The following is a 144179-nucleotide window of genomic DNA, read 5'->3' as shown; positions in this document are numbered from 1 at the left end:
TTTAGCTCCATCCTGGTAATAGGCTTTTGAGAGCAAAGTTAAATTGGTGTTAAATGAAGCTGTCAGATGTCTGATGAATTGGAGGTATATGAAGCCTTCTGTTGTCTTTTGTATATGTATCACTGATGCTTACTGTCAGTCGAATAAAGCTGTCTGTTTAAATAGGACTTCTTGCAATTGTTACCTAGTGCTTTAATTGTAACAGACAGATCTGCTGGTATCATGCATTTTTTTTTTTGTTTTTTTTTTTTAGAATTTAATTCTATAGAAGCTTGCTTCTGCCACAGATTTGTGAGATATTAATTGTTATAACTTGGAACTGTAAGATAAACTCTCAAGTCTTGAGGGAAAAAAAACTGATTTATGAGCTATAAACTTGAAATTGCGAGAAAGAAGTCTGAAATAAATGTCGACAGACACAGAAAATTCTAAATGGACACAAAAAGCCATAACGATAGTTCATATGTAATGTAAAAACCCCATGAATATTGGTTATTTGACTTCCATGACTCTCAAATCTCAGGTTTTTGTTCTTGCAGAAATGCAAATGAGACTGACCTTAAGTGTTGACCTTTTGCAATCTAAAATAAGAGATGACTGACCTGTTTTTGTCTTGCAGGTGAACCTGGAAAACCAGGATATGGTCAAGATGGGCGTGATGGAGAACGGGGTCCACCTGGTGCCCCGGGTCAACCAGGTGTTCCTGGACCTCCTGGTTCAGCCGGACCACCAGGTTACTGCGATCCTTCGGCCTGTAATCTGAGCGCAGGTGCCGCCCAGCAGTCCCTCGAAGACTCTAGCATAAAGGGACCAGGCGGAAACTAAAAACTTCACTGTTCCGGACATTCAGAGAGACTCCGTAACAGCTCTGCGAAAAGGACAAAATGTTATCGCCTTTGCAGATATATTTACAGCTGTAATGCCTTAAACACTTTGCCAACTCCTTATGTACAGAAACGGCAACATTTATTGATCCAAACAAATAAGACACTTTTTTCATTCACCTTAAGTTATCTGTTGGTGCAAACGAACTTTCACAGAACTTATTGTGCATCTAATGTTCTTCTGAAAGCCATTTCCTGTAGACTTTAGAAGTTGTTTTTTTTTTTTTTTCTAAACTCATACTAAATCTGCTCTAGGAAGTGAACAAACATCAATGTGGCCTTCAGACCGGAGGGCTTTTTAATTTCTGTGTGCCAAAGATAAACCTGCCAGAAATATTGATGTTGCTGGAAGTTCATAACTGAAACAGGTGCCAGAGACCTGCTGTCAGAAACCAAAAGGAGAGAGGATATATCTAGATATGCTGCAATATATTCTGTACATCTATGTAAATGATTTAAATGTGGTTTTGTAAGAAATTCACTCCCCGCTAAAGAATATTGGTGATTTATTGTTCCAGGATTGTGGGTGGGAAGGCGATGCATGACCCATTTGTGACACATACACATGAAAGAAATGCAGATGTGTCATTTCATGGTATTTCTATTTATTTTACCTAGGTGTTCGATTACAATAAAATTTGTACAGAGATCCAAGGGAAACACATTTGAATAAATTTGATGTGTTTATATGATTTAAAAAAAAAAAAAAGTAGGTTATGCTTTTTCTTTTTCTCACTTAACTCATTACATGCCAGTGCAAAAATGTTGGCACAAACACATTTTGTTTGCTCTTTCAGTGTTTGATGCTAATTTGAATGCTGGCAAACTGAACTCTGAACTGAAATGTCATTCACTTCAATTAAAACTTAAAACATCAGACTAGACAATGGTTAAGCATGAAGAGAAAGCATGTTTAATAATTAAATTTTTGAAATGTTAATTAAAAAGAGAAATTTCATTAATACATAAAGTGGCCTCAAAGAGCATTTGGACACTTTAGACACTATTTAGACATATGCCATTGCAAAAACAAAAAAACAATAAGACTTTAAAGGAATAGTTCACTCAAAAATGAAAAAGTGCTGAAAATGTACTCACTGGCAGGGTTGAACAAGATGTAGATGAGTTTGTTTCTTCATCAGAACAAATTTGGAGAAGTTTAGTATTATATCACTTGCTCACCACTGGATCCTTTGCAGTGAATGGGTGCCATCAGAATGACAGTCCAAACAGCTGATGAAGAAAATCAATATAATTAATACGCTTGTTTTCTAGACTAATAATAATTGTTGAGACTTTTTTTAAACTTTTTATCAGCTGTTTTATCAACTCTTTAAAACATCTTGGATGGCCTGAAAGTGAGCCTTTTTATTTTTGTTTATTTATTAATTTTTATTTTTTAAAGCAAATGTTCATTTTTGGGTGTACTATTCCTTTAAGTGTCCAAATTCTTTCTGAGATCACTGTTCATATTCAAATCTCATGCACTCAACAATCTGAATGACAACAATATAAGTGGAATGCTGAAAGACTGAACATGTGCATCCTGAAAACACAAACTAATGCATAAAATGATTAACAAAATAGCAAACCTTTGTACAGCACATATTCCACTGTAAATATTAAATGTATTGCAATATGGCATAGAGTCACACAAGTATGAGAAACATCCAATACAATTAAATTAATATTAACAAATATTACACATTACACCCAAAAATGTACAAAAAAATCCTCAAATCAGGTATCTAACTCTAAAATAATAGCAATGAACCAAACATGTTAGTAAATTTATAGTTTAATCTATAACAGTCTGATATGGCAATAGTTTTGCCTACCATTTAAACTGAACTCCATGCTCATATTGTCTCTCATAAAATATATATTGACTGACCACATTTCACAATGAATTAAGTGTGCCATTAAGTCAGAAAAATACAGTTGCGTATTGAGAGACATGCAAAATACTACCGTTTCACTATGAACGTTACATTAAATACATTTATTAAAACAATGTACAATTACATAAATATGCAAACCAAATGCATTTACACAAGCACAAAAATGCTCATTTTATCTGACCACAATGAGCATTCATTCTATCGAGAACAGAACCATACTGAAACAGAATCATCTTCCAGATAGTCCATCAGGTGGTGATGCAATGCATATCAGGTAGATGTGGTGTTTTTTCTTAAGACTGTCCTTCAAGTAAGTCCACAGGTTTAGCCCTTGAGAATAAAATTGTATCCATGCTACATGTCATTAATAGCCCATATCTGTAAATGAAACATCTGTGGTTGACTGAAAAACAACATATATTTTATGATAAGTAAAACTGACAAAGCAAGTGTACTAATATAAAGGGGACAAAGCTGTGCCGACTCTGAGATGCTTAGTTAGAAGGATTCTCTCTAGTATGTGTTAGACAAGCAGTTCAAAGATCTCTCACAAAAGAGTCTAATGACCTGAACCATCAATATTTTAACTCTCAGCAGAGGTAATCTGGTACATTACATCTAAAAATAAAAGCATAAAATTAATAAGAGTAAAACAGCAAAAACCTGTCAAGGGTTTGCTTTGTCACACTTAACCGTAGGTGCATTAGAAAATGGAAAGAAGAAAAAGAAAGAAAGAAAGAAATGATGGATGGAAGGAAAGAGGGAAAGAGAGAAAGCAAGAAAGATGTAACAGAGGATATTGGGAAGACAGAGATGGAAAAAAGAAAAAGCAGCACAAACTCACCAAAAGCAAAATGTCACAAAACTGTCATCCGCCCACATGACTCCAGCAACCTTCATCTTCACAACAGAGCCAGATGGATGAAGTCAAAAGATTAAATGACCCTTATGCGCCTTCAGTAAATCTCACCTACTGATGCTGGATCAAGATATTACAGATATCTATAAAATAAATAAAACCTTAATCCAAACAGCAATCCTACAATTGTACCACAATAAATAAGGGAACTAAATTATACAGAAACATGGTCTTAAGACACGTTGCTGCCCATGAAAAGTAAAATATACAAAGTTTGATGTTAACTGGCTTGCTGTTTGTTAAACTGTGAATATGATATTTACATAGTTGTTTGTCTTATAAAAATATTCAAGTAACATGGAAGGATGCTTTCCATACAAAGCAGCAAAAGAAATTAGAGATAAATATGTTCAAATACAAATAAAAAGCACTCCACATCTTTTTTTTTTTTTTTTTTTTTTTGGAAAAACAAACCAGGTACACAACAAAATATACATACAACACCAGTATGAAGGTGTTTTTAAACAGTCAGAAAAAAGGAACAGCGCTTATTTCCCTGTAAACAATTAAAGCTTATTAATGTCATGAGCAGTTTTCACCTCACCAGCACTGGCCAACACAGCAAGATCAGTACAATTAATTCTTTTATCATTCCTTGCTGTGTTTGGTCAAAACTTAACATAAAAGTCTGCTACCACTTTTAAAATTTGGGATTCAAAATCTATATAACATGGAACAAAAATTTTCCGATTTTGAAATACAAACAAAGACTAAATAAACAGGAAACAACTAAGAGATCTTCTCTATTTAATTTGCCTTTTTAATTTTTTTTTCACATTTCAAAATTACATAATTTGCAACTAAATTATTTTGACTATATTTATAATTATTAAATAAATATAATAATATACTACATACATACTAATGAAAATTATTTATATTTTACATTATTATTTTAATTATTATGAATTTTTTAAATTTAAATATACATTTTTTTATTTTATGGGTTTTTTTGTTCTTTCCCCCCCCCCCACTAGTGGTTTCAGATGTTTTCATTCTTTATACACACACACACACACACACACACACACACACACACACACACACACACACACACACACACAAGTGCATCTGAGGTGATCAACATGACATTAACTCCCTTTACAAGCAATATTCCTCCCATAGGGCTGGAAAGTACACTTCTTTTTTATATATAATTTTTTATTATTAATTGATTTTTTAAAGATTACATTTTCTGTTATTTACATTAACTTAATATTTGTTAACATACTCATTTTCTATTTTAGATTGCATAGCGCCATCACAATTTAATTAAAACTCAGACTTCTCAACATCATGACGAAAATAAGCAAATGTAAATTCTCATTTTTCACCTGCATTCGCCTTGACCGTGCCGCCTCTGCTAAACCGTCCGGTGTGTGATTAGTGTAATGATGAGATTTGAATTCTCATGTCATACTCACAAAACTTGGGAAATGAGTAAATGCATTGGTCACAAGTATGGGAAATGAAACCGAGATAAATGATGAAATGACATCATAGTAATGGGCTGCTCTGTGGGGAAGAAGTTTGCGTGTGTCTTCTCCTCCGGCAGGGATCCTACGTTGTTTTAATAGGATTTAATCCGTACATGTGAGATGAGCTGGTTCACTGGTTTCCAGGTTTGATGTGGATGTGTCAGATTTCTACCCATCCCGTCTGGTGTATGGACGGAAGCAGTCACTGGGGTTACATCTTCCCTCTGGACCTTGGGAACCCGGGGGCCCTTGGGGACCCTGGAATCCTATTCCGGGTGTGAACCTATAGACGAATCAAGAACAAACAGTAAAAACCAGAATAAACCAGAAATGTTAGATGTGAAAACATGATACTGAGATGGAGTTGCTAGTATTCTGGTGATTCTGGTGTTAAGTATGTTTGAGAAGTAATTATAATGATAATAATGTTTGCCTTTGTAAATATTGTTATTTAAAGGCACTTTTACCAAAGAGTGATCATGACAGAACAGTGCAGTATATAAACTCAATAAAACTTTTTTTATGTACGGGCTTGTTACCCTTTAACTGCAAAGGATGAGAGGAAGAAGAAAGTTAACAGTGTTGCCGTTGTTTGCAATTTATAAAGAAACCCCCAGTTAAAGTCTCTTTTGTATTTTTGCATTTAAAGAACAATCAGTGAGCACTTTTGTACCTCAATAAAAGAGGCGTTTTCATTAAAGAATGTCATAGTCATTAGTTTAGTTTGGTACCATTATCTGCTTGTGCTTTTAGAAAGTAAAAACAATAAAGCACCCAAATGAAAAAACTGTGCTGCTCTCTGTGTGTTGCAGATTTTCAAGAGCGTGCAAAATGTAAAAAAAAAATGGCCACCAAAGAAATGTATTTACAAGCTCCGAGGGCCGTTTCTAGACCCTGGCAAAAAAACAAAAAGCAACATTTTCTACTGTTCTACATGAGGTTGATCTAAAAACACATGCTATTATATAACAGATAATATACCTCTCACTCTTAAAAGCAATAACCAACAAGAAGATCATTTTTTTTATTATTATCTCTACTCATTACGTGGTGTCATGGCTCATGTATTAAAATAATATTCGGGTTAAATACATCTTAAGGTCCATTGGCAGCATCTGAGGCATACTGCCCCAAAATAATTCAATTTATCCCTCATTTTGTAAAAAACAAAATATGCTCTTCTATGGAAACCTACAGGGAAAGACGCCATTAAAAGTTTAGAGCAAAAATACAAAAGACTACACAGTCAAAATGTTTGGGGTCTGTAAAATATTTTGAAAGAAGAAAGATTTTTTGGATGTTTTTGAAAGACGTCTCTTATGCTCACCAAGGCTGCATTTATTTGATTAAAAATACAGTAAAAACTGTAATATTGTGAAATATTTTGAGCATTTAAAAAAGGTGTGTTTTTTTTCTTCTTTGGCATTTTTATTTTAAAATTTTAATTTATTCCTGTGATGGCAGAGCTGAAATTTTCAGTCTTCATTGTGTCACATGATCCTTCAGAAATGAAGTGATTTTGTGGGAAACCGATAAAAAAGTAGTTTCAGGATTCTTTGATGAATAAAGTTGAAAGAGCAATGTTTTTTGAAATATAAATCTTTTGTGTTTTACTGTCACATTTATCAATTTTAATGTGTCCATGTTGAATAAAAATTAATTTGTTTTTTTTAATAAAATCTTATTGACCTCAAACCTTTAAATGGTAGTATAAATGAATTTATTCAAAACAAATATTTAGAACTGAATCTCATTTCATTTTCTGTGGTAAATAAAAGACCGTCACAGATAGATAGAGTCAACAAAACTTTGCAATGTTGATCCAGAATACTTTACAAAATTGAGTTGTGTACCTGGGGGGCAGTGGGGCCTGGAGGTCCTGGGAAGTCCCCAACCCCCATTTGACCCCCGTTCCCCTTTCTGCCCCTCGATATCCCTGCAGGGGTAAAATCACACAAAAAAACACAATGTGAGATATGGGGCCCAGAACAAATACAGTATTATCCTTCATTAATCTATGCCGATGGGACTTATTGTTCGGAAGGGAGAGAGTGATGGTCATTTGTGATAATTTACTTACAATTCTTTGTACTGTATTCCATCTGAACCATCTTTCACTAACAGGCAGTATTTACCCATCACTACACTAAGTTGGTAAAATTAATAATCATTGAAATACGTAATCTGAACAGATTAGCTGAGAACCTAATTTTCCAAATTATTCATCTTCCTAGATTCAGATGATCTCTGGACTACTAGAGGAGATTAAACGCCATTTCGGCAGAAAAGGTGTGTGACCTTCCAAAAAAAGTACATAGTGGGATGCTACATAGCCCCGGGATCTGCGGGTTATTGGCAACTAGGCTCTCAGAGTATCGCTTCAGAAACTGCACGCTATCCAAATCTGCTGTATTGAACACACACTTGGGTCGACAGATCCTTCAGAACTCAGAAGTTTTTGTAAGGCCTTCAAGAGTAAATAAGACAAAGCCATCAGAAACAACCTATTCTTGCACGGTCAACACGCTTTCAAAGTATTTAAGGAGCACCATAAATGCTGCCAGTGCTGGACGGCCAGGCATGTCACTTCGCAGGCGCAGCAGGCATCAGCGAACAAATAAAAAACACATTAGCGGAAGTCTGATCGCTTGGTTGCGTCTTGTTCACTCAACACAACACTCACATCACTCGGGACGTCCGTAAAAAAAACATTGGTTGAGATACTCATCTTTATAAGGGTGCATGCAGCAAAACTTATCGCCTCCAGTCCAAATACACATGCATTATGTTGGAGTGGTCGGCGTCCTCTGGAGGCAGCACCTAGAAGTCTAAACCCTGAAAGAGGAACACTGTAGAGATAGAGATTTACTTAATGAATAAAGAAAAATACCCAAGAGATGCCAAATAATGCAGTAATCATCATTGTCAAACCAGGTAGCCAATTTAGTTAACAGTGTGCAACGTTACACAATCAACACACACAATAACCTAATTAAACTAAAGTGGCCAGTTCCCGGACATCGCTCAGTAAGGCTATTCAGCGTCCAATTGGCAAAAATCACTTCCACTGGATAAGGACGGGAACTACCTGGGCATTAATGCGTTCTTTTCTCGTCTTCACATCAGTATGGTTCATCCGGTGGCCGCTCACACAATCATGCATTACGCACCTGCTCCCCGCCCTGTCCTCTGCCTCTTTGCCTTGCCGGGGAGTCATACTGGCTAACAGTTATAACGGGAAAAAGGAAAAAAAAAAAATAGCGGCAGGGGGGAGCTTGCAATACAATAACTTGCGAAACGGCAGTCCTTGTAGCAACCATCTACAAACTCTGTCATCCCTTTCTAAGATCTCACATTTAAAGAATCGATTCCTGTTCATACTCAGAAAGAAAAAAACTTGTGTCTGAAAGAAAAAAATGAAATGGAAAAAATGAAAGATTGATATAGAAATATATTTACATTTAATTAATCTTAAAAATGGCGTTCGTATTTCCATAAGATTTGCAGATTTTTGCTCATATAAAACCAGCAGAGTAAATGTAAATCAATTTCTAAAAAGCTCAAAAAAACGTGTATGAGATTATTAAAAAAAAAAAACTTGGCACATTTTCTCTGCATTTAAAAAGTATAAACTGCACACTCAGTAATAAGTATAATTGGGTATGTTCTTTGCATGCAGGAAAATACAGCTTAAAATATGAAATTAGATACATTTTAATGAAACCAAGTTAGAAGGATATTTCATCGCCCTAGGAGCTTAAAAAGAAAAAAAAAAGGTTATCCCAAAAAAAAAATTGTTATACAAAAGCATGGCTGATTACACTTCAGCTTTGTAAAACAGTTCCTTTGTCATAAGTAGTTTTAGAATGTTATGCTGTTATAGGACTCTCAAATTGCCTGAACCATTACATATGCGGTTCATGTGCACAAGTCCCCCATTTAAGAAACAATATCAAACAACAACGTTTACTATAACCGCAAGAAAAACTCACCCTGAGTAGAATTAAATTACTCAGACATGGTAAAGTGTACACCAAAATTACGGAGATACTTTTTCTCCCTAACTATAAACATTTTTTGCATTTTATGTGAAAAAAGGTGGCCAAATGTGAGGAATTCTGAAAGAGGGACAGACTCCAGTGAAGGATGGCGCAAAATAATGAGGAAATATTTACCCCGCATCTTTATCATCAACATATGGAAGCCCGTTTCTGCCCACTGGATAAAAAAATAAAAAAAGGGGTATGTTGCGACTTTTATCTCACAATTTTCTTGTACTTTTTTTTGTCTCATCAATACGCATGAATACAGAACTCGCAATTCTTATTTTTTTCTCAGAATTGCGTTAATACAAACTCACAATTCTGAATTTTGTAAAGGTCTCAGAATTGCGTAATACAAACTCGCAAATTCTTATTTTTTTCTCAATTTGCGGAAGACACCGCACTCCACAATTCTTATTTTTTTCTCAGAATTGCGTAATACAAACTTGCAATTGCGAGTTAAGAAGTCATAACTGCGTGATAAAAAAATGCAACTGCAGACATAAAGTCTTGCAGTTCTCTTGAGAAATAAAGTTCCGAACTGCAAGAGGAGTTCTGAGAAATGAAGTCCAGAACGCGAGATATAATTTATGGATTTATAAGTTAGAATTGTGTGATAAAACACACAATTTGCAAAGTTATAAAGTCAGAATTGTGAAATAAGAAACTCGCAATTCCTGAGAACATATCAGCACATGACGCCCCCCCCCCCCCCTTCCCTCAAATTGGACTTCAAACTCAGCAATTGCGAGTTTATATCACACAATTTCTGAAAAAAAAAGAAAAATTTAATAAAAAAAAAGTCCAGATTTGTGAGAAAAAAAAAAATCAAACAATGGCCCGGACAAAAATGCGAAAAAAAATTGACTCTTTATAAAACTCGCAATTGACGCGAGTTTATAATCTCACACATTTCTGTGAACAAAAAGAAAAAAAAAAAGTCAGAATTGCGAGTTTTTATCTAGCAGTTGTGCTAACTTTATTCCCTTTATATCTCGCAATTCTGACTTTATAACTCGCAATTGCGTGTTTATATCTATTCGCAATTCTGACTTTATAACTCGCAATTGCGTGTTTATATCACGCAATTCTGACTTGGCGAAAACGGGCTTCCATATCAATATCAACTTTGGCATAAAAAAAAAAAGACTACTGAATTTCTGATTTAGCAGGAGGTTGTAATTTTCTCCTCGCCCTGGATTTGTGCCTATAGAAAAAAACGTTCCTCTCCAGCAATCTCCAAAGCACAGTCCAGAGTAAAAAGTGGCAACACAACACAAGTCGTGAGCAGCCGTACACAACAAAGTGATACCAATTGCAAAGCTTTTCTGTTAAAAATGCTATCAACACAACCTGAATATCAATAATACAATCTTCACAAACATAACATAAATGCAAACACACTCAAAGTACGTATTTTTTCTTTGCCATGGACCAGCAACTTATTAGAGTTTCAAATGTACACAACATAGTGTTATAGCTTGAAAAACATCATGTCCCTAATGGTTAAGGGTCCTTAAGAACTCAGATGGAAGAAGCAGAATTGAACTGGTCAAGTCATTATTGTATAAGAAAACGCTAGAGGAGCACAGTACGTTAGTTGCCAGTCTTTGATGAAATCTTCAGAGTTGCTTATTTTTCTCACTCCCCTTCAGTTTTTTTTGCCTGGGCTTAATCCAACAAGTGAGATATTGGCTGCTTTTTGCTTTTTTCCATCTGCTCACTTCTTCTCTTTATACTTTTCTTGCTCTCACAAGTCTGTCCAGGATGATATTACATTCTCCTATTTCTGGGTCGGTTCTTCATCCGTCTTCATATTTCCCGCCAGTTCTCGCTCGCGGCACCATATGGCCACTTTGGTCACGCAGCTATCTGCTTTCTCTTTCTTGTTCTGACAGAAGCTAGCAAGATTCCTGTGAACCCCTTACACCCGATTATCGTCACAGTCAACAGGCATTTTTTTTGCATGCCTTTAGTTTGACACTGTCATGCCTCATTTTCTAGTTTTCTGAGACCTAGATTATCTTTAGGGTGGGTGCGCATACGTGCCAGTCCCCGGCTGGGACTAGTGTCCGCCCCGACCATGTTTTCAGGTGCGTTCTCACATTTCAGATTAAAATACATTAGAAAATTAAGATTTTATTTCTTTTTAAGACATTACAATCAGTTGTAGTTTCATTCTTTACCTTTGAAATGTAACGGCTTTTCTGCAAGTTGAACCGAACAGCTTGGAAGGAGCAAATTGCAAGGTCAGCGAAATATTAAACCGTGATGACGGTATGAGGCGCTCGGCCAACGGGACTTTTCCGAGGAACGACAACAGCCGAAAACATGCTTCGGGGCGTGTCCGCAGGACTGGCACGCAAGGACCACCCCTAGATTACTATCTGAACTTGAGGGGTTCTAAGCATGACTCGGGGCCAAAAGCAGCCAAAAATGACCTCAACCTGGCTCAGTTCAGCGTAATTCACTCAACTAATCTAGAGGAGCAACTGACGCAGTAAATCTAACTAAAAATACATACACATAAACACACTATTTTCCACAAAAAGAGGAGAGTGAAAAAAACTGGAATCCTTGAGAAGCAAGCAAAAAAAATTAGCTTTAATACTGCCGGCGTGAAACAGATGAGGTCAATAAAAAAAAACCAGTCTTGTGCAATCTGGTTTGTTTGTATGTGTTGTAGAACAGAGCACCATTGTAGGTAAGCAGTGTAAAAGATGGTCCATAACCATGTTTAGTCTTTTGGTCGTTTTGGCTCCTACCTTGGAAGGACGCTGGCTCTCCTGGCTGTCCTGGGTGGGGTCCTGTGGGAGCCATCATAACCGGGTGGCCCTGGAGGGCCCTTTTGTCGACGCCCTGCGACGCACCTAATATAGTCTGGATGCCTGGTTATGTCTTCTGTAGCGAGGAGTTAACTGTCTGTCGAAAACCTCTCTCCCCTAGGAAAAAAGCCTGCTTCTGAATCTGCCCCATTACATTACTACTGCATTATATTATTATAAAGTCATAGAACAGCAGCTGTAGTTAACAAAATTTCAATTTGTCCCTCAGTCTTGTAAAAAAAAAAAAAAAAAAAAAAAAAAAAGTAAATAAAAATAAAAAAAAAAAAAAAAAAAAAAAGTAAAAATATCTAAAATAAAATATAAAACTCAAAACAGTTTTTACAGTAAAAAAAAATAAATCTGGTCGTTTTTGGCTCAATTTGTAATAAATAAATAAATAAAATAAAAATTTAAATAAAATTAAAAATTTTAAAAATTAAAAATTATAAAAGTTTTTTACTAACCTGTTCAAATTTTTTGAGCTCCTGCTCTGCGTATTTAACAAAAAAGCTCTAAAATTTGACAGATACTGTTAATTGTTTGACAGCGTAAGATTTTTTTTTTTTAATATCCATATGAAAAAAATATAAAAAAGAGGAGAATCTAAGAATTTATATTTATATTGTGATTATATGTAAAAAAAAAACCAGTAGAAAAGACAAAAAGAACATAGAACAAAACACAAAACCATGAGAAACCAGACAAGCGCCAAAGAACTAGAACAGTTCATTAACAAACAAAGTCCTCAATTTGTAAAAAAAAAAAGAAAAACTTAATTAAAAACAATTAAAAAAATTGAAAAAAAAAAAATACAAAATATACAATGAATAATAATTAATAACAACAATAAAGGGGCAGAACGGGAAAAAATCTAATTGCTCTTTCTCCGGGTTGCGGACAATAAACACACAAGCTGTCCACTTAACATAGGTATAACAAGTCGATCAAAACACTTTATCCTAACTTGTCCTGTCATAAAACACAGCAAAAACACCCACACATCGGAACACACACGTAAGACACACATAACACACACACTACAAATGAGAACTGAAAGATGCTTTTTTTCAAAAAAAAAAAAAACCTCAGTATACTGGGGGCTATTCCCGCTCAACACACAGAAAAACACCTCAGTAGCACGCAGCACAGGATGCTCAGTACCTTGCAGAAGAGTAATCATTCACCAGCCACTCGTAATACTTCATGGTCTCGGATGAATGTTTTATATTTCTCCAAGGCAGCTGTATCTCCCTGCAAAAAGAAATGGAAAGCGGAAAAGGGAAAAAAGAAGAAGGCAGAAAAGGAAATAACAAACATCAGCACGAACAATGATTTGCAGATTAAAAGTGCAGCTACAAATGGGCGCAGGCAACTTCATGTTTTATTCATGCTAAGAAATGGAGTTTTTTTCTCAGAGATAAAGGATAAAGGGATGGATTGACAACATAATGGTGGTGAATTCACCATCTCTCCTCAACAAGCATCCTTGCTCTTCTGTGTGTTCATACTTATCACTACTCTGCCCACAGGAGGAGGCCTGACTGTAAGTTTGCAAGAACATCTCGCAGGAAAACAAACAGCTTCCTGTCCCAATCAAAAAGAGTACATATCATTTCGCAGTTGCAGGTAAGGTTTTTTTAAAGTGGCCCTTTCTGTCAAACGCTCAGAGGCCCCTGCGAAGCTCTGTGCCTCGGGTTGCATGCACAGCATCTTCACCTGAACGCTTGTGGTAATGCATATTCAGGGTGTGGAAATTCAGCAATCAGTCTAAAAGCCCTATAACATGACTTTGTGTCGGGCTTCAACATATACCTAATAACACAAGCGTTCAAAACACCACTTTGACATCCACATGAAAAGCTTTTCAGACAGTGTCATCGGAACATACAAAAAGGGCGACTTTACAAGGTTTGCCTAGGTAGCAGCAAAGTGCAAAATGTACAGAAAAAGTGAAAGCGAATGACTGCATGTATTCAAACTTGAAACAAGAAGTCCTTACAGTTGCTTTGAGATGGTCTTGGTGAGTCTGCCTCATTTTCTCTCTCATAAACACAAAAAACTTTGAGGAAGTTTGTGATGTTTGATTCCATGACCATAAAAAGTACTTTTGGCAGTCAAGATCTTTTTAATGAATTAAAATTATCCAGTTCACACAAATTTTCAAGACGTCAAAATAGTCATCTGTTCCTCATAGAAAAGCCTGTTTGGTACATGACTTTTTAAAAGTTGGCGTATTGGAAAGATTATTTAAAAAAAAATTAAAGGATACTCTTATGCTTTACCAAGCCCTGCATTTATTTATTCAAAAATACCAGTTAAAAACAATAATATCTTATGAAAAATTACTGCAATTTAAAACAACTGTTTTCTATTTTAATATATATGAAAAAGTAATTTATTATTCATGTGATGGTAAAGCTGAATTTTCAGCATCACTAACTACTCCAGTCTTCAAGTGTCACATGATCCTTCAGAAATCATTTCTAACGATGGCTGATTTGCTGCTCAAGAAAACATTTATTCTCCGTGCTTGCTAAACGCACAAAACAGTTGTGCTGGCCTAAATATTTTCAGGAGATCCTTGATGAATAAAAAAGTTTTTAAAAAGAAACAGCAGTTTTATTTATTTGAAATAAAACTCTCTTTTTGTAACATTACAAATTTTGACCACATTTAAATGCCATCCTTGCTGAAAAAAAAAAAAAAAACGGTATTAATTTCTCGTTTTAAAAAAATAAAAATATTTTACTACCTAAACCCGAAATTCGTTTTGAATGTGGAAGTGTATAAACCTCAGGGTTTTTCTTTTTGTTTTTTTCATTTTGCAATTTTTTGGGCTTGAAATATCCCTTTTAATCTCTCTCAATCCATAAAAAAAACTGTCCATCCTTCAAAATGTCAAAGAAATCTAAGGATAGTTCACCCCAAACAGTTGATAGTAGCCATTCACTTCCATAGTATTGAAAAAAATGGAAAAGCGAAAGCGCTATCATCATCAACTGTTTGGTTACCCAAAAATCCTCAAAATATCACCATTTGTGTTTCGACAGGCAAAAGAAACTCATAGGTTTCAGGTTTGGAACAACTTTGAAGGTTAAATAAATGATGAAGAATGTTCATTGTTGGGATTTTATGGGTGTGAAATATCCCCTTTACATGTTCTTTGTTAGGGCTGCTGCTGGTGTGGTTAGTAGACCGTGGAGTTCGTAGAGCTCCCATCCCCCGCGACACACACAATACCACTCCTAATGGTCCCCTGAGTGACACAGTTGTGAGTTTGTTTGATTGGGAGAGAGAGTGTTGGATAGGCCTCCGCACTGCGGGCGGCGGTCATTTATTGCGCGCAGCTTGCACTTTTCAGAGTGCTGATGGGTTTGTGAACATGTGTGCGGTAATTATTGTTATGTCATGAGCTACTAATTATTTATTCTGGAGTGCTTCACACATGTGTTAATGCACAACAAAGCAATCAATGACGGTTGCACCCCTCTGAATAGCGTGGGGGCGACTAATGGCGGTTATGGATTCGTGCTGGGGGCCAGGAGGACCTGGTGCAGATTGGTAGAAAGCCAGCAAGCTGGATCATTACTGAGGTCAAGATGTGCTCTCCACCTCCAGAGGAGTATGCGGGTCACTGTAATCTGGAAACGGTTTCACGTTTGACAGTAGGTTTTTATTGCTAGAGGTTATCGAAGTGGCTGTATCAGTTGATTGTAGTGGGATGTGTTCATGCTGCTGAAGGCCCTACGGGTTTATTGTGACTGGCTGTTGCCGCTGGCCATAAGCCTCTGAAAATCTGATCTCAAATGGAAAGTACTGTTTGACACTGAATCTGTTTACTTGACACAAAAAAAATTATGCGATGTATCACTTATGTTGCTACAAAATTGCTTCAAACCATCAACTCAAACCATCAACTTCAACCATCAATTGCGAACCAGTGATTTCTGGTTGCTTTATTGCTGTAAATCTCTCTGCGTGATACGGATCGTGTGAATGGTTCTTTAACCCTGTTAAAGCCGGACACTATGAATATATGAAATAATAGTCTTAAAAAATGAAAAAAAAAAAAAAACGCAAAAAAAAAAAAAAAAAAAATATATATATATATATATATATATATATATAAGCCCAAAATACTGAAGTTTTCAACAAATGACAGTATGCCCTACCACAATAAATAAATAATAAATAAATGTTTAAAACAAAAGATAAATATACTTAAAACTGCTCTATTACATTTGATGCATGTATACATCATGATTTTTATAATGTATGAAAATTATTAAAATTCCCAGTCTTAATACTGCAACTAATTATTCAAGTTACTGCCACTATGTATTAAGTTGCCACTTAAGATTTCTTTTAATGTTTTTAAAAGAATAACATTAGGATCACCAAGGCTGCATTTATATGACCAAAAACAAACAAACAAAAAAAAAAAAAAACAGTAAGAAACCAGCACGATATGCCAAATATTATCATAATTTATAATAAACATGTTTTCTATCTTAAATATGATATGGAGAAGAATGTAATTTAGGCAGAGCTGAAATTTTCAGCAGCATTACTCCACTTCAGTGTCACATAGATCCTTCAGAAAATCATAAGATGGAAAAAAAAAATCAATATGCTTCTATTGTGCCCTCATTATTTTCAGTGTTATAATGATTACAATTAAATAATATTTTTGTGGAAAATGAAAACATGAACATTTTCAGGATCTTAAATAGAAAATTCAAAAATACAATAATTTTTTAAGCTAAGTAAAATATTTATGTTACCAAAATAGTTTGTCACTTTTGATCCATTTTTAATGTATGTTTGTTTTGAAGAAATTAAGATTTTTATTCAACAAGATAAACATTTTTTACTGTCACCCCAGACTTTTTGAATATAGTAGTGTATAGTATGTTGGTGTGCCTCAGTATTACCAAGCCACTAAAGAAAGCCAACACACCTCAAATGTTTTCTGATAAGTTTGGTGTGAAGTCTTGAAAATGGAGAGCTTTAAGAACACTGATTTAACAAGTACTATATTATGATCCCATCTACTATGGCAATAGGAAACTGTAGGATTATACACATACCAACAGATTGACATTCCCTGGTGTTGTTAAAGATGCCAGGTTCTCCTTTCTGACTCCAGGCGGCCCCTTGAGGACCAATGACCCCTTCTTTCTCCAGCTTGCCTCTTTCTCCCTGCTTACTCATCTCTTTCTGCCTAGGGAATCCCTGGATCTCCCTGCAGAAACGCAAAGCCGTGAATATAAAATACCCAGAATACAAAACACACACAAGCTGGCTATTATGAGCTGCCATAGCCTTAATTGATAATATAGCATCATGGCCGACATGAATTACATTCAAAAATGCACCAAGTGACAAATAATCAAAGCTTCTAATCGGACTTTGATAGTCATTAATAGAGCAATACATTTTAAATGAGTTTATTTTTGAGTTATTGAGTCATGTTTAATGATATGTCTTCTGATATGATATTTCCCTTTTATAGTGTTGCTAGTCACAACGCAACAAAATGGCTTTCGTGCATGCCTGTTGATTACACAACCAGGGACTCGTTGATTTAAGAACAAGCACGTTTTGAAAGCACCAATAACATATGACTGTACCACCTCCGAAATTGAAAACATGTTTCCTGTTAGAACAGGTGTAATCATGGATATGCAATAAAAATGGATTCTTGATCACAGAAATGTGATTATCACACTGACTCCTTTCAAACATTGTATGTCACTCCATCAAAACAAACTATGAAAAATCTACCCCGTTTCTGCCGTTAATCCTTTTAGTCTAGATACGTAGTGTCGTCCAGGCCGGAGCCTGTGTGGCTCCCTGTGCCGAAAATACAAAGAGAGAGAAATGCAACAAATGAAAGGTTATCTGTCAGGACATACTAAATTAGATATATAACCTTTTTATTTTATAATATATCTATATATATATACATTATATAATATGTATTATACGTAATATAATATATATTATTAAATCCTTATATAAAATCTAGTAAAAGGTTGATAATGTGTCCTAAATATTTATATTGTAATGTCGTATTTATGTTATTTATTTATGTTCTTTTTTTTTATTTTTTTAGAGATTCATTTTTCGAGATTCAGCGAACAACCTGGATGGATCCAAAGCGGTGATTTATCAGATCTAGAGCCAAGAGTCCAGGTACACAATTTTTTTTTTTATTTTTTTGGTCCGATGAAGTTATCACTCATAACATATAGACAGCTAAAACTGCACTATTTGTCATAGCAGCCTCCCAAGCTGCACATAAGTGCCAGAATGCCCGAATTATTTGGCTGCTGTTAATGGGCCCAACTTTTCCAGTTATTCAGTCCGCGAGAGCAGAACAAGAAAAGCTCAGAGGATTTACAAATGAACCATATTTCTCCCCAAACTCAGCACAAAGACCGTGAAACCCCTGGATTCTCTCTTTCTCGTTATACTACTCTCTGCTTCATCTACTCTGAGAGGGCTCTCCAGAGAAAAAAACCTTTCATTGTACTCCAAAACACTCTTGCATTTCTCATCTCCCCTCACTATTTCCTATCCTATCTCTGCCTCCTCTCTCGCATCACGGCTACCCATCTAGCCTCCTCGGGGGAACATCTCTGTATCAAATTTCTACCTGCTGGATTACAGCAGCGCATGCAAAAAAGAAACGCGCACAATCTAGCTTGCGTTTCTAAAGCGGACGGCACTATTTGTGAAATGCATCCTCAACCATCTGCTTTCATACCCCCTCAAACCCCCATCAATGTCGTTCGAATCACTGCTCTCTCCTCCTCTCTATTCTCAAGGCTCCTGCCACGAGGAGGAGTTTAAAGATTAATAAACCGTTGCCAAGCACATTGACAATTGTGTTTCCCTCCAGGCCCCCACTTGCCATTAAAAGAAGACCGAAAAAGTATATGAAACAGAGAGGATCTGTGGTTTTTTAGAAAAACTTCCTAAGCCCCGAGATGCCTGCTGCAACACACTGAAGAGAGAAAATAGCAGCCGATACCGTGAGGAACGTAAAGCATGGGGACAGAGGGGAGAAAAAGAAAAGAAAATAGAGGATGGAAACACCCCGCCCTAAAACACGCAGTCAGTCGTGCCATTTGAGGAAGATGGTAGACGTGAATGAAAGCAAGGAAAATAAGCCCAGTGAACTTCCTACACGGGAGAGGACTCAGCACCCCATTTGAACCTATGACTCATCCAAAGACAGTATTAAGTGGGGAAAGTGTTGAGAGTCTCCGTGGACGAACAAGTACCTCGTTGAAAAAAAAAAAAAAAAAGGTATTAAATCCACTTTCTGCTGCACGTCATGGCTTGCTCAGTTTTGCTTGAGCCAATCAAGTGTAAACCAATTCATAAATGCCAGTTAACTTAAAAAAAAAAAACTGTTTTAATTGAAACTGTTATTTTTACATATCATTATCCTATGATAGTTGTTGTGTCAATCATATTAAATTAGATTGTATTTTTATATTCGGTATATTTATTTTAATAGTTTAATTGATTTTTTTTTTGTTATTTTAGTACCCTCAAGTGAAACTAAACAAAATGATAAGCTTTAAGCCCATGTCACGTTAGCGCGAAATCAAAACACACAAAAAAACACTTGACATTTACAAAATTAGTTAATTTATGATGACCGTTAACATTTGTTTTATTTTCAAGTAACACAATTTTTTGTTTAAATTATTTAAGTTTGAATTTACTATGAATGTTGCAAATAAAGTTTGAAATAAAAAATAACATATAATTACAATATAAAAATTAGATTAAAAACTGTAAAATTAGAAATGGTTGACTAGTCAACTAAGAAAATCAATAAGTACTCAATTCAAAAAAACTTACAAAAAAAGGAAGAAAGATTAAAAATAGCATATAATCAAAATTACTAAAACTACAAAGAAACTGTACAAAATGTGAATCAGACTGAAATCATAAAGATACGCAATGTATTAATAAAAGCCCTGTTCTCTATCAACAATTTAGCAATACCAATAAACACTGATTATTGTCAAACTGGACAGATGGATTGTAGTTACTACATAGTCAAATTAGTCCAGAGGCAAAAACTGGGCACAGATAAACCAAATCGTTAACCCTTTGGTGGTACAATACCCTATATATGCAAATAGATGACTTGTCGGAATATCTGCCACCTCTATCCTCTGTTTGGTTTCTCGCTCACCCAATAAGATCTGCAGCTTAGGGATGCACCGGATTTGTTTTGTGTTTTTTCTTTTTTTTTTTTTGTTACCGATACTGTATCTCTGCATGATCGGGTCGTACGGATAATGAGCCTCTATGTACTCATATACTTTATCCCGTTAACAATGCGCATCACGATATACCAAACGCACAGATACCCACACACATCTTGCACCAGTTTAATAAGTGCCACTATTACAGACAAAGACAACAACACAGACAAGCAGAAACCAATAATTTTTGGTTTGATTGTTTTTCTAATCACGATTTATCGTACCCATTCTACCAAAACTTAGACTAACCCATTAGCAAGCTGAATTTGTTATGACAGGCAGGTTTATCCTCCTGCGTTCTTGTACATATTTATTGACCATCTTCGAATAAACTATAGAGAATAAGCTGTTCTAATATGATGAATGTTGAAGGTTGTCTCTGACATAAAATTTTAGTTTTGACTGTTTCTATGTTAATGTACCAATGAAGCTTAACCAGATAACACTTTATACTTACTATTTTGGTTTCGATGTACCCAATATGTTCGCAAAAATTTTACAAAATGCACGTAAAAAATATTGGTTAGCGGGTAGCGGTATTTTCCACCGCCCAGGGGGGGGGGGCCAAAGTACCAAAAAATAAAAAGGATCGGTATATCGGGCCGAAGGGTACATGAAAAAAGCGGCCCTGGTTATAGGGGCATCCCTGTAATCTGCCAGAGCCCTTAATGGAGGTGAGCTAGGAGCTAGACAGAGCGTGAGAGGGCCTGACGGTTAGAGAGTCAGCCTATGTCCTCGAGGATTAAGCACGGTTACGGTTGGATTGAGTGTGTGCTGGCTTTCCATGTTCTCTATCCACGTGACGGAGGTACGATAAGTGTGGAGTTTGTGTGTTGGAGGCTCTCTGATGTGTCTGCTCACTGCTGTACAGTGCAGAAGTGCGGTTTGTACCCCAGTTCAGGCTCTGCTGTCGATATGCGTTCTGTTGGGGACCAGGCATCAGTGAATGATACCACATGTTTGTTTGACGTGGCAAAGGCTTTCTTCCAAACTACAACAACTGTTTGTATGGGGCCATCTTAACTTAGTGATCGCAGCAGCACTTATTCATGTTTTAACCACAACACTGGCAGGCAATTTTCTCCCCCCCTGGTAGAGGCACTGACGCAGGGAGTCAGTGGTATTATTATTGAAAAACTTTACAAGACTAATCGCTGGGTGTTGCGGTTGTTATTTGCTTGGGAAAGAAAGAAATCGCGAGCTGAGACAGAGATGATACAATGTAGACCCAGCACGGATCTGAGTAAGACCCCACTATCATACTATCCTAACTCGCTCGCGCAAACTATTAGAGCACAAAGTTTCTTACATGCTGCATGTATTTAAAGTAATAGCAGTTCTACTAACGTTATCATATTAGACACACGAGTACAGCTAAAGCCAAAGCTCTCTCATGCATAAACGTATACCAAAACATACAGTTATAGCCTTGAATTCCATTCTTTTCCCGGCTATTCCCTGTGGAGGGAAAACAGAACATTCCCATTAATCTTCGCCAATCAAAGCAACTCTGTATTGATCATAATTTCCATAAATAAATAGAGAGCCACAAGTGAGCCCAATGAGCAGAAAGTGTTGAGATGCTCTTAGAAAACCACTTTCATAATGTTCTTTTAGAGGTTTCACAGAAGTAAAAAAATAGAAGCAGATTTTTCATCTCAGAATATTGAGTGATATAAAGTTGAAGTTGAGCGCCCCACAAAAAATTGCAATTCTGACACATTTTTTTTTTTTTTTGCAATTGTGACGCTATAATGTTGCAAATATGAAAAACTGATCATGAATGGTTTGAGAATCCGATCAATCTATCCATACATCCATTTATCAATTCTATCAATCCATCCATCCATTCATCTATCCATCCATCATCCATCATTCTCAAGGCCTGAACTTCATTTTGGAAAATGGAGGGAATTCCCCCTTTAGGTGGCTCTTATGGGGGGATTTTTTCTTTCGAGCTGGGACGTTAAGTTATTTTTTGGACCATTTTTGGTGAATTAAAAAATATGTCCAAAAAAATTACCTAAACTCCCCCTCCAAATGAACCCCTCCCCCATAAGAGCCCACCTAAAGGGGGAATTCCCCCCATTTTATCAAAATGAAAAATTCAGGCCTTGAGAATGATGGACTGATGGAATGATGGATAGATGTCCAACAGAATGTCTTGTATCATCCGCGCCACAAGGATGCGCTGTGTCCGGATTGATACAGACCCATGCAATCCCAGATGATTCAGCAGAAGAGCATACGCCAGCATACAGTGATATGGAGAGACAGACGGAGGAGGACGCCTAACAAAGGAATTGTTGAACTCGAACATAAAGTCGTTATTTTTGTTTTCTTCGCTTACAAAATCTATTCTTGTCGCTTCATAAACGTTACGGTTTGAACCACTGATGGCAGAGGGACTATTCATGATACTGAGGGGTACGTCTACTGTTCTTGGACCTTGACAGTGTGTAACTTACTTGGCAGTCCAATGGGACATGTCACAAGGCTCCCCGGTTTTCATGTAAAAATATCTTAATTGTGTTCCAAACGCTGAAATCAAAGCTTTTACGGATTGGCACGACATGGGGGGGGGGGGTAAGTGATTATTGACCAAATTTTCATTTTGGCGTGGAATATCCCTTTAATTCTTGTGAAATGCTTTGTTTTATTTTACCAAAATAAATGCCTGTTTCTTTGCTATTTTGCTATCAACTGTAAGTCTACTGCAGTATACACACTTTTTGGTGCTACTATAAATCACATTACAAAGGTAAAATGTGTTCCAAATATTATGTGAACTTGATGTAGTGTCGTTTGTACTTGTAGTTAGTTTAGTGCCCATTGTTCCAGAAAGGTTAAGTGCCAACACTTAGGACTTAAGCTAGATAAACTAGGAATAAATCACAAAATATCACCTGGAAGAAACACGGCATTCCTCAGGGGGGAAAAAATTCTGTGTTATTCAATGGAGGGGGTGCCGAAGGCATTACTGCTGTACGAATACCAAAGCAATTCTTTGAGACCTGTACCAGGCGCTGTTACTCCTTCACTAAGACAGCCAATCAAGCATTTACCTCAGTGACTATACTCATTACAACAGCACACATCAGCCGGGTATACCACACAGCACGCAGAGAAGAATATGAGGAGATTATCTTGTGCGAGGCAAGTGAGATATTACAGCCAAAAACCGTCCTGTGGTTTAATGTGAGAAACAATCTGACACCGAGCTCTGCTTTCCTGCTGCTATATCACACCAAATTTGTGTCCATCTTAGTAATTCAGCCAATCTAAACATGTATATTTCAAGTTTTGTAGTGTATTGATGTTTGTTAACTGTGATTTGTTTTTTTTTAGCATTTCTGGGATCTCTTATTAGAAACAGCCAGATCTGAAAAAACTACAAGCTAGTCAACAGAACTCAAGAATCAAGGGGCAATTCTGAATCCATAGCGAGTCAAACTGTGAATCAATCAGCAGACTAATCAGTTAACTTAATCTGGTCTGCAATTCAAGGATTGATCAAACGATTGGATCCATCTGTTCTAATATCACAGAGTTGAGAACAGAGGAAAGAAACTAATGAGAACTAAATGTTATTATAGAGGGTGTAGATCACAGCCAGGTGAAGCATAAACAGTACAGGTAGACCCAGTGACACCCAGGGGCCACAAAGGGGTCCATGGAAAATCTTAGCAATTATTTAAAAAAAAAAAAAAATCCGCAATTATACCATTACATTGCTGCAGTTTCTGACAAAAAATATTCCATAGTTTTATTATCTTCCGGTTCTCTCCTCTCTCTCTAACATATATATTATACATACACACACGCACACTATTATATTACTATTATTATGAGTGTTGTGTGTTCTATGTTATATTATATATATATATATATATATATTATATATATATATATATATACACACACACTATTAGGAGTATTATTAATATGACTGTTGTTGTTCTATATATGTTGTTGTTCTTAAAAAACAATAAATAACTAAATACATTTCCAGAAGATTAGGTCCTACTAACAAACAATGTGCATATAGTTTTATTCTCTTTTATTCTATGTACTCTCTCTCTCTCTAAAATAAATTTTTACATTATAAGTAATTATAATTTATTTATATTATATTCTTCTTCTTTTTATCAATATAATACTAATATTCTAAATTAAATTACATTTCCATAACATATATTTAATAACAAATGCGCATACAGTGTTATACTCTTCAGGTACATAAATAAAAATAAAAAATAAAGAAAATAATTATGTTGTAATATTTATATTATATTATTGTCTTAATAATATACAATACACATTATTATTATTATTCTTATTATTTATTATATGATATATTATTATTATTATTATTATTATTCTTATTATTAATAATAATATATTATACATACACACATTTCCATAATATATTTTAACAATAAAAATGTGCATATAGTGTTGTTATCAATACATTAATTGATTGATTGATTTAGTAATTTATTTCCAAGTAACACCTCTTACATTTATTTATAAAAATTAACATTTTCAAAATAGTATTTTTCTTCACACAGAATACAGTAAATGGGTCATGAAAATATACAAAGGCATTTTTAACTTTTAATATGTTCTTCACAAGAGGATTATGATATTTGGGGGTCCTATCATAAAGATGTTTGAAAAACACATGCTTCAGATTCCAGGCAGGTGTGCATCAGAATACAGGTTTTTTGTAGTGCGAATGCTACAAATGCTTACAAGGGATCCAGGAGGCCCTTCAGGTCCAGGGAAGCCAGTCTCTCCCACAGGCCCTCGTTCTCCCTGTGTGGAAAGACAACGAGGGAAAATGGGACATCATCAGTCTCACATTATCCTGTTGCTAAAACCTGCTGTATGATTGACAGCTGCTAACAAGCAACAAAGCAAATCTCACCGGCTCTCCAGGGATCCCTGAATCACCACGTGGACCAGGTTTTCCCTATCAGTTACAGGAACCGAGAAGAAGACGGAGAGAGAGTTAGACCTCAAACCTGGTGTCCATTCTAAACCACCTGTAGGCTGGGGAACATGGCTAAAACATCCACTGCTTTTATCTAAAATTCATATGTGCTATGAAACCTTTATCTTGTGACAAACCACTCCAACCATAACTGCTTCAAACGTAAGAAAATCTCATATGAATTGCTGCATTAAATATGCTTATCCAACAAAAAATAAAAAGAGATATCAGTTATTCTTTAGCCCAGTATTGTATCTTCTAGCTTATAATATAGGGTTGCACCCAATATAAATAAGCTGATAATAATAAATAAAAAATTAACACTAGAAAATAAATAAACACTGGAAAATACAGAAAACACTAGAAAATAAGGACCAGAAAATAAATAGACACTGGAAAATACATAAAACACTAGAAAATAAATAAACACCTGAAAATAAATAAACACTAGAAAATACATAAAACACTAGAAAAAATAAATTACCTTAAAACAGTACATAAAGAATAAATTACTATAAAATAGTAAATAAAGAATAAACAAATAAAAAAAGAAAATAATTAAAATGCTACAAGTGAATTTAATTTATAGAGTGGAAACTGGATATTTATTTTGAGATTTGCTAAAGATGACATTTAATAGTGTTATTAAATTACTAGTAGTTTTAAGAAATCAAATTTAGATGACCGCAAAGTTAAAGTAAACATAAAAATATTGAAAACAAGCATAAGCAATCTTTATAATATCTTAATTATGTATTTTGCTTCAGCATATTTTCATTCACATAAATTATTTTGAGATCAAACCATAATTGACGCACTCCCAATTGAAAATCCTTATTCTAGTAGAAGGATGGAACTTCATAAATTTACTGTATTTAAAAAAAGTGTTTTCACGACAATTGTTGTCATTAATAATGTGAAAATTGCAACTATTGTGAAGGCTGAAGGGGTGGAAGGTCGTCTGCTCTGCTATTTGTGCAATTTACTTACTACCTTACTGCTTGTAGCTTATTTCCTGAATAATAAATAGTTTTAATTGTAGTACAGTGATTTGAATGCAAAAAAAATAACAACAGAATAACTTACAGTAGGACCAGGAACACCAGGTGGACCAGGTAGGCCAGGATCACCCTTCAAACACACAAACATACACATGTAAGGTGACAAATCTACTGCAGAAGCGCCTGAGAACGTCAGAAAAGCACAATGATTTATTTTCTTTCTGTTCCCCAAACCAACTGTGCTTGACAAGTTCTTTAAAATCATTCTCTGAGTATCTGTGTGTATGTGAGTTGCTCTCTTTCCTCCACATGCACTCTGCTGGCTTTAGGAATTAATGAGCTGCTTTTAAGTTTTGGGGCAAAGCAAGCAAATAAACAGCTTGAGATCAGGCAGCCTCGTGGCTGTTGTGGAGTTGGCGAGCTTGCAAAATGCTGCGACTACATCTTGACAAGTCCTTCCTGGGAAGAGTGGGTGAGTTTAATGCCGCTCAAAGGAGGAAGCTGTTCTGGCAGACAGACAAAAAAAGAGTCTCCATGCACCAGCGCTCTGATACGTGCAGGAGGAAACAGTCTGGGTGGGGGTCTGGACCATTCTGTGGGCTCGATTTAATGAAGCCTACTATTTCAACCCTCTCTAATATTCTTGTATTCATGGTCTTTCTCTTGAATTCTCGAATGCTTTTACTAAGCACTGCGTTGAAATTAGAATAATAACAATGCTTGAATCAATTATGAATGTCTGTGCACCATCCTCCATCTCTCTGTCTGTCAAACACACACACACACACACACACAGACACACACACACACACACACACACACACACACATACACACACACACACACACACACACTCGTACACACCAAAACTGCAATGTCATGTCAAATCGTGAAGGTACAGAGTGGAACGGCTGGCTGAGCTGGTGAAAGCTGTGTAATCTGGGACACTCAGACAGGGTGAGAGAGAGCATCCAGTGACACGATTCATTTAAATGCACTTACCTTAGCACCTGGCAGCCCCTCTAGACCTGGTAATCCCATCAGCCCCGGCTCACCCTGGAATAAAAGAAACACATTCCAGCTCAGCACGGACACCTTCATGTGTGAAAGTCTGTGTATGTGTGTTAGAGTTGAGGAGTGAGTAAAAGTGGCAATGCAACTAACTAAATTTTGGATTGAAAATTGAGTTGTTTTAAAGAGAAGTGCACAAATGGTAATTTGAGTAAACAAATCTGGACTTTCAAACTGTTTAAAACTTTTCTCAAAATTCCAAAAACAAAACAAACAAACCAAAAAAATATATATATATAAATATATTAAAAAAATCCTAAATTAGCCCTGTGGACTTTTAGAACTGTAATGAAAATGTTTATCACAGTGTCATTTCCAATACATCCCAAATGTTCTATTTAACAGAATGAAAATTTAGAGAAAAAAACAAAACAAAACACAAAAAAAACCTGACAACTCCTTTGTTTTAATAAAGCTAATTTAATAGCCAGATTTGTTTTTGTATTGTAAAAAAAAAAAAAAAAAAAAAAAAAAAAACACATATTCTATATATACAGTATATAATTAAGATTTATTCTTGTTTGGAAGTGGCTTATGCTCAACAAGGCTTAATTTATATGATTTAATATTACAATATACAGTAAATAAGACTAATATAAATATTATTACAGTTAAAAATAACTGTTTTCTACTTTATTATATTTTTAATATGTATTTTTTTCATATGATGACAAAGCTGAATTTTCAGCAGCCATTACACTGCTTTGCATGATCCAGCATTTTCACTCAAATATTAAAATGGTTCATTTTTACTTTTCATTTATAATATGATAGTTTCAAAATGTAATATTTATATATATTTTTATGATAGATTAGCTGGATATTCTGAAGATTGGATGTTCTGGCTCTGGGACAAAGGTAAAACAATCAAATCTATACATATAGCATTTAAAAAGCAGTACAACTAAATGATGAAAGCATGGTAAAAAGTTTCCAAGTCAATTTAATGTTACCTTCAAATACACACACACAGACACACACACACATATAAGAATTAAACATATATATAATATAAATCAACCCCCTGGGCCACAAAAGTACCCAAAGTTTAAAATAAATACTCTTAAAAGATTATATCACAGCAATGGTTTGGAGTAGAAAAAATGATATCTTTAGAAAGCTGTGACTTTCGCGTTTCATTCAGTGGAACTCAAAATGTATTTCCAGGTCAAAGCGACTGATGGAGAAGATTACCACAGTGTAGCTACCAGACTGGTTGTGTAATGTATTTTAGCAGCTCAACAAACACCAAACGCCATTTTTCCAGCATGTCACTGATTATTTCAATTAAAACCCACATATTTATCTTCATCCTGACAAGTGCGTCAAGTTAACTCTAATTCTGTCGTATTACCATCCTGACAAAGCATTTACTTTCCTCCTTCCATTTTCATTTAGCCTGCCGTGTTAATAAATCATACGTACTTCGCCGCAAACAGAGCAGCTCATAATTCACCCCAAATGACTGGCTGCTTCTCCACACTGAACCCGTCCACAGAGTGCTGAAAAATCTGAGTACAAGCATCATATATTACATTCGTCTCATGGCTCAGTCGCTATTGACGGACAGCAGCGTGCGCCACGTTAACGGGCCCCGCAACCGAGACGGATTGCGGCAGTAATTGTCGCACATGTAGACTGCCATGTATAACAGAGAGCAGACCTACATGGGACCAGAAAGAGGATCGACTGGAGACAGATGGGGGCAATTCTGGAGACTGCTGGGAACATTTATTCAAATGTCAAATTAGCATGCCGCTGGAAAAATCATTTTGCAAAAAAAGAAACAATAAAAATATCAAAATTGCACCCAAGAGAACAGGAAGTGCCAGCTTTTTGGCTGCTGGAGCTGCATTATTGCTATTGTAGGGATCTGTCGTTGTCGTGCATGTGTTTTTGTTGGGGGCTGTGCATGTACTGCGTTCACAAAATCTCCCACAGGCAAAAAAATATGCGCCGACAATTTGATTTAGGCGCCGTTCCTGATCACTTCTTTTGTTGTTGAGATTGCTGTGTGACTAAACTGTCGTGCTTGGCTGCTCGCGGGCTACTTCAGAGCCAGGAGCTGTGATTAATGGAGACTAGCCAGAAAGCAAGTGCTGGCCAGACCTGTTTCTCTCAATCTATAGACATGGAAAGACAGAAGACCATTCAATACAAATCACAGCGACGCAACACTCACCATCCTTCCTTCATCTCCTTTGGGCCCCTGGAAATCAAAAGCACAAAATTAGCCTGTGAAACTGACCTTATTTGACCTTACTGCTATGTGCTATGTGTGCTATCAATTAATCCAATCTGTGTAATTAGCTGGATGACATCTGCTTAGATTTGCTGTCAAACAGTAACACAATCAAGTGACTGTCAAACAAAAGACCCACGAGGGAATTATGCTGACAGAATTCTGTTCCAAAGCCGAGTGAGCTGTCAGTCTAACAGGGTAGAGCACAACTCAGAATTTAAGAATTGGATCTTTTGCATTTTATGTGTGAATTTGAATGAAACTGACAACGTACCCCAGGAAGTTTAATTGGTATGACAGGAAGTAGAATTTACTGGATTTGAATCACACAAGAAAGGAATGCTAGGAAGTTTACAACAAACAATTACATTATGTAATTAACAATTCATATTTAGAATACATTTTTACTCGACTGATTAGATTATTATTTTTTATAATTTTTTTTTAGACGTTTTATTAATATTATTAGATTAGTTTATGACTTATTTTGCATCCACTGATTATATAATTTTGTTACGATGGAGGAGGCATTTTGGGAAATGTTATGGGAGGTTTTCTTCCCAACAGTTAATTTGATAAAAACAACTAATGATATCATGGTGTCTGGGGTAACGGGATGGGGGGCTTCTATAATATTAAGCTTTGTGGTGTGTAGTATATGATAATGGATTTTGAATTTGAACCATATTTTTAATCAAAGATCAACAGTCTGTCATTAGTCTTTAGTCTGCCACAAAAAAACAAAACAACAACATTACAATCATGAACTCAAATGTCATTGTGAAAAAAACAAAAAAAAACAATGACTGTTGTAAGTAACAGTGCGTAAATCAGACCTTTCTGTATAGCCTAACGCTAATAAGCTTAAACGAAAATAACGAAATAATTGTGTAGTGAAGTATTTTTTTGTACACAGTGTCGCGAACAATCAGTCACTCCTTTATGCGTGCATCACTGTCCTCCTCGCGGCTGCAGCAACTTGCTCTCTCTTCATCGTTTTTGCTTTTTAACAGCGTGTTGGGGTTCTGGTACACCAGCCATGCCAACGGAGTGAATGAAAATTAGCTTATCAATGCATATCTAAATTCGCACCTAGCTGCCTATGCTGTATTTTTTTAGAACTTAGAAAAAAGATGCTGCAGCCATTGAGTAGCTGGCGAGGGCTGGTTGCAGGACAACTCAACCTCCGCAGACAGTTTTTAATGTTTATCAGACAATAACTACTCAAGATTTAGTATAATTTAGGGACAATTAGGGCCAGATTCGGGATTCGGGACAACAGTTTAGATTTCGGGACTGTCCCGAATTTTTCGGGACGTCTGGTCACCCTATGTACATCATTGTTTCTCCTCTATGCCCCGCCTTCTGAAACGCGTCGATTTTTACAAGGCTCATTCCTCTGAAAAGCGAGGTGTGCTGTGATTGGCCAGCTATCCAGTGCGTTGTGATTGGCCGAATGCCTCAGGCATGTGATGGAAATGTTACGCCTCTTTACATATTGTGATGACTTGTCTGGCCGGAGCGACGAGACATAAACATAAAACCCACTATAAACGTGATATAAACATGATTTCTAGTCGTGTCTTCTTTTGAAAGGCAAAAACAAAGTAGTTTCGCTTTCTCAACGAAACAGCATCACACACCGCGGCCGGCTTGAGAGCGGTGCAGCAGGTGGATTCTACGAAGGAGAGTACCTTGGTCTTGCAAAAACCACATGTGACGACCCCGGGCTGAACTCCGCTTTGTCCACGGTTAATCCAATTCAGCGATCCACAGTGCAAAGTTGATGTATTTCCTCAGCGACCAGCACGGATCAGCTCCAGGCATGATGAAGCGGATATAGTCCTCTTTTGGAAGGCCAAACAAAGTAGTTTCGCTTTCACAGTGAAACACACAGCGTCTATAAGACATGGCCATGGCGGCAGCGGCAGCAACAATACTACAACAAGTATTAAAGGTACGCCTTCTTTCTTTGCGTAAACATCTGGGCGTTATGCAAATCTTCCAACATACTGACGTAGATATGTGGGGGTGTTTTAGAACGAGCCGTTTCGGGGGGAGTGGACAAGTGTTAACTTTTATAAAGAATATCTCTTTGGATTTGAGACTTTAGTTTTTGCAACTTCACAGATCTTCTTTATTCACCAAGAGCTTGTAACACTCCAAAGAGAAAGGAAAATTTGAAATCGCTTCATATGACCCCTTTAACAATTTAAGGCAGGATGTGTGCTGTGCATGAATGACTGTATATTTCTATGTAGAGTTTCAAATCATTCACTTGTGAGGTTCAATAATGCTTAGGATGCTGCCTTTGTAGACCATAGTTAGTGATGAAGCATGCTAGGTTCAGAAACAAAGCCAAACCGAGCTGCATTGGACATAAAATAAAAACACTAAAGTGAATTGAGGCAAATTTAACCAGTTTTTGAGATGACAGCCAAGAGTGCCTCCAATTTTCCTTATTTCCTCCAATAAAATGAGATTGAATATTACATTCAAAAGCTAATTTTACCCTTTAGCACACCAGAGAGCTATATCATGACTCTGCATGCTAACACAACCCTGTAACATCATTCGTTCTTCCAAAAACAAGCCTCTTGATTGTTCAAATGAAGTTCAATGTAATTTTAAGTGTGCTTTATCTAAGTGTGGTCTCCTCCAGCTGCGGCACATTAACAGGAGGTGTCACGTCCCACTTAGAACAAGTTCAGTTGAGGATAAACCGAAACAAAACACCCCCAGGGACTTGTAAGCAGCTCCTTGAGTCTATCGCAGTGAGGAGGGAGATTGGAGAGTGTCCTCTTTCAGACCTACTGATAAGGGTTTAGAATTTTTCAGAGTTCTGGGCAGTCTGGTAAAGATGGCCCAGGAGGGAATACACTCTTGTTCTTCATGGAAAGGATGGACACATTACATAAAGACTAGATAAGTGTGGATGTCACTGTGTTGATAAGCTAATCGGATGATTCCACTAGGGCAGAAAAGCTTTTTTATATATATTTCTTTTTTTCCCCGTTAAAGTGCTGCATTTCAATTACCCCTTCTTTACAAGCAGCTACTTTGTTGAGTATGTGTGATGGTTTTTTCCCCCTTCTCCCTTTGGGCTACTGTCATTGTCTGAGTTTCAGATTTGTGTCTGTGTGGCCGTGATCCGTCCTTCAATACATGCTGTGTAAACCTCTTGAAATCAGGGGCGGACAGCAGCCAAACCGAATACAGATTCCCAAATCATTGAAGCTTCTTTGTGTATTGACATTTAAACTTCATTAAAAGTGATACAACTGATTCCCTGTGGTGGGTTACGTTCAAAGAGCTATTTATTAAATATGGGACATAATTTAAAAAATACGACACATACCGGGGGCCCTGGTGGTCCAGGTTGACCTGTATTAGCTGCGCCATTCTGTAAATAATAAAAAGGATTATTGCAGTTTATGAAGTGTGAACAATATGACATATATGTTACATACTAAAATACTGTGATTGTGTTTTAGTATCAGGTTAAAGTTTTACCTGAAGCTTATAGAGACTGCTCATCCCATTGCCCTCTGCATATGGGACACCCTGAAAAGAACACATTTACAAGATTTTTAGCATGTTGCTAGGTGGTTGCTTATTGGCTCAAGTCGAAATAACCCTCCCAAATCAATATGATATTATGGTTTCCAGATATGTAATAGGTTCCTCCTTCAAATACAAGTCAATGAGATTCTTCTTCTTATTTATCATTCACCAAGCTATAAAATCATAAGGGAAACAATATATAATAGGAGTCTAAAATTGTCATTTTGTTTGGATTTCTTGGGCCACTAATGTGGTTATAAAATTATGGCTGTCAATTTAATGTATTAGAGCATTGCATACTGTATACATTTCAGTTTTTCATTTTCTTATGTATGTCTGAAATGAGCTGGAGTGTTGAAGAAAATAGATTTTGCATATTTCATGTTCACTGAAATGACAGCCACATGGTTACGTGGGCTGCTGAAGCTAATATTTAGGTCTGAACTTGTATGAAACTACAAATATAAGTATTCAAAAAAGTATATTATTTGATTAAAGCACACTTTAATCAAATACCCATCTTACTTATACCCATCTCATTTATAGCTGATTTTTTTTTCTATGTAAAATTGTTTTTCCCATTCCATCTTTATATGCAGAGAGAACTATGAATTTACCACTTGTAGGCTGATTTAACAAAAAGGATAAATACTGGTGCAAAACATTGCTTATTGTATTCAAAACTCTAACCATGTGATGCTAGATTGGGGCGGAGCTATCTGTTTGGCGACCAGTGACAGACAGTGGGAAGAGTTATGGAAACCTGTAGGAAAGCATTTGTTATTTTTGCAATTATGTTTGCAATTTCTAGTGGTGTAGAAAATGCACACTTTAATTCAGAACTTACAGGGGGTCCAGGAGGTCCAGGTCTGCCTTGCGGTCCTTCGCTACCCTGGAACAGTGTTAGCAAATGTTGTGAATATTAACAGGTGTCAGATAGAGCACTTGGAAGTTTTAAGGATACACTTGGTGCCCCTTGGCTCTATTGGATTGGCTCTCAGTGAAGCCGACCAGCTGATGAAAACCGATGAAAAATGCATCTATCCCTTTCTAGTGCATATCTGCACACTGCAGGGCACACCACTAGCTTGTCAAACACACTGAGCATCATATTCACTATCTCCCGCTAACCGAGTATTATCCAGCCATTTATCAGGCAGTGTGAGTGACCCATACAGATGCAGATGGGGTCAAAGAATTATAATGTTTGGAAAAGTGAAAAATGAGAAAAAGATGTGCCTTACATTTTGTTTTTAACCCACTCTAAAAATCAGTTTAACTCTGGAATTTTTAAACACATTTAAGATTATATATACAGTATAACAAATAAACAATTTTATTTTATTTTGTTTAGTCTATAATCAAAACATTTAAAAAATATTATTTACTCACTCTCATATTGTACTAAACCTGTATAACTTTCTTATGTGGAATACAAATTGAACCATTTTAAAGATTTATTTTTTGGAATTTTCGCCTTTAATACAATAGGACAGATCATAACTGACAGGAAGTGAAGTGCGAGAGAGATTGGGGATCAGGAAAGGTCCTTGAGTCGGGACTCAAACTCGAGACACCCCTAACGCAATGGTGCTGTTATGTCAGCATGCTGCCCACAAGGCTAAAGGCACCGACCTAATGAACCATTTTAAAGATTAAAAAAAAAGATACAAAGCCATCATGAAAGTGCACTATATTTGCACTATATTTCTGGCCTTCTGAGAACATATGATCATTTTGTGAAAGAAACGGTCCAAATTTTTCATTATTCTTTCTTTTTTTTTTCTCTCAATAGCAGCCCTCAAATCTAGTGTTTACTTATGCACTAGACATTATCCATGTCTATAACATATATTCTATGGCAAAGTATAGCATAAACAGTTTGCAAACTTCTCGCTGTGTTCCACAAATAATTATAGTATGTCTGGGTTTTAAATAACATTTTTTTTTTTTTTTTTAAGGTACTTCCACCCTAAAATTAAAATTTTGTCATTAATCACTTACCCCCATGTCGTTCCAAACCCGTAAAAGCTTAATTGGTATTTGGTATTTGGTTTAAGATTTTTTGGTTTTTGGTTAGGAGGCTTGTGACTGTCCCGGATGCGCTGTTTTCATTCAAATCAAAGCTAAATACACGTAGAAAATGCATGTGTCACGGCTGACACAGAAGAGCGTATGCTGCTTGCATTCAGCTGATATTCTCCAAAATGGCACAATGGTGATGCGGAGAGACACAGAGGAGACAAATTGTTGAATAAAGTCGTTCTTTTTGTTTTCTTCGAGTAAAAATAGTTTAAATCATGCTTTAATCCGAAAATATTCAGTAAAAAAACCAGACAAACTCCTTGAGAAACTAGCCTGTAACTTTTCCCGCTCGGCTATTGCCGTCATTCTAATATTTTGATTTGAGAGATCCATCTGTATCAAGCTATAGCTAAATATGTTTAACATATATGAATTCTTGCTTAATATGCAGTTATGTTACAGGACGTTGGCATGAATTGTACTCATGATGGAGCGGTGGTGGAGTGCTCTTGGAGCGAGTGAAAACCACGACGCTCCGACTTTTAAAAAATCACTTCAGTCAAAATCACACCGCTCTACTCCGCGCTCCGCTCCGCTCCCACTCCGCTCCGCTCACATACTCTGGTTATGGTTGAATCACTGATGGCAGATGGACTATTCTGACGATGTCTTTCATACTTTTCTGGACCTTGACAGTGTAATTTACTTGGCAGTCAATGGGACAGTCACAAGGCTCCCGGTTTTCATGTAAAATATCTTAAATTGTGTTCTGAAGATGGACAGAGCTTTTACGGGTTTGGAACAACATGGGGGTAAGTGATTAATGACAAAATTTTAATTTTGGGGTGGAGTAACCCTTTAATACTATTTTTAAATCTTAAAGCAGAAATGATCACTTGATTATGATTACCCGTTCTCCCTTTGGTCCTGAGGACCCAACAGGTCCTGGTCTGCCAATAAGTCCCTAAATGCAGAGGAATATGCATGAGGTTATTTTTGTTATGTACATCTCTAGGAAAAAAAGCCATTCAAGTCATGATAACATTTATTTTTGTTGGAAAATTCTCACCTGTGGACCCATGCGGCCTGTGGATCCAGGCAATCCTGGCACACCTGGGGACCCCTGGGAATAGAGAAATAGACAAAAACAATTGTAGTGATACTTGTATTGTATGATAATGCATTCTCTAACCTTGGACCAATTAACTATGAGATTGAGGATAAACTTTAACAACACAAAATTAAAATTACTTATTATTTATTTATTTTTTAATGAAAATCCATTGGTCCAACTGTAGAGTAGCAAATACATTTCAATACAATGTTAATATTGCTTCAAATGCAAATGTTTACAAAACAACCAGACATAAACTGATGATATAAACGCCAGAAGTACATTTAAATACCTATGCAAACAGCAAACTGGTCAAACAAATAAAATCACTTCATTTAAAATGCAGAGTCTGGAAAATTTAGTTACACAAGCAGCAGTACAGTAGTCAACTATGATGCATCAGACAACTCCACTAACTGAACAGGATTAGTTTAGATTTGTCGCATTGCACCGTGTAACTCTGATTACTCACCTCATCACCCTTGTCCCCCATCGGACCAGCAAAGCCTCTCTCACCCTTCTTTTGCCTATATGACAACGAGACAGATGGAAAATAGTTGAGACAGTAAGTACAATCTTTTGATTTAGTTTCTCTCTAAGAATGCTCTCATATATTATTAATGTTTATCTCTGGCCTCAATTCTTGCCTGTCACTGAATGTCTCACATTCAGGCACTCGACTGTACAAGTATGCAAACCATTATTTGCTACATTATTTGCTACTGTTGCACCATGTGTAATATATTTTGCCCTGCAATGCCTTGTTGTAACAGAGGAAATGCACTTCCAGAATTATAGCTAAAGCTCATATGTCTGCCAATCAAACGATTCCTCTCTTCTCTAATCTCTGATTTTAGGGGCGGCTTACCTTCGGACCCTCTTTTCCAGGATTACCAGCTGGGCCCCGAAGACCCTGATCCCCCTGTAAATGCCAACCCAGAACATAAGGAGCCAGATCCACAAGACAGACACATGTCAGACTATGCAGTAGTGCAGCAAAGTATTTGAACACTTAGGCCACAGTTAATCTATGAATTAATCTATGGATGTCATCATGTTAAATAATTAAATATCATACAAAGCGGGATTTGTTTCAAAGAATGAGAGCACAAGCTCATGTAAGGACCAGGATTAAAAACTTCGTATCATATTATATACACATTCATATCAAATAACTGGACTGCAGAAATGTCTGGTGTATTTGTGTCTACAATGGTGCCCTCCATAAACAATTTGTTAATTGCATAAGCCAGAAAAGATGACAGAAATCAGTGCTAGGGAATTTTAGGTGGAAGAACAGAATATTAATTAATGAGGAGATTAAAATTGTACCTTTTCTCCATCCATTCCTGGGATACCTGGAGTTCCAAGGGAACCTTTTTCTCCTTTCTGCCCTGGCAATCCTGGTACTCTGGTCTGACACACACTGCAGGCGTTCTGCCAAAATCACAAACACACACAATATAAGGTGCAGAAATCCCACTTTCTCTTTTTTAATCTCATTCTCCTTCTGTTCAGATAAGCTCAGGATGCAACACATCTCAAAATTAAGCTTTTTTAGGTCCACATATTCATAAAGGATCCATCATATACAGCTGCCTGTGATTAAATGATGCAGATGAGAAAAATTAAAGGATTTTCTCGAATGCTGAAACAATCAATGCATATCAAACTAAAATTTGGCAGGTAAAATGAGTTTTATTTTAAATGCAAACTTTTCCAGTTTTAAAATACATATCATACATCTTAATGATTTGCTAATGTATAAAACAGTAAATTATTGGTCTAAAAAACAATTAAAATGAAGCAAAATGGTAGCAGAGAAATATTTTTGTGGACTAACTGCGACAGATACTAAAATTTTTGTCAATTGGTCAACTAACAGTAATAGTATGCCTTAGAATGCAGGAAATATTAAAATAAAACATATAAAACCTATTTAGCTGAATATGAAAGTCCTGAATATATATGCAACAATCTGGAGTTCTGAAATGGGTACTGTGCATTTGTAAATGATCTTATTCATCTTTATATTTTAATGGTTTCAAAATAATCAACAATGATTCAACTTACAACTGATTCAACTTGAAATGGACGATGTTGACATTTTGAGAAGTTAATGATTATGTCATAAATTCTTCTTATAATTTTATAGTAGATATTCGAAATATGATGAGAAGGATTAATTTGACCTCCATCTCCATATCTTCTTAAAGACAACTGATGTAAAACATGGCACCAGTTTACCTCCACTCACACTGTGGAAAAACACTAAATGTGTACCCTTTTGTCCTTTTTTGTGCTCATGAGCTCTAGACAGGTTTATCTGCTTCTGACTTTTATTACTATTAGTGTAAGATTCATGTTTGCCAGTATGGATTTAATGCTTATACCAGCTCTAATAGACACATCCGGCACGGCAAATCTAGCTTCCAACACAGCTAAAAAACGCTAAAAGGTCAAACCCAAAAGTACAAAAAACAATTTCACAGACAGAAACAATTGATAAAAGGCATGCATTCTAGGGACAAGCATTTTTTTTTCAAAGCCCTTTTCCCCAAGATTTTAACCTTGCCAGCCTGATGCCATTTCACCTCAAATACATTTGCCCATTGATTACAGAGAGAACAGGAGAGAATCAGAAAGCAAAGGTGCTTTCAAAACCAGGGTTTGAAACGCCGGGGCTACGTAAGCAGCCTTTTTCTATTCTGCCTCTTTAGAGTTTTAAAACTGTATACCTGTGAAGCATACCAATTGTTTACCATTATGGGTTGTAAGGATTGCATTGACATTTCACATTGGATGCACTTTTCGTACGTGGAACCAGCGTATCTGAAGGTAGCAATTTACTAGTGCCTTAGTCCGGACTGCTCAATACGTGCAGGGGTGAATTCAGGTAAAACCACATTTATTGGGTGTTGTTTGTCGCAAGACTGACCAATTAGCAAACTGACATGTGATCACAGACCGATCATGATCATGTGGAGCTATAACAGTAGAAGAGAGAAAGAGGAAATTCGTACCCAGTCAAAAGGATTCAATAGGGTGGAAAATCCATAAAAAAAAACAAAAAAAAGAAAAGAGCTTGTGTTTGACCATTATTTAGATTTCGCCCATTAAACTGTGAATGAGATCTGATCATCATACATAACCCATATTTGTATATTATGTATATAGTATTTACCTATATATATATATTTGTATATATATATATATATATAGATATATAGTTATAATATATATAAACACTGCATGATAAGTAATAAAGCCAAATAAGGAAAAAAAATGCTTATGCTTAAAAGAGTTGTTATTGAAACGTTTTTTTTTTAAAAAAACAATGGTGTGTGTGTAAAAAAAGTCCATATGGCTTAAGTCATAGACCAAGCACAATTTTTTTAGAGTATATTTATGGTGCTTTTTAAAATTGGCAAGTATATAAATCACTACAGTGCTTGTTGTTGTGTAAAAAAAAAAACCAAACATGTGCATGATTGCATATTTCTCCTCTTGTAGGTCTTCGAGGATGAAAAACATTTTTAATAATACGAGGGACTGGGCTTGACTAACGCTAAACATTTTTATTTATTTTTTATTTTATTCAAATGATTTCTGGTAGTATGTTACCCATTTGTCCTCATAACTTATTTTATTTATTTTCATTTAGGTAGAACAAGAGAATGCCCTCACAACATATTTATTTATTTATGGGGTGACATTGGACAGTTGTGACTCTGTTCAAAATCTGCATGACAAGCAGGGTCATGAACTTGCTTGTTCTTGACAACATTTAGAAGTAATGTTTTAATGCATTGCCCTTTTCTTTGTATATGATAAACGACATCAAAATCCAAACTGGAGATGATTTAAAGTGCATAACGCTCACTATAAAGTAGCCCTCTGTTTGTTGTTGTGTTTGAAAAACCAGGTTCAGTCCTAGAATCTCACTGCATCAGTACTTGAACAAAAATGGGCATTTATCTTGTTAGAAGTTTCTTCAGTACGGCATAGAGAGAATTGTATTGATAGATGGCCTACAGCAAGACAGCAGTGGAGGAAGACAAGAACAGGAAAGTATTTATATGGAAAAATGAAAAGGGGAGAGCAGTGAGAGTGAAAGTTAAAGATGTTGTCGTTTCTTTTCTAAGTGCTGAATCTTACATTGGAAATGTAAAGAGTGTTGAAAGAGAGCAACAGAGCGGGACAATGAATGAATAAAATATAATAAGCCTTAAAAAGGTTATTCACAAGAGCGATTTCAGATCAAAAACGGGCTTTAATATCCCCACTGGCTACATTCCCTCATTTGTGTTTTGTTACTAAAATATTGTGTATAATAGGAAAGGCAAGTGTTTGTCGAAATCTTCTGGTTTATCAAACAGAGGAAAAAAAAAATGCTTCCTCTAGGTTACACGGGGTCCTAAGGATCTGACCTTAAGAGCAACACAACAGGTGATCTGACTGAAGGGAAAAAGGAGTTAAACTAGAGTTTTTAAACACCTTCACATTTGAAGATGGGCCAGGTTTCAACAGGTCTGCAAAAGTCTGCTGATATGAATCTACAAAAGGAAACTTTTTGGTGTGCATACACGCACCTTGCTGTAAATTCTCTGCATCTTTTATTTTATTTTTATTCGCTCTGTTCATCATACTTCTTACTATTAACGGCTAGCATTCCACTAGACTGCCTGCAAGTAAAAAAAAAAAAAAAACATCTATAGGAGCAGAGATAGCTGGTTGAAAACCAGTACCTTCAAGTAATGTCCCATGTCTCCCAACAATAAGGTAAGTGCTGTCCCTGAAAAAGAACATTATTTTAGAGCAGCATTAGATACAACAGGTAGAAAATTGAGACAGACAGTCACAAACAAATATTAATTTTATTCCCCATGGAGTGCTGTGTCAGTATTGTAATTCGACTATTTTCATTAGCAGATCAAAAAACAAACATATTAATGTTGTACCGCTGGATATTCACTTATTGTTTCTAGGAATGTCCAGAAAAAGGCAAATATCCACGCATGTTAGTAAAAACAAAAAAAAAAAAACATGTTTAACGAACCGGTTCGCCAGGGGGTCCAGGGGGTCCTGGTCTGCCTTTGTGGGCCTGGAAGGTCCTTTCGATTTAAGGACACAAAAACAGTCATATGAATATAAAGGATATTCAATGGTATTTGAAAAAAAGTATTCTGTTTATATAGTAAATAATTCTTTACATATAGAAATATTTGTTGGATATTTTCACCTTGTTCCAAGTTTTGTGGATTTAAAGGTAAATTAATAAAAGCCTTGGTTCTCACCATAATTCCTTGCACTCCCACCTTGTCCTGCAGGTCCACAGAGGACCCCTGTGAAAATAACATAGGGCTGCGAACGATTATGACGAAAATATCATAATTGTTGACATTACTGTAATACGATGTTATTAATGACGATTATCACAATTTACATTGAATGATGTTTATACCATTGTTTTTATTGCAAAATGCAAATGCATTCCGCATTTGTTAGATGAAATCAAAAAAAGCCTTGAAACACACCTATAACTGAAAAACTTTAGGGCTTTTTTTAAGTGTATTAAGCCCCAAATGTCAAATATACATCAGATTGGTTTTGTCTCTTTAAATTATATTATAAAACCACAACACTAAAAAACAATGGAAAAACCCTTAACGAAATAACATGTAGCAAGAAGAAACAAAACATATCTTAAGCAATGCAAGGAATAACATAACGTGAACTTTGAACGATTAATTGCCCGCTTTAAACGATTACGTTAATTGTGGCATCCCATAATCTAATCGCGATTAGAAACTTCTATTAAATTGTTGCAGCCCTAAATAACAGCCATCATGGTAAATTCACTGGCTTTCAACATTTTTTTTTTTTAACAACCACAAATCTAGATTTTCAACCGCTGACTGTGAAACTTTTTTAACATCTTAAAAAATATGTAATATCAATGTATAAGTACATTATAGGGGTGTGAATCTTGACTGGTTTCGTGATTCGATTCGATTACGATTATCATGTCAACGATTAGATTCAATTCGATTTCACGATGCATCACGATGCGTCGCATCCTCAATTTTAAAACATTACTGCACATGGCTATATTTTCATTTAAATTTTATATCAAATTCAAATTTATCAATCAACTAAATTGGTAATCAACTAAATATAAATATAACTAAATATAGATTCAAAACACAAGCAAACATAAAGTAATAAAGGGGGGGGAAGACAATAACAAGTGAGTAAACAAAACGTACTTGGCAGTATCTACAAGAGTGCTTAAAGTATTCGAAAAAGCTTACAGGCAATCATAGTTATGGGTTTTTCCTTTTTCTTCCATCATAGACAGTGGCAGCTATTTCAATAGGCTGCCATTCACATACTCATGCACAGGATCTATTTCAAACAAATCAGATTTTTTGTCCTGTTCTGAAAAACATGCCTGACTGTGTGTTTACATCAACTATTTGTATCCTAAAAGTATTCGGAGGATGCAAGTGCATTTAACCACAGCCGGCGATCAAGCTTCAGGACAAACAAAAACAAAGTGCACTTTGAAAGTCTGTCAGTCAAGTAAGTTCCTGCATCTAATACATACTGCATTCGAGAACCGCATAAATGACAAAAAGCATTATCCTAAAGTAAAACACTGAAATAATAACGGCGGGTGGAAGCACACACACATAATGTCCAAGCAATGTGCACGTGTCTCACAGCACATATCCTGTGCAATGAAGCCCGCCGTGATTGTCTCTAGTCTCTAATCGCGATGCATCGGTGAATGAATATTTTCTCCCAACCTACAGTACATTAATGATATCTCATTTACATGCTTGGTCGGACATGTAATTTGTTGATTTTCGGATGTTAACTTTATCTTATTAATACCTGAATTCCTGGTTCGCCTTTAGTTCCAATCAGACCCTACAGAAAATAAATTAACAAATAAGTCAATAAATAAATGAATATAATTTTTCTATTAATAATGTCACCTTGTCCTATTAATATTGTTTTTCAGTCTGGATATACAAAACAATTATAAATGCTAAAATCTAGAGCTACTTGAAATGCTTCAATTATAAATGCTAAAATCTAGAGCTACTTGAAATGCTTTTATATAGTGTGAACTTTGTGTTTGTCAGTTGCCAAACCTGTATGACTCAGCAGTGGAACAGAACAAAGCCATTGCCAAGCTCCAATTCTGACAAACAGTTACCATAAACAGTTGTTCATTTGACTTGTACACTATATTTCAATCTTTTGATGCTGTACCATATTATTGTGGTGATGGAAACAGACTGAAAATTTTTCAGCTTTGTGTTCCACAAAAGAAAGTTTGGAACAACATGACAGTGGTAAATGACAGGATTTTTGGTTTTTGTTGTGAAAAATAATCCTTTAAAATGAAGACAATCTGAGTGTTTGTGAAGTTAAAATTCTTGAAGCAGGTACTTACAGGGGGTCCAGTGATTCCAATCCCCAGGTTCTCCTTTCTCTCCCAGCATCTCCAGGTACTCCCGGAACACCTCGTTCACCCTGATAGAGAGCAAAAAAGGTTCATTTCAGCCAAACGAAATTAACTCCAAAAATTCACAAAACACAGTCAAAGTAAGTGCAAGGTTTCGACAATAAGGCTTGGCTGAATAACTTAATGTGGTTTAAAAATGATTTGGTTTGTCTTGCCATACAGCAAAGCTCATGAACATCTTCAGGGCAGTTTGTAGTAATACACATTTAAAATCAACCCTTAAACAAAACAGATGCTTTACACAGCAGTAAAATAAGAGATTTAACAAAGCGTTCTGCATAAGCAAATCATTTTTATGACAAGCATTTATAACTGGCTTAAAATAAATGTTCGGGTTGTTTAATACAACAAGTTAAGCTTAAGCTCTATTACCACGGACAAACGGTTTTCTGTGGTAATCAACATTATTCATAAGGCTGACATTTCTTATCACACCATGAAAAAAAAAGTGGACTAAAAGACAAAGCACAGCACAGGGAAATATGACTGGGGATGTTTCCTGTTTTAAAGATAAAAACTACACAAACGCAAAATCTGATAACTTTAAAAAGAATCTCTCACAGTGACCTTACCTTAGGGCCGCAACCCCCGAAGACCAGACACACCTCCTCCTAGTGCAAACAAGAGATGAAACACAAAACTCAATGAAATACCATTATTACTAGAACTTACATAAGACTCAGTTTCAAGCCAGATAAGAAGACCTAGAACCCTAAGTCAGAACTGAGAAACTATTCATCATAGGAAGAGTCCTGAAAATCAGTGTTTGGGAATACTAAAGTAGTAATGCTATTGAAAAAAAAACCATTTTAAAAGAACAGCATCATATTTTATATAAGCAGGTAAATAAATAATCCACTTTTTTTCTTAAACACTTTAAATTAGTAGGCTTGCAGCTTGACAAGACACAAGTATTTATCAAAAGACAGCTTACCGGCTCAACAATTGCCAATACTGAAGGACTCTTTGAAGGCTTCCTGTAATTCACACAGCGCAGCAAATTTTTTAATGTTTTTCTTTCCGGTGGGTTTGTGATTGGTCAAATTGATTACTGCAGGAAGCCGACAGTGGTGAAAGAGTTACAGTTAAGCAGTTAGTTGGCATTATGTCACTGATGGAAAATTGATTTTTGTGGTCAGCGAGAAGAGAATTAGATTAGCAAGACATTTTTTCGCATTGCAGAAGCCCACCACAGAACGTAGGTAAACTACGACTTTTTTGAATTACCGTATGAAGTCAAAATACAGGATACTAAATATACTATTGAGCTGATTAAATACAGTTAGGACCTTTGTGTGAGAAGTTGGATAATACTGAACAAAAAATGGGGCGTTAAAATGTGATATATTCTCAAAACACAACAAGTTTATCTAACTTATAAAACTTATATAAAATAATATAAAATTATTTGTATGCCCAATGAAGAATAATAAATTATAATAATATGCATTTGAATTCTATACTTTTTCATGATCAAATATCAAGTGTAAAAAATCAAGTTTTTTTTCTTCCAAGTTTTATACTCCCATTACCTCTGTAAATATTTACGATTCATAATTAATTATGTCATTCCACCCTAACATTTTTGCAACCCTTGTCAATTTAAGTATGGATAATATTAATATAATAATAATTAATAATATAATAATAATAATAATAATAATAAATAATAATAATAAGAATAATAAGGCATTTAACATTTCATGATCAAAATAAAATGTAAAGTTTTTTTTTTTCTGCAATTTAACTAATTCAATCAGTTTTTTATTTTTATTTTGTATAAATTCCTCACCCTACATTTTTAATGTCAAAGTAAGTATCGAATAATTCTTCTACTAACTAAAATAATAGTAATACAAATGAATAATAAAATAAATAAATAATAATAATAAGGCATTTAACATACTTTTCACGATCAAATAAAATGTAAAGGTTTTTCTTCAAATTTAATAATAATTTACATTTTCAATTTAAATAATTACATTATTATTATTATTATTATTATTATTATTATCATAAAGAGCAAAACAAGCACGTAATTTTTGATTTCATTCTTTCAATTACTGTATATATAAATTTCTTCTTGTTCTCTTTTTTCTTTTTTCCCCTAAAACAGCGGATATAACGGGTGGCTGACCTTCATGCTACAGTAGTATACTGATTTTCCATCCAGCAAATCATTCAGCTGATCACACAAGGTGCTCGTCTGCCCACAAAAACCCATTCTGTCTATTGCTTTATGATGCTTCATCCTGGACCGAGCCCCTCACTCACCCTGCCCCAGTTAATGTGCTTTTTCTCTCCTTCGCCCTCGCAAACACAAAACATTTCATTTTTTAGGTCAGAGTTCGGCTGGCAGCTAAATAGCATGAAAACTGCTTAAAGTCAGCATGAAATAAAACGCAATTGCAAACGACTATTCAATGGATCCCATCCTCTCCTGATGGACAAAACTCATGTCCTGCTCTGCAGTTTTTTTTTTTCTTGTTTAAGAAGCCGCTTTACTTGGAAATATAACACAACAGGGAAGAAAAAGATGATCACAACTGTCTAGTTTTTTCATGCAGTCTTTAAATAGTGTTTATACTAGAATACTAGAAATGTAACCCTATCTATAACATTCCAGGGAGGACAGCTGACAGCCGTGTACAGTTTTAGGATGGCACAGCAAAAGGCGTTTTTTAAAGATAGGTTTACCAAAGGCGGTGAATTAGCATGAACAGTATTTCATTGTCAAAGCTGAAAACAAGGAGCTGTCATCAATAACCCTGGCTGCTGGCAGAGGAAGAATGCATGTGTGGCAATGTGTCGCAGATTTACAGGTGCATAACATCATTGTCAATGTGCCTCTTAAATCTGAGCTGTCATCAAAGCGGGGTGGGATGTTGATACGTTGTTGAGTGATATTCTGTTTGTGTCTATAAGGGGTTCCGGAAGAGAAGATATTGAGTGGGGAACATGGAGGTGAAGTGAAAGAGAAAGACAGGAATGGTGTTGTGTACCTACCCCATTGCAAATTCCGACAGAGCAGGGCTCACCAGGTTCACCCTTGAGGCCCGGGGGGCCTATCGGTCCCGGTGCTCCACCTGCATCACCTGAAAACACACACCGACAGCTGGCATTTAGAGATGCTGTCACCTCAGGAGCACCCCACAAATGCGCACACATGCCTGCCTTCACACGCACATACAAAATAAGAGCTGGACTTAAATATCACAGACATCTGGGGCAAATGCCACCAACCTAGATATCGCATCATGCAACTTCAGAGGTGAGGCAAGAGACTAAAAAAAGCACTCTAAACAAACTCTATGCTGAACATGCTCACTTTATTAAAGGACGCTGCAGTGATTGAGCGATCATGTGAAATATTTCAATGCATTTTTGCCAGTCGACTTTCTCACACATAACTTTAATATTTATTTGTCTAACAATATATTTACAAATGTGAATTATTACAGGAGGAAAAATGAAATGTACTTAAGGCTCCTTCCTACTGTGATGATGCAATGTCTTAGCCTACTAAAAAATAAGACCAACATTAGTAATATTGGGAATATATACAGTACATAATAAAAATAAAAATAAAATATGACTAAAAAAATTATTTTTAACATTAAAATGTTTTTCGCAATTAAAATATAATATAAACATTGGATGAAAAAAAATACTTATGTTATTAAGTTATTAAAACTAATACTGAAATAAAAATAAATAAAAATAAATATTTAAAAATTAAAATTTAAAAGTGATAAAAAATAAAAAGTCAACATAAAAACATCAAAATGAAATACCATGTTCCCAGAACTTACATAGAGACTCGATTTCAGCCAGATAAGAAGACACAAGAGCCATCCAAAAAACTGTGAAAACTTTCATTGGGAACAGTCTGGTGTGGGGAATACTAAAGTAGTGATGCTTCTAAAACAGTGTGAAAATAACAGTGTGGTATTTTATATAAACAAGTAAAATTAAATAAATATAAATAAAAAAAAAAAAAGAAAAAAGCACAAAAATACACAAACTAAAATGAAAATGAAAATTTAAAATAAAAAATAATTATAAAAAAATACTGATGCACATGTTTTTTACTGGACGTTCCTATAGAAAAAGGCAATTTTACTTAATCACTCATATTTTAATTACTATTAATATTAAGTCCTCAGGTTGTTACTCACTGATGGGGAGAATTTTGGAAATAAATCTGAAAAGTGTAAACGGCCATTATTTAGTTCTAAAATCATCTAAAGATCAAATTTGCTGTAGGCCTAGTTTCAGATCAGAGATAGTAGTATGCTTTAGACTAGATTTCCATTTTCATTATCTCTCCAGTATCTCTACAGGCATGTCACATTTTGCCTTCCAAAGGACCCCAATAAATAACAAACAGGAAGAAGTAATTCCTTGAGATACCTCAAGTGACCCTACTATTGATCTTAACTCAAACTTAACTCAACTTAAAAAACTATTTCAGCATACAGCTTTATATCTGCTTACAGCTGGTGCAAACTATGAACAAATTCTTCTGAACATGATCTACTGCTTCAACGTCTGCAGAAACAAGGAAAACACTTTTGTATTAGAAACATGCAGCCCCCAGTTCACAGAGTGGTCTTGTGTACCTTTTCTCCTTTCATTCCATCTTTTTCGCCAGGCATTTCCTGGCTGTCACACCGGGAGAGCCCTGAAAAAAAACAGGAGTGATAAGACACATGCCTATCAGCTTTAGCGAGTGTTCCCGCTTTTTTTTTTTCACTTTTTGATTTGAATCCCTAACATCCCCCATCCCTGTGCTCCATCTTTTTGGAGTAAAGGCAGATGCTCGTTAGCAGAAGCAGGTGCCCCGAGCACAAGATTGTGATGCTGATGCAGGTTTCATCCCACATGTAGAGAATCAGATGTACCCATCCCCTGAAAATAATTTTCAGATGTACGACAATTGATTACTGATTGTCTGTTGCAACAATTTCCAAGCTCTGCATTTACCCTTGTTCGAGGTTCCTTCCTCTCGCCTTTGTTATTGATAATACGTGCATCTGTTCTTTTTTCGCTCACGCTCTTTGTGAGTGACGTGAGTGGTAAAAACTAAAAGGATGGGGAGTGGTGTGATTAAAATAAATCTAGATTTTTACATTTTCATGTGGTGTGTTTGCCCATGCAAAACTCTATGGTACTGTGAAGAATCTTTCAATTGCACAACAACAGGCCCTTAATTGTTTTCTTTAGGATATCAAAATGTTGCTTCAAACTAAGGAAAAAAAAAAAAAACTAAGGAACCCCAAAAACTGTTCTTTTTATGGCACTTACTTGCAAAAACTCCTTTTTTGGAACCTTTATGTTCATAAAGGAACAGCTCACCCAAAAACGAAAAAATTCCTGAAAAAATGTTAGTCATACCCTCGAGAGGCCAGCAAGATTGAGACGAGTTTGTTTCTTGTTCCTTCTTTGGAACAGATTTGGAGAAATTTAGCATTATACCTTACACTTCACTACTCTGTAGTGAATGGGTGCCGTCAAAATGAAAGATTAAATTACAGATAAAAAGCTAAAATAAAAAGGATCAGAAGCTGTTTTTGCTCTCATTCTGATGGCACCCATGTCTCCCTGCAGAGTATACTTTGGTGAGCAAGTGATGTAATGCTTATCTACCCAATTTGTTTTCCAATGGAAGAAACAAGAAATGGATTCTACACTTGTTCCATTGAAGAAACAAACACATCTATATCTTGGATGGCCTAAGGGTGAGTACATTTTCATTTGTAGGTCACTCCTTTAAGAGTGTATGAGATTCTGGTCCCTAAATATGTCTCAAGTGGCCTCATTTTACAGTATTTTAGAGTACGCATTGCCTGGCAAAAATAGACTTCTGATCAGTTTAAAATTTACCCAAGCAGTGGTGGGACGGTATTTCATATGCTTACCCGCTCCTAGCCACGGGTCTCCTGAAAGAACCACGAAATGCCAGTGGGACCAGTTTTGGGACCCTGCTTTCCCCTGTAAGAACACATACAAGATATTTTATTTAAGCAGCATGGACCTTATTTCATAGTTTGAAACTACGTCATTAGCTAAATGTGAAATCAGTTTGTGCCTAACTCTGAGCGACAGCAAATGAAAACATGCTTTGAAAAACTCTTGCTTCAGGTATTGATTTTGTACCAGCTGCGTAGCATTTTACTGTTGTTTGCTATTCTAAGAGGTCCCTATCGGTGTCCTTAACTAAAATGAAGGTCGCAATCAGACCTTGGTAACATACACCACAACCCATTTAACCCAGCAAGAACTACCCTGCAATAAGCCACCCGTAAGAAAGCGATTTTGGCACTGGACAGTAACTCAGAGGGAGCTATCTCTTCTGGTCAACCCGTTTGACAAGGTCAGCATAAGTCCATCACACTAAAAGTAGAAAGACTTTAATGTTGTTTTCTATCTGGTCCAATCATAAGATGCCATAGAGTGGAGGGTTTATGGAGACAGGAAGTTCATACAACTCAAGTCCTCGGTGCCGCCTGTCAAATCCAGGCAATTCCAGTATTTTGCCCTTTATCAGAGTTAAAAAACAATTACATAATATTATAATATATTTATTATTATAGAAAAAGACACACACACATAAAAAAAAAACACACACTAAATACAGTTAAATCTATCAAATGATGTGACAATGTTCAGAAATTGTTAATTGTATCACCATTTCTTGGAATGAACCAAAATAAACACAGGTCACTTTTTAGTTATTTATTATTTTTAAAGCTAATAGCCTTTCAACATTGATACTGTAACATGCTGATCACTGTAACAAAGTTTTTTTGTTCAGTTTTTTCGGTGTGCATTACGCGCCAAAATTGAACAACATTTGTGCACTTATTTACCTGTAGACCTTTTGAGCCTTCAGAACCTTTTTTCAACCCTGGTGAAAGTTGGTGGGTCCTGGTGAAAGAGAAAATGCTTTGCAATGGCATGAAATCACACATTTTTCAAGAGACCTACAGGTTGAAAAATATCTTTTTTTATGTGCCCGTGCTTTCAAAATGTTTCCTTTAAAAAACCTTTTGTGTCTCTTAAAAACATCTGACAGATTGAAGAGAGAGCCGTATATTGAGCGCTTTGAAAATGACTGTCCATTGTATTGATTCAGCACAGCTTTCATATTTTCCTTTTTATTTCAAGACAAGGCTGCCAAAACAGACTTTTTAAAAAACTTCTCTGCATAAGTTCAACATTTTAATGATCTTAGAATCTGTTGTGGATGCATGACAAACAATGCTAATATGTGGCTACTAACCTGGTCTCCTTTCTCTCCTTTCTGGCCTTTCTCACCTCCTTCCCCCTCATGGATTATAAAAAGAGGAAACAAACAAAATAATGAATAGAGATTATCATGGATGGAAATGCATGATTATAATTTTAAAAAAAAGTACACAACGGGCGGGAGTCAGTTTACTAATGTACTGTAATAGTATGCTATTGTAAAACAGCTCATCTGAGTGAAAATCCTTTCCAACTACATTGCAAATGTATTATATTAAAGTGATTAATTGTTGCTAAATAATCATAATAATAACAGAAAAAAGCAATGTTATGATGTAAATGAATAATAACACGGAACTCCCTGAATACCTATTTTCTGTCTGATTAATTTTGCAATCCTGGATTTGGCATTTGCAAAAATCAAAATAAAAATAACCAGTGTTAAGCTAAAATATCAATTGTAATTTAAAAAATTCAATTTAAAAAAATATAGAAAACAAAACAAAAAAACGGAAGAAACTTTTTTCACTGATTGTCTCAGATGTATCAGTTTTTTCAAAATATTTTGAAATGGTCTCTAAACTTACAGTTCCAGGAAAGTCTAAGTCCATGTGCTGTCATCACCTTAATGAAGAAAAAACTACCATGATGAGACAGCATTGACTGCACTTTTGCAGGGTACATGTGTCAGAATGAATCCAGGACCTGCATGCTCTTATGGAATTATCATTAAAAAGACCTTATCAGTTATGATTTAATGCTTTCTCATGCTCCGCTCTTAGTTCTCAGTTCAGTGATAACCTCAACATCTCCACATAAGCATAAAACAGAAGCTTCCTGTCTCATTCTTAACTGGACAGCCTCTATGCGAGAGATTAACATTAATCCAGGGCTTATGACATTTAAAATGGCAAGAGCCTTTTACTGCAGCAAGAGGGCATCACGGACTAGAGGTGGACTCTGAATGTGCTTTACGGCAAGGCTTTCCATTTAACCCATTAACTACCAGCAGGTTTAATAGCCTGTCAATCATTCTGACGGCTTTCAGGTCTGTGGTGAAAGTCAAATTGTTTTGTTGATGTTATCCATGGATTCACTCTTCTGCATTTCAGTGTTATATCTGTATATGCAGAAGTTTATGAATAAAGATTGAAATAACCAGGGAGGCCTGATGTAACTTCAAGACAAAGTTGGTCTAGAGAATGAAATTGTAAATGAAAATTTTTTCCTGTTTTGCACATTTATTCATTGTGCTGAATAAATGCATGTAAAATATATGAGCTCTGCTCCAAAACTTAGTGAGCTGCCAATCTTCATAAACCCTTCATAGGGAGTTGCCGATTAATACGTCATCCTAAGTGAAATGGAACATGAATTGAAACATTGGACATTTAGTTTAGGTTGTTTAGAAATGTTGCTAATGAGTACAATACTTTAAAACACAGATAATTTATTGCACAATATTGGGTAAACTGATCTTGGAGTATAACATTTTTAGTTTATTTTTTAAATATAAATAAATAAACCCTACTATATTATAAAAAAAATTATGAAAGCAGAAAACTATATTTTTACAAACTCCTTCTTAAATAGCTGTACGCTATCATGCAAAAGTGTGTGGGGTCGATATAAGATATAGTTATATATAATAGCTCGTATGTGCACTTGTATTTGAAAAAAGCCTCCTACTGTTCACCTGTTTAAAACTGTTTTTTATTTATTTAATAAATAGATATCTATTATTATCCCCCCCCCCGCCCCCCTATTATATATATTATAACTATATATTATAATGCGAATATTATTCAATTTAAAATAACTCTTTTTTGTTTTTTATGTCTTTTAAAATTCAATGGTTATTATTTCCTGGTGATGGCAAAGTTGAATTTTCAGAAGCATTATTTCCCTCCACATGACACTGAAGACTAGTTAATAAGGAATCCTTCTAATATGCTGATTTTGTACTCATGAAACATTTCTTATCATTATCAGTGTTGAAAACAATTGTGCTGTTTAATATTTCTGTTGGAAAACAAGATCATTTTTGTTTTCAGGATTCTTGCCAATCTTTTAATACATTAAATGCATCTCTGGGGAAGTCGTGGCCTAGTGGTTTAGAGAGTTTTAACTCCTAATCCTAAGGTTGTGGGGTTTCGAGGTCTTCATGGCCGGGCTAATACCCACGACCTGATCCGGTGCCTGTCCTTGAGCAAGAGCGAACCGAACCCCCCAACTGCCCCCCGGGGGCCACATACATAACTGGCTGCCCCATCGGGTGCTCCGGGTGGGTGTGTTCACGGTGTGTGTGTGTGTTCACTGCTGTGTGTGTGCACTTTGGATGGGGTTAAAGCAGAGCCACAAATTCTGAGTACGGAGTCACCATACTTGGCTGTATGTCACATCACATTTCAACCATACTTGGCTGTATGTCACATCACATTTCACTTCAAATTAAAGACAGAAAAAAATGTGAGCTATACCAATCACAAGCAATAAATACTATTTTTTCCTTAAATAAACAAAGCACTGAAATCAGTTGAGCACAACCATACATTGACGTACTCTGGACTGAGCTCAGAAAAACAACTAATTACCATTACAGAAGCTAGAATGTAATTAAAGTCTTGAAATGGGATTTAGGCTACACTTGTTCAAACATTATTTTTTCTTTGGACAGAACCCCCCCCCATTAATTATACATTCTTAATTAAAACAGAGCTAGCTCTAAACATCACGCTCCATTCAGAGCCGGCTACAATCAAATTACAAACTAAAGAGAAAACCATGAGAGAATAATCAAACTCTTAAAAGCCTGTTTATATTTGTGTCGCCCATCATCATAATTAGCCGTTTCAAAACAGGTAAAAAAAACCCATCAGATTCTTAGGTGTTCCAGGCTTCATGAATCATTGTAAACTGGTTTAAAAGGGCTACAGTCATCTCGCTTCTCCTATTTAGCTAGAGATTCACACAGCAGGCAGCATCATTGATTTTGTGCCCTGCTGTCAAATCGCGCCTTTCGTCTCCCCCTTTTGATTTAATTGACACGGGCAATGCTGTTCCAAACCAGCAAATTTTGTGCTAAGTGCAACCAAAAAGCATTTGGCTTCTCAGCTCTCAAAGGTTTTCTTATTAGTGACCAGAGAGCAAAGATGAAGCTGATGAACAGTGCTGCACTGATGCAGTGCACTCTACTCTCAATATGGCAGAAGATGTTGGTGGTGCTAGTTACTGTAACTTCAACTTTGACAAACAAAAACTGCAAAACAAACAAGAAATTTTGTTCTCACCCCCCACCCCCCCTCAAATTCTCCCCTCAATAACGATGCTGTTATTTTGAGCTTTCTATTCATCAAAGAAACCTGAAAAAAAAAAAAAAGTTCTCAAAAAATTATGAACCAGCACAATTGCTTTCAACATTGATAACAGGGCTTTGAAAACGAAAAAAAATTCAAATAAATTCCAAAAAAAAAAAAAACTTTCAACATTGATAACAGGGCTTTGAAAACGAAAAAAAATTAAATAAAATTCAACCGGTTCACTCCGAGCAGAATCGATATTTTAACGTTTCTGTTCCTGTATTCTTTAAAAAAAAAACACTTGTATAAAAACAGTTATAAAAACAAATTAATTTAAGGTGAAGCTGATGCCTACCTCTCTCATTCGGCACAAATCCAAATGTTTCCATATTCCTGACGTATCTGGATGCTAAAATATTATTTATTATATAGTGTTTGTACTTTCATCGACATCAGCACAGTGAGGCACGGTCATGCTGAACGCAACAAATTTTGTACAGCGGAGCAGTGTAACTTTTTATTTGTTTCTTCAATATAGCAAAATTATGTTGTGTATGTGCATAAGGCGTCGGTGTGATGGTCATACCAATGCTGGTTAGTTATACAGAACATTATTCAAAGCTGTCGAGCTTTTGCAAAATAATTAAAACTGTAAAGCTTTGGCAAAATAAAGAAAACTGCTCTCTGCTGTGCTCTGGGCTGTTTCGGTTTCCTTTCCAAAAAACTTTGGAACGTGTCACAATGACCGTAATTTAGAACATTTTTTTTTTTTTTTTTTCTGTTAATTTCTGTCAAATAATTTAAGTGAAATATATTTAGTGTATATATGCCTATATCCTTACTATGTAAAGCTATAGTTTCTTTTTTCTGTTCTGTTTTTCCCCCCTCCATTCATAGAAGTGCTTCAGGTGCGTGTGATCCCCTCCCCCCCCCCCCCCCCCCCCCCCCCCCCCCTTGTATTCATGTTACACTATCCCCCTCAGACAAAATCTTCCCCTCTTCTTCGGTGCATTGCCATTGCCCCCCCCCTTGTACCTACAACCTAGATGAGTTACACAGCTTAGTGATCTGTTGAATTCATGTTCCTATCCTAAGACATTTCACTCGTTGGCACTTCAGCGTCACATTTTGATCAAGTAGGGCCTCAAACTACTGGAATTCAGTGATTGTGATTGGTACTTAGACAGCAAATTTCAAATCAATATTAAATGGGCGCACGATTACATAACATTAATTAACCGGTTAATGGCGCATTTAAAATTTTCGAATTCTGTTCGGAGGAAACTATAAAAATTTGATTTCTGTTTTTCTGTTTTCTGGTTCTGTTCATCTTGTTTCCTGTTAACTAAGATTTCGTTTCCCCCAGTTCCGTATTTTTTTGTTTTTTTTTTTTTTTGTTCGTCGACGGTTGTTAGGAGTGATTGTTGATAATAATAGAAGTGATGATCTTATTAAGCAAATAAGCATTTTTTTATAATTTTTTAGCACATTGAAGACAGAATTCAGCATTGTCATCATGAATAAATTCCATTTTAGAATGTTATAATAGAAAAGAGTTATTTCATTCATTTTATTTTACAATATTATGATTTTTGAGCAAATAAATGCAATAGTTCAAAATGAGGTTTAAAATGAATCCTACAGCAATGACTCTGAATCATTTATTAGACTTGAATCATCTCTGTTGAGTTGTTCATGGCATGAAGATCGATGCGTCTATCAAAGACCTGCAAGTTTCCTGTTTAAACGGACGCTCTATAAAATGTAGTGCCTCATGTGTGTTATTATGTGATATATCTGTATGCGTCAGAGCCTCTGACTGAACCAGTATAGTACTCACAGGGCCCGATGGTCCTCTGGGGCCTTCTTCTATTTTACCCAAAGGAATAAAGAACAACACAAACCTCACACAGAGAAAAGAAAAGGGAATCAAAGGAACCAGGAGGATAGACTGAGTCTGAACCTCAGTTATATGTAAAAGGTTTTTCTAACACAAGATTTATTAGACAGAACTGGTAAACAAGTGAACAGACTCACCTCCTCCCAGCACACATGCACAGAACATAACTAAATAAATAAAACATGCAGCTTACACCACCTTTTGCCCCTTTTATTCCACTGGCCTCCCTCCAGGCCAGGCAAACCCCTATGGAGTGAGATGTTAGAAGAGACGAATGTATCATGAGGTAAATAAGCACACGAAAATCTGATGGCTGTGTCTGTGATGGGGATTTCAAACAGAGCTCTGAGATGGTTACATAACCCCAGGATCCCTTTAAATCGCCCTTCAGTCCATCCTTTTTGTCCTGCAACCACCCCCGGGTCACCCTTCATCCCCTGAAAAACAACAACAAATAGTCACACATATGCATACAACATATGAACACACAGATAAGATTGTCTAGGGGTGAATAACCTGTGACTGGGCCAAAGTGGGCAACCGCTGACACAAGATATTCATTTAAAAATGTATTTTATCGTTATTTTATGTTATTGTCCTTTTTATTTTATTATTGTTTATAATTATTTTATTAGTGGTTACATTCTTGAAAAAAGTCTCTTATGCTCACCAAGGCTGCAATAATGCGATCAAAAAAAAAAAAAAAGCAGTAAAAATTAAAAAATGTATTACAATATTTAAATAAAATATTATTTAAATATTACAAAATTTAAATAAAATTAAAAATCTAAATAAAATAGTTTTAATATATGTGTTATACCAAAGCTGAATTTTCAGCTGTCATTATTCCTGTCTTATTCTGGTTTTGTGTTAAAAAAAAAAAAAAAAAATTAATAAAAAATTAAATTTAAAATAACTTTTGTAACAATGTAAAAGTCTTCAGTGTCACTTTTTACCAATGTGCTCCTGCTATTAAAATAAGTATTAAATATTAGTATGTATCTACAGTGTGTGTATGTGTGTGTGTGTGTGTGTGTGTGTGTGTGTGTGTGTGTGTGTGTGTGTGTGTGTGTGTGTGTGTGTGTGTGTGTGTACACAACAATACAAATTCTCAACCTTCTTGACTTGACCTTTCCAAGCATTTATGATTACTAGATACTGATGTATATTATTTTTTATTATTTATAAAAAAAATGTCATTGTTTGTTCATTATAATCAAAATATTAAAATTCAACAAACACACACCCTTCCCTGACTATTACTTATTTTCTTGACCTTTTTCATGCCAGGCAATCACAATTTCTAACAATGACTAAACTGCAATGAGAGTGACACCTAAATTCACATCATGTCATGACATAAGTCAGTGGAAAGATCACACACAACAACACTGTTTCAAACACTGAAAAAGCAATGAAGCTGTAATAAGCATGATTCATTCATGCTGTGATGCATGCTTGGAGTCTAGCATCCAGCACCACACATATCACACTTATCTTTCTTTGGTGGTATTGATGTGATGTGGCACATTAAACTAGAATATTTAAATGTTAAATGTCAAACTGGTCTCTGAACACTTATTTAATCTAACTTCCATTATACAAAAGATGCATACATCACGCATGCTGGTGTGCCACTTAATTACAGCCACTAAACATGAAATCAATGTTCTGTAAGTCGCCATAGTACATCAAGTCACACAGATAGGACAGGAATTTATCGGCCAATAGATGGCACTTTTGTCACTGAAGATAAATTCCTGTCTCACTCACGTATCGCATCCATTTTGAGATGCTGTCCTCTCTCAAGACAATGCAAACTGAGCATCTTTTATACTGGCAGGCGAGACGCTGAGCATTTACTGTCTATATACAGTCTGGAATCCATTTGTAGTTTCAGATACTCCAACACACAGAATTCATAGTTAAATGATGCAAAGATATGAAGGATTTTGAATTCAATGCTCTATTTTCTTTCAAAACAAACAACATTGAGAGATAGAAAGAGTTGGAGGAAGTGATGAAGAGAGAAGGGACCATCACAAAACATCCCTGTGGTGATTTTAGTGGTGTAAGACTTGACTGAACACTGTATGTACATTAGAATTCCTCAGAGGAACTCTGTGGAAAGGTAATACATATGTCTACTCAACCTGGAAAAGACATTTCCCCCAAGATGTACAGTTTTTTCTTTTTCATAATATTGCTTACAAGCACAACAAAGTGCACACAAAAGACAGCAGTGTGTTTGGTCTAATGCCAAAGCGCACAGTCTCTGTTCCTCTCTGTAATTGCCACCTCCCAAAAAAATCTCCTGAGTGATCAGATTGCTATCCGTTTTGATTGCAGCTTGGAAATTCTGCACTACAGCAATCCAATCCATTAAAAAAAAAAAAAAACATCAAAAGCTTCAAGTTATATTTGAGAAGTTGACATGTTTTCACTGTGCTTCATGAAAATAACAAAAATATTCTGGAATTTCGTAATATAAAATAATGTATATTTTTTATGATCAACTTTCTGAATATGTTTGAATTTTAAGATGCAATTTTGAGAGAAATATTGAAATAACAGTAGGTCCCCAATGTTGAATAGCACATAAAAACCTATTTTAATGAATCATTTAGTTGTTGAATTCAAATAAATAATAAAAAGTGGTATATCTTTGGATTTTATTGTCTAAAAAATATAATTCATAGAAAAAATTATAAAATGTTCACAATTATTTTTAAGTAATTCTTCTGGCACAGCTAATTTGAACCTTGGATCTAAACAAAGACCATCTTAACTTACTAACTAACTAAACTAACATTTAAGCTAAAATAAATTAATTAATGGGAAGGAAATGTGCTGGTTATCAGCTATAAAGGCTCATTTAAATGGTCCTGTGGTGTGACATGCTAAATCAATTCAAAACAGCACTTTTCGAATATTATTATAATTATTGCACATGCAACACTCATAACCTCATATTAACATTTGTACTTTTAAAAATTAATTTGCCACTCCACAGGGTCATTTATAATGAACTAGTGAATCGAAAGAGTGAAAAACATGGGAGGCATGAATGGAGGTTGATTAAATGGTGGTTAAAAATGATGACAAATTATAGAACACTTTCTTTGGATTATTTATACAAACTGTGTATATTTTTAATGTCATTTGGGACACCACACACTTAAATAAAAGTGTCCTTAGCCAAACAATGTAACCTATTATAAAAGTAAGTGGTTATGATGTACTGTAGGTATCCCTGCATTCTGACCTATTACCCGCAGCAGAACACTAAGGTCAAAAGTATGTTAACCACACTTTGTGTATTGACCATGAACAACTCTCTAACATATAGCAGCAATTACTCAGCTCTGAACTCTTGTAGCGTGAGTCTGTCAGTTCGCTTTCTTTGCGCTGTCAGGACAAACTTATGCAGATGCTACACAGCCCTCTCACTGTTCTCAGACTCCAGTCACAGTCCAATGCCTGTGTGAAAGGGTGGAGATGACACGCACACACACATATACACTGCTCTCACAAGAGTAAATTGGAACACTGCATGCATACTCTCCTTCTGTCCGAACTCAAAGGTGCAGCGAAGCAAAAAGCCTCTCCCTCTGGTCCTCTTTGTCAAGCATCAGCTCCCTCACCAAACCCCTGTGTAATCCTGAATCCCTGCGTGAAGATTTATAGGAAATGTTCTCGCTGAGGGAAGAGAGTGTCTTTTACGGCCAGCTGATGATAGACGGTCATTCGTGATCAGTAATAAAAGCCACAGAATGGACAGAGTCTGAATGCCTCTACTATGAGCTCGACCACACAATTGCTCTTCTTACTTTGGGCTCTCCTGCAGAGAAAAGCAACTTGAACCAGCCTAAGGTGGTTTGTTGCACTTGCAGCCTGTCAAAACAGCTGTTTTAGATGGTTTAGTTGGTCTGTCCACTCTAAAAGCAGCTGGTGAGTGCCCGAAACTCCTTGTTTGTGCTGTTTTTTCCAGCAGAGCCATTATCATTTCCATTCATGCTCATGTAAATGCAGCTGCTTTTCAACTGTGGGAACTTTTGGCCTTGTTGACTTATAAACTCCTCTAAAACAATACTAAACAAAAATGCACAAATAAAGTCCCTTAAAACACACTTTTTAAGTTTTTCAATATTTTCCAACTGAAGAATTATGTTTGTATATATTTTCTTTAATCCAACAAATGTTATTTCTATCACAAACATTATGTGCTGGAAATCAATTTTTTAACTTGTTTTTAAACACTTGAAACACTTTTAAGTTTATAAACAGGTCATAAGGGTATATTTTTACACAATATTTGGCTGAGATACAACTATTTGAAAATCTGGAATCTGAGGGTGCAAAAAAATAAAAATATTGAGAAAATCGCTTCTAAAGTTGTCCAAATGAAGTTCCTAGCAATGCATATTACTAATGATAATACATTTTTGATATATTTACGGTAGGATATTTACAAAATATCTTCATGGAACATGAGCTTTACATAATATCCTAATAATTTTTGGCATAAAAATGTATCATTTTGACCCATACAGTGTATTTTTTGGTATTGCTACAAATATACCTGTGCTACTTATGACTGCTTTTGTACTACAGGATCACATATTTGCAGCCAAAACCATGGTCATGGTGAAACAGTTATAATTTTAATTTGTGCAATATTGATTGTCTTTTTTTTTCTAAAAAAAGCACTGACATTTTTAAAGTTTCAAAGTTTAAAATGCTTTTAAAATGTTAATTAAAATTTTGTAAAATTGAAAGTGGTTCTGCAACATAAGTAAAACAACCAAACCTATAAAAGCAAAATGAAATGAAAGCATAGTAAAACATTTCCAAAATTCTTTATAAAAGAAAATGAAATAAAAATTAAGATTTTTTTTTGAGTATTTTTAAAAATAAGTAATAATATTTACAAATAATAGTTAGTTTTATTACAAAATTCACATGCTTAAAGTCTAGTATGATGCAAAGGGTCTCTGGGGTGCGCAAAGAATTTAACCAACAACCAAGTGTTTCAGTAGTTTAAGAATTTTTTATTTGGTTTCTTAACGTGTTTGTTTTCCTAATGGGCACCGCAAAAATACCAAAGACCCCGAGGCATTTTGTTCTATGAAAGGACCACAAGAAGGTCAAACATTGACAGACGGCCCTGATATTGTATGATACAGACTGTATTTTATTGCAAAGCCAAAGGGACTGAGCCCCACCTTTCATCTCTGAATACAGCTCATGGTTAAAATAAACTTCTCTCCACATAATGGTGTGGTTTCTGTGCATCTTCATACATAAAACTCAATTTAATTGAGTGTCTCAGGATCACAGCATGCCCTACAGTATAGAAATATTACTAATGTATTGAATACGCATCTCTACAAAACCCCACCCACCCAACCATTCAAAATGACATGCGTCAAAGTTTTCTAACTGGCTAATGCATGCAGGCATGCTGGCTGTCATTTGTTGCTAAGACACTACACTTAAACTGAACGATGGTACAAAAATAGTGAATACAACTGTGACTCATTTTACGTCATAAACTACAGAAAAATTCTCAAAATTCTATATTTATCAACAATAAATCAGCCTACACTGTTTGTCCTTGTCCTTTTGTCCCTCCGGGCTTTAGCACAGTTGAATCATGGCATGTCCTGTACTTGAACATACACAGCTTCAAGGCCTTCCAAAATTAAAGCACAGATTTCTTGATAAATTATTAGGGTTTTGCTCTTTTTAATGCTCCAGGTTTAAAAACAAGAAAATAGTTTTGACTCCGGCCAGTTTCCAGTTAAAATGAAATTCTATAGGCTAAGACATTTCCGAGGGTATAAAAGCAGAAATGTGTTTTTTTTTTTAAATAGAAGAATAAACTTCCTTAAATATGAGCTTTCTATTTCTGCTTTGAAACTCTCTGAAATGACTTGCCTCATAAGACTCCAATTGTAACTGCATGGCTGTAAATGCAATTTTTCTATGTTTTGAAAGTTGTTTCTGTGGCAGTCAACAGTATGTCAAAAATGCCGCTGATAGCCCTTAACCTGCTTTTAACCCGGAACATTCATTTAATCACACCCAAGCCTGAATCATTTGCCCCAAGTTAGATGTCAGGTGGGTTTGTCTGGGATCAGATAAACATTGCTCCTGGTTACTTTTTGCCCATTTGACTAAATTGAAACAGTAATAATTGTCACTTAGACGAAATTAAGAAAGATTATTTTGAGCTAAACTGGCCACAAACTCAAAAATAATCTAGTGTTTAGACATCACACCATCTGAATGATACAATTAACTCGCTTTAATTACTGTACTTGTCAAACTGAGGGACTTGAAACAGGTTGTATCAAATTGACTGGAAAAGAAAAATGTAGGTTATAAAACATGTTTTCATTAATGAAGGTATCCAGGCACAATTCTGGTGTGATATAAACTCATAAGCATGAGAAAAACAGATCCATAACACTGGGTATGGAAGAGCACAGCAAAAGATCATTTCCTAAATCAGTAGTTGAATAATAAAAAATAACGCAAAAAAATATAAATAAATATCTACAAAAAAGAACAATTTACTTAAGACTGCATAAGATAAAGACTTTAATATTTTTTTCTTATTCCACTACCAAATAAATGTATTTTTATTCACACATAAATCTAACAAAAAATTGCAAGGTTTATTATTTAAAAAGAACAACAATAATAATAATAAAGAGAGAAATTGACAACAGATTAAAAAAGAAACATAATTAAATGATTTTTTTTTTGCAGTGTGTCAATGCTTTGCAGTTAATTCACCAGAAAAACCAGGTGACCAGAAGTCAAACAGTAAGCAAACAGGGTAACTTATATGGTTAACTTATGAGAAGAAGGTTAAAGGTCAGACAGGCACACGGTTTGCCCTGACACATGACTGTGTGTGTCAGCCGTGAGTCTGAACTGACAAGTTAAGGAGCTGCATGTAAACACTCCCTCTTGGCTCTGTTTAATATATATATTTATATACTGTAAATTTATATTCATACACTGCCATTGCCCCTGGTGAGATCTGACACCCCTGGGCTTCATGAAAATTATTGCAGACCTTTTGCAAAAGCACTGTTCATAATTACCATCTGTCAGGCTAGAGTCTGAGGAGTGATGCAGGATATGTGTGTGTGTGCGTGTATGTGCAGCTTTTTAACATGCTGAGCGGACAGCTAGTGTTTGACTGAGGGAAGCCAATCTGTAGGATGCAAACGTGTCCTTCCCTCTCTGTTCTCAGGAGGACAGCACTGAATAAATGCTTCATCTCACCTTACTGACAGACAGACAGCACATGTGTCTAAACAGCCTTCAAGGTCACTGACAATGGTGCATGTGTTTCCACTGACCTCACAAGATATCTACTCAGATATCTATGTCTATGTTCAGAATGGGGTGCTAGCTTAGTACTTAGTGCAGTATACACTGTTTCCTACTTATTATTCTTTAAAAATAGTAAATTAAACTATTACATTATTACACAATAAATGTAGCATGCTACATTGTTGCCATGACCTCATCAAGTTTTAACCATTTTGGAAAAAGTTATTTTGTTAATTTTCATTGATTTTTCTTTTCTTTCTTTCTTTCTTTCTTTTTTTAGCAGTCAGGTCATGTTAAAAATCAAATCCACCACTTTCATTCTTCTCATGTACAAAAAAAAAAAAAAAAAAAAAAAAAAAAAAACTATCACCAAGGCAGTACTTTTATATCTTGACTGATGCAAGAGTAAAAGTAATATGTTAGTAAACTATTTTGAACATAATTATAGCTCACATCCCAAATCTCCAGTTTAACATCATTCAATATCAAATTTTCCTTGAAAAAAATGATAATAAAATAGTATAATTAAACATGAAAAACTAAAGATAAATGAAAATTACATTTAACATAAAGGGGCCGTTTACACGACAACGTTTTCAGCCAAAAACTTTTTATGCGTTTTGACTGTTCGTTTACATGACAATGGCGTTTTGGGGACTGTATAAAACGACACTGTTATCGTTTCCGTGTAAACACCCAATATGGGAATTTTTGAAAACGGTGACGTCATACATGTGCGTAGTATGTGTTAGGTATGTAGACACATGACAATGGCGTTTTGGGTTTAAAGGCAAAGAGCGGAAAACAATACACAACAATGGAGCTATTTATTAACTGTGTTGCTTGACTGCAAAGAGTTTGCTAATGCTCTCGCTCAGCAAAGTGTGGATTTACTTCACCAGATCATTACAACCAACAGCAGAGACGCATCATATACAACATATAATCGTCACTTCCCTACAGGTACTGTTTACTAACAAGGTGACAGCGCCAACTACTGGCCTGGAATACCTAATACAGCGTTTTTGGCCGTTTTCGCAGATATGTGTAAATGTGAATTGTTTTGAAAATGTTGTGTATATGTGAATTTTTTTTGTGAACTTTTTTTTAAAAATTTTAAGTTTTTAACTTTTGGGTTTTTTACTACACCTTGTATATGTGAATTTTTTTTAAAAGTTACATTCAACTAAAAAAAAGCTGTAACCTTTAGAACTCGAAACTTTCTCCTCATTTATTGAAACTAAAATGCAAAAAAAAAAAAGTCCAAACCAGTAACTGTTGTGACATTTGAGCGCAAGACTCATGGTGACCACAAGGGGACGCTTGTGAGCATCCTTCCAAATAATGAAACAATTGGGACAAACCTATGTTCTTTTAGATTTCAACACAAACATAAAGGGCACATTTTGATTTTAATTCAAAATTATGGGGCAATTTGGATAAAAAAAAAAAAAAAAGGGTCACCCCAATGCCATTGGTTGAGCTAATGTTGCTATGCCAGGCTGGTCGTGCTGCTTAAATTGCTGTGTATGTTTTGAAAATGCCACAGTGTTTACACTTCCCAACCTACGAATGGTTTACTTTAAAAAAAACAACAACAGAAAACTTCAAAAAACTTCAAAAATCTTACCTTGACAGCTTCAGCATCACAAGTTCCAGGTGGACCCTGTGTTGAAGAAATAAATCTCAGTATGAGTAAATCAAATCAGCTTACACTTGCAATTTAGAAGCCTCACTTTTAACAGGGCTTACGAGTCTGTCTGCGGCTTACAGCCATGCCGGACCCTTAATCAATTTTAAAATGTCTTGGCTTATTTAATATTTTAAAAAATGTAACATTCTAGCAGCTTTAACTGCGCTATGGACCCTGCAACCGCTTATTCCAGGACAGCATTGCAGCTTTGCGCTGCGTTATTAGCAACTCCTACTTGTTGCCAAACACCTGCAAAACTTCCTTGACAAAGGTCACTAGAACACACATCAGCTTCAAAATCTCCAGACAGATAAGGGCTCCTGGACCGCACATGGTGTTCCTCGACACCTCGAGGCTGGGGGGAGGTAAGTCTGGTGCGCACGCGGGGCCTGACGACAGCTGCCACGATTCATAAATGCCAGCTCCCGAGGACAGAAGCAAGGTTGGCACATGCCACGGAAATTATCGGGACACTGCCATTTAAAAATGTCACTCTTCGAAACCACTTCCCTCCTGACTCTTGTGACTTTGTGTTCACTACTTTATAACTTTCCTGTAATGGAAAGTAACAGAGATTTACAGCAGCATGTGTAAAAACTAAAGTGCCAGTCAATGTTAGTATGCAGAGCAGATCAGGCAACATTTGCAGTTCGTTTTGCCGTTTTGTGGATCTTTAAAGAAATAGCTAAACCAAAAATGAAAACTTAGAAATTTGTTTTTCGTTTTTTTTTTTTGTATTTTTTTATAATGATTGGGAAATGTGATTACAATGAATGGGGTGTTAAATGTTTTAAATGTGGTCATTATGTATTATAAATTTGAGTTCTTATTATGAGCCAATATTTTGGTCTTGTTTGAAAAACAGACCCTTATTCTTATCTGGCACTGAATGTTGACACTATTGTCATCTGTAGAGATGCTTTAAAGCTGAATCAAACTTCATAATTGATGAAATGTTAAACAGTTACTGAACTGAATGATGAAATGCAACACTGAACTGACATGAGCTGAATGAATGAAACTGTCTTTTTTAAATAGCTGCACTTTAGAGCAGAATTGAATTTGTCTCATATTTGATCAAGTTTGCATTCATGAGTTCGCTGCTTTTCCTGTTTATTACTGTGAAGCTGCTTTGAAAACATTCTGTATTGTTTACACATTTATAAATTCAGGTGACTTTACTTGAATCTTTTCAATGAATCTGATTGATTCGATTTACAAACACACTCTTAATTATTTGCTCACAATCAGACTCATTACTTCACTGCCGTTGCCAAGGCAAAAGACGTAACTTCGATTTTTGTCGACAAAAATGAGCTATTGATATCTTTTGGGACATTCAAGACGATCCTTTATCATGTAGTATATGTATTTGAGTCAATGTCGTTGTTTTTCCGAGGAAAACTAATGAGGTCGTCTCAATCGTACGACTTCGAAAAAAAACCCCGAGAGAAAACAAGGCAGAACAGCGTATAACACCAATTACCGCTACTTTCACTTTGTTGGAAATGCCCAAACTGAGTTACGGCCTTTCCTGCTTTTGTTTTTGGCCATGCATTAATTGACAGTTATGGTGCGGTTTGGAGTTTATACGGTTGATCTGCCTTTGTTCGTACTGTCATTAAAGTCTGCTGCATTTTAATTACAATGTAGACATACAACGAATTGAATTAGATAGATGCGATCTTCCCAAAACAGCTCCATATAACAAAGCACTAGTAAAGACTAGATACCTTGGCAGCAATACAGTAATGCAGTGAATAACCTTTAAAGCATTCTTTCTTTTTTCTTTTTGTAATACAGATGCATTCACTCAGGCTGTCACTTATAGTTAGATGTGTGTGGGACTCGAATGCTGTAGATGAGCATGATCAATCATAAATCAGTAGCCTAGGTTAGGATATTTCCTACAAATCAAATTTAAAAGCAATTATGCTATGTCTCTCATTCGTTTACGTTACTGAGCATAGCAACTAAACTGGTATCCACGGTATCCACTTATGTTAACTTTTAGTCTTGCTTGTTATGATCAAATAAATAAAAAAAAATAAAAAATAAACCTTAACTACACTCACATTACTATATGCAATATCCTGAGACAGCCCATGATCACTAGATTTCGATACAGGTGTTATTTTTTTACTATAAACAATGTTTGTAAATGGTGATCAGCAACCAAACTATGGATAATGGTAAAGTTACTGTCTTTGGGCCTTGGTGTGACTTACTCACGTTTTGCAGGACAATGCAAAGACAGAGTACATTAACTTCAAAATAGGGGTAAAAACAAATCAGTTGAGTTCAAAATTTTTTAATGTAGATAATTCCATTACTAAACATCTAATGTTAAATTTCCAGTGTCCTGACCTACAATTAATTTGGCTGGACAAGTCAAAAAAAACTTAAATTCGTTTTTTATCCAGTTGCACTACCAGCGAGTTAAGGTTTCTTTGCTTGTTGTAGTGAGAGTACAGATGAGTCCTTGCTGCCACACACATATTAATTTTTTCCGCTCATTTTATGTGCATTAATAAACGAGACGTTAAGTCTTAAACACGACATCTTTTCTCATAAAAATGACAATTATTGTTAAAACAAACATCTTTTTTCATAATATAACGAGATATGTCGTTAAAACTACAGTGTCTTTGGTTCATGAAAACCACATACTAATAATTGTTAAATTAAGTTTTGTCTCATGAAAATGCACACATTATCTAGTTAAAAACGACATTTGTTGTTTCTCATTAAAACAACATATTTTTCATAAAAATGACATACTATCAGAAAAATGCTATGTTCTTTTACCGTTATAGAAGAGGGTTATTATTATGGTGAGGCAAGTTAAGCGGATTGGTCTGCACTGCTGTCCACCACGTCATCCTGCGATAAACAATGATCTGCACGCTGGCGGAAGTGGATAATAGTACAGATAATGAGATCAGGATGGCAACGAATTTAATGTCATTGCATTATAGAAGGAATACACACAACATATTTGTTTCATTTAGCATAGAATTACACCTTCAAGCTTTTAGTTAATTTTTAAGGTGCGTTGAGAAAGAAGTTCACAAGACGGCAAAAGTGCACCTGTTATTTTACAAAAGCATTTGTAACTTGTTTTGGGGTGTACACCTAAATAAAATCGGGACATTTACATTTTTCGCTGTTTTCACAACTGCAATTATTGCCCATCGCTGCCGAGCCGAGAAGGCAGTTTTATGCTCATGTAAGCTATATCTTCGCAAAAATAATCGCCTATGATCCAACCAAACAGTAGAACAATAACCGTATTGTGATAATGTGCAGTGCCGGTACATAAGATGACATCTTATTCTGCATTATGGAACAAACAGTAAAGGCAGGTTGAGTTGAAAAGTGGCATTACGGGGCCACCCACCCATTTGAAACAAACAGGCTATTAAAGCATATAATTTCTCTCTTTTTTTTCTTTCTTTTTTTTTTGATGAAGAACAAAATCTAGCTTAATTTAAAATAAATAAATACTCCAAAACCAGAGTACAATTATTGGATAGCATTATACAGAACGGAGAAAATGTCCTAATAAACATGCCGCTACAATAAAAACAATAAAATTAAAATACATTTAAAACAGTCCACTTATCCACTTCAGCAGCGTGCAGATCCTCATTTATTGCAGTACTGTGGCAACAGCAGCGCGGACAATCGCTTAGCTTGCTAACATAATGGAACCATCTTCTATAACAGGAAACAACATATCATTTTTATGACATAATATGTCGTTATTACGAGAAAAAGATGTTGTTTTAATGAGATAATTATGTTGTTTTAACAAGAAAATATGTCTTTTTAATGAGAAAAGATTATAACGAGAAAAGAAGTCATTTTAACACGAGAAAAAAATATGTTGTTTTAACAAGATAATTGTGTCGCTTTAAACGGAAAAATATGTCGTTTTAATGACATAACTCATTTTTAGGAGAAAAGATGTCGTTAAACCGGCATAAGATCTCGTTATTACAACATAATTGAGTGGGGGAAAAATGTGTGTGTGGCAGCAATGCGCCACCGTACATTACAGTAGTAAACACAATCACTGGTGAAGTTTAGTAGTGAATAACTACTTCAATGTCAGTCTGTTGCTTACACAAAGGCTATCATATAACTGCTCAAAATCCTTTTTATAGTAATTGCATGGAAAATGAGCAACCAGCACAATCTGAACACAAAAAATAGTCAAACTATTTTTTGAACAAAGTTAGAGAGCAAATAAGTTCAGAATCGATTCGCTGCAATATAGCACTGTATTAATATTTAGAGCTGACACACTCGATTATAAAACCTCGAGACGTCCGTTGTCAAAATAATATTGTAACAGATTAGTTGCTAAATAATTTTTATTTACCGTGTAAGCGGCTCATTTCGTGCAGTATTTAAATCTGCGGTGACCAAAGGTGGCGAGCAGTAGTAATGAGCCCTACGAGAGGGTTTTACTCAGCACAGCTACCGCAGGAGAAGAAGCCGAAGTAGCCAATATGCTGGCCTCGTTCTTATGTCAGGCGTTGCTTCCAGTACAGCGTACTCTCAGCTGCACTTCAGCGTGATGGGTGAAGGCGTTCAGGCGCGGTCCGTCGGAGTAAGCTTCACGAGAAGAAGAAACAAGAAAAAAAAAAGCGCCCGAGAGATAAAACTATCGGACGAGAGATCATCCAAAGTGTGGGAGCAAAAAGAGAGCAAGAAAATGTTAGGCCCTCGAACATTTGGAAATGTGACCGTTTTCCACTGCCAATGCAAAAGTTTTTCTTCACAATAAGGAGTGAATAGTGTTCTGCTCTTTCCCCCAGGTCGTCGGCAATTCCGTCAGTTCAGGCATATAGCTGTTTGTGTTAACATTTTATCGCTTATTACATTTTGAATTTTGCCTGTTATAAGGACCAATGTACTATTTATAATCGATGAACCAGAGTATGTATGGGTCAGTGTTTTGATTACAGAAGAGTTTGACAAAGGATAACTAACACATAATACAACACAACTCCGGGTATGTTTTTGATGAGGATATGACAATGCAAAATGGTTAAAATCTCTAAAAAGTCTATGTTGAATGATAAAGACCCTTTGTTAATAATTTACTTGGGGAAAAAATGGGCAAAACTAAAATATAAGTACATAAACCGATTCATCGATTAATCGTAAAAATAATCGACCGATTAATCGATTATCAAAATAATCGTTAGTTGCAGCCCTAAATCATTCATTTCCCACTTAAAAGAGATTCAGTAAAGCTGCCAATGTTTATCCAGTTCTGTGTGGGTACAACCAAGCCAAAGGCAATGTAAATATGCCAGAAATTTCTGATGCAACAAACATTTCAAAGCCTGAAGTGTGCGTGTGTGTGATTTTTACTTCACACACATTTCCATACTGATGCCACGGCTGTGATGAGATGACTATTTATCAAGCAGTAAACTAGGGCCCCTTTGAGTGTCTCATCAGGATCTTCAATAACACTTATGGATGTGACTGCTCTTAATATGGCCCTCTGGGCTGCTTGAAATCGTAATTTGAAACATTGATCCTCACAGGGCATGTGATTGAAATTTCACTTGAGCCAATGCAAGAACCAAGAAAACTCATCTGGAGGGGGATGAATATAGCAGAAAGTCTCTGTCCATTATACACAATGACAAATTTTGTTTGCTTTGAAGCACATTAATGACAACAATCATGCTTTCTAAATCTGAAATGACTATGAATTGCAGGGGGACGAAATAAGGTAGAAGTGATATAAATGAAATGGTACAAATGAGTTGCAGCTCAAAGATTATATTCAAATATATACATTTATTTTTCATAAATATAATATAATATTTATTTATTTATTTATTTATTTTCTAATTCAATATACAAACTTGTTTCATTTAATTAAAATGAATTGTTTTACACAGTATTTTGGGAACAAAAACTTTTCTAAACGTAATATACTTTTGGCTATGTAGACATTACATTTCCAGTTTTAGAAGAAATTTAGCAGAAAGCTGGAGCATGGATTCAAAAAATGTATTTTTTTGCTGAAATATCTCACTAAAACAAATATGTAAGAGAAAAACACCAAAAATGCAAAATATTTAATATACCAAATATAACATACACAGGTATCAAACTTAAAGTTTTATTTAATTTCTTTTATAATGCACTCCTGCACTAATTAAACAAAATGGTAACAATTTACATTAAGGTTACCTTTGTAAAGGGATTTTAAAGGTGTTCATAAAAGACTAATAACTCATTTACAAATGAAATATAAATCTTTCATAAGCAGTTATAAATGCATGAATAAAAAGCATGATTTTAATGCAATACCTGCCAAATAGTGAGACATTTTAAACTCACAATTTATAAAAGCTTAATAAATATAATTATTCAAACTTGTTTCACAAAAAAATAGATTCCTGATTTATTTCATGAGGCAGAAAAAAATAGATTATTACAAGCGGGAAACTAAGGTTGCTGTATTTATGGCCAAAGTTCCTTGAGGTTCATTTACAAAGTTCAAAATTCATTTACATTAAGGTTCCTGTGTTTTATAGCACTCATGAATAAATGGTTTACAGAGTGTCCACTTTACATTAAGGTGCACTTTCCACGTTATTAACATCTATAATTCCTGAAAAAATGTTTCACCCCTACATTAAGGTTTTACAGGTAGCATATATTGAGTTTTGTTCCCCCAAAATATAGTTTGATAACAAAATTTTCCAGATATCAAATTGCCGTGGATAAGCATCGCCAGACTTTTGGAAGTATCATGGGTAAGAGGGTAATGAGAAAGCCATAAATCAGCACCCCTTCAGTCTAAGCTATAATGAGTCTGCATCATGAAACACAGCAGGAATCTGGTTTTTGAGTAAAAAGTAAGTATGAATAAATATATTTATTGAAATTTAATACATGTGAGTCACAAAATTGCCCACTATTAAGCCCAGAGTATTGCATTAAAAATCACCCCCTTTTTGTGAAATGCATTTTATAACTGTTTTATCGATAATTTATAATGCATTTTATAATGCAGAATTAGTGCTCTGCATTTAGCCATCAAAGTGCACACACACGGCGGTGAACACACACACACCGCCTTGAACACACACCTGGAGCGGTGGGGCAGACATTTTATGCTCTGCGGCGCAGGGGGGGGGCAGTTGGAGTTGATTGCCTTGCTCAAGGGGCACACTCAGTGCATTAGTATTGCTGGTTCAAGATACGAACCCACAGCCTTGGGGTTAGAAGTCAAACTCTCTAACCACTGGAGCCCACGACTCCCCCAATAATAATACTAACTCCTCTCAGCAAATCCACTCAGTCTATTTTTCAACTGTTGATTAAATCGGTTCCTGTACTGTAAAAAAAAAAAAAAAAAAAAAAAAAATCTCCAAAACAGGATGCAGAGAGGCCCTAAAAGATTACTTGGATGCCAAAGCACTTAAAACAAACTTTATAGATATCATTTGCATTACGCAATAAAATATATCAAATCAGTTGGCAGCCAGGGAATAATAAACTAAATGCAAAAGACATTTTGCGCCGATAAATAAAACTCTACTACTAATCTAATGAGTCTTGCTTTGACATTTCACAGGACAGGCCTTGGTAGTTTTTCAGTGGTCAATTATTCAACTTTCACTTTGAATTCTCCCTCAATACTACGAATGCGTAGTCACTTTCTTGTCTGCCTCAATGTAAAAAAGCTTTACAAACTATAAACTATAATTCTTACCGGTGGTCCTGGAGCCCCTTGATCTCCTGTTTTCCCCTGTCTGTCATGCTGCGAAGAAGATAAGTGAGTGAGTAAAGATAGATAGTTTATTTCAACAACAGGTTCATGTTTGGCAATGCTGGGGGGTAATTGGGAGAAGATAGTTTTTTTTGTTTGAGTGATTTGTTTTTAATTAACAGAAATAAAACAGCTTAATTGCAGAGCTCTGTGTGGTGCATCACTTTCTCTATACCACCCAGGTCTATCACCTCCCTTCCAGCTGGTGACAAACCATGGCCACCATCAATCCAAAACAGACACTCTGTGACAAACCAGAACAGGCCCCTGAGCGCTGGCCCGAATGCTCGTCTGGACATAATGGACTATACACAAATATAATAAGTGCCTTCAATTTGTATGCTCAAAACACACGAAAAGGTAAAGTGCATGAGGTGGGCTCAATGAGAAAGCCGTCAAAACTGCCAGTCAACCGTTTTAATTTTCGTAGCGAGCCACGATGACGACAATTGTATCGGGAAAAAACTGACATAAAGACAGCCGCTGTGGCAACGTCGAGAGGGATTATGTTCCACGAAATGTCCCTCGATGGGTGAAGTAACCGACTAATTTCTTTGCTTCTGTGATAGGCTGTTCGTTCTTTGTTTTCCTCTGTGGCTTAAAGGCAGTGGAAACGGGATAAGAGTGTATACAAGCGTATGGTAGGCAACTGTCCAGCCTAATGATACAACCATGATCATTAATAAGTCAAGCAGGGGGAGGCTGGAGACCAGACGGAGATCCTGATTCTAGTGTGTGTTTGTGCTATGTGGAGAGTGTTGGATGAGATCGCTGTGTGCAGGGTTAGATGAAATAATGGACAGTGGCACAAGTGCACACAAAAGAGCCAGTGGACACTACAATGTCCTGTATCACTCAGAACTGGTCAAAAAATACCCAGGAGGCGGCTGACTTTCGATGATGATCGAGATTCGCCGAAAAACGGGTGTTAGTCATATTCTCACTAGCCTCATACCACATAAAGAACCTAACCGATGAATGAACCTAGCTTTTCAAATTCATCATCAAGACCGTTTTAATTCCTGAATGTGTAATGATGTTTGCCTACGCAAATCTCAAGGCACTACGGACACCATTAATCCTTAATGATTGAAACAACTAATCAGAAGGAAATCTTATGCTATCCTTCTTGAGCTGGACAATTGTCCTCGAACAGTTTTTCTTTTTTTTCGCCTTAATGTCATTAGGGCCAGATTGACAAAAACACCATCAAGAATACAATTTCTGCTACTCCTTAACTCCTTTCAACAAACAAAAAACAAAAAAAATGTATTGCTAACTAACTTTTGTAAGACATGTCTTTTGTTTTTTTTTTTTCATTTTCTTAAGCTGTAAAGCATGCAACTCCTTTAAAAAGAAGACTTCCTAAAAATCATTGTAAATAGGGTTTTATCGCGTAGGACGTACGCATCAAAAACTTGTCTACACTCCCCAACCGCGTCCGAATGACTTACTTAAATTTTATTAGGTCGTTTAATCATTGTCAGCATTACAAGTATATCACTAGTGACCTCTCATACATATTACTTTTGGGTCTTACAAGTAACTTTGCAGGAAATGCAAACAACGTAAATGGGCTTTTGATCGAGCATAATTTAATTGCGGTTCTCAGTGCGTCTGGGCAGCAAACTACGCGAAGATCAGCTAGACCCCAGCCTAGTTCTATTTGGTTCCCTCAACCAACTTTCGAATTCCCTTTTAAAGAGAGTGATCTGAGTAACTAGTATTATTTAATAGACTAGGGCAGCGCCTCGTAAGGAAAACACACCTTAAGGAACACTCTTATGACTGGAATTAAGTCTGATGAAAACTATTTATTTGTGTGGTCTGTCTTTGTGTGTCGGTGAATCTAAGCCAAGTCGAGTCGTGCAACTGTGGCCTTCATTATAGCCTCCGGTCCCAAACTCGTCTTTAAAGTGCGCTGTTGACAGCTGTGTGGTCGGGTTGTTCTCGGTTGTGCTGTTTAATGTCCTGTTTGTTCTTTCGTCCAAGGGATGTTTTGTAATATAGTGAATGGTCTATTTCATGGCCTTGTGAAAGTTTTGTAATCAATCTACGGGTTGCCATCCGGATTTATGTGCTCAAGTGAAAAGACTACAAGGCAGGGTATGTTTCAAGCACGTAGATAGATAATGATCTTAACACCGGGCCTTATGGGACGACGGCACGAAACAGCTCGATATCGAATTATATGTGTCACGCGAACGGGAGGGATCCACGTTTCAGTCTGTGCACTGTCTGACAAAACATTAAGACACACAAAAGCTATATGAAAAACAGCTAAGAAAAGCAGAGAGACAGATCAGAATACTGCTAAATAAACCAGACCGAGAATGGATGATAGCAATAAGTCGCGGTATTTTCTAAATCAGCTTTCTTTTTGCCTTTACAAAAATATATTAAGATGCTTCTGTGAAATACTAATATATTTGGTGGCCGTACGATAATGCCGCGATAATGAGACCATGCATTATAGAAACTGAGAAATTAACCGGGGTGGGAATAAAGCTCGTTAAAATGTGATAGTCCCCCCCCCCCCCCAAAAAGTTGGAGACGCTAACAGGCGCAAATACCGATGAACTCCGGATGTGAAAAAACAATCTATATGGTTTCATAGATGCACTTAATGCAGAAGAGGGAAAACCATGAAATAACTGATCAGAAATGGGTGCTTAAACTGTGCAAAACTGTACTAATCCAACAATGCTAGAAGTGGTCTGGGTTTTCTTCTAGGTAGAATATATTTTTGAACAAGAGTGGTCTGGGTTTCTTCTAGAATATTCATTTTTGACACAATATAAAAGGATAAAAATACATAAAATAAAAGAAAAAATTTTTTTTTTTTTTTTGTATTATTACTGTAAATTTTTGATTATATTATAGATTAATATTATAATTTAAATCTTTTTAAATCAAAGCAAATAATTATAATATAATATAATGCAATACAATACAAAAATAACAATAGCAATGCAATATAATATATATAATATAATATAATATAATTATAATATAATATAATATAATATAAGAAGGTATAATATAATATAATATAATATAATATAATATAAAATTAGAAGAAAATTATGTAAAAGGCCCATTTTCAGCAGCCAATACTCTGCTATGAAAATCTGTATAATATAATATAAAATTAGATGAAAATTATGTTTAAGGTAAAGTGCTGATTTGGTACTTAGTTATAAACAGTTGTGCTACTTCAGGTGTGAAACCTGAAGTTGCTGAAGTATTGAGTACACTTTGCAAGTACTTTTGCAAGTCACTTTATACTTTAAGTAAAATTCTGGTTGCCCCCCCCCCAAAACACTTTTTTTTTTCTTTCTATGGAGAAATTTTTTTTCTTTCTGGAAACACATTGCCCTGTTGTTCTTCTGAGAGATGAAGGTCTGCTTCTTGAGAGATGAAGGTACACTACTGTCTTGACAAAAGCAAGCAAGATTGGTGAGAGAGGGGCTGAGAGAATGTTTTGTGAGTGAGAGGATTCACAACAACACGAGTACATCAGAGTGTTTGAAAAAGAGAGTTTGAGAAACAGATGTTTCACTGGTGCTCAGCTAGAAGCTTCATTGAAAAGTACAAGACTACCGTCAGCTTCATCTGAACCAGAGAAGACTCTAAGGTGCTGCTGGCCTTTAGACAGAGTTTCAAAGAGAAATCATATCTGACACTGGCAAAGAAAATGGTTCAAATAGGTAAAAGTACATACAGATTCAATGGTGGGCCATTATTATAGATGGATGAAATTAAGTTTGAGCTGTTGATTATAAGGTTCTGAGAAGCTATGGGAATTGCTTACAGGGAAAGCTAAAAAGCTAAAACTTCAGCTGATCTTATCTTAATAAAACGACAACAATAAAATTAAATGCATAGGTCTAGATTCAAAAAAAAAAAAAAAAAAAAAAAAAAAAAAAAAAATATATATATATATATAATATATATATAATATATATACTATAGTATATATATATATATATAGTATATATATATATATATATATATTATATACGTATCAGACCAGGTATTTATATAAAAATTATAAAACATACATATAAATATATAAATAAATAGATAAATAGCAATGTACTAGTGTATGTTGGATGACCTTGGGTCAGGAAAAGGGCAGTCGTCTGCATGACACTTCAGCCTTTCACACAGAGCTCAAATCACTCACACACAGCATCACCTCTCTCTCCTCACCTCAGTGCTGCACCTGCTGTTGCTAGCAACACAGAGTGGCCTGTAAATCTGACAACATCAGAGGCATTGATTATTATTTGAGTTCTTGCGAGGGCAAAGTTTAGGTCACAAATATACATTAGAGAGCAGGCAGATGTGTGTGTGGTGTTTGTTTGTGTGTGTTGGTGTGAGTGAGGGGGGGGGGGGGGGGGGGGTAAAGACTGAATAATAATAATCATTTACATGCACAGATTTCAAATTTAAATTAAAATTCATCCAGTTAGAGCGTCTGTTAATGACAACGCGCATGGTAACTCTGTAATCCTATGAAAATATCTGTTCACACATGATCTTGCATTATTTCAGTAAGATCCTTTATGTATTACACAAGAGTTGATGGGAATATATATGGAGATGGAACAAATTATGGTTGGGATTCTACTATATATTACACTAAACTACCAGTTTCAAAAGTTTGGGGTCAGTAAGATTTTTTTATTTCTTTTGTAAGAAATGTATAATTTTATTCAGAAAGGAAAGCAGCAATTAAATTGATCAAAAACTGACTGTAAAGACATTTATAATGATACTATAATATGTTCTATTTTAGATAAATGCTATTCGTGGTTTGAACCTTCAATTGAAAGAATCCTGAAAACAAAAAAAACGCATCGTCTCTACAAAAAAATATGAAGAAAGTTTTCAACATGATAAGAAATGTTTCTAATCGAACACCAAATCAGCATATTAGACATGATATATTACAATGATTTCTGAAGGATCATGTGACATTGAAGACTGGAGTAATGATGCTGAATGATGCTTTGCAAATTACATTTTAAAATACATTAAAATACACTAAAATTCATTCAGCATCATTACTCCAGTCTTCAATGTCACATGATACTTCATAAATCATTCTAATATGCAGTTGTCATATATATATATATATATATATATATATATATATATTATATATATATATATATATACACATACACTGTATATCTGTGTATATATATATATATATCTATATATATATATCTGTGTATATATATATACACACACACACACATGCTTACAAGCATAAAATACAATATAACAAGAGTAGTTTTTAAACCGTTCCAAAACAATTTATTGAGCAAATTAGTTATTGTAGTTATGTTCCAAACGCTAACTCACAGATTCAACACAGATTCAGTGAGAACAACTACCTCATATGAGTAATTTGTTTAAGATTCAGACTACAGTGATCATATGAAAAAATGCATTGTGAAGCCCCAAATCTCTCTTATCACATTTTATTCAGATTTCAAGCTCACAACTGGTACAAAAGATTCAAACCTCTGTTTATTAGAAGAGAGCTCAGTTGTTGGGGTGGAGGAATCCAGACATTACAGAACTGCTAAATGAAATCAAACATTAAGATATCTCCAACACACAAGACAGAAGTTTTGCAAAGCCGTATCTGATGGTTTCACCATGTGCTTAATCTTTCATTTGAACTCTGCCCCACACAGACAGGCCTGGAGAATGCCAGCGTACCCGCTGGATGGAGTACACTAAGATGAAACGAGTTGCTTACATCTAGCCCACTTCTGTCTCGCCAGGAGCAAAGCAAACAAACATCAACCTGGTTAATCTTTAAAGCAGCGCTCTAATCCTGATCTGAAATGTCAACAGTCTCACTGATACCCCGTGTGGGTCAGGAGCCATGGATTACAGTAAATGTGTTAAAGGGACGTATGGGGGTGCGAGGAGGAGGGTATGACGGACATAAAGGCAGATCTAGTATTTCGAAAGCTCCAGTAATCTGCTGTGAACACGCACTCTCCAACAAAGAAGAGGTCATATGATAAGCCAGAGAGAGCCTGTAATGTCTGTCATTAAAGCGTCTAATCCTCTATACACACACACACACACACACATATATATATATGTGTGTGTGTGTGTGTGTGTGTGTGTACTATGTAGGCAGCTCATCCTGGAAATAAAGTGGCTTCTCTGTAATTGGTGTAGTTAAAATCTGCAGAACAAGTAGCAAACAATAAAACCTCATGCAGTTTTGCACTTGTCCCTCATTATAGTTAACCTACCCACAATATTTTGTGAGTGTGTTTGTATATAGACATATTGAAGAGACCTGCCTGTACATGCTTGGGTGAGGAAAGTGATATTTCTGCAGTGCTCAAATGCAATGCGAAACCCCCGTGAAACAGACGCTACAGGACATGACAGCCACCAGCCAGTGTCTTGTCTCCATGGCTACAGGTTGCTCGTCTAGTTGATGTCTGATGAAATTAAGTCTCTTTTGTCCCAAATGATCCTGTGCTCCACTATTGGTGTCACTGTGAGTCATCCTGGAGCAGCACAAGTGCTTATGTGTGCTGGCCATTCACACTCAACTGTCATGCAGACAGATAGTCAGAGCCACACAACAGTTTAGAGATGTACACATTACTGCATATACACTGTACCCAAAAACAAATGTTTCTTCAAAACACACATATAATTAAAAAGACACACAACACCCTAGAGAACAATCACTGACAAAAATTTACTACACTAACCATAATAAATACAAGTTACATTTTATCTTAATACATTTTTATTATTAAAATAATAATAATAATAAACTAAAAAAATAAGTTTATTAAGTCCTGAGTGTGTATATAGTTTTTTTATATTACATTTTTTTTGTTTTTTTATTGTATACATATATGTGTATAATGTTGATAGTTAGTGGTCGACCGATATTGTTTTTTTGATAGCCGATGCCGATATCTTGGAAAAGCAGGGGGGCCGATAGCAGAAATTAAAGTGTATGTTTTTGTTTTAGTGATAGTTATATCAAAAAAAATATATATATATATTAATAATAATAATTCAGATCATTTGATATTGGTTTAAAAAAAGTGTAAAATAAACACACTTTAGATGACAAAGTATTTTTCACAAATAAATAAATATTTAATAAAAATATAATTAAGAAGAAAGTAAATACTGTAACCAACAGGGCACTCAGTATTCTGGGAAGTTTGTGTGCATTTGGAATCATAATTATTTTTCAAATAAAGCCAGGGGGTTAACACTCATTTTACATACAGCACACAGAGAAAATGACATGAATATGACAGTGAGCAAATGCATAAAGTGCAGCATAATTTGAAATCACGAGTTTAAAGTTTAAAGCATTCAATTCACACGGACCGACCATCACACAGAGAACACGTGATCATGCTGGATAAAAATGCATGGGTGAATTCGACTAAGTTTGCGAAATTAAATGTTCATTAGCCTTTTAAAGATTTGTTATATAAATGCATATTTGCTTTATGCTGACGGCAAACGAGAAAGTATTATAAAGTTTGCCTTTCTATTACTAATAATATAAAAGCAATCGGTATCTAACACTTTTTGTATACATTAATTCCTTGGTTTAACCATTCTATCAGATTATTAGATTAGATTATTGGATTTCTATCCGTATTAGACAGAACTGTTAATGACGACGATCAACAAGAGGGAGAATGTGAGCTGTGAGCTGCCTTTCTCAAAATAAAAGTCCCGCCATATCAGCCGATACCGATATTTAAAAAATGCCAAATATCAGCTGATATATTGGCCTTGGTGATATATCAGTCGACCACTACTGATAGTATTTAAAAATCTGCAAATTACGTCCATAGTTTCTACCTTATCTGTATATTTATTATACATTTGTAACATATTGAAGACACTGTATATCCTGTACTTACTGCTTATTGCATTTCTGGTTAGATGCTAACTGCATTTCATTTCCTTGTAATTTACATGTGCAATGACAATAAAGTTAAATCTAATCTAATCTAAATGTAATTAGGTAAGTAAATCAATCAATCAGTAAATCAATCAATCAATTTATCAATAAATCAATCAAGGCTGGAAATAGACATTCTCATGTAGGTATTTACACAAAAATTTGCATTATGCATATAATCTGTATTATGGAATTGTGTTGAGTGTTTTTGGCTTAAAATAAAGAATAAGTAAGAAAGCTAAAATAATAGTAAATAAATAAATAATGGACATAGACAATCTCATATAGCTTATTCGCATAAATATGAGGATGTCTCTAGTCACAAAAAAATGGGATGTGCACAGGATCCCTATTGGAATTTATATATTTTGGAACCAATTCTAAAGGAAGCAAGTAAGAATCCTGTATGAATTAAACAAATCCTACTGGATAAAATGGAAATTCCTACAATATTTTATGATCCTTATTGTTTGATTCTTATAGTCTTATTGGATACTGTGCAATCTTTATCAGAAGCCTACTGGCATTGGAACACAAGACACTGCAACAAGGTCCCACCATGGGACAGTCAAAGAAATTGCTCTAGAAGCTGCTGAAGATTTAAAACTGCTGAAAGACATTCCTTTAAATTCATTTTGATATCCAACAAGGGCTTTTATCCTATTGGGAATCTTAACAGTACTGTTAGGAAGTAAGCTTTTTAATATATCTCGTTGTGAATTCCTGAAATAGAATTCCTATTAGGATGGACTCCAAATCAGGACAGAATTTCCAATAGGATTCTAGAGAACATTTTGAAGTGTACAAAATCATTGGCACACACCCACACACACATACAAAGCCCCTTATATCACTGGAAATAATGCAAAGAATAAAGCATCATCTCACAACATCCCAGCAGTTTGCCATGGCACCCTCCCTATCTGGAAACTGATGACTGACTGATGTCTGGCCTTTGACTGATGAAAAGCCAGCAAGAGTGAGACATTCCCAAAACACGCCTTTCATCAGCCTCTCGGTCAAACGAGGATACAAGACACTAACCTTTCCCATCTCAACACTCATAATTGCCAGACACTTGCAATTACCTCAACTGTCTACCAGCAGCAGCCAAACATAGCTAATTAATTCTGTAATTAAGATTAATTCCGAAATGTTCCCCCCCCCCCCCCCCCCACCCGCAGATATTTTCTTACCAGAGAACATTTGAGCTGCGCTATGAGCAAACCTATGGGGGAGTGCGGATTTTGACAAGGAGAGCAGATGATTTAGATCTGATAAGGCATTGAATGTGCTTTTCTCTGAAACCCTGCATTACAGTCAAATAAGATCTCGTTATGTCAAATTACAGTAAAGTGTTTTAGCAGATACCTTCTTAAAGCGACTGGAAGGTTCAGTCACCCTGGAGAAAACTAAAGAGAAGTGACTTGCTTCAGGCACAGTGATAATAACAGTACTGCTTTAGCTCTTGAACCACTCACACACACACAAATAAAATACACATTTAGCATTCAAAATGAACTGACAGCCTTCACATTATAACACCACAATTTAAAGCACTGAACTACCAACACTAATATACAAAAACTATGTTACCTAAATTCATGATATGATAAAACCGTCATTCTAAACTTCATAGTTAGCATTAGCAAGGCTGGAATGCACTACACTGCATCATACATTTGCCGACTTCATAATTACAGAGGAAAAACTGGGCATCTTACACTAATTGACGGAAGATCATACACTAGTAGACTTTCAAGTAATTTCGAACACACCAAACTCTGGATGGAATCAAAGCAAGAAGCTAAAAAAAAATCAGAGTTTGTGACCAACACACACTTTATAATTTTCTATTAAATATGCCAACTCAAATCTGCAGACTGGCTCTGACTTTCTTCAATTAGCGTCAACTTGTACAAACTGTAAATGTAACATCTGCAAGATCACATTCAGATCCTCCATCCAATCAACAACTGATTGATAGAATCAAATCCTGCCCTTCATTATTTTGTTTTTAAATAATCGGCTTCACTTGGATGTGCGTCACAATATAGAAGATATTATCTATAGTGACTTTAACCAATAACAGTATGACTATATGGTGAATCTAGATTAAAGACCTATCTCTTTAACCTGGCATACACACAATACACTATCACATTTTCTATAATTCTAATCCCGGTGAAAGGACTGTTAGGCTGCATTAATAAGGTCAACTGGAACCAGGAACACACTTCCTATTACACCCAATGTACTAGCTATATCATATGAAGAATGGCATCTACGCTAATACTAGTCTGTTTCATTATTCCGAGGTCACCGTTGCCATATGGATCCAATCTGTATCCAGATCAAGATGGTCACTGTAGCCACCCAGATCCAGTCCGTATCCAGACCAGATGGTGGATCAGCACTTAGAGACGACCTCTACAGCCCTGAATGTCAGCGGAGACCATGTCAACTAGATGCGCCCTAGAGACAGATCGGCACAAGACCACAGGAACCAGATGAGTCCTCTGCAAAATCTGACCTGTGTTGCAGCCTGGAATTAAACCACACCATGCTGTTTTTTTCTGGCCAGAGGAGAACTGGACCTGTGTTGAGCCTGGTTTCAGTCACTGATGGAGTTTTGGTTCCTTGCCACTGTCGTTGTGGACACTTGACTGATTGCACAGACACCATTTGAAGGGAGCTGATCTGGATGATGACATCAATGAATCATCAATGAACTGACTTTAGCTGGAAAAATTACTTTTTGTTATTGTCGTCTTGCATTTTTGAAATACTATTTTCCTGTTTGACACTGTAAAGCTGCTTTGACTCAATCAGTATTGTATAAAGGGCTATATAAATAAAGCTGAGGAATTCCTAAATTGCCTAAAATGTCCCAGTTTTGGTATTTCGCAATTTTTGGGACTTGCTTTCTTCCAACACGGAGATAAAATAACAGTAAATTACAGCAAGAAGGTTCACTAAATACAAAATTCTTGATAAAAAATAATCCAACAGTACATTTGAAATAGAATATTTATCTTTAAAGTTTTCAACACATTAACTCTACTAATGATGCTGCCTGTGTAGAGCTTACAAATCTTTCACTAATAAGAGTTCCAAATTGGTTAGGATACGGGGATGCTGCCTATGCATGCAGTAAAAAAACAACGCCGCTCACAAAGTAACAGAGAAAGACTGGAACAGAGCCACAATGCAAAAAAATAAAATATTATCATGGTTGTGACAACAAGTTCATGAATGCATTAACATTTACATATCAATTCCTATTCAGTATTCAGCACCTTAGACTGTACTGATGAACAATTGGCTAACCTTCAAGTATCAGCGTAAATCACAATCAGAACAGTGGTCATTTACACAAACAAAAAATCTTAAAGATACAGTAACAAAAATGGATTACTATATTTTGATGCAATAAACTTTAACAAACATTAGAAGTACCTATGGTCTAAAAAAATGCAAATCAACAAAGCTCGCCCACAGTACTGTCACAATGCAAAACTTCAATAAAACAGGATTTGTTCCAGTTGTTTACTGGGGGTATAGGGAGAGAAGGAGAGAGAGAGATAGTTAGCACAAAGCTGACAGCTGCTTGGCAGCCTCTCAAATGCAGCTTAACGTTCACCCTGTTCTGAGTGGCACACAATGCAACTATTCAACCCTCCAAACATCTAACTATCCCCACACACATAAAGAGATGCCTTCCAGTCAAGAGTAGTGAGCTTCAGCTCCCTCTGGACAAAATGGGGCTCCAATATTTTGCTCTCTCCTTTGTTTGACGTCTTCAGGCTCAATGCTATGGATGTTTTGTCATTGTCACCCTTTGATCCATTCTACAGAGATCACTTCAGGACGAACTGGAAAATTGCTCTGCTGTTGGCCACTGGATGGCGATCTGGTTCCATGAATAAGTTCTGGGAAGAGTGAATGAAGCACACTATGGCAAGCCGAAGAAAAGGACAAGGGTGTAGAATTCGAGGTACATGAGAAAGAGGTTTTGTACAAGCTTTCCTTTAGGGGTGGAAAGGGTAAAAACACAACCACAATATACAAATGGTAAATAGATGTAGAGAGCAAGCTTTTTCTGTGTCGGCAATGAGTCACGGAGGATATCAAAAAAGAAATTAATGAGCCACATTTCTTATTACAGCACCAAAATACACCTTAAAATAACCTCCTTTCAAAACATGGCAATGCATACTGTTTGCTCGCACCCAGAATGGGTTTTAATGCCACTTTTAGGAAGGACATTACAGTATCTCAATTAAGAGCTCAAAGTTAACAACTTGTGCTAATGTCATTATGCAAATTTGATATTTTTTATGTGGTACGAAAACATAATGAATGTTATATTTAGTGTTGAGCCGAATTTCCCTCCTCCTTCTCCTCGCTTAGTTATATTTTGGGGACAAAGCTGTTCTCAGAAGTAAGCAAAAACATGACAAAAAACATCCAGAGACTTCTTCAAATGTAAAATTCTACAGTATATACATACACAAGCACACACAAACACAAAAATATGGAATAATAATAAATAATATATATATCAGCCATTACTCCAGTCTTCAGTGTCACATGATCCTTCAAAAATCATTATAACATGCTGATTTTGTGCTCAAGAAACATTTATTATCATCAATGTTAAAAATAGTTATGCTGCTTAATATTTTTATGAAAACTGAAACCTTCAAAAGAACAGCATTTTTAGTATCACAAAAATAATATAACAAAATATTTTCTAACATTACAGATGTAATATATATATATATATATATATATATATACACACACACACACACATTTTAATAACAATAACATTTAAATTTCAATAATAATACAATTATTCTTATAAAAAAATTTTTACTTGTTGATTTGAATGTTTTTCAAGTTTAAATTTACATTTACATCATAATTTATGCATAAGTAATTCCTGAGTAAACGCATTCATACCATCGCCATGCAATGATAGTATAACACATCTAAGTATATGTGTAGAAATACATGTGAGCATGTGTACATGCACGAACGTGAGTGTTTTGAAAATGCTTTCCTACCTTACAGCAGGTCATAATCAGTCATGGCTCTTAGAGATTTCACAGGCGTATCTGTTGTGCCCTTTTTGTGAGATTGGTTGTCTTCTCAACTTACTGGGGGCCCATGGAGCTTAACCCTTTAGTGCACTTTGCAGAGCACTTTGTGCTAAAAATGTAGATGAGTGACATCCAGCAAAGCTCACTGTGCATCTAAAAGACCACATTTTATGAATCCAGATTCAGTTTAAATTACTAGAGATTTTCTCAAAGCTCCGGATGTATTGTATTCCAGGTCTTAAGCGAGTGGATGGGCAGGGTAGATTAAAGCAGAGCACACACACCATCTGGGGAATGTCTCATGCCAGTCAGTGGCATGCTGCTTAAAGCACAAATACACAAATATAAACTGCCATTGAACCAGTGAAGTATGTGGTTGAAAAAACTAGCAGGTCTAATTCCAGTTTAACATTTCTTCTACAGTATATTACTTTCACTGGTAAAATGAATGAATGAATGAATATACTGGCTACTTTACATCTTGATAAGTGTTAACTTCTATATTCACTGACCTCACAGATAGTTCAAGGAAAGAACTACACGAATATAAAACCGTCTACACCTATCCTGCCCTCAGCGAGAGGGTCCTGCTCCTGATTGGCCTTCACCAGTCCAAAGCCGCATGCCCAGAGACCACACGTGTCTGTAGACATCTGAAAGCATGGGGTTCAAAAGTCTTCAAACCCCATGTCGGCGCTGGAAACCATAATGAGGTCACATCGTTTTACCCCTTGACCTTACCGTACAGCAACTGGACTGATCCTGCAGAACAAAGCTTGGTGCCACTAAAGCACCCGGTCCAGAATTCCTGCCTCTGGCAAAACTTGAGCAAACGAGGTCTGGCAGTGGAGTCATATAGCAGGCTAGTGTGACAACTGCTCTTGTAGCTTGTAATCAAAGAAGGTCCAAATGCTCAATGAAAAGAAGACTAAATGCAAATCAGGCAATTTTTGCTGTCATCTAGCCAATTAACTTCACTGTATACAAACATCAGTCAGCAAAATGTGCATGACAGGAGAAGCGTAAAAATTACGGCTCTTTAAAACTGTTTTGTTCTCTTTAGCAGTGCCTCATTTCATTCTGGGTTAGTGTTTAAAGAGAAAGCTAACCAATGGGTCATTCCAGACACATATCACTTTTTTCCTCCATGGACCACAAAGAGTTTTTTTAGAAGCTGCATTCAAATGTACCTTTTCCAGTATAATGAAAATGGAGGATCAGAGCTCTAAAAAATTAGGGATACACCAATATCAACATTGTGGGCAACAACAATAAGCCAAAAATTACTGGTCATGGCAAATATTAAAAGTCTACAAAACTATTACTAATTAAATAAACAAAGAAAGACAGATTTTATTTTTGAGATATGCAAAAGATTACATTTAAGCATTTTTTTTTTTTTAATTAGCAGTGTGATTAAAAGTTAGAAATGAGTGTGCCAAATTAAATACCACATGATGACTTAAAAGCATTTAAATAAATTATTATTGATATTTTAAAAAAAACAATGACAGCTGTTTTTATTAAAGAACGTGCAGTTCAGGTCTTTGAATAAAAAAAAGACTGAGAACTAATTGAGAGCTATTATTAGCCAATAACCAATACAGTGCAATATTTTATCCACTGCTACAAAAAAGCACCCATGAAAGTAGTATATAAAAGTAGTTCATATGACTAAATTCACTTCTTTCAAAACCATAAGATATCTTTAAAAGAACATTAGACCAAAAATCCCTGAAAATCATGCTCTCCATTCTCTGCACTGATTTAAATATGGTGCTTTTACAAACAACATGATAGGCTGGATATTTTGGCAACAACTATTATTAATGAATGTAAACCAAACCTAATGGCAGAAAGCTAGTTTAGGGAACGTTACTTATTACTTGAATTTCTGTTTGCTCCTCACACAAAGATTTTAAATACAACATATGAGTCAAGAATTAGTTTGATGATTCATGTTTTTTTTTTTTGTCATTTTGAATAAAAACAACAACAAAACACTGGTAACGAACACTCTTAAAAATTTCTCTTTGTGATTCACAGAAGAAAGTAAAAGCCCTACAGATCTGAAACAACCATGAGTTAGTGAATTAATTGAATTTTAGGAGAACTAGTCCAAACCAGACTGCATCCTGGCCATTGAGCAAGTCTCCTTCTCATTCAAGCTAGAAGCTCTGACCTACATTACCCATCTACAGTATCACAGAGAGAGTTCATTTCACTAAGCCATCCTTCACACATACACCCACATCCTGAGTGCATACTGTATCTAGTCCGTAACCAGCAGAATCAAACCCTCAAGGTCTCGGGTTGCCAGAGTGGCCCCCTTTAAGTAACTGGCCGCTTAATGTGTTTATCCCATGCAAGCGTGGCTCCTGCTACACCAAGGCACCCTGGGAACAGGCTGAGACAGTCAGATAAATCATCACTCGGCACATCTGTCCCCAGTCGCGGCCATCCATCCTCCCTCTCTCTCCACTTTTCCCTCCGTTTCTCCTCATCGGAGACTCAAGCAATTCTTTTCCTTTGGGTGAGGACGTTTGTCTCTGTCTACCTCTTCCACAGGCTGCTGCCATAGGTTAATATTACATACTCAGATCTATTGCTCAGATAATAGCGCCGTACGACAAGGTCACTGCACTGGGTTTCCGCAATGTTAGACCACAAATAGTTAACTGAAGCCAGCCTACCTGTGAAGGGCATAAATTAAGGGAGTAAACTCCCGCTGTGAGAGCATCAACTCTTGAAATCTCCATACGGCCTGGTTGAATTTGTTCCAGTGTTTTATTTACCTGAAAATGAAAATTATGCTAAACCACAGAAGAGCTATGGCAGTAACTGCATATAAATATAAGCCACCTACGTATTTCAAGGGCAAAATTAAGGCCAAGGTATATAGTAATGGCGTAGGAGTTTTTGGATAACATACTATAGTGCTACGATGTTTTTTGTACATGTATCATAGTACACTGCAAATATCACAGGAAAATGTGAGATGATTGATAAAAACAGCTGTTTTACTTAGTTTCTCCAAGAAACAAAAAACAAACAAATAAACAAAAAAAAAATAAACACCTATGTGTATCATAAGACATTAACAGGTTTCTTTGGCAAATCTATAGTTTTCTGGACATGTACTAGGAGTACCGTATTATTTATAAGTACCTACTTGCAGTGCCAAAGTTACTGGGATATACTATGAAGGATGTTTTGATTGTTGGTTACTTTTAATATTGTGTCCTGGTTTTACTCTCTCTCTGTTAAAAGCAAAAGTAGACTTTTAAGGATTATAAATATGGCAAGTAAAATACTAATTGGTGAGAGACGAACATCTCTCACTGATCTTTACACTGTGGCACTAAAAAGGAAAGTCTCTGTTATTACGGGAGACTCTTCTCATCCTCTGTACAGTTCTTTTCAACTACTTCCAACCGGAAGACAGTACAGAGTGCCTTTGGTGAAAATATAAGAAGTATAAGAAGATGTTTATTCCAATTTCCATTGTTATTATAAATAGGATCTTTCTCTCTCTATATATATATATTATATATATATATATATATATATATATATATATATATATATATATATTATTATATATATATATATATATATATATATAATTTTTTTTTTTTTTTTTAATATATATTTTGTGATGTAATGTAGTTTGTTTGAGGACTATTTGTGCTGTTTGTGTGTTGAGCCTTTTGTCTGAAGACAATTTTCTACCCCATTGGGGATAGACAATAAACCTTTTGAAATTGAAATTAATAGTATATGAATATGGTAATCATTCAGTACCATATTGTAAATCAGAAAGTAATTTTTTTCTCCACTTGCTAGCATTCACATGTATAAATACAGCTTCACAATCAAATATAGAAACTTGATAGATTCAATAAGTGTGTTGGAAGCATTCCTCAGAGATTTTGGTCCATATTGACATGATAGCATCACACAGTTGCTGCAGATTTGTCGGCTGAACATCCATGGTGCGAAATCTCCCGTTCAACCACATCCCAAAGCTGCTCTATTGGATTCAGATCTGGTGACTGTTGAGACCATCTGAGTAAAGTGAACTCATTGTCGTGTTCAAGAAACCAGTCTGAGATGATTTGAGCTTTGTGACATGGTGCAGTATCCTGCTGGAAGTAGCCATCAGAAGATGGGTACACTGTAGTCATAAAGGGATGGATATGGTCAGTAAAAATACTCTAGGCTGTGGAGTTTAAACGATGCAGTGTATATAAACGGTGAGTGTATATACACACTGTACATACACAGGAAGACAGATGGATAGATGGATGATAGAAAAACTTTTATACACTGAGAACAAACTAGATTAAACTGAATGTTATCTTAAAATGAAACTAATGTAGATCTGAACTTAATATTACATGTATAAGTGCAAGTAAATTATATGTGCTTAAAACAGAAGTCTAAACATGTCATAATTAGACTGCTCAGACGTTTTTATCCAATGAAGTAAAAATGAAATGAAAATCTTCGGTAACACTTTAGTATAGGGACCAATTTTCACTATTAAACTGGTGCTTATTAGCATGCCTATTATTAACATTTTAGCTGTTTATTAGTACTCATAAATGACTTATTTTTATTGGGAATATTTCACACTATTAACTATTTGCTTTTTTTAATATTTTGAACTACCTTCCTTAATATTGTTTATTATTAAATTAGGATTTTTTTGAGGCAAAAGTCATGGTTAATGGTTTGTAATAGTGCGAACTGGACCTTACAATAAAGTGTGACCAAACTTTATTTGTGTATAAAGGTTATACAGATATATACGATAATAATACAAAGAGACATATAATACAAACCAAGTGGATTAAACATCATAAGCACTTTAAATGAGATAAATGCAGATCTGAACTTAAAATTACATGTATGAGTGTATGTAAATGATATGCACTTAAAACACATCACTAAAAAGGTTAAAATAAGACTTCAAAACATTATAAATAACATTAAGATGAAGTAAATGGGTTTTTTGGTTTTTTTTTTAAACATACTGTTTGGATATTATATAAATAAAATAAAAAAAAGGATACAGAAAGTCAACTTTCGAATATGCAGAAGAAAGTTATGTGACATAACTATTTGCAAAGTACTATTTACATGGAGCAAACTCCACCCACAGAAATTGTGATGTTAACTGAAAAAAAACCAGTTTAAAGAAGTCCCATTTATTGTAATCTATAACTACCATCACGTTAACAAGGCAAAAAAGTCTGAGACAAAAAAAAAAAAAATTAGTCCGAGAACAATTTTACAGCTCAAATAAATTACACATTTTTATATGGAAGACTTTATGTCACTACATCAGTGCTGCATGTACTGTTGATAGAGTTTAAATTGCACTGAACCCAGAATATTCCTTCAATATTACACTTCAAAATTCATACTCCTCATACCAAGGTAAAATTAACCGGCATTTACACAGGCTTTCCTGGCCATCCTCCAATGCATGCCCCAAACAGAGAGGGGTGAACACATATCAGGAGTCTGCTGTTCAAAAACCTCACCCTACAGGTGCCCGTCAAGAGGTCACCGGCATGTGTGCAGCCTAATCTAACATAGCAAGCCAATGAAAAACACTGCCAACTGGTCCACATCCCGCTGGTACATCTCATTCTCCTGCTGTCTGTCTTTGACAAGACACATACAGCAATGCACATATGGAACGATCCACAGGGCGTCCATTATTAGCAACATCAGTGCTAAGACAAATACCATTGCTTTATATACTGTCAAAAGCCTGGGTTAAAAAAAAAAAAAAAAAAAAAATAGATTTCTAGTATAGTATATCAAAAAAAAAAGGATTTCTAGTAGTATATCGAATTCAACCTGAAGTTTTCTATAAGATGAGATCTGGCTCCTGACCACTGAGTGTTAAGAGATCGTCATGACATGAGGTTTCGGAAAATCTCATCGCTGTTCTGCCTGCGTAGTCGCAGATTTGCAAAGGTGTGAGGAGACTTACAGAGGAGGAAGACAGTGACCTTGCATCACCTTGACCACACACAGAGAGTTCAGAAGATGTGGAGGGGGGAAGGAAAGGAAAAACATGCAAAACGCTTGTTATTCTGTGATGCAAGGCTGTAGCCATCATTTCATGACGGGAAATAAAGTTTGATTTAGAGAACCACATACACTTAGATGTCGTTGATGAAAATATTGGAAAAAATCCAACACCAAATGCATTATCCAATCAGTGAAGCTTGTTTATATGCTAGTGTACTAATAAAAGTTGACATTTCTAATTTAGCAAAATGGAACAAAAATACTAATGATGACTCTTATATTGAGGGCTGTGTCCTATAAAATGCACTGCCCAAAATTGCAAATATCACCATGCAACTTTTGTAGAAAATCATAGTTCATTACTGTCTTTGGTTGTACAGCAAAGTTCATATATTACTGCATTAAAGTGGATGGAACTTATTCACTTTTAAAGTTGCTTTCATCTATACCTTAAGCTGTCAAATTTGGTTTTGATAGGCTGTGATGTTCCTGTTTTAATAGGAAATGGGCCAACACAGAAAAAGAAAACGTTTCATTTAAAAATGAATGAACTAATTACTTGTTCAGCAAATTATTTAATTTGTTTTCAATTGTTATGAAGGTATATCGTGCATTATAATGCAAAAAATGTATTGATAAAGTAACAACTTTAACAGCAGTAATTCAGATTATGCAACAGTAAACTGTAAAAAGTCTAACGACTTCAGCTTCAATTTTTTTAAATTATTCCTTCATTGGCAATAAATGTTTTTGTATTTTTTTTCTATGCAACTGAATAAAGTAGAAAAATTCCTTATAAAGATGTGATTATCTAATTAAAAAAAGTTTTTTCTAAAGGGCTTCTAAAAAAAGTCATCAATAAGGACTTAAAATGCATTTATGCAAAAGGTCAGCATACACTAATCACATACTGTATAGTAGGTAATACATTTGGTTTGAAACTTGCTTTGTGACCATTAAAAAAAGTATGTTCTATACAGTGTGAATGCTGTACCAGCACTAGTGTCAGTTGCATCACTTTACTGCCATTCACAAATCCTCTCCTGTAGCCTTATGGGATAGTAAAGTGACCATTAGATACACACTTAATGCTTTATGAATATTATGAATTCAGACATACTACTCGGCTCACCTACTAAGAAATCATGTTCGCATGCACAGACAAACTCAAAAATAACAGACACAAAGTCAAAGCCACAGTACTCCAAATTTGATTTCATAGGGTTTGAAGGAACAAAGAGTATGGTTGTAGAAACACTTCAGGACAATATGCATTTACTTATTTGATGCTAACAGTGAAAGTCATTTGTAAAAGTGGAAACTTGAAAATAAAAAATGACAATCTAACTTTTGTGTGGAAACTTTAGCTGCAGTCGCCAGCAGGAGCTGTCACTAGAGAAACGGTCCACTGGAAAACGTTTGTGTCAGTGTAAATATGTACAATTACCGTTCATTCCCTCTCTTACACAAACAGCAGGGCGTCCACTTTAAATTAACCTACAGTTTCCTTACCGTATGCAAATGTATTTTCAGTACCACTCGAGACAGCATTGTATGTTAAATAAGAGAAAATTGTTTTTTTCCACCGAGCTTCACAATCTACTGTCTGTTTATATTGTAATCACTGACTGAGAATAGAATGCAATTACTTGCTATTGTTTAGAAAACACATGCAATATGTTATACGATGACAATACAAAATCTGTGATGCTTAACGGAAATGTCTGGATGATTGCAATCCATTTTCACAGCACGCTAAACTGTCAAATCTGCAGGTCGAATGACTTTTGAGAAACCGAGGCCATCTGACTGTGGCCATCCACTCTGCATGTTGCAGCACGAGGTTTCCCATCAATTATTTAAAGGGCACAAATTGATATCACTGCTGCTGGATCCTCTGGTTACGAGGTAATATTCTCTTACTGCGGTCATCCACCTCCAACAGCTGGGGAAAACTTCCATGACATGACACAGAGTGACCTAGTAACATGCTAGCTCGTTTATACACTAGTACTCACTCCGATTTCATTCCCTCATGTTTTATGGAATGTATTGGTTTTGTTTTAATTTGTTGTCGCCTGCTGATGTCGGCTGAGGTCCATGGAGAGCCAGACACATGCCATCTGTTGGAGCTAATAGTACAATTTTGGGAGTCACATAAATTATTGTTCATAACATAAAGCATAAGATCCAAATGTTTTAGGAATAAATAAATAAATAAATTCACTAATTCAAATCAAAGTTAATTTGGCAAGAAAAGGCAAACTAAATTATATAAGTAAATACTGTAATGGTAAGATTTTGGGTGTCATTAGAAGGTAACAAAATATATTGTCATTAACCTAACTAATCTTTAAAATCTCACGTGTTTTTGGTTTTACTAATTAAGTTGTATTAAAATCCTTCTTTAACATGAATGTCTGGAATCTCATCAAATGTAATTACATTTGAATTGAGCTAGCAAATGGAATGTAGAATTGCAATTTGAATTTAAGGACATAAAAAAGGAACCGAAATTCAATATTAATTTAACTATAAAAACAATTTTAATTTTAACATGGAAAGGCTTTAAGACTGTCAAGATAAACTTTAAATATTGGCTTGACAAAAACACCAATAAATAAATAATAAGCAAAAATGTTGAGGTTTGAAGGGTTTACATGTATATTATTCCCATAAATTAATAAATAAATGGATTGCCGTACAGGTGGATATGTTCTTTACACTTCTGCTTGAGTGAACAAGAAATCAGTATCCGGGGAATTAAGTGTTCGGTGAAGCATCTGAGTAATTAAGTATACTTCAAACTAATATCTGATCCACATCTCTAGAGAGAACAAGCTAAACAGATCAGTGGTTTGAAAGTTAACCCATCCAATGGTAACCAGGAGAGAGAAAAAAAATGACCTGAATGTAGAATTTCAAGCAGTAAAGGTAGTTTTACAGTGTCTATATAGGGGCTGAATAAAATGGTATATGGTAACTTCCCATAGTGCTTTGCTCTTGTGGCTGAGCATGTCGTGACATTTTACAGACGACTGGAGATGGAAACCCAAATGGTTCACTGCCACTGAACAGTATGAATGAGGTATTACAGCACTGGGAACATTGCAACTTACAGTAACGGCTCGTTTTCTAAGGTTGCAGTCTTCAATCTTCATTAACATTCTGACTCAACTACAATTAGCCCAAGAGTCACTAATTACATACATCACCACAATTAGCGAATTCATTATAATCCTTTTTCTCTCTGAGTAACACTTTTGCTAAGATAAAAGGAGCAATTATGATGCCTGCACCCACTGCTCTAGTCTCACAGCAGAAAATACAACATGTCAGTATCTCAGAGTTTTCTGTGCACATAGCAGGGATTGCACAGTTCCTCTGCTGTGTTAATGGAGAGGGGAATAAACCTTAAAACCTTCCAGTTACTCAATCGGAAGAGCATGGTGCAACCAAAGTCATGGGTAAGATCCCCACACAAACTGATCATACTTTATAAAAAAATAAAAAAAATAAAATATAAAAAAAAAACTCGCTTCATAGGGCCCTTAACATGTATTTTTTGTTCAACTTTTAATAAATTGATGTGAAAATGTATAAGTTTCTTATTTCTAAAGTTTCTAAAGTTTTTTATTTATTTTTTTATTTTTCTTTTTTTTAAGGGGAAATCAGTTTACTAAATAAAGTAAACTTGACTGACTGCCTGGGATATTTGTGTTGTTTGTTATTTATACTATTTATAATTTTTGTGCAGTTACTGGCCTGTCAGTTGAGTTTGTGGCAAAACATTTAGCAGTGTTTGCATGTTGTTTACTACTGCATAAAATTTATTAAAATGGATGCTTCATTTCATAAAGTACTTTTTGATTTCAAAATGCACCTAAATTTTTTGCATTTTGTATTTTTCAGTTGAATAAAAGACAATTTTTCCCTGTATATTTCATCAAGTATTTCTTCAAAAAAGTCTAAAAAATTTTTTGTCTTTGTGTTTCATGTACTATTTCTTCAACCTCTGTGGTATATCTACCCCTACTATTATATATCCATTTATAACATCCAATATCTATCTACAGCTATATCTATACCTATGCATCTATATAAACACATGTGCTGTAGTATTATTTTAAACTTTAAGTTCTTGACTTCAAAACTCAGAGATTCATAAGTCTTTATTTTAGATGACACTAAGAAAATAAACAAACATGCTAGGTATGAGATATAACTGCAATACTAGTTGCTCCGTTAAAAAAACAAAAACAATAACATTACTTAAACATCTACAGATATATACGTCACTGCAAACAATCTTGATTACCAGATCCTGCCATAACTGCCAGAATTAACGCTTTCTTGGCTTTGATGAAGGTTTCTTTTGCTTTTACTAAATGGAACCAAAACGATTATTTAATTCCACTGATAGTCGTTCAGGTGTTCAGTGCTGCATACAGCATGAAAAAGCAGATTTGTACATTACAGATAAGAGTGAGCTCTCCATGTCCTTAGCCGCTCAGTGGAGAGTTTGAAGCTCCTATTTGATAATACTCTGCATCCCACCATTATGAGTGAGTGTGAGGTGAACGCACACATTAAACCCACACATGACTGTACGCTAGCCAGGGCAACGCCGTGCACTGGAGAACTTGGCAGAACATTAAACGATAACATGCTCTGTGTATGTTCTGGCTTCGGGGCAAGTGCACTGTGGTACGCAAGTGTGGGCTGTTCCCTTTCTGTCTCCTAATAAAACCATCTTTTTACTGTGGGTGTATTACAGAGGTTTGTGCCCTTTCTGTTTACCCAAGTGCGCACACACACACACACACATACACACACACACTCCCACACACCTGCAGCACAAGTAGCCGTTCTCCAACTCAATTCTGACTAATTACATAAATGTATGTCAGATGAAGTTGCCAGCTGACTATGTGTAACGTAAACTGGCAGTCTGGTTGCCATGGCATGCGTGCCTGTGCTTTTCTACGTCCTGTTGCGTAGAAAGCCAGCAGCACAGAGCTTTGCACCTCATTCCAAGCACTGATGAATATTTCAGTGTGCCGCCACTGGGAAGGAGAGAGATCCTTTTTTTCTGCTGGCGCTCCTATGCTTCCAGTTTGATCTCCTGTAGCATGTCACATGGTCCCAAAGTCCTCCAGTTTTGCTCATCACGCGGTGTCAGTGCTATCCATAATGGATAAAAGCAACCACTTTGCATTACTATTCATGCCTTTTCTCCTAGTGCAATTCAGTCACAACGCATTATTATTTAAATTAACCTGATCTCGATGCCACCCTCCAACACAAACAGACGTGCAAATAAACGCACTCACATGCAATCGCATGTAAACACATACCAAAGTGGTCTCATTGGCAGGGGCGTCACTAAACTTAAATAACTTCGGAGGCTTAGCCCAGTAGTGCCATGCAATGCAAAGCTGCCTGCAATTAAATAATTCAAACCAGAGTTCCATTTTATGTTGGAAAGGCTAAAACTAAAAAGAATTAAGAATTAAAAACATGGTAAAAACATACAATTCTAAATTAACATAATAATAGTAATAATAATAATAATAATAAAATATACCTTAATATTAATATTATATTTTTTAATAAATCTTTGCAAATCGCCTCTCCTAATAACGTGCTAATTAGCAAGTTTCACGATGAATGCGGCTAAAGTAAACAGTCCCTCAGAGAGTGGCAGGGTCACCAGAGCTCATTTGCATTTAAAGGAAAATGCTACAAAATGGCTTGCTCTGAAAAGAGCTGTTTATGACAGGGTAAAAAAGGTGTTGTTTTACACTACCACTGATAAACGGAAGAGCCACAAAGACAAAGAGTGCAAGGCTTTGTGCAAGGATGCCAAGCCATGTGTGCTCGTAATTCTGTGATGTTATGAACATACAACAATTATATATTTAGGGCTATCCAAAAATAAAAGGTCTAGCGACGCCCCTGCATATTAGTATTTATAGGTATTTGTATAGTATTTTTACATTTGAAAATACATAAAAAACTTGTTTTTCCAGTGGAAAGCAGTTGTCTGACCCAATTTGGTAGCTCAATAAGGCACAAAAACAGCCATTCAGAACATATATGAAATTTAACATACAGTCAAGAGGAGTGGGATTTTGGACCAATTAAACTGGGTGGTGGGCGGGACTACCCAGTATGACACTATATAAATAGAAACTAGGCATGTGGACCGTTCTGAACCTTTGTGCTTAATTGTTTATTTTAAGCATAAAAACACAATTGTCCAAGGTTTAGTCTTAAAAGAAAATTTACCTAAGAGGTTAGAGAAAAAAGAAAACTACTCCAAATATATTGTCTGAAAACAAGTCTTATGCAACTTTGCTTCTCAAGTTAATTAATCCTATTTAAAGGGTGCTTGGATATTTTCTACTAGAAAACTTGAGGAAAATAGCAATTAATGAAAAAAAATTTTGCAGTGCGAGAACACACTCGCCCTCTCTCTGATCTTCAATCTCATAATTAACATGAGCTCTTATCCCATGGGTGCTCAGATCCATTCCATTGTTATTTTGGTATCTTTTATTGCTATATGCTTGAGTTATTACAGATATTGACATTCAGACATTATTAACTAAACTTCATCAGTAAGATGGCAGGAGGGCTGACTCTTTTGACCCCTCCACCAAGAAATCTATGAGAAAGGCTTTCCGGCTTGCTTCCATGAACATTGATTTAGCCTGCACGTCTCAAATTTCCTGAATATATTATAAGAGATATTGTATTTGCTTAATCAGTGAGGAAGGCAGGTAACCATAATGTGATATCTTCCAATAACTCTGAACTATTAAAGGCTAAGGCCTGTTATACCCTGCATACATAAACAGCACATTAGCTATATACGAAAAGCACATTAGCTAAACACACACACGCACACACACACACACACACACACACACACACACACACACACACACACGTGGACACAACAAGTAAAGAAAATAATCACTCCCCTTTAAAATAATCACATTTTGTTGTTTTGCAGCCTGAAATGAAGACAGACTTAGTTTTTGTTTTATCCAGCTGTGTTTACTGCAACTTATAACATCCAAGTGAAAGATATAACACCAACATGTCAGATAAAAAAATAATAAAAAAAAACAGAATCATTGAGATGGAAAAATGATCACCCCATTCTGTCAGTATTTTGCTGAACCACCTTTTGCTTTAATTACAGCCTTTAGTCTGCTGGTATTTTTCTCTACTAACTTTGTACATCTAGACATTGCAATATTTGCCCACTCTTCTTTGCAGAATAAGGATATCACCACCTCTATGCTTTCCTGTAGGAATGCTGTTGGATGGTGAGCTGTCCTGGATTCCCGCCAGACATATCATTTGGTGTTGAGACCAAAATAATTCGATTTTACTCTCATCTGCCTCAGAATCTTCAAAGTGTGTTTTGGCAAAGCTCGGTCATGACTGCATGTGGCTTTTCTTGAGGAGTGGCTTTTTTTCTTGCAACCATCCCATGCAAACCACATTTATATAGAATTTGTGATATTGTTGTCACGTGCACACAATGACCACTCTTTGTCATAAACTCCTGCAACTGCTTCAGAGTTGCTGTAGGTTTCTTGGTCGCCTCTCTGATCAGTTTCCTCTGGCTCTTTCATCCAGTTTGTGTGACGTCCTGATAGAGGGAGGGTCTGTGTTGTACCAAATACCTTCCACTTCTTAATAATAGACTTCACTGTGCTTCTAGGCATTGATAAAGCCTTTTAAAAAAATTGATCCATCTCCTGGCTTGTGCCTGTCCACAACTTTACCCCGGAGATCTTTTGACAGTGTCTTGCCACCCATTGTTGATTGTTTGTTTCACTACCAAGGACTGAAATGCTCCATGAAAGCTCTTTTCATGCTGAGCTAATCAAAATGATCAAGGTGAAGGTGATTAGCTACACCTGATTGAGGGGTGATCCATTTTGCAACTCAGTGACTCGCTGTTTTTTTTTTCTAACATGTTGGTGTTATATCTTTCACATGGATGTTATAAGTTGCAATGAGTAAATACAGCTGGATTAAAAAAGTCATCATTTCATAGATTACATGTCAATACTGTAAACTATTGGTTGGTTGGCGAAATAAATACATGCAAATAAATGCTAACACGTGACATGACAAAGGCCAAAGATTTACCCTTGCTAGTAGTGAAAATTTCACTGCCACAAAGATGGCAGCTGTGTAAGACCGACACTGGTGTGGAAAATGAGAGCTGCTAATTGGGTGAGAGTCTCTCGCCAGCAGAGCCTCGTATTCGTCTAGAAGACCAGTTATAATGACCCATGTCCCTCCTTTCCCCAAATAGCCTCTAAGACTGCAGAGCGCCGCAGTCCTGCTCTACAAGTTACCCGGCTGCATGTGACTCGCCAAATATAACCCGAAACCTTACCACATCTCTGCTCGCTGGGAAGCTCTGCAGTCATCAAAGCAAAAGTTATATATAGGGCCAAACAGCAACAAAACAACATACTTGACACTGATTTGAATGGCAGACGGAAAAGAATTCAGTCTAAGCAAGTCTTTGGGCAAACTAACTCATGTGGGTGGTAAACTTTAGCGCGATCCCTTGCGAGCGCAGAGAATTTAATGAATTCGTGGGGTGACAAACACAAGATCATTAGAACACAGTGTATGGATTCTAAACAGCTTTTTTTTTCTGTAACAACAACCAATTAAAGAGGAATCATGATGGTAGAAGCTGACATTATGTTCAGAATTTTCCACATAAGGTCATGGGCTTGTAGTGGCCTTTTAATCTCACTGAAGGTAGGGCTGAGAAAAGTTTAATAAAATGCTTAACTGACTGTAGAAAATGCATATATTATTGTGCCTCGAAAGTACACTTCTTGTTTTGGTCTATGAGAGAGAAAGTAATATCCAATAGCAGCCTAAAAGAGATAGCTTTTTCAGACATCATTCACAGAACAGTACATTCTGCTTTGAAGGAATAGTTCACCCAAAATCGAAAATCCTGTCATTATTTAGTCACCCTCATGTCATTCTAAACCTGTATGACTTATATAGAACAAAACAGTAGATATTCTGATGAACATTTGGGTTCAAACAACATTGGACCCAATTTACAAACTGTATGTACAACATTTTTTTCTGTGTCTCACAGAATGTGAGTAAATGTTAATGTTCATTTTGTGGGTGAACTTTCCCTTTGACTTATATATGTGAATATATTACTGAATGTTGGACTGACAAAAATTCTGATTAAACTTTTTTTGGCATTCATAGTATAATCTATTTCAGATAATCCCAGCATGGAGAACAAAAAAAAAACCTGTGACCTGTGGATGGTCACTTTATGTCAACCAAACGGCTCTACCTGGAATATCTGGCTGTTCTCCACCAGAACAAGCTGCACTGTACACCAGATCATACGCCAAACGTCTGGATATCCAAGACTAATGATACCAGAGCAACAATAAGGATGGATCTGCTGGCTCTGGGCCGGTTTAAAAGTGTTTCAGGCCAGATGACAGAACTGTTACAAAATATTACATTCATTGATCATGTGCAACCAGTTTTTTATGCTTTGAAAACAAATTCATAATGATTTCGTTATATTTCTTATAAGTTCTAGCATTCTAGTTTCTAACAAATTTTCATAAATGAAAAATAAATAAATAAATGAAATTTATTGCCAACAAATTTATGATTTTGTTATAGTTTTCCAACAAAATTGTTTTAATGAACTTATGTGGAGTTAGATAGCTGTATTTCTAACAAACAAACATTCATAAATAAATAATTAATATCAAAATAAAATATTAAAAAAGTTCTGAATAATTTCATTATAGCTACTAACAAAATTGTTTTAATGAATTTATGTGGATTAAGATACAGTAGCTGTACAATGTCTAGCAAATTTTAATAAAATAAAAAAATAAAAAAATTAAATTAACAAAAAAAATTAAAATATATATTAATTACTTAAAATTAAAAAAGTTAAAAAATAAAAAGGAAAAAATAGTGTGTATATATATATATATATATATATATATATATATATATATATATATATATATACACACACACACATTATACACTATATATATATACAGTAACTCTAATTGTGAACTTGAGCAAGGAATTGTACAATCATTCTGAGTGGAAATGCTCCCAACCAATGTGGACAAAATCCAGATGTCTATGGCACAGTGCTTCACTCAATCCATCACTGAACTGAAAATACCCAAGTGTCATGATAACACTCCAGTGAACACCACTGCAGAGGATAATAAATATTCATTCATTCTGTTGAATGGGCTTAATGCTGTGCTTACAGTCCCTGCGGCGGACCCAAGTATTCTCCTCCATCTAAGTGGCATGCATTTTTAATACTTTTTATCACATTCAGGGGTGTCGAGAAACAACTGTACGGCATTCAGGACCATTAACCACTCGAGGAGCCGAGATAACATTTGCGTTAACAGGTGTTAGCGCGCCTCTAGTGAAATGGCTCAACGGCTTAGGTAATTCAAATAAGCGGAACGCGCAACTGCAATTTGTTGCAGGCAGTCAAATTTCACATAAAGCTTTCATGCCATGGGCAGACCAACAAATTAACCCTTAGCAGGAGGGGTTGAGAAACAAAGGATAAAATCAATAATGAAAGAGTATAATTTCCTCAATGTGTTCCAGCATGTCACAATTGAACTGTAAATCAACCTTGAGATTGTTTCCTGTTGGGGTCAGCCACACATTCTGTCAGTCTATGATTGACCTTATAGTTGAATATTCAGACCCATTCCCATGAGACCAAGCCCACACAGAGCTCCCTGATCTTTTTCTCGTTCCAGCTGCTGCCGGGTCACTCCTGAAGGCTCGTCTCGCTGATGGGTCGGTCACACAAACACATATACGCAACATTGTTCCAGCCCACACAGGCGGCAACCTGCTTCGGTTTACTCACCCTTTTGCCCTCTTTCCCTGGTGCTCCTGGTTTACCTGGCAGGCCAGCATCTCCCTGGGGAGGATGGGTAAAAGATCAGGGTTTCAGTTTTCAGAAAGTATTGCAGCACATAAAGCAGGCTGGTCCAAATCTAGGTTTCCACCTATCCATGGTCATTAATGCTCCCAAAAACATGATTACATCAAGAAGCAACATTAATGTTAAATATTTTTGAAAACATTGGTGCTCTTTGTTCCTCAGTGTTTTTTCATTAAATATGAGGACATAGCAGCTGGCTCTGCCTTTATGGGTTTTGTTGCAGGTAATTGGTAAAGTTCTTAATGGAAGACAACAAAATAAAATGATGAAATAAATTCAAGAAAATGTTACCTTTTCTCCGGGAATTCCTGGGGGACCCTGCACACACACATAAACACAAAAGAAATACAGATTCTCAGAATATTTTTAATCACTTAAATTTGTCTCTGTTTAAAAATGTTATATTTTCTAAAGGAATTCCTTTTTTTATTTTATTTTTTATTTTTTTAATTTTTTTCTAAGCTGAATTTTCAGGCAGTCTTCAGTGTAACATGATCCTTCTAATATCCTGATTTGATACTCAAGAAACATTTCTTAATAATGTTCTAAACAATTTTTTTTTTCAAAAGCATTTTTACACGAACAATACATCTTTTATAACATTATAAAAGCCTTCACTGTCACTTTTGATCAATTTAGTTCATCCTTGTTGAATCATTTCTTTAAGAATAATTCTGTGAAGAAACGCATAACACAATATTGCCTTTTTAGAAATAGATATGAGAGACCAATCACAATTTTGAATGTAACAATTACAATGATGCCATCATTTTGACTGCTGAACATTCTAACAATTAAAATAGCTTTGCTGAAATCAGCTACAGAAGATTTTGAGTCTGTGCGTTAAGGAGTTTCGGAAATTTTGGAAAAAAAGAAATTTCGGAAGGAGCACCATCAGATCTTTATAGTGGTGTTTAATTAAAAACACACTGAATAAAAATCACAAGGCTTTCGCTCTGAATCATCAAAATTCCAGGAAAATCAAGGAAAAGGTGGATTTCAGTAGTTAGTGCTGCCTTACTCAAGAAATTCAAAATTCTCAAGAAAAATCTGTCAAATATGCACTGCTACATTATGAAATTCAGTTATATTACAAAAAAATGAAATGTTTTTACCTGGTCCCCTTTTTGAGTTTGCTCTTCAACCTAGAAGAAAGAGGAGGACAAATTATCATGTATTTCATCAAAGAAAGACGGCAATTAACTTCAGCTGTTAACACTGTTAGAACAAAGGTCAGGGAAACATATCTTTACAGCACATGACCCACTGAAAGGACAAAACGCATGACCAGTCACATATACACAAGACACACACAGACAGCCTTTCAGATGCAAAGAGATGCAAAGTGTCATCTTTCAGCTGGCATCCTCAAAAATACTGGTTAAATGCTATTTGTTTAAACATCAAGAATTTCAGCTGCTAAAGCTTGTTAAATGTTTTAGACTTGAATGATTTACAACTTGACTACAAGAGGGAGTGGTGATGTGGCAAGTGTGTTGTCGGCTCTCACATTTGAATCCCTGGTATTCCTCCTTGTCCTCATAAAATGTAAAATTAGCATGAGTAAATAACTGTTACACCCTGATATAGTTCCGCTGGGGTTAGTTTAATGTTTATGTTACATAAAAGGGCAGATCTGCATTACTATATCCTCACACACATAGAGCATACATCCCATTCTGGTGTCTTATGAGATGTAGTAGACGTGTCCCTCATATAATGTGTGGAATTATTAGCTCTCTACTTGCAGGACACATCTAACCTCCACAGTCTGTCCACACTGCTGTTGGTTGCCCCTGACTGAGCGTGTTTGGGCTCTTCTTTGATTTTAATTGTTTTTCTTTAGTTGGAGATAAAGAGAATGAATGCAGTATTTTTAGTATTAAAACAACATGAAACATCACAATAAATTTTATACTGCATTTCATTAGTTTTTTTTTTTGCAAGAAGTCTCAACAAGACTGCATTTATTCATACAAAATACAGTAAAAGTAAAAATACAGTTTTCTATTATAAAAATGTAATTATTCCTGTAATGCCATGTTAGATTTTCAGCCGTCTTCAGTGTCACATGATTCTGCAGAAATCATTCTAATATGATGATTTGGTGATCAAGAAACACTTCATATTATCGGTGTTGAAAACTGTTTTGCTGCTTAATATTTTTGTGGAAAGTGTGATATAATTGTGAATTCTCTCTCAGCTTTGAAATTCTGTTAACTTGTTTTTCCTATTGTATAAAGATTGCACATATCATTACACACCATTGGAGCACCTTTCTCACATCTGTGTCAGCTATTGGTCATGTTAACCATTTCCTAAAACCTTAGCAATGATTCTCCATAAATTTCAGTGCTTAATGCATATCATTAATAAAGTAGATCATGCTTCATTTAAAAAGAGTCAGTTTCTACATAGAGCTCTGAAATAACACACAGTGAGATGCGTACCAAGAGTGTTCCCGGACCTGGCAGACCTGGTTCCCCCTGCAATAGAGTCAAGAAATACAGCGGAGTGATTACTGTGCAAATAAAAGCAAGTCATCTAAACTGCAGCATTCTGTTCCTCCAGTTAACAGGTCATTGTCGCATTATAAAAAACCCAGGACCATGAAGGTCCATCTATATAGTCTATTTAGCATAATGGCCAGCTTAAAGGGATAGTTCACCCACTTATTACACAGTTTAGTGTCGATTATACAAAAATATCTGACCACTGCCCAATCAGAATTAAATATTTCAGAGGGTTGTGAAATACTGAGAAATTATGCAAATACAAATGTAAATAATACACTTAAAATTATCTGTACTATTGTATTTTACTCATATTTTTACATAATTTGGGAATAGTTCACCCAAAAGAGAAAATACTGTTCCACATTTTAACAAAAAAAAATAAAAATAAAAAATAAAACTCCTCCTGTGTTCCTTAAGCCTGGGACACACCAAGCCGACAATCGGACGTAAAAAAAAAAAAAAAACAGGACAAAATTTTAATTAAGGAAACCTATACCTTTAAGATAATAATTAATTAATAATTCTGTGAGGCATACCTGAGAAAAATAAATAAATAAATAAATTGACCAGGCTGTCCCTATATCTGTGCTTATCTGTTCTTAAATGAAGGACTTTCATATATTCAAGGTTATAAAATACAAGCAGAGATATCAGTTTAAGTCAAAAGGCCTTGACAAAAACAGGCAGAGGCTTCCTCAAATTCAATTTAAATCCACAGAAACTCCACATCAAAGTTTGCAGAAATATAAAGTTGTGAACACCTAAAGATTTTGAAGATATTCAGAGACATTCTATGTTTGAAGAGCATGACGTGTCTTTCCGACTGTCAGTTTCAATCCAAACTAACGGTTTTCCTCCCTCCCTCTGTCTGACTGGGAGATGAGATGAAAAGAAGCTGGTTATTCTCTGCTCTAACGCAGAGGAGCTCATTAGAACTTCAAGGCTTGAAAACACTGCATTGACAATTACGTGAGCATGCAGGGAAACAAAGAACCTCAATACTGTAAAAGACAATGGGTAATATGGCAGCTAATTACAGAATAACATTTGATCTATTGTTTGAAAAGCAGTCCCGCTGTGGTCTGTGTGCGTGAACGCGTGTGTCTGTGTGCACGGGGTGTTGGGGAATCAGATATCAGAGTAGGAAGCTCTTTCTACAATCTGTTTCATAGAAGTCACATCTTCCCTGCTGTGAAGGTCTGTCTGGATGAGCTGGAAATTCTGGACCGCATTTTAAAGGAAAGTTCTAGATTAAAGGCGATTTGTGTTCTACTAACCACATCTGTGACATGCCATCTGTTACCACAGAAAATAATGTGTTTGTGAAAACAAACAAAAATTGTGTTTATAGTATAGTCATGCACTTAAAAGCACTGCACTGGAACTTATAAATAAAAATAAATCCTAATAATAATTATTTTTGTACTGTCTTGCATTGAAAATATCATTTACAAACTTTAAAAACCACACATGATACTTACTCATTTAAAAAATTAGTAAAATAATTTATTTTAAATGTAAAATAATTTAATTTAATTCAATTTAATGTTTATTTGACCATACTTGCAAAATGTTTTTGTCTTGTTTTATACATACATATTTTAGGGATATTTATGAAGACATGTTCTCTGAGAACATTATTATTTGTCATTACAATATATGTCTTACAAAAATGTGAGCTTCACATTTCTGTTCTGAAACCCTCTGGAATGCCTTGCTCTATAGACTCCCATTGTAAATGCTTTAATGTAAACATGTTATTTCACTGTTTTTGCAAATGAACTTCAATACATTCCTTCAATAATTACATACTAGTCACACTGCATTTTCTGTTTTCTTATTTGTTCTCATATAGTGTACATTATGGTTTTCCCAGTCACTACATATGTGAATTCCAGTAATAAAATTGATTCCCACATCCCTCAAAATTGAGCAACATTTCATCAGTCTGATTTACAGAGACATTTACTACATGCTACACTCAGCACAAGCAATATAAGCTAAATGATCAATGACTGGATATAGACAAGTTTCTTTGTAGCATCAGTGATTGTGCTTCTTAAAAAAAAAAGTGAAAGTCGTGACATTTGCCAAGTATGGTAACCCATACTCGGAATTGGTGCTCTCCATTTAACCCATCCAAGGGGAAATACAGACAGCAGTGAGAAGTGAACACACCGTGAACACACACCCAGAGCATATATTCAGGGCCCGGGGAGCAACTGGGGGTTCAGTGCCTTGCTCAAGGGCACTTCAGCCATCGGTACTGAGGGTGGAAGAGAGCGCTGTTCATTCACTCCCTTCCACCAACTCCTGCCAGCACTGAGACTCGAACCTGCGACCTTCGGGTTAAAAGTCCAACCCGGGCTACAAGTCCAACTCTCTAACCATTAGGCAACAGCTGCCCCAATTGCATAAATCGTAAAGATCCCAAACTTTTTAACATTAGTGTAACTATTTTACTCAGAATATCAGCCAATGCATGTCCATTCATAATCATTGCATTTTGAAGTGCCCATATAATGGCATTTTTTTAAGGTTCCTAATATTGTTTTGGGAGTCTTCTACAATAAGAAAACAACAATTGCATGCAAGGTCGAAAAATGCTTTCATTTTCTCAAAATGTGCATTGAATATCATCTCATTTTCCAACTATCCTCAAATGATTTGTTCAAAGCAGTTCTGAGATTCAGTCTCTCTAAACCTCTCCTTTCTGTGACCCTACTTTGCTCTGATTGGTCAGATGGCCAAGTCTGTTTTGATTGGTCAACCGCATACAGGGCGTGTCGGAAACGATACACCCATTTAGTTCCATATTTTAAATCCCCGATAGAAAATATAAACATCTATTATTTATCAAGGCTAGTGTTTGAGGGCGGGTCAAGTTGTTTGCGGTTGGCCAACATAGAATATAGGCGGGGATTATGCAAATGTGTTATTTGGGATTCAAATTACTGATGACTCTTTCAGGCTGTTCAGAGTAGATTCTTTCTTCTGGGAGACAATAACTTTATTTATCATGCACTTTTCAGGCTTTACAACTTTGCAGATCATTTACATATACGGCTACACTGCACAAGGCAATATCGAAATGGCATAATAGGGGCACTTTAATGGGTTATACAGAATAAGAACTGACAAATATGTATCTTCTAAAATTCAAATATATCATTTCAATATGTACTTTTTAACGTGTTTTATGCAGCTTCTGATAAAATGCTAAATTCATGTTCATACTGTACCTAATTTTTTGTTCAACCCTATTATGCAGACATTTCCTCCCTGTTTGACCTTCAGACTTCATATTTAAATTCTAACAAATAACTATTGATATTTTGCAAGTTTATCCGTTGATTGCTAATCTGAATATTGGTCTGGAGGCGTCTCTGGTAGTAATGGCCTGGGAAACTGGGCTTTGTTGGGAAAATATGAGTTCTAGAAAGTTAAGCAGTGACATTTTCAAACTTTTAAATGTTAAAATGATAATAATAATAAAAAAATGTTCAGCCACAAATTTGCAGAGTTTCATAAGAATGACTCACATATAGACCTCTAAGGCTTGCAATGTACAGGTATATAAAAATTTATGGAAACTCACTGTCTGAAAAACATAGAGACTCTGCATCTATCTCTCTCTGTGCTACAGTTTGTAAAGGTTGGTACAAGAAATCAAACTTGCAGGGTGACTTACTTTATCACCTTTGAGACCAGGCAGGCCTTGAGGTCCAGGATCACCTTTCAAACCCTGAGGAGACACAAAGAACAGGAGCCAGTTTAATCACAGAGTTGGTCTCCTCACAGCATCCTGACAGAACAACTTAGGCGAAAATCTTTCCAGTAAGCAGACAATGTATCAGTCTGATGTACCCCAAGTTAGGAATTCAGCAGGGAGCCGCTCCAGCCATTTTTTTTAGTAAAAATCATGTCGGTGAAGCACAGCGGCTTATCTCACTGATGGCAAGAATGAGTGTCTAGGTGTTGAGATGGCCTCATTTAAATGACAAATCTGTTTTCTCACTTCTGTGCTTTTTAGAGAATGATTTGCACAAATAGCACACCCTTAATATAAACACAAAACCACACACTCTCTTTCTCATGCCTTCCGGCTGGAGCCGGGATTAGAATTCCCATCACCTGCCTGCCAGGGCTTTGTGAGAGGGAATCTGATTGGAGATAAGGCAAAACCACAGGCAACGTCAAAACTCCTTGTGCTGAAAAGCAAAAGAGAGAGGACAGGTGGGGGGAAAAAAATAGAAGAAGGTGAATGGGGGAAAACCGGCCAAGAAGAGGTGGCTGATAAATGAGGCCTGACACGTATCGACAGGCTAAATTTACAGCAGCTCTTGTTAGGTGTGACACATCAAGACCGGCAGCTACACAGAGAGAGATCTCTGAAATAAGTCAGAGGGTACTTAGAGAGCCGGAAACGCTGGCCCCTGAAAATACAGCTATTTGTCTTAGTTAGGCTTTCGAGTGAGACTATTAATACTGAATTATATTAGGGCCAGATGAGCACCTCGCCCTTTTTTTAATCGTGTTTCCAAACTCACGGATAGAGATGCGACTTATTTACTTTTATGATGGGGGAGTTTGTCAAGACAGTTGAGTGAAAGCTCAGTTAAGAGAGCACTAATCTGTAAACCTTGTCCATAAAACAAGATCAATACAAATAAGATGTGTAAATCTGGCAAAGCTCCTTTTGCATCAGCTGTCTTACTAGACTCTTTCTGTGAGAATGATGATTGTGAGGCTTTGAATTTGAATCAAATTTTAGATATGTAATTTCAGCACTTCTCATTCTCTTGCAGATTCTCTTGAAAAATAGCCAATGAAATTGCAAGAGAGCATTGTTACTTGCATACTAATTGGGATCATGCGCAAACCTGCCGATTGGTCAGGCAGATTTCAATGAAAATTCAATAAAGAACAAAAACAAAAAATTTATAAATAAATAAAAATACATAAAGATTTAAAAAAAATTAAGAAAAAAAACAAATATAATAATAATAATAATAATAATAATAATAATAATAATAATACAAAATAACATTAAAATTAAATTAAAATATAATATAATAAAAAATACAAAATATGGAAGAATAGAAATAATCAAAACAGAAAATACTTAATAAAATAGAAAAAAAATGTTGTATCCCACAATCTGAAGCATTTATCATTGCATAATGCATAAAGAAAATAGGCCATATGCAGTGTATAACGTGCAGTGTTCAGTAAGTTAGTGTTCCATTCTCAATATATCCTCAATCCAGCAAGCGATAAACTTCGGCTGAGGCTATCGAAGATAAATGTAAGAAAGAATCTGCACTTGAACTTGATCAGGATTGCAGTACTGTGAAAACGCAGGTGAAGGGAAGCTCTCACTGGGACGGCATGATGGAGGTTAGACCACGGCTGCTCTTAAATGATGTATGTTCAGAGGGGTCTTTGGAGAGAGCACTCCTTTCCTGCTTTTAGCACAATCTAATGACTCCTTGAGGGAATCAGTGCACCTTTCCTTTGTTGTCCCACATCCCCGAGAGCAGCCCCAGTTAAGAACAGCTGCATTTGCCCTTTTCAGAGGGACTTGATTTGAGCTCCAGGCCTACAGGCTGTTCCGACCTCGGGAATGAGGATGGAGAGACCGACTACATAGTTAGCCTGTGCTCGCCCTGGGCATTTCAGCACAAGCGAGGAGGTCAAGGATGGGTTAAAATCAGGGCTGTGTCCCTCTCTCAGTCTCGTCACGCCAGTGTGAGGTCAAAATGCCGCAGGGATCTATGCTCACTTGCCTGATAATTATGTACTGCACAGCACATCCTGGCTGCAGAACAGGCCAGGTCACAATACAATCTGGCATCTTCCCAATACAGAGACACACACACACAGAGCGGTCCCAAAAAGTGTTTGGACGCTGTAGCAGCACTTAATATATGAATATCATCACATCAGATGAAATACTAAATCAAGAGGCTTTGATTTTGTTTTAAAGAAATATAGCATAAATAAAACATTTCACAAAAAGATTTTCATATGGAACCATGGTTCTACCTTGTAGTAAAAATAAATAAAATCAAAAATCAAATGGTGACTATTTATTCTTTCAAATTCTCAAATATATTTCTTACATTTGTTTATTATTGTTTTAATTTAAAATAAAATAACATTGCCACCAATTGGTTAAAATAAAAAGGCTTCCACAGGCTTCAAATTATAAAACAGTATATTGAAAATTGAGTAGAAATGTGGTTATTCTGCTAGGACACCTGTAAGACTTTACAAACACTGACATTGGCAACAAAACAAAACAAAACAACAATACCAAGCGAAACCAAACAAACAAAACCAAATGAAACCAAACTAAACAAAACCAGGCAAAACCAAATGAAACCAAGCAAACCTAAACAAATGAAACTGAATGAAAAACCAAACAAAACAAGATGGAACCAAACAAAACAAATCCCAAACAAACCAAATCCCAACCCACAAAATCAAACCAAACCTTCACATTGACACCAATTGTTTAAAATAAAATTTAGTTCTGAGACAAGCTGTTTGGAGTTGCCACTTGATTCAGTGCTTTATTAAGTGTGACTTAAGTGTCCAAAAGTGTGCAAATCTGACTAATGTCAGACATAAACCCTCAGCAACATAATAGACATCCTACAACACCTCAAATAAACATTTAATGTGCAGCAACAGACTTCAACAGCATTTTTTTTTTCAGCTTTTGATTGAGATCAAATTTTAATTTAAATGAACACAGCCCATCTCAGAGGCACGCATGTTTTAAGCAGAGAGAACTGTTGATATGCTGAATGGCAGGCCTTCAAAGACCTCTGGAACAAGATCCAGTGGAGTAACAGAGATATCTCAAGTGCTGGCCACAAATGCCAAGGGGGTTACGCCAGGAAATGCTTTTGGTGAGTTTCCATTTGCTCAGCGATTCATTGCTGCAAACGTTTGAAGTAGTAGAGCTCAGGATGATACTATCTGAATTAAACTTTCACTTAGGAAAACATGCTGGGCTTCTTCACCACTGCCACTGGAATCTGTCTATCATAAATATCACTGAACTCTACATTTCAAATAAAAAAATGTAAGTACGTCATATAAAAAATGTGTGGGGTTTTTTTGCAATCAAGTATCGAAAAACAAATTTGCCTCTTTTCATAGCACTGGACATCTAAATTAACGCTACATGTAACCTGTCATATTCTGAAGCATAGTGTAACTAACATGCCATGTTATGCTTTGAGTGTCTCAACAGACAAGTTATACACTGCTTCATGCACATTCCATTCTGAACGCTCTCATGTAACCCCTATGGGCCTTAGATATCAGGTATTAACTTTAAAAGACTTAAATTAGTCAGCCATTAGAATGTATTGACTCAAGGTGGTGACTCTGAATAATGCCATATGTCTTGAGGTACAGTAGATTAAACAAATTTCTTACATCTTTCCCAGGTATTCCCACAGGAATGGGCTCTCCAGCTGCTGCCTTTTCACCCTTACAATCAGAGTAATGATACACAGCACCAGAACACACAGTGAAACTACAGCTCCATGGCAAAAGAAGAGACGTTTTAGCAGAGTTGTGGCTTTGCAGTCTGAATGGAGTGTGATGAGTCACAAAGACTGGGTGTCACAAAATACTACCAAGACAATAAACAGACAATTAATAGAGGAATGAGATCAATATTTCATGTGCAGTCACTTGCAGACAACAACAAACACGCTGCGAAAATAGTGTAGTTTGATTCACAAATGGATGATTCATATGAGCTGGTTCTTTTAGTCAAAAAGAACTCGAGAGTTAGTGGACTGAATTAGCCAAAAAGACTCTTGAATATGTTTTAAATACAGAAATTAGCAGTTTGAATCATTGAAATGACTTAAATAACTCATTCAGGACGGTTCTTGAATTGTATCTTGAAAAGTGTTACTTGTGTTACATAAACAGCTCAGGACTGTGAAATGACTTTTATACAGGACTCAACAATAAAATTAATATATAATAGAAATGTGTGTGTGTGTGTGTGTGTGTGTGTGTGTGTGTGTGTGTGTGTGTGTGTGTGTGTGTGTGTGTAGGCTATATATTTCTTTGAAGAAGAAAATTCTGGGTTTTTCAACACATGTTTGTTGACTACATAATTTCAGTGTCTTCAGTATTAATATGCAAAATTGAACACAATGAAAATAAAGAAAAAACAAAGAAGGTGTCAAACTTTTGACTGATAGTATATATATATATATATATATATATATATATATATATATATATAATAGATGTATTCCAAGCAATTAACTTCGCAAATCACACTTTTGCCACAAAATGATTGCAGTCATGCAAAAACATTATTGATAAATTTTTAATTCCTATTTCTAATTCATGACAAACCCCATCACAAATTATTCTTGAAATCTAGACAAAAACCTTACCTAATTTTATTTAGCTGACAAACATAAAAAACCCTAAAGGTTTAAAACATAAAATGCATGTAAATTATTGAAAATGTACTATATGGTATAAAGAGCCAAATTGTATGGTGTGTAGTTAAAGAAATCTGAACCATAATGTTCATAAAGCTTCATGTTCTGTACAGTGAACTAAATTAGGGCATTGTGTATCCTATATCTATTTGCACCAGTTTGATTATGTATTTTTAACACTAGGAACGATGAACAAATATCTACATGCAGATGCAGCAAAATCAGTGCAAATGCACATTAGCGGTCTGCCAATCTGCAATCAACATACTGTACAAAACAAAGCTACTTCTTAATTAATGTGTGATTTGAAAGCACTTTATAGTTAAGGAAAGTGTTGGAAACTCGAAAGTTCTGACTTTTCAACATCAAGGGCAATTATATTTAATGAGGTAAGTTTGAAAAATGTCTCCATTGTGTTAAGAAAATGCAGCATATTTTCAAACAGCAGCTGACAGTAGCTTTGTTAAAGATAGTTATCTGTTCTCCCGCATCCATTCAAGCACGCCTTTTTCAGAGAAAGTAACTTGAAAGTCTTGGCCGATGCTATATACAATCCATCTGCCAATTATATCTATGAATTAGCCATTCATTACTACAGTAAGGATTTTCCCAAGGAAATGTCAAAAGTATTCTTTGTGTCTCACATCTGATATTGCACACTTGCATTCTTAAACAACTGCAACTCTCACACTGACGTCAAATAAATACCACTACATCGAATACACGCCTCTGCCCAGATTTCTCAACAAACCGTGTAAAACACTGGCACAAAATGATCATCTCACAGCTGCAAACTAAGCAGCAGTTTTACATGTCTATATTTAATGTCTAGTAAGTGAAGCTGAGAAGGTTACATCTGCCATAAAGCATTTCTGAGTGGAAAAAAATATGAATGTATTTACAAAAATAAAGGACTCTCAAATGAGAATAACTTCACTGATAACTATGTAACTAATAACTATGTACAGAAATTTGCATTCCGCCAGATTCAAACCAGTTGTGCACTTAAATGTTTTTAATTTTGCTTATTTATATTTGATTTATGCAAGAACATAAATACCCTCATTCTAATATTGATGAAAATTGATTATTTTAGATAACCGAAAACATGCCTGCAGCAAGAAATTAGCATAATACACACCCAAACCTTCTCCATGTAAAGGCTCTTTGCCCAACCTCTCTTTTTAACAGCTTTTTGTCATGTAGCATGCGTTCTTGTTTTCGAAAACAACTTTAAAATTCAAATTGTAATTTCACAGTCATTTAAAAGAAAAAAAAAAAAGTGAAAACACAGAAAAGTGTTGCTTACACACCTGGAATTAAAACTAGAGCATGAATGGTCACGTTCGCGACGAGAACATTTTCCATACTTTAATTGGTATATAAATTTAAAAAGAAAATAAATAGAGGAAGAAAGAAGAATGGATCACAATGGTCGACCAAATACAGCAACCTCAGCCTCATTCCTACATTACATTTGGGATAAGCAACCAAAGGAGAAGGGCCTCCTAAAATAAGCAATATACTTTCATCATGAGAAGATGTAAACCAGATCTGACAATCTATACATGCATTCATGTTTTAGTACAGAAGCAGAAACATAAAGATGTTGCTTAGAATGAGCGAAAATCTCTTCCTGCCTTTACATCAATCAGTGAGAACAGCGGTCTGGTAAAAGTTTATTTTCATATCAAAGCTTGATCAGAATTGGCCATGATGGGTGTTTCTTAGACACTTTAATGGCCAGTTGAATGACATGGGAGGCTGTTCAGTCTAAACACATTCCCAAAAGTATGTCTAAATCTATCAGACGGGCTGTAAAACTGCCTGTCACCACAGCAATATAATCAAGGATGGGGCCACTGTACCCTTGCCAATGTCCCTCACTGTAGAAAAAAAAAACCCTGACAGTCTACAAAATAAAAGATGACAACCACTTTTTCAGCTTCTCATTTGATCCATTATATACACCAGCTGTCCAGAAAAACAGGCATATGCAAGTATTATAAAAGTAAAGTGCTCTGTCCTGAACTATACTCTTGTATAAAAATAAAATTATAAACAAAAAAACAAGTAATCCCTTTTCAAAAAGCACCATGGTACAATATTTGTATTTATGTCCTGCAGTAAATGTCTGTGGAAAACGAGAATGCATTAAGTTTTATTGTATTATGAGCCTATTAATGATTCATTGAGTTCATCTTTTCATCGACTATGGAATTGTACCTCTACTTCAGTGTTATGCTGAAACTCCTGCACACATTTTCCACAAACAAAAAAACATTTTGGCCTAAAATGTCATTTGCTCAAGAAGAAAGTTGAAAAAATACATTCAAAAAACACATCTCTTTATAATTCATAGGATGTTTGCTTATCCAACCGTTAAAGTCTTGAAATATTAACAGAAAAAAATTATATTTTATAAGTAACCCTCCAAGAACAAGTCTTGTCAGACTTTCTAAAATAAAAGTTGGAAGTTGTGTTTTTATTTTATTTTATTAATAAAAATCATGATAGCCTGGAGTCTTTGCATGATTTAACAGAATCTCTGTCTCTGATTGAACAAAATATATGTATCCAAAAAGGTTTCAGAACAGATCTCAAAACTCACATGGTGTGGTCATATCTGCCAAAACAAGACAACATGATTAGAGCGATGCTACACACATTTAAAGTTTTTTATTCTTACAGTATGACAATAGTCTCATTTGCTTCATTCTAAAAAACTATAGGATAACAGCGTCTTTTGGCAATATTTCTGTGAACTTAAAATTGAAATAGACATACCAGCGTGAACCAAGGATCAGATGTGCTTAACGGTCTAGCAGGTGAGGCTGACAGCTGCATGCCTGACCTCAGAAGACGCTAATATGTGACAGCAGCGAGAATGACTGAGAATATGTGCACCTTGCTGAGCATTTGGTTTCTACAACATGTCACGACAACTCTCAGTTACGTTTGATTCATTGGGGATCCGATCCAAACTATTTGGCCTCTGGTTCCTCAGTGTTGTGTAACAATGCTGTTCTGTACCGTGATGGACAAATAGAATGTGAGAACTGGCTGCCTTTCAATCTAAGAGTGTGAATTTAAAGGGAATTCGCAAAGCTGCACGGAATGCCAAATTTGAATTTCATGAAGTTGAATTCAGTATGATACAGTTGATGTATTACCAGTTAGATATTATCAATAATCTCTATATCATACATGTTTCCAAAAACACATCATATGTTACATGATACAGATGTAGCTAGTAATGCATGATTCTAGCAACATCTATTTCACAGTGCATAATTCTGGTTCTTTACTGTAAGCTACCCTGTGTGAGTGTTTACTAAAACAGCCCATTGTTCACTAATGAGATTCAGATAAACTGTTTTAGAGGTTCTACATCAGCTCATAATTACAGTTCACTCTCTGTGATGCACAAAGTGCCACCCCATGCTCTCTAGGGGCCAAAGAAACACAATCTCTCTCTCTTTCTCTCTACAAGTCAGTTGTGTTTTCTTTGGTCTAATCATGGTGAGGTATGAATTGGACATTCGTAATTACAGCAAGTTAAATTGCCCATCTGCATAAAGGGATGCAGATGAATTTGCATGCAGTTCATTGCTACTGCAAACTCCTAACAGAGCTGCATTGGTTTCCAAGCTACAGCAAGTCTATGCAAATGTGTTTGTTTATTTGGGCGTAACGCAATAAAAAAGAACGTAGGAGAAAAGGGAGTGTTTGCTTTTTAGAAGTACTGACAGCATGAACCCAGACTCCACTATAGCCGTGACTTTGCAAGTAAATCAAATATTAATAGCATGAAATGGAAATCAAATTGTGAATTCTCCTTGCATTCAAGGTGATAAACTGAAGCTGTTTACCTTTTCACCTGCAGTGCTCTGCACTCCCGTCAGGCCAGGTTTACCCATTCACCAGAAGAAAACTAAACTAGATTCTCTTTTGTGAAAATACATTTTCCAGTGCTGGCAATGCAGTAAAAGAATAGTGCTAAAGCTTAAGTAAAGCTAATTTTATGTTACTGATCTGCAAAAAAATATGTTTTAAAATTGAGCCAGAGTGAATGACAGTGACTGAATCCTTAAAATGCCAAGTTCATGGTTTTTAAAGATGTTTTGAGATAAAATTTACTGTTTTTAACAGTTTAACGTTTTATGACATCTTTAAAAAAAGTAAAAAAAAAAGATGAAAAATGATTTTACTATTTTGCAGTGGATTGCAGTGAACTTTTCAAGTTCAAGAACTTTTTCAACAGATTTCTTTCTTACAGTAAACAAATTCGAATGTCCCATTTTATGCTACTATAAAATGTACATAATGTTTAAATATCTCAATTTGGAGGCTGGTAATATGATTTATTAGAACCAAGCATATTGTCTGATTAATTCATTTAAAAACTTTCAATCACTTGACAGCCTAAATATAAAATATATAAAATACAGAGAGCTCAAAGTCTGAAATGATCTAAAAAACATTAAACAGTTCAAGCTAAATAAGGGTGGTGAAGAAAAAAGGAATTTCAATACAGCATTGCCTTGCAAGCACTATTAAACCCAAAAAACAATTTCTACTAAACAAAAGGCCATATCAGTTTAGGACCTTAATATTTTGACAGCCTAAACTCCCAGATGTCTTCAGTCAGAGTCTGTTAAACTTCACACAAACTGCATGGCCCATTTCCAGCAGCTATAGCAGTTCCAGTAAGTAATTCCCTTCAATCAAAGCCTTTTCTCCCACAAAGCACCACTCCGATTAAGACTCTAGAAGTGAACAGCTCAGTCCGATACAAAGGATGGGAAGCCAGGAATCTGCACACTTTTTCCCCTGTGGTCTGTCAGCATCTAATCCCAAATGACTGATGGAAAAGATCCCATCGCAGTAATCTGATTTCAGGTCTCTCGAGACACCCCAGAATAAAATAAACCTTTCTAGCAGATTATATGCATCCTGTGAAGATCCACTGGCAGACAAAAACACGCTTTCACAAAATGCCTCCTCAAACAGAATGGAACAGCATTGTGAAGAGAGCTATCAGACCTACAGTATATGTGAAGAACCATTTCAGACCAGGAACAGAAACTCTATTTGGAAGCCACTTGCTTGTTGTAAGATGCTATTCAAAGTCTTCTAGACACCCTATACTCTTTTCAAGAATTCAAAAAACAGCATTTATCCACATAGACTCACCTTGCTGTCAAAAAGACCATCCAGATCAGGAGAACCAGCTATACCCTCGTCACCCAGAAGAAAGCAACTGACTTTATTTTCAGCAGAAAAAACACCAAATGCTGTGGCCATATTGGACAAATACAGCTCTCACAGTTCATCAGTGTGATCTATAACAAGAGTTCTTGATGTGTAAATTACTGCTTGAAATTTACAAGTCTGAAATGGAGGAGATTTGCATAAACGTCATTAGGTAATGATGTCTCATAATCGAGGTTCACAGGCTAATTTCACTACAGAGTTTTCTTAAAATTTACAACGGTAATAAAATTCTGTAATATGTGTCCATTCTGCTGTGAAGCTATTAGAAACTTAAAACCTGCTTAACTTTACGAGACTTGTGAATTTCTCAATGGACACACAATGGAATTTCTCATCATGTTTACTAGGCAGCTACGTTTTACTTAAATATAAACTCATAAATGACTCATAAATGAAGTATACTGTACGTTAGCAATTATGCAATTATGTAACTTCACTCACCACACTACTGACTCCAGTAGAGTTTGATGTTACTCTAAAAAAATGTAGTGTAGAATTTTCACTCAGAAATTACTAGTAAATTTCACAAATAATTACAAAAAAATGGCAAGTAACACACTGAATTAAACATGAAATTTTTAAGTAGAAAGACTCAAATAGTATTTTGTTATAAAACATTCTCTACTCTTATTTATAACTTTGAAAAATAATTTGTTACGGTGAATTTAAAGACAAACGTGCTTTTAAAAACTCAATAGTTTTTTCTTCTTTGACACTGTAATTTTTTTTTTTTAATTAGTTGTGAAAGAAACCAAGTTTACATTTTACAAGAGAACATTTCAGTCTTTCTACTTCCAATTTTCATGTTCAATTCAGCATGTTACTTTCCATTTCTTAGAAAATGTATGTGAAATTTACTAGCAATTTCTGAGTCGAAACGGTTTCTACACATTTTTTTTTTCAGTGATAGTCTAAAACGCACAAAACTCTATAACAACTAAAATACTGTGTAAAACTATTCTACAGTATCATTCAAAAGTTTGGGGTCAGTAAGACCAAATCAGCATATTACATTAATAATGGTTTCAGAAAATTCATATTTGCCATCACAGGAATAAATTACATTTTAAAACTTATTCAAATAGAAAACAGCTATTTTAAATTATATTAATATTTTACAATATGACTGTATTTTTGATCTAATAAAAATGCAGCCTTGGTGAGCATTAGACTTTTTTTTTATCTCACCGAGCCACTAATCTTGAACATTTTTAGAATTATTTTAACCTTATTTTTAACAAACTATTTTTAAAGACAGCAGGATTCACAAGTCTCATTTGCCACCTTAAGTTATTTTATTCCGCCAAGTTCTTCCAGTGCTATCTGGGACTGCCATATGCAAAGAAAATTGGTCAAAATAAGGTATTTTTGAAGGCAGCACTGACATGAAGATGATACCTTTAAATAATTGCCTAGATAGGTAGCTCACTAGGTTTTGAAACAGTTTTGTAGTGAAATCACACTGATTACTTCCACTTCTAGAGATGCTATTTTCAAGTGGTTTGTCTTATCCTGTAGGGCAATACAGCTCACTTGTTTTACAGCTCAACAAAGTTATTTCATGAGAGATCTTCAAAACATCTGCAGAGAAATATCAGGCTTCATTTTCCACCTGTCACACAGTACAGTGAGATTCACAGGAATGCTTTCGCAATTTCTGCAGCTATCCTGCTAAAATACGTTTATGACACCCTGCATGTTATGCTAAAATTCTAACAGTGCCGTTTGCAGATTGTGGACCTATTATTACCCATGAAGACACTGGAAAGAAACTAATGATAGACTAATGATTTCTTGAGCACACTGAGATAATTCAAATCTGTTAGAGTGGCATCAATCTTACAACAGGATAGAGCTGAAAGCCTCTGTTAACATACTCAAACCACAGCCATGCCACTCAAAATACCATACCTTCTCTCCTAGTTTAACGGCCAGTCTGTCTTTTCCTGAATCACCCTGGAGAAGACATGGCAGGTAGGCGTGTTGGTGGACAATCCCGTATTGACACATTAAGTAGTGGATTTTGAGGTCTAGTGCTCTGAACTCCCGCAGCACCATTACAGCTGTCCAGGGCTCTTTGTAACACACTGGCCAGCAGCTGCAGAGCTGGATAATATTACTTGATAATTGGGAGGCTACAAGCTCAAGACCCGCAGTAACCTTGTTTGACGTGCCTGAGAACATTAGAGTCAAGGTTAATAGAGTAAAACTACTGCAAGTCGGTGGTCCATGTGTAGTACTAGCAGGGATATTCAGAAGGTGCTTCAGGATATTGTCTTTTAAATTGTAATTGGGCAGGGACGGGACCAACTACAATAAAAAACACAAATAATTACATAAAGCAAAAAATAAAGAAAAGCACAAACGCTGTCACTTTCACCTAAAAACAACCTTGAAACTCCCTAGATTTAAATCAGTTTACAAAGAATAATAGTAAGATTTAATTAATTGTGAGGCCATTAAAATAACTACTCCAGTTCATAAATAATGCAGGCATGCTGGTGATCCCCAAATTCAGGTTTGCTGGCCAAAAATCACTCATGTCATTTTGGTTTCTAGTTGAATATTGGATTATAAGGAGAGAAAGCAAGCTCTTAGGAAGGCAGTGTGGTCTAGAAAGTACATCTCCATAAGAACAAAACCAGCCCAGGTAATTGCATTTTGGACGTGTTGTGCATCAGCTAGTATTAAGGATCTAGAAATGCTGGTTCACTCTGAACAGAACACCTCATGCGATTAATCCCTCTTCCCTCAATCCATGAAACACGATTGCGACTGGCAATTTTCATCGCTGGGTATGAACTCTTTCAAGAGACACGTTCGAAGTGATCCACAAAAAGGGTTCTTGTGTGACTCACTGCAATTAACCTTTGGGTGACATTCTGTGAGCTTAATAGCTCAGAACACTGTAATGGTCGCACCCTATATTGCAAATCGGAAGCATTTTATACTTCTCTTTTGGGATTAAAATATATAATATATATATATATTATGCAAATTCAGAATAAGCATGAGGATCATAAATGTTTTATAAAAAAAATATATATATATATATATATATATATATATATATATATATATATATATATATATATATAATATATATATATATATATATATATATATATATATATATATATATATATATATATATATATATATATATATATATATATATATATATTATACACTTTAGCTATTATTAGTATTATTAACAACACACTTAATATTCTAAAATAATATATAACTGCCAGAGAGTCCATGAGACAATCCATAAGGGGTAACTTACATAGTTACTGCTCAATAAATAAATAAATAAATATACATTTAAAAAAACAGCTATATACAGACCCTTTGGTACAAGGGAACAGTATACAAGAAGCAGTGCAAGCCAAGCAATTCAATATAGTAAGAAATACTATCAGACAATAAGTTTTTCAGTCTATAAATAGAAGATTTAATTTTCCCCCTTTTCCATTCACTGTGCTACTGTAAAGCAAGCCTGTGCTTTAATACATATATATTGGGGGAGGTCGTGGCCTAGTGGTTAGAGAGTTTAACTCCTAACCCTAAGGTTGTGGGTTCGAGTCTCGGGCCGGCAATACCACAACTGAGGTGCCCTTGAGCAAGGCACCGAATCCCCAACTGCTCCCCGGGCGCCGCAGCATAAATGGCTGCCCACTGCTCTGGGTGTGTGTTCACGGTGTGTGTGTGAACTTTGGATGGGTTAAATGCAGAGCACGAATTCTGAGTATGGGTCACCATACTTGGCTGTATGTCACGTCACTCACTCACTTATGACTCTCCCATGCTCCCTGCCTCCATAACTTTGCATTTCTTTTCTTCGCAAAAAAAAAAAAAAAAAAAAACACATCACCAAGACCAGTGTGTTGTTGATACATTACATTGCCAACATAAAGCCTGAAATGTCCGTTTGATACCCAGCTTGCTTGTCTATGATATTCAGATGTTTCTCTTTGAGAAAGCAATAATAGAACAGAACCAGCGGGAGACTCCGAAAATATCACCAGCCTTAAAATTCATGTGCTTCGTTTATCTGTAATGCGCTTTCAGTTTCCAACTTCCATGAATTCCCATATTGCAAAAATGTGGGTCAGATTCTTCTCTCAGAGCTGGAGATGAGCCTTTTGGCTTAGACGTAATGTCAGAAACATGGGGCTTAGATTCTCACGAGTTTAATGTAAATGTGGCAAATGCATACAATAGGCTTGTATAACCACAACTTTCATTTACATAAAGAAGCCACGTAATAAAAATGTAAGTTTTGTGACTTTTAGTTCATGTTTATTAGCTCTGAGGCCAACAATATTCCAGTATACTACTGAAAGATGACAAAAACATGGCTATGCAAAAATCTAAAATAAAATAAAATTGACTTTACAGGGGCCTAAACAAATGTTTTGTCAAATAAAATGATTAATCTGAAACTGGCTAGCATTAGCAAATAGCAAATGGTTCACTACTAAACAAAAGATATTGACTATATAAACAGAAAATGTCACAGAAAAAAATGCATTTGTCAAACAGTTTTATGGGGTCTTAAAGTGAAAAATAAGTTGTTAAAATGAGCTTGGACAGAAATTCATTACAATGTGTTTACAAAACTAAACGCCCACTTAATCTTGTGGTAAATGAGTTTAAGCCCTATAAGTGCACAACTAGTAAATATTAGACTAATTATATCAACAAACTTTAATGGAATCATCACTTTCATTGAGGTTTAATCACAGTAAACATTCAGAAAAGTCTTACAACCAAATTGAATACCAATATGGTCAACAAATGAAGTGTCCAAACTGCTCTGACAGTCAACATTGATTAATGAGCTGTAAGACAACAAGACAAAAATGTAAGAACAATTGATTCTAGAGGATAAATGCTAAAAAAATAAAACTCAAAAAGACCCCATGTAATTAAAAATCAAGTTTTAATGTATTTTAGTCCATATCTGTGAGCTTAATTGAGGCCAATTAAGTTTGTCCAGACTAAGCGGTTCACTGTGTCCATAGATAAATATGCAAGAATATTTTATTTTAGATGAGAAAATGTCATCAAAATGTGTGTCCAAAAGTCTCTCACATAATTAAAATACTCCAAAAAAGTTGACATAATAAGCTTTTACAAGATGGACCAAAATGACTTGTTCACTGCAGTCTTTATAGTTTCTTTGTCCAATAAAATGCTTTCTAGAATGAAAATATCCCTTTGCCTTATACTATCACTTACATAGGCAACAAATTAAGTGTGTCCAGACAGTTCTGACACTAAGCGCTGATTAAAAACCACCCTACCATGACGACAAAATCAGAAGACAGATATGTAAGAATGTTTCATTCTAAATTAGTACAATGGGAGACAAAATTCCCTGTGATGACCTATTGACTTTAAACTACTGCAAATGGAGATTTGAGTCTCCGACAAGTGTTAAACCTGATCCTAGAATATCCCATGGGATTGTCCACTTATTCCACGGGAGCTGTGTAGCATTCCAACACTGACAACTTGAGAACCTGAGTATGGCCATCTATAGTGAGCCACAGAGAAAGAAAACAGCAGCCTAGAGTGTCATGAAATGCTGAATTAGCCAATTATCCAGCCTGTCAACTGTAACAATACTTGAGATTCCACTAGCCCAAAAAATGATTTTATCAAACTCAGAGGCTCCTAAAAAACAATAAAATTCACTTTCACCTTCAGCAGACCTCTATTAAAATGTTACATTCGTAGCAGTGATACGATGTCTTGGAAATGCATCATAAATTCAATATGTCCTAATAATAAAATGTCATGTTCTTGTTCCAAAAGTAATTACAAGTTCCGTTTTCTATTAGATAGAGAAAATACTGCATCTCATTTGAGGTCAACAAATTAATGCAAGACACATTTAGTTTGACATTGAACAGTCATTTCCATGGGAATCAATGTGAAATCTGAAGCAGCAGGCGGCACAAAATGCAACAACACAAATTCATAGGTTAACACCTACTGCAACAAGCTTTGTTGCTCAAACAGAGCAATTAACTGAAGAACAGACATTTGTCTGATCAATTTTTATATGCATAGTCTACTATTCCAGTTTCAACAAAGGCTACAGTAATGCAACTGCTGTGCAGGATAATTAAAAAAACAAACAAACAAACAAACAAAATCAATAAAACCACAGTCTCATTTCCTACTGGATTTGAGGGGGAGCACAATTTTGGCAGCAGCTGCATTAATTATGTAGAAAGAAAAGCAGAAATTCCTCAGAAGTTAGTCCTATAGGAGTTTGATTTATTGGCTGCTTGTTCTCAAAAGTTATTCTGAAGTTTCCACCCCAAACTAATCAACAGCTTCTTGTCAAGAAATGTCTCTATTCCAAAACACAACAAACTAATTAGGCTAATGACCTTAAAGACCATTTACATAGAACAAACATATCATCAGCTGTTCATTTGTATGGATTCCAATCATTCTTGCAGTGGCTTGAATCTCTATGTGACACAAGGAATGGAACATGGCACACTTCACAGAGAAGCAAAAAATCAGGATAATAATATTAGAATTTCCAAAAAAAAAAAAAAAAAAAAAAAAAACCTAAAGACTACTACAAATTATATATAGGCAAACATTTAAACTTATTAAAAAATCATGAGAAGAAAACTGCCATAAAGCAATTTTAGAAACCTCTACTGAAAACCAGAGATTGTAAGTTGTAATGCACATGAACTCTGTCATGTCTTTTAAAAGAAAAATTTATTAAATGTCACTGAACAAAGAACTAAGCAATTTTGTGTTATTAAAGAATAAAAAAAGAATTGATGAAACATATTCCTTACCATGTCTCCTTTATCTCCCTTTTGTCCAGAATGTCCTGCCAAACCCGGAAGCCCTTGATCCCCCTTTCAAATACACATAAGTCACATTATGCAATGTTAATATGCTAAATCAGCTCTCTGTATCAGGTCTAAAATGCTGTGATCAAAATTCAAAGAAGAGTCCTAGCCTGAACTCTGGCTCTTTGTACTTTAGAAGAGATTAGCTGAACATCGCCCACTGATGAAGTGCATGTCTGTGCCCAAACACCCCCTTATTTGTGCTAAATTGCTTCTAATAAGCTTTTATTTCTGCCTCTGGCTGTTATCCAGGTATACAGACTGCCATAAATGTGCTTTAATTACCCATTCATTTTGCATGCGGCATTACCTCAGGATGCATTGTGGAGCACTAACTCGCTCATTTAAAAAATGTCTTCATGGTTTAACTTTACCTTCAGAGCAGGACAGTGGCATCGGTCGGTGGGCAGCTGGGATGGCATGGACAGCATTCTGTGGAGGTATCCTGTGACCAGTGGGGCCGCTGTGGGGTTGTGTGTCACTACAGGTTCACACTGGTCAGTTTAAAAATAAAAACATGGACTACTGTTAAATTCTTAAAATATAGACCAAGATAATCAATTATCTACTTGGAATTCCTTGAAGATGGGCTTTATGGGGATTTTCTACATTATGCATTCATAGTATACGCATACAAATCTTCTTGTGAAATCCAGAACTCTGGCACACTGAGCTACATAAAATCATCATCATTTTTTGAGCTACTTTTAGTGAATTTTAATGAATAGTGTCAATAATTGCACAAATACACTACCGTTCAAAAGTTTGGGCATTTATTACAGTAAAAAGAGTTTAAATATTTACACAATTTAACTCCTGTGATGGCAAAGATGAATTTTCAGCAGCCATTACTTCAGTGTCACATGATCCTTCACAAATCATTCTAATATGCTGATTTATTGTTCAAGAATCTTACTATCATCAATGTTGAAAAAAGTTGTGCTGCTTCATATTTTATTGGAAACCTTCATACATGTTTTTACCAAATACAAATATCCCTTTTGATCAATTTAATGTGTCCTTTCTTTAATTAAAAATGGTAGTGATTAAATAAAGTAGTTTTAATAAACTAAGAATATATAATTAAATTAACTTTATCTTATCATTTGGCAATGGAACTGGGTTTCTTTCTTCTTTCTTTCTTTTTTTAATTTTCTTAAAGGGGTCATCGGATGCCCATTTTCTACAATTTGATACGATTCTTTAACCCTTTAGCGCGTACGATCACACCGGTGTGATTAGTCTTGGCTGGTCCCTGAAGCGTACGATCACACCGGTGTGATTAGAACTTTCAGTGCGTCACGTCATCAACTGCTGAATTTAAAATCCGCTTTCGCGCTTTGGCTGGCGCAGAGCCAGATCAGACGCGCTGAACGCTGGATATATTATCACAAATATTCAGTCTTTTCAACCATATAATGCTTATTTTAGGTTTCAGATATTTAAAAACACATAAGTTCTAGCAAACCCATACATTTACAGTTTGTAAAATACACGCTGATGTCTATGGAAACGGCAATAATGACCCTTACAAATATAATTTGACTACATGTTTTTATTGATATCATATACAGATTGTGTAGGTAACTATAAAGTTTACTCTGCCCTTCTCCGAGTTTACCGGAGACCTACTTTAATGTGTTTCCGGAGGAAAGGATGAATTTGCGTGTTATAAATCCCACAGCTCGGATTCAGCGTGAACTAACATGGCGGCGCCCATGACCCGGTATAGATCAACTAACACGGTCGATATAAAAGTGTTTAAACTACCAAATATATTTACTTGCACATATTTCAGAATCGGAATATCAGATATACCATAATATAGTGAGCATGTTTGTGAATATTTTGAATAAAACAGGGAAAATGAAAAAAAAGCGAGCCATGTGTCATATAGATCTATTTTGGCTTTGGTGTGTCACATGACAAGCATGACGCGTCGCCATGGAAACAGTAAGGCGGCACACTCTAAATAACGGTCGCCTGAAAAAGAACTCACGCCGGGGTCTCAGCTTGAATATTTTAAACTCACGTGCGAAAGGGTTAAGGTCTTAATGAAAAGTCTGTATCATAGTTTGGTTAAAATTTCTCAATGGTAGTCTAAAAAGACTCTTTTCAGAGCAAGCCGTTTTGTAGCATTTTCCTTTAAATGTTAATGAGCTCTGCTGACCCCGCCCCTCTCTTCCGAGCTGCTCTCTGACCGACTGTTAACTTAAACCACATTCATCGTGAAACTGCGTCTTCAGCGGCTCAGATGTCGGGAGTAAATGACGACTGCTATGTTCATTATTACATCCAACAACAGAACACCTCAATCGTTTAGGAGATATTCTTGTCTACATCTGCTCCGGCGTCGAAACAATAGCAGACTGATGACAGCTCACTCAGAGCGGGTCTAAAGTAAGACGCCAGTCCAATATAGGGTGGTTGTGTACACACACTGCCAACACACATTTCAGTTCAAACAGCTTGTAAAAGCGCATGTAGCGTCCGATGACAACTTTAAGTCACACAAGAATTTTTAATTGAGCCATGGAAGGAACCTGAACTATTAAGAGGAAACAAAACTGTAATCTTAATTTTTCCATCCCTACTCATACCCCTGTAAATTTAGCTCAGTACACTGCAGCCCCTCAAGAGTTGGTGCCCTAGGCAATCATCTGTTGCCTAATTACATGACCAGCCCCAATGGCCACTTCCATGTGGAAAACACTAAGGAAACATTATCCCAAATGCTAAGAAGGGGGATTAGCACACAACTGTAGAGACCATGTACCAATTACAGCATTGAGCAGGAATGTGGATTTTCTCTAATCCAATCGTTTAAGACAAAATGTTGCCTTTAATTAATCAGAAATTATTGACCGGAGCAACTCGAGCTGAAAGGATGCCCTCAAGGGCTTTGTCTACAGTGAAAACGATCGATCCAAGAACAATACATGCTACGGCTCTATTCCAAAAACTACATCTTTGCATACGTGGATGGAATTTTAAGATCTTTTCAAAAGGTAGAATAAAAGGCTGAATTCAAAGGCAGAATTGCATGTATCCTTTGCAGAGAAGGAAATCCCATAATGCACTGCAATGAGATCAGTGAAAAACAACTGAAAATGGTTGATTAAATACGAGAAAGATGATTCAACTTAAAACTTAAGTCTGTTTCTCAAACAAAACTATCATTCGACTTCAGAAAATATAGAATATAATGCAAATAGACTACTTTTATAGTGTTTTTCTATGTTCTTTTGCAAACTTGACTAATTCAAAATGGACTATTTAACCCAATTTCTGTGCACAATGTATTTTTATGCTTATTAGTATATATCACATCATCAGCTGAGCAATATGTTAACAACAAATTCTATCAAAATCAACTGTGAGTTGAGTTTGTAATTGTTCAGTTGTGTCAGGAGTACTATTTGTCTTTGAAGTCTTTGAAAACTAACTATACCTCACGTTACGTTATTCAATAGCAGTGTTGAAATGTGACTGCCCTGTTCAGATTTTATTTGATAATTATGTCATGCCCCTAATTTTAGTGCAAAATTATGGGCTGGTTTGGAAGGATCATCGAGTCATTATTAACATAAAACCAAACATCTTACCGTAACTCCAGGAGAATCGCAGCACCTGTCCAGGTCGGCTATTCTAGCATCACAGAAGATCAGAATCTCCTGAAGTTCAATCTGTGAAGGTAAATTGACATTTATGGACACGAACACACGTACCTGGTAAATAAATGAGTACACCATTTAGTTTTCACTTGCATCAGGTTCAGACATGAAGTTAGTGAAGTACCCTCAAACTATAAGTGGCTTCCACCATAGTTTGTTAGGGCTTTAACAATCACTAACTGTACTAAAAGTACTAAGCTTTGCATTCATACTCCGATTTAGCAAGTGATGAGAACCTCTGTCCACAACTTACATCCACTGGACGGCCATCCTCCACTCGAGTGGTGATGAATGTGCGTCCGCTCACGTTCATGCCAGACCTTTCAGCAGTCACCTGACGCTCAATCAATTTGCAGTCCAGGTAGATAGAGACCGCATTGCTCTCGACAGACACACCCAGCTTGTGAAACTGTCGATCAAAGAGGGCGTGCAGGTCTCGATTCTTGAACACGTAGAGGAGGCTGTTTTTCAGAAAACCCTGAGCCAAAAACTCGACTGTTTTTTTAGCTCCATCCACTATTAGTGAGGCCTAAATGAAGGAGAGAAGAAGGGATGAACATTAGAGGTTTATTAAGAGAGAAGCTGACTGAAGTCTGAAGCGATCACTGTGTGCAAGAGAGTAGCATTTATATAATGATCATTGTGCCAGTCTTGCAGGAGTTCTTGGTTTTGAACATACAGGTCTAAATAAAATCTTGGATTTTTCACATACCTGGGTATCTCCACCTTTATCAAAGATCTGCAGAACAAACCAGCGATCTTTCTTTGTGGTTTTTCTGAGCCGGAACGTGGCAATGATGGAGTACTCATGAGAAAGTCCATTTGGGAACACAGATCTTTATAAAAGAGACAGGACATCAACATCTACAATTAAAATTGATCAAAATAAAAAGTAGAACAATAATAAGTACATGACCGTTCACCGATTGAGGCTGAATAAGTCACAGTAAAAGGTAAAAATATTAAAACTGAAGTATTACTATTTCAAATTACTACTGTTTTCTTTTTTGATATATTTTTAAAATGTAATTTATTCCTGTAAAGCAAAGCTGAATTTTCAGCATCATTACTCCAGTCTTCAGTGTCACATGATCCTTCAGAAATCATTCTAATATGCTCATTTGCTGCTCAAGAAACATTTCTCATTATTGAGAATGCTGAAAACTGCTGTGCTGCTTAATATTTTTTTGTGGAAACTATAATGCATTTTATTAGGATTCCTTGATAAATAAAAGGTCACTTCTTAATAGATTTAAATAACAGATTAATAGATTTTTAAACTGACCCCATCTTTTGAACAATAGTGCATATAGAAAGAAAAGGAATAAATGAATAATAGTAAATGAATGACAATAAATGAATTAGTGAATTGTTTTTGAACTGACACATGACTGGTCCAAACAAAATGACTCAAACAAATCAGAGTTCTTAAAGGGGTCATATGATGTTGCTAAAAAGAACATTATTTTGTGTATTTGGTGTAATGAAATGTGTTTATGCGGTTTAAGGTTAAAAAAATACATTATTTTCTACATACTGTACATTATTGTTTCTCCTCTATGCCCCGCCTTTCTGAAAAGCGTAGTTTTTAACAAAGCTCATCGTTCTGAAAAGCGAGGTGTGCTCTGATTGGTCAGCTATCCATTGCGTTGTGATTGGCCGAATGCCTCAAGCATGTGACGGAAATGTTACGCCCCTTGTCATACTGTGATGCATGTCCCGGTCAGAACACCGGTGCGACAAGACAAAAACAATAAAACCCATTACAAACGAGGCTTTCGTAGCATCCAGTAGGGACATAATTATGGATTATAATGACTTATACTGTCTTTTTACGCGTTGCGTTGCATCGTGCCGTGTTAACATAAAACCATGTCTGCATTTGTGATCAGAGAAACGACAAACAACAAGCGCTACTCTACACACTGCTCAAAACTCGTGTTTGAATCATCAGTGTCAAATTCTTTACATATGTAAACGTACTTACAGACTGTGGGTCAGAACAGTCGGCATTGTAGTCTACTCTCTCAGGATCAGGAAACAGTCCTCCATAAAATGCAGTGCACACATCTGAATATTTGGGTTGAACTGTTCTGGAACAGTGTTGTAAAAACAACTTAACCACTGATTTCTAGTTGTGTCCTCTTTTGGAAGGCTAAACAAAGTATTTACTCTTTCACAACGAAACACACAGCGTCTCCACAACATGGCGGCGGCGGCAACAGCGAGAATCAAAGTTACGCCTTCTTTCTTTGCGTGTACATTTGGGCGGCCTTATGCAAATCTTCCCAAATCATGACGTAGAGATGTGGGTGCGTGTTTAAATGAGCCGTTTTAGGAGGGCATGGTCAAGTCTGAACTTTTATAAAGAATATCTCTTTGGGTTTGAGACTTTAGTCTTTGTAACTTTAGGGATCTTATCTATTCAACAGCTTGTAACACTCTAAAGAGAAAGGAAAACTTGAAATCGCATCATATGACCCCTTTAATGCTGCATTTGAGAGAACAAGAATGTTCTAGATAAACATGTTTAATTACTGCTTCAATTCAGCAGTAAAGTGCTATTTTTATTTAACAAACACTTCAATAAGCCAAGTGCATTGGCATCAATGTTCTCCTCTGTATTTTTCCTCTTTAGTCTTTCCTGTAAGATTTATCAGATGAGTTTACATAAACAGATATCATTCTGTTGGGCTATTGTTCGAAACTACTAAGATGTTTTCACTCGTCTGAACAAAATACTGCAGCAGTGACTTGAAGCAAACTCATGGTACAAGAAATAATGCTAAAAATCTTCTATCCAGTTATTAAAATTGTTGAAAGTGTAATATAAAATTTTTAAGTGAATCTCATAACACTGTAAGTGTTACGGAAAGGATTTCTCCCATTTTCCTTTTTCATTTCTTTCACACACTATTTGGTAATTTACTGGCATTTCATCAAACACAATCAGCAAAACGGACAATGGGAAAATCTCATGTATAAATACATTAAAAAGACAGAAGAGAAGGGAAAAAGAAAGAGAGAGAGAGAGAGAGAGAGATCAGACTTGCAAGAGAAATGCTGAAAATGAGTTTCTTTTCAAATAGATCATTCTCTATTCTCTCTATGCACATCTGCATAGCGTGTCTCCTGCCTTCACAGGCACAGTGGGGAAAATGCACATTATTAAAATGATATACACTCTGACTGTACATACTGGCAAAATCAAATGCTTTTGGATAAGAGGAAGACACGGGAGAGAGGCTTATGAGAAACCAATTTCTCAAAAAATATTATCTGGCTTTAGAAGATATGGCATGTTCATACAATGAAAGAATATTCTTAAAGCATCTCCTATGCATTCCACACAGTCAGTCTTCTTGGAAGAGCTTGACGATTCTGTAAAAATTCAATCTAACATTTATCTTGATAAGGAAAAGAGGCAATAACAGGTTGAAAATGAGTGAATAAAGTCTTCTTTGGAATTGCTGAGTAATATATTTCATGATTCCAGCCTTAAATTAGACTTGATATGACCAGGCGGTGGAATGGACTTGTGTCGAGTGAGACCTCATAAGTGAGTGCAGTGTTTTGGAGAGCACCAACCTGGGCACCGTGACATCAATTCACTTCATCACTGAGCTGTTAAATAGGGACAGCAGAAGCCATATGCCAAATAGGATGGGATGTAACACTCTAATGCAGCCCATATTAAACTAATCTCTGAACATACAGATTAATAAGCAAACAAATGGTGCCATTGCTACAAAAATGTCAATGCCATTTTTTGCATTCCCACAGTGGCCTAAGCTTATTCCCCCACGCTTAACATTATATTATATTATATTATATTATTTTCATTTTATTTTATTATTATATTATATTATATTATATTATATTATATTATATTATATTAAAATATATTCAAATATATTAAAATTAGGGCTGTCAATTGATTGATTGATATTGATTGATTGCATAATAAATGTTTTGTTTACATAATATATGTATGTGTACAGTGTATATTTTATTATGTATATATAAATACACACACACTAAAGTATATATTTAGAAAATATTTACATGTATATACATTTATATATTTATATTCTTATATTTTTATATTATATATAAATATATTTAATATATAAACATAACATATTCTTCTTAAATATATACATGCATGTGTTTGTATTTATATACACATAATAAATATACACAGTATACACGCATATATTATGTAAACAAAACTTTTATTTTGGATGCGATTAATCGTGATTAATCATTTGACAGCACTAATTAAAATATATTAAAATATAACCATTCAGTCAAGCGTGAAATTTGTGCACCTCTAGTGGCACTACACAGCATTGCAAACAATAAATAACAATGAATAAAACATCACACATTGTCTTTTACTGTCAGTGGTTACAGAAAATGCTACCCCAAACTTGAGCCAGTATTATTTTGTCCAAACAAACAGACTGCAATTCTGTTTGGTGGTTTTGTGTCAATAGTGGTGCACAAAGTTTTATTTTGTCCTCAGTGCAAATATATATATGAGAGAGAGAGAGAGAGAGAGAGAGAGAGAGAGAGAGAGAGAGAGAGAGAGAGATAGAAGAATATAGTGTGTTAGGGAGAGTTGAAAAGGCAGAATTTCAGCAGTGAAAGGAACAAATATGTGATAGGCCTACTATGATTAGTGCCTGTTCATCAACCTTTCATTTCAACAACTCAGTTAGGACTACCAGGCAAACATTATGTCACACAATTAATATCCATGAGCAAAGCTCTTAAGCTTTATATTGTGCTTCCCCCAACACTTTTCAGATCATTCCCACACCCTTGCCTCTCATAAAAACGAATACCAAACATGCAATTAGCACATCTTAGCAGAGTCATCTGTGAAACAACTAATGGAAAATAGTCTGGAGGAGTGGAGCCTTCTCTTTCCATGTGAACGTATCAAAATGCCGACGGGGCCAGGCAGCATTTCCTGTGAGTAAAGTGAGAGATGTTTGGAGTTTGTGCTGGGGGCTCTTTGACCCCCTTCTCCACCCCACATCACATCCAGCTGACTAATGCCATCACCTGTAAGAGTTCAGCTTAACTGAGGTCTGGCGGGGTGTGTGTGAGTGTGTGTCTGTATGGGGGTCCGTGTAGACAACTAGGCATTCTCGTCTCTCAGAAGCGCACTCCACTTCCACCCAAGGAGACTCACAGTTTGTCCCTGAGGGCAGGTCTGAGCAGCAACAGATAGATAGAGCAACAGATCACAAATCATCTGACCCATGGCTCCTGCAGGGTCCCGTGGAGCAAACAGTGTGTTTAAAGTTGTATAAAAAAAAAACACTAAAAATATCCTCCTTTTCCCTGTGCAGATGACTAGGTGTTATTTTTCACTGGTGAAACTCGTGGAGGCCGAATCTTTACGGCCAAACCAGCAGATGTGCTTGAAACCTCAGAGAATAATCAGTAATACTGAACTAAAGACTATGATGAAACACAAAGGAACAAATGACCCACAAACGTTAAACAATGTACTACTTTAGTGTGCAATGTACAGTGTATATAGTGGCCCCAAAATCTTGGACACTTAAAAATGGATTAATCTTATTAACAAATTATCAAACCAAGCGACATTTGCAAAAACAAATTATGATAGACCTTTTCTCACAGCCTCTTCTGGAGATTACATTTAACTAACTGGTCTAAAGGACATTTTAAATGGATTTATGTAGTCAGTTCTCCTCAAGTTTACACAGATGTAGCCCATCACATTAACTAGGAACATACTGAAAGTGTCCAAAAGCTTCACATCTTAAAGAAATAAGTAATGAGATGCTGTGTGGTACAGTGATATTAATCACAGGAAAGGGTAAAAAAAGAAAAATACTGTTTAAATCCATTAAGACTTTTATTCAACAAGGACACATTTAATCGATCAAAAGTGACAGAAAAAGACATTTACAGTTTAATGTTACAAAAGATTTCCTTTCCAAAAAAATGCAGCACTTTGGAACTGCCCCTTTGAAACTTCCCATTTAAAGAATCCTGAAAAATGCATCACGGTTTCCACAAAAAATAAAAACAAAAATATTAAATAAAATATTAAGCAGTATAACAGTTTTCTTTTCAACACTGATTATACTAAGAATTGTTCCTTGAGAACCAAATTAGCATATTATAATAATTTCCGAATGATCGCATGACACTGAATTCAGTTGTGGCACCACAAAATACATGTAGATTTTACAATCTTATTTTTTTATTATTATTATTATAATTTTAATATATATTTAAACATATATTTTACAAATACTTTTATTTTAGTGGTTTACAAATTTTTCATCAAATAACAAGGTTCATCAAAAACATGAAAAAAAAATCTTACTGCCCCAATCCCTCAATGTTCAATAGATTGTAATTTAGGTCATTATTTAACTTAATTTAGCTAATTTATCTGAATTTTTCAAGTGTTTACAACATTTTCATTCTGCTTGGGAAACGTACCTGTGCTGTATTTCTTAAATGAATGTCCCTAGGTTTGATACATTGTGTCAAAACGCTTTTTGGTCTTGCTATAAAAAAAAAAACAGTTGATAACTCTAAACTCAAAAATAACCACTGGAATGAAGCTCAACAACAGGAAAAAAAAAAATCGTATTAAATCATTCAGGAAAAAATAATTATAGTCAAAAAAATGTGAAATTAGTAATGTTCACAGCATCACAATGAAGCAAAAAGTGTAAACACATCCTGTTTCTTCTGAGAAGTCATTGTGTTTAATGTAATTTGTATTTAGGCTATGCATTTAGTAGACACTTTTATCTAAAGACCTGCATTGCATTAAACTATCAGTTCATATATTTCCTGAGAATCAAACCCAAGACCTAGGCGTTGCCAACACCAAGCTCCACTGTTGGAGTTACAGGAATGTAATGACAACTTTTTTTTTCTTTTTACTTTTTGTCAGATGTTTTTAGTACAAACATCACACTTTTATGTTTGTGACATAATTATCATAAGTCATGGCACCACCCTATTTTGTTTACGTTTTACTGTGACGTACGACCGATTGGAACGCTTTGAGGTCGGAAGTGGGGAATTTAAAATCTAGTCTTCCCACCCTTGACTTAGTCTGGAACTTGCCACAATCCCACCAGCTTCTCAGCAAAATACAAAAGAGTTTCTTTTGAGCATCAATCAGAGCTCTTTGGACTCATGAATATGCTGTGGGTTCATGCGGTTTGGACAGCTGACCTTGACGGAACACGGCCTACGTAACTGTACATGTCCAAGGCTGTTAGACGTAGATTAAACATACCTGAAAAGTCTAACTAACACAGAAGCCTTCTGACCTCGGTGTCACCCTTGAGCTGTATGTTATTAAAGTCATTTTAAGGCAATTAATATACAGGACATGATTCCCCATTACTGCTTGATTTCTCTTCTAGGCTGTACTCCATTACAGTCACCTCTCTTTCTCCTTGGTCGAGCCCGCTGCCCACGCTCTGCAAATTAATTTTGTCCAAATTATTCAACATGTCTCACCTCACAGTTTATCCTTATTAGCCAATGCGAGGGGAATTATCCCAGCAAGCTCGTGATATCTGGGTCATTCAATGTCAACACACCATTAAAAGCATACAAGACATCTCCTGAGTTTTCGACCGGATATCAGTTAAAGTGAAAGCAAGCTCACACCATGGGAAAATATTGGTTTGCGTCGCAGAAACCCAATAACAGCCTGGCATATTTTCGAATCTTGAGTGGTATAAACTCATGCAAACCTTTCTGAGAATGCAGTTGTTCAGCGAGGCAACCTGCGCTCTGTTCCATACAAAGATTTATATGAGAAGCTGTCAGAAAGTCTAACCAAAACACGCAACATGTGGATGTGGGCATTAATTCAAACTACCATCATAACATGCTCATCACAGCAGCGATTCTGCAAGGAACTGTCCTACTTTCTGCTCTCCAGATGCTAGAAAATTCTGCACATCGTTGATCACATCCAAACTACATAAACATCCATATGGATACCCACATTTGCTGCAATAACTTTCAGCTTAGTTAACATTGTTTTTAGACAAAGCAATCCTGTGAATGATGTGTGAGTGGAAAATAAATGGCACAATATTAAAACCACATCAACATTTGCGGAACTTACTCTGTTGGTTTAAACAACGGTTTACTCCCCAGTCTCAACAACAGCCTGTTGTCTGTCACCGTGCCTTTTCTGAGAAGAAACTTCTCGGCTAAATCAAAACCTGTAGAGAAGAAAATGACAAACATACATTACATTTATGCATTCGCCAGACACTTTTATCCAAAGCAACTTACAGTACATTATGTAAACATTTTGGGAATTGAAAATATGACCTTAGCGCTGTTACCTCCATGTGCTGCTAAAGGAACGACATTAGCTTTAGGCTAAAGAGATTTTCAGTAAATGTCGTCCCCTACAAACTGTTGAAAACACGTGTAATCTTTTATGTGGAATGATTAGTATTAGCAAGGCAACACTAGGTGAGCATAAGAGACTTTCAAAAACATTTAAAAACATCTTAACCCCAAACTTTTGAAAGGGTATATCCATCTTTACACCTTTCACAGTGACCATGATTATTGTGTGCAGCCAACAGATAGCAAACACTCTGATATACTGTATTTCACAGAACCACATTTCAACTTGCCTACAATTTGACAGTATTCGTTAGCTGGCTTGCAACTAAGAACTGGCATTTCCTTCAGGAAATGCAAAATTAGCTGTATAAATTGGTCTGTCAGCTTCAGCCATGTGCAACATTAGGGATGTTTTAAACAGCCAGTTTGATGTTTAACAGCACTGCGTGAGGACAAGCTGTGCTTGATTTCCATTTGTATATACAGTATTCTTTGTTTGTACCTGTGAATTCTCTGTGAATGTTCACATTGGTATGCCAGTTCTCTTCCAGCTTAATGGGTGGACATGTATGATCTGCAGAGGAAAGGAATATTATGCGTCAATGAAGCCACTGATTGAGTTTTAAAAACACTGTTAATGTACACAGAGAAGATCACAGCTAGTGTCACACTTATTACTCCACTGAATAAGGGTAGGTTTGTTTTTGAAAATCATGTTTCATATAGTCATGTACCTTTAAGTCTTTACTCCAAAAAAAAAAAAAAAAAAATGAGATTTCAACAGTTATTGCCCAGGAAAAGTTCACTGAACTTTTGTTGTCACAATGAGAATCTGCCATTAAACAGCCAATCTCCTTAATGAATCAAATACTGTTTCCAGGTCCAAGCTTCCACTCCACTTTCAAATGAGAATAATACTTTGAGACTATTCATTTTAGCACACCTTTAAGCTAAGCTTTTTTTTTTTTTTAAATAAATGTGGTGTACGCTACAGTCGGCGGGCTCACAGCATCCTGGACACCAATATTTTATATACATAAAGAATAAATGTCTTTCTAACTAAAATTTCGGTATGGAGATAAAGGTTAGATTTTTCAGTAGTACTACAGCACACTGTGAGTGTATAAAACAGTTTTTTGTTTGCTTTTGGGATCTGATGAAGCATTTGGACATGGAAACTGTGACACATGACTTCAAGCGCATAGAGTGCAACTGCGCACATCCAAGTTTTTCAGCACCTTTATTCCGGAAATATTCTAAGAGAGTGATGAACCAAACCATCCAGCTACCAGGTGAATCAGAACATTAAAAATTTGAATTTGAAGGAAAAAGACAACAGGTATAAGTTTGTGTGTGACTTTAATGAGGGAAATAAATACAATCACCTAAAAGCATTGTGAACAACAGTCAGAATAAAAATGACAGATAAAACTATTGATTTAAAGAGTATGTATATAGAAACAATATCATTTTACATTTATTGCAAAACATACATATTTATATTCAAATATTTAAGCATTCAGAGCATAGAAAGTATTACATAATGCATAGCTTTTGGCATGATTTGCTTGTTTCAATTCTCTGATTGGTGGATGTTTTTTTTGCAGATTTATGGGTAATGTATTTTTTTCACCAGAAATTACGCTGTTAAAAAAAATGTTATTAAAACAATACCATCTGAGATGGCTTCAGTGAAAGCATATACTATTAATTAGCAACCTCGTAAACTCACAGTAGTTCTGTCTTTAACAGGTTATAAGTTAAAATCCATTCCCCTATAGAGAAAAGTAATAGATTTTTTACTTCCAAAACCCAACTGTTGCACTTCATTATAGTCTTTTCAGCAAAAAATAAATCAGTAATACAATTATGAAAAAAGCTAAATAAATTATAAAAATGCAACATCCAGAAACATAAAATCATTGTTTTGGTTGACAGAGGTTGTGTAATTAATAAACTGTATAAAAACTAAAATTTTAAGCAAATGTGACAACTTGCCCCAATCTGATATTTAAAACACCTGTTTGTTTGCCGTGAGAACACAATTCAAAATGTCAGTAAAAATCCAACTCAATTATTAAAAACAAGTTTAAAATCTGAAACTCATAATATCAAGCAAGGATGAAAATAAATAATGGGTTTTATTTCATAAAAAGCTTACTAGTTACCGAGATCCCAGTGAAACAACAAGCCCCAGTCTCCCCTCCCATGACATTTGCAGCCTGATATTTCTGAAGTATGAATTCTGCTTCATCAACAACAATTGCCCCCCCCCAAAAAAGGATGCTCACACAGACAGAAATGCAAAAACACACAAACATATCTACATCCACAGCCGAACACCCGCACAGCATTAACAGAAAATTCCAAAAATCAGCACATCTGCTGGCAAACTGCAGACTCTTAAGGAGACGGGACCCATGCTGCAAATCCTCTCTAAATCTCTTCCTGGATGTCACGCTCGCACAGTGGATCACAGGAGATAGCAATTCATTCACTCAGCTGGCAAAAATATTGCTTGCCTGTCCTCTTGTTCAGAGGACTCTCATTCATGGGCATTTTTGCGCTGTGCAATAATATTCCTTAATCTCCCCAGGTTAATCTGAATGGGGCCAATAAAGCAATTCTATCGGACACATAACACCAGAGCCGGATGTTTCCTGGTGCCTGCTGGCTAATGCCCCCAGGTCAAGGGCTTGAAGCCATGTCCTCGCGAGCAGGAATTTCAAATAGCTGTGCAAGAGTCCCTGCTTCTTAAAAGAGGGTGCGTAGTCTTTCATCACGAACAATTCATTTGCATACAAGGATTCCAAACAAGAAAGCTAAAACAGCATGCTAATTAAAGGTGAGGACAGCAGCGCTCTGCACCAGAGTGGTGAAGTCGCCACCGAGATGAACAAGACTCGGAAAAAACAACAGATAATCGCTTCTATTCAAACCTTTTGTAAACGGACAAGCATAAGCAAAGATCTTGGTGCGGACCTTTTGGTGACAGCATACATACCTATCCTCTCATTCACTGTCATTCCTGAAGTAAAAGGAATGGAATTTACAATCCACAGGAAAACAGTCCATCTGAGACAGTGAATCATGTCGTCTTTGGCACATGAGAAAGGGCCCCTTGAAAACCTAGAAATAGAATACAACGTCATTTTTACAACTCTTTGATGCTCTTCTGGGTAACGCAACACCACTTGTTACTGTCTGAATGATGACTGATTGCACTGACTTCACAATTCAGTCACTTTTTAATATGTTTTACTCATAAACAACAGATTTAAACGAACTTTAAAGTCTTATAATCAAGAACACTCAGTATCAAATGAAGACGGTTTACTCTATCTGATAGAACATGTAAGAAAATATCATGTTTTGTAAAATCCATCTAGCACTTCAATTATGTGGTGAAATGTCTTAAAGCAAAATGTCAGGTGTGACATTTCACTCCTCAGAATAAACTCCAGGCCAGAGTAAGTTTCCAGCATGAGGTGCTTCTGGGTACCCATTGCCAGATTCCTGTAAACCAATATGATCCGTTACCCACCGCTGACTGTTGTTATTGAGCTCTTAAGTAACAGGGCAAAACAAATTGCGCTAAATAATTAAACACTAGTGCTATGGAGTTTTTGAAACACATGCAGTTTTGTAGGCTACAATCATCAGTGCATCTCTGCATATAATCATGTCGTAAATTGGTTTGTTGGGAACTTCAAACTCAAGTTCAAAGTTTGAACTTTCAAATGAACATCAAATAGTGATATTATTAAAGTTTTAAGTGTCTTTTTTTTTTAAAAGTTCTCTAAGGCTGAAAAAAAATCAGTTTTGTAAAGCGAATATAGTATTCTAGACATATTCTATTGTGTTTTACACAATGTCAAGTAGTGACTGAACACTAAAGTTAAAATCAAAGTTTCGTCCAACATTCATGAGTTCAGTGCACTTTTCACCCACTTTTAAAGATTTTACTGATTAATAAAAGCAAGCTGAAAATCTGAAAACTCATATCAAGCAAAAATTACATTTTGTTGTACAAACAGATTGAAGCAAATAATGCTATTCTTTAGTCACACATGCTGATTAAAATTGTATTATGTTGAATATTTGTACTTTTAAGAATTAAATTTTACTCAAGATTAACTCTACTTAAAGTAGTCAAAGACAACACTTTGCTTTCTTCGTACAATTTTAAACTTAAAAACATGATTATGAAAAGTTAATCTGCACTTTGTCATCTAATCATATAGTAAAAACAGTTATCTAGATAAAAGAAGCAGTACATAATTTTATCTATGTATTCGATGTGATGTGAAGCTAAAACTTGAGTTTTCAATATCTGATATCAGCATATTAATCCATCAATAACAGTGCTAAAACACCTTCAGTTGCTGGTCCCCATTGACTTCACCAAACACTATAAAAAAAAAGCCCAAAAACACTATGCAAGTCAATGAGCACCAGCAAGTGAAGGTGAACTATCCCTTTAAAATATAATATAACCAAAAGCGCTTCTTAAAAACTTGACTAGCAATAAACAACAATAAAACACAACATGGATTAATGTGCTTAAAAAGCATACCTACAAATATTTAATTTCCACATTTGCTTGCCAAATGTGTCATGTACATAGTCAAGAAGAGCTACTGTTTACTGCAATTTCTCTGATGATACATCAGCAATGCTGAACATTCAATCTCTCTCTCTCTCTCTTTCAAGTACACGAACGCCGACAGCAGCACAACTCAGATGACATCTAACATGATTATTAAAAAATGACACCGAACACATAGGCTACTCTTCGAAAACACCTACAAAGTCACAGCAACCAAGACAGATGAACACCGGCTACTTACATTTGCTGAGAAAGTTTATTATTCCAGCGTAAACACACAGCAAAAGCAAATCCTGTTTGGATAATTAGCGCATTTTAGGCAGCTGTGGGTCCAAAACACACTTGCAAATAAAAGTGAGAATGAAAGCTCGTGCAGGAACCGTGTCCTTATTTGTCGCACTGGCTGACCCTCCCACCCACTCATTAGAGCAGCACACACCAGGACGGACAGGACACTCTGAGGGGCTCCCTGTGGAACACGCTACAGTAGCCTACACAGGGTACTTGACCAATAGCAGGGGTACTAACTTTTCTTTCAAATTAGAGGACAAAATATAAAGATAAACTTCATATAAAAAGAAGGAAAATGTATTTTTGTCTACATACTGTATATATGCCTATATACTTAAGTAAATATGAAATTAATAATATGAATATAATTGTATAATGTAAATATTATAATATAATTATGCTGACTACTTCATTAAATATTTCTCAAGGGATAGGTTGATTCATAGCGCATACTATAAAAGTCATAAATTTAAAATAAACTATTTTTGATACACAAAACAACAAACATTTCTAAGCCAACAGAAAAATTAGCTGGGGTTTTAGCTGACAAATATTTTAACTAAATGTTAAAACTTTGAGGGGGGGTTGTTTCATTTTTGAGTTAAGTCTTGTCTTTTATTTCTGAAGTGTATAT

At 35.7% G+C, this 144179-nt stretch overlaps 2 protein-coding genes, 1 long non-coding RNA gene and 1 pseudogene across 3 annotated transcripts; 1 reads left to right on the top strand and 3 right to left on the bottom strand.

Annotated features, from left to right (window-relative positions):
• LOC109100950 overlaps nt 1-1533 on the top strand; it is a 28012-nt pseudogene extending 26479 nt beyond the window's left edge.
• A 3817-nt stretch (nt 1534-5350) lies between these two features.
• Nucleotides 5351-36872, bottom strand: LOC109100954 (collagen alpha-1(XIX) chain-like). The gene is made up of 15 exons (XM_042769607.1): nt 36830-36872; nt 36313-36366; nt 36154-36207; nt 34066-34110; nt 33168-33218; nt 33013-33057; nt 29595-29621; nt 27344-27397; nt 26427-26471; nt 25275-25319; nt 25100-25162; nt 21157-21266; nt 17145-17295; nt 7036-7118; nt 5351-5465 (listed from the first exon to the last, which is right to left on the bottom strand). The coding sequence occupies exons 1-15, from the start codon at nt 36848-36850 to the stop codon at nt 5351-5353; spliced, it is 963 nt and encodes a 320-aa protein (XP_042625541.1). The 5' UTR covers nt 36851-36872.
• A 19879-nt stretch (nt 36873-56751) lies between these two features.
• On the bottom strand, nt 56752-73190 carry LOC122147341. The gene is made up of 3 exons (XR_006161583.1): nt 73150-73190; nt 65331-65366; nt 56752-56784 (listed from the first exon to the last, which is right to left on the bottom strand). It is a non-coding gene; the product is annotated as an uncharacterized LOC122147341 (long non-coding RNA).
• Nucleotides 73191-102492: 29302 nt separating this feature from the next.
• On the bottom strand, nt 102493-143528 carry LOC122147281 (collagen alpha-1(XIX) chain-like). Its single transcript, XM_042769367.1, has 14 exons — nt 143496-143528; nt 141650-141774; nt 139148-139219; nt 138410-138509; nt 130967-131090; nt 130508-130783; nt 130186-130266; nt 126955-127074; nt 126524-126586; nt 109607-109660; nt 105850-105885; nt 104515-104544; nt 103691-103717; nt 102493-103375 (listed from the first exon to the last, which is right to left on the bottom strand). Coding segments are annotated over exons 1-14 (1266 nt in total). The 5' UTR covers nt 143498-143528; the 3' UTR covers nt 102493-103219.
• Nucleotides 143529-144179: the final 651 nt, after the last annotated feature.

This window comes from Cyprinus carpio, chromosome A13 (assembly GCF_018340385.1).
Source record: "Cyprinus carpio isolate SPL01 chromosome A13, ASM1834038v1, whole genome shotgun sequence".
NCBI classification, from domain to species: Eukaryota; Metazoa; Chordata; class Actinopteri; order Cypriniformes; family Cyprinidae; genus Cyprinus; species Cyprinus carpio.
Note: the sequence above shows the minus strand (reverse complement) of the source record. Positions and strands in the feature narration are given on the sequence as shown.

Excerpts from the sequence above, each read along its gene's own strand:
- LOC122147281 (XM_042769367.1), bottom strand. Across the intron at positions 130,784-130,966 it reads ATAAAGGTGGAGATACCCAG|GCCTCACTAATAGTGGATGG; the intron begins GTATGTGAAAAA and ends TCCTTCATTTAG. Across the intron at positions 104,545-105,849 it reads CAGGTCCGGGAACACTCTTG|GTTGAAGAGCAAACTCAAAA; the intron begins GTACGCATCTCA and ends TCTTTCTTCTAG.
- LOC109100954 (XM_042769607.1), bottom strand. The coding sequence starts at position 36,850 with ATGGGGGACAAGGGTGATGAG. Across the intron at positions 36,208-36,312 it reads CAGGCCGCATGGGTCCACAG|GGACTTATTGGCAGACCAGG; the intron begins GTGAGAATTTTC and ends CTCTGCATTTAG. Across the intron at positions 33,058-33,167 it reads GCAGTCTCTATAAGCTTCAG|AATGGCGCAGCTAATACAGG; the intron begins GTAAAACTTTAA and ends TATTATTTACAG.